Source organism: Hydra vulgaris, chromosome 01 (genome assembly GCF_038396675.1).
Source record: "Hydra vulgaris chromosome 01, alternate assembly HydraT2T_AEP".
NCBI lineage: Eukaryota > Metazoa > Cnidaria > Hydrozoa > Anthoathecata > Hydridae > Hydra > Hydra vulgaris.
The window spans coordinates 23,973,270-24,117,448 of record NC_088920.1 but is presented as its reverse complement, the minus strand read 5'-3'; the positions used below and the strand labels follow the sequence as shown (position 1 = coordinate 24,117,448).

At 27.6% G+C, this 144,179-nt stretch overlaps 5 protein-coding genes and 2 long non-coding RNA genes across 13 annotated transcripts; 6 read left to right on the top strand and 1 right to left on the bottom strand.

Annotated features, from left to right (window-relative positions):
- Positions 1 to 31,842: 31,842 nt before the first annotated feature.
- On the top strand, positions 31,843 to 34,312 carry LOC136075221 (uncharacterized). 2 transcript variants are annotated; one of them, XM_065787713.1, is made up of 7 exons: positions 31,843 to 32,315; positions 32,497 to 32,592; positions 32,667 to 32,795; positions 33,135 to 33,245; positions 33,321 to 33,473; positions 33,578 to 33,798; positions 34,175 to 34,312. In XM_065787713.1, exons 3-7 carry the CDS (start codon positions 32,769 to 32,771, stop codon positions 34,284 to 34,286), a joined length of 624 nt encoding a protein of 207 aa, XP_065643785.1. In that variant the 5' UTR covers positions 31,843 to 32,315; positions 32,497 to 32,592; positions 32,667 to 32,768; the 3' UTR covers positions 34,287 to 34,312. The 2 variants fall into 2 exon arrangements, with proteins under 2 accessions (XP_065643785.1, XP_065643786.1); XM_065787714.1 differs by having other exon boundaries at positions 32,667 to 32,928.
- Positions 34,313 to 34,473: 161 nt separating this feature from the next.
- On the top strand, positions 34,474 to 88,302 carry LOC136075220 (autophagy-related protein 16-1-like). Of its 5 annotated transcripts, none has more exons than XM_065787709.1 (14): positions 34,474 to 34,608; positions 34,690 to 34,938; positions 35,483 to 35,658; positions 37,951 to 37,992; positions 41,815 to 41,859; positions 50,133 to 50,199; positions 58,273 to 58,346; positions 58,458 to 58,560; positions 70,468 to 70,557; positions 72,489 to 72,559; positions 72,635 to 72,700; positions 74,200 to 74,296; positions 83,089 to 83,212; positions 87,066 to 88,302. In XM_065787709.1, the coding sequence occupies exons 2-14, from the start codon at positions 34,696 to 34,698 to the stop codon at positions 87,128 to 87,130; spliced, it is 1,263 nt and encodes a 420-aa protein (XP_065643781.1). In that variant the 5' UTR covers positions 34,474 to 34,608; positions 34,690 to 34,695; the 3' UTR covers positions 87,131 to 88,302. The 5 variants fall into 5 exon arrangements, with proteins under 5 accessions (XP_065643781.1, XP_065643782.1, XP_065643780.1 ...); XM_065787710.1 differs by having other exon boundaries at positions 58,458 to 58,548; positions 72,632 to 72,700; positions 87,066 to 88,301; XM_065787708.1 differs by having other exon boundaries at positions 72,632 to 72,700; positions 87,066 to 88,300.
- On the top strand, positions 41,867 to 45,226 carry LOC136075222 (uncharacterized). Its single transcript, XR_010635750.1, has 2 exons — positions 41,867 to 42,472; positions 43,665 to 45,226. It is a non-coding gene; the product is annotated as an uncharacterized LOC136075222 (long non-coding RNA).
- A 2,964-nt stretch (positions 88,303 to 91,266) lies between the features above and the next one.
- On the top strand, positions 91,267 to 93,863 carry LOC136075219 (autophagy-related protein 16-like). The gene is made up of 4 exons (XM_065787707.1): positions 91,267 to 91,479; positions 91,743 to 91,790; positions 92,955 to 92,999; positions 93,174 to 93,863. The coding sequence occupies exons 1-4, from the start codon at positions 91,352 to 91,354 to the stop codon at positions 93,265 to 93,267; spliced, it is 315 nt and encodes a 104-aa protein (XP_065643779.1). The 5' UTR covers positions 91,267 to 91,351; the 3' UTR covers positions 93,268 to 93,863.
- Positions 93,864 to 95,085: 1,222 nt separating this feature from the next.
- On the bottom strand, positions 95,086 to 99,158 carry LOC136075218 (uncharacterized). 2 transcript variants are annotated; one of them, XM_065787705.1, is made up of 6 exons: positions 98,776 to 99,158; positions 98,526 to 98,642; positions 98,285 to 98,400; positions 97,143 to 98,170; positions 96,806 to 97,034; positions 95,086 to 96,729 (listed from the first exon to the last, which is right to left on the bottom strand). In XM_065787705.1, the coding sequence occupies exons 4-6, from the start codon at positions 97,496 to 97,498 to the stop codon at positions 95,164 to 95,166; spliced, it is 2,151 nt and encodes a 716-aa protein (XP_065643777.1). In that variant the 5' UTR covers positions 97,499 to 98,170; positions 98,285 to 98,400; positions 98,526 to 98,642; positions 98,776 to 99,158; the 3' UTR covers positions 95,086 to 95,163. The 2 variants fall into 2 exon arrangements, with proteins under 2 accessions (XP_065643777.1, XP_065643778.1); XM_065787706.1 differs by lacking the exons at positions 98,526 to 98,642; positions 98,776 to 99,158 and having other exon boundaries at positions 98,285 to 98,419.
- A 10,995-nt stretch (positions 99,159 to 110,153) lies between these two features.
- Positions 110,154 to 116,516, top strand: LOC136075217 (uncharacterized). The gene is made up of 3 exons (XM_065787704.1): positions 110,154 to 110,287; positions 110,384 to 110,451; positions 112,069 to 116,516. The coding sequence occupies exons 2-3, from the start codon at positions 110,448 to 110,450 to the stop codon at positions 116,280 to 116,282; spliced, it is 4,218 nt and encodes a 1,405-aa protein (XP_065643776.1). The 5' UTR covers positions 110,154 to 110,287; positions 110,384 to 110,447; the 3' UTR covers positions 116,283 to 116,516.
- Positions 116,517 to 136,574: 20,058 nt separating this feature from the next.
- Positions 136,575 to 139,771, top strand: LOC136074841 (uncharacterized). The gene is made up of 2 exons (XR_010635492.1): positions 136,575 to 136,893; positions 139,533 to 139,771. It is a non-coding gene; the product is annotated as an uncharacterized LOC136074841 (long non-coding RNA).
- Positions 139,772 to 144,179: the final 4,408 nt, after the last annotated feature.

The following is a 144,179-nucleotide window of genomic DNA, read 5'->3' as shown; positions in this document are numbered from 1 at the left end:
AAGGAGGCTAAGGGGCTCTGGATGTACTAATATATAATTTATGTCATCACCTAGATTCTTATATATATATATATATATATATATATATATATATATATATATATATATATATATATATATATATATATATATATATATATATATATATATATGTATATATATATATATATATATATATATATATATATATATATATATATATATATATATATATATATATATTAAAAACATGTTAACAATCTTCAATTTCATTGAACATTAATTGTTTATTTTCACAATATCAAAGAAATTATTTATATAAAATAAATAAAAATTACGAAAATGTCTTGACAACCCATAACCACAGTTACCTATGCAATCATAACCACTCCTGGAGACCAAATAAAACCAGATTTGATTTTCCTGATATCAATTACCCAGTTAAAACATTTAGTCGTTGTTTATCTAGCTCAGTAGTTAATAAAGTAAAGACTGATTTTAGTTTTGTATGTTGAGACATAAAACATGTAAAATCTAATTGAAAAACCATCGAGATATTCTAGGACCATCTTTTACTACCCCTAAAATGATCACCGAAGTGTTTATGACGACTCCTAAAGACCGAGTATGCCCAGTTTTTACTTCCCTAATTACAAATACCCATATTTAGACGTAAAACATGTCCCATCTACTTGAAGAAAATCAGGACATCTAAGGACCACCCTTGACCACCACTAAAATAACCTTTTGAGCGTTCATGATCACTTTTAAAAATCGAATATCCCCAGATTTAATTTTATTTATTCCCTGACCACATTTACCTATATTTAGAAAATTAAATGCCCCATCTAATTTAAAAACCATCGAGACACTCCATGACCACCCTTGGCAAAACCTAAAATAACCACTTGTGTTGTCATTATCACTCCAAAATTAAAATAAAACCCAAAAACGAACTTCTTGACCCTAAAAACCTCCATAAACATGTATCACATGTCCATATTTAACCCATAAATAATTTTGCCATTTGTAGACAATTTTTGCCCAATGTGCAATATGAGGAGCAAGTCAATGTCCAATAACTATTATCGATATTGAAAACCGTATTTAACCCATTATTTTTGTCCACAATGGTTTCAACTTTAAACCAAAGTATAGTAGCACATTTTATACTTATAATTTTAAACAACCTCATGTTTCTCAAGATTATACTCCAGGTGAGGATGCCATTTATATATGTCTTTTAAATTTTTCTGTTTGTTGTGGTACCATTTGCTATGGTGTAAATAGACTAATGTTATATTGTACAGACCATTTATGGAGAGCTTTGCTAAAACTTCATTTGTATGATACTGTACGCTGCGTTTTATGGAAGCTTAGCGTTACACTCCCAAACGAAGCACGTTTTAATGCATGGAAATTCAAGACAGAAAGACAGGTGATTATTATATTATTAATTTAGCGTTAGGTCAATCAACCGTTCAATCGGATAGTCTTACAAAAAGTGGCCTTCAATTTGTTAGCAAATCACTTCTAGAATATGCTATATGTCTTTTGTTAGCGTAGCTAGCTGTTAAAGTCCAATAACTGGCCAAAATTTAAAAGTTCTTTTTATACTTATTTCAAGCTCATTTAGTAATTCAGCTTGTTTCTCTTTCCGCTTTGCAGCAGATATCTGCCAAGCTCTAACTCATTTCATTTTTACTTCTGACTGCTTGTCTTCTTCCATTTTTTCTATTAATTATATGTTCAGCAATTTTCAAATGGTAGCTCAGGATTGCTAAGCATTTGCTCAGATTGCAGTATAATATTCAAAGATTATGTTTTATATGATGACCGCTAATTGCTTACTTTGCCAAAGGTGATAGGCGGCTATTAAGGTCAGACTCAGTTATAAAATATCAATAAGTAAAATACATTTATTTCCTTTCATCACCTTACTTATGAGCTTAACGATACATTGCACACCATACCGTTCAATCCAAAACGCGGGCACGACATGAAACCGCTCATCACGAATATTTTTACTGTATAAGTATGTTTGATTGTTTTTTTATTGTTGGGCAAACAATAAACACAAAGACTCACGGCCTCCTTTCAGAAAGGTGCAGCAAAAACTCTGTTTTACACAACTTGGTTGCTCCCACAACTAATAGATGACCTTGTATGTTAAAGAATATGCATATATGTATAAAAATATATTTCTTTTAAATGAAAAACTGAATCCCATTTTCACCTCCTTTCCCTTAAATTTTCCAAGCATTGATGTTTGCTGAAATGGTAAAAAAAAAAGCAAAAAATTCAAAAGATTTGCTTAAATTATACAGTAACTGTAAAATGGCTTGTTGACATTGATTTCTTTAAACTGAGCTGTGGTGTTAAGCTTAGTCAATACCAAGCTCTTAAAAAAGTTCTTGGAGTAACGTTAACACTTATTTAATTGAATTAATAGTATAGTAAAACCATAGGTGATCCTATAGATCTTAAATTAACGCATATTGATATATTGTATCAGTTAAACCTTTTGAGATTTATAACATGAGGAATAGTTTATATTTCTAAAAGGATACATATAACAAATAAAATTGAGCATAAAGTTGATTATTTTTAAAACAACTTTGTTTTTAGTTATTGGGGTTAACTTTCAAGGAATTGTTGTTATTAAAAAATAGAAACCACATAAAATTAATTGGATAAACTTCCATTTAAAGCAGTGAGTTTTTTTATAAAGCATAGATAGATTCTGAACATAGGCCGGGTCAATAAAAATGAGCAAATGCTTTTACTTAGTAATTGGTCAGCTTTACGTGAATAAAAACTTGAGGAGTTTATCTCAAATTTTTATTCACGTAAAGCTAAACAATTTACTCAGTAACTGTTCAGCTTTACGTGAACAAAAACTTAAGCAAAATTACTGAAGGTTTTATTCACGTTAAACTGACCAATTACTGATTAAAAGCAATTGCTCATTTTTATTTACCCAGCCTCATGAATATCTATAACAAGGACGTTCCTTTTAAAAAGGTATTCGCTTGCGTTGCCTATCACAGCATCCTTGTCGGCTTTAATACAGAAGGGTTAGCTGTTTTTTGAAAAAGTTAAAATAACAAAACAAACTGAACTTAATTTCAAAATGCATGATATTGGTAAGTTTGGTCTATTCTTAATTGGGGGTGAACTCATTCGTCAAAAAGCAGTTGATATGGAGTGGATACCAGTCACTGTTATGAAAAATGATCTTCCTACAAAACAATAAATCAAATGAATATAAAAATTATTCAAAAAGAATATGGCAGGAATCAGAGCAACTTTGTTTAGAGCTAACGCTGTTAGCTTTGTCGGAGCTCAAGCTAACAGTACAAGGATTGGATGAAGCCGTATAATAGCTCCGAAAAGCGCAAGCTGAGTGGGAACAAAAGCGAATAGAAACAATCGATAAAATAAATGAGAAAATTGCTGCCAAAAACGCCTTAAAACAAAAAAATAAACAGTTATGTGCAGGCTAGTTGCTTGTATCGAGAAGTTTACAAAGTTAAAAACCTTCAAATTGATACTGGTTTCTTAGATTTACCTAAAGAACCAGAATTTAGAGATTTTTATCAACCTAGTTAAGAACAAACAACAAATGAATATTTATTTGTTGCAATGGCTGCTATTATTGGTGGTGTTGTAGGGTGATACCTTTCTTCTGGAAAGTCGAAAAAAAATAGACAAAAAAAGTCAGGCTTACGCCACCTGGCCGAATGTCACGTAAAGCTAACGGTTTTTTTAAATTTTTTTGTATTTTTGCAATTTTATTAATTTTTTGTATTTTTTTATTTTTTTGATGAACAAAGTTTAGCTTGCCGGTTAACAATATAGTTGCATTTATCTAATTGAGCATAGATGCAGCTAGACCACAAACTCCTAAGCTTGAATCAAAAAGAGCTACATCTCCTGCTAAGGCGATAAGCTCAGGAACAACATAGTTAAACTGGGGTTAAGGGAAGGGGATACCAAAACCGGATCAGCGTTCACACCAAAAGCGATTCAATATGCATTTAAAGCAGCGTTTATTTCAGTTTGGCTACCTGAATGTTTTACAGCAATAAGAGTAGCGTTTATTAGTCCAAGGCGAGGGTTTACTCATGATTGTCATGCTTTATGAGTTTGATCAAATTTTTGCTTAAGACCATCTTTTCTGTCGAACACAGCTTCGACTAAATTAAGAAAACGCCTTTGCAAGTTTATTACTGCTTGAGCCATTTTGGTAGTCATATTATTTTGAGATCTTTGGTTGAAAGTTTGTTGCATTAACAATAAAATGGGTATAACTCTTTCAAGAGAAAACAATATTATAAGCGTTGCTCCTCGAAAAGATATTTGTCGGTTCGCTTGTAGAGAAAGAGAATTCAGCTTCAAATGATGCTCGAAGATTATTTCCTCGTATGGAATGCTATTTTTCTTATAGAAGTAATGAGATTTAACCAGCTTGATGTTGTAAAGTATCTTTACCATAGCTGTCATACAAGCAAAAAATTTGAAAATATTTGGCACATTGAAGCTTTTCAAAAAGCTGTGCATGTTGGGTCATTAGAAAATGTAAAACTTTTAACTCATGGAGAATTTAAGTGGATTATTGTTTTCTAGCCTTAACTGAAAGTAAAAATCAAAACGATATAATTACTTTATTACATATCGGTAATCACCCATGCGGTAGATATTCATGTTTCACTGTTAATGATAGTTAATATGCTGATATTACCAATTGAACGACTAAATATAGATGTCTCTCTGAAATAGTAGAAAACTATTCTAAAACCGTAAAATCACTTATTGAAAAAAGGTGTCCTTGTTGATAAAGTGGATTGTAAAGAAGCTCAAGAGGCTGTTGAAAAAAAATATGTTGCTGTTTTAGAGCAACGCCTAATAAAAAGAAATGTAAGTTATAATTTTTTAGGAGCTGATACTGCTATTCGACAAATACTAGCTCCTAACAATATAACAAGCAAATATATCAGTAGATATATTGAACTTGATAAAACATATTTTTCACTACGAATGTTAAAAACCATTCTAAATATATATTATAACTTCATACATTTTTGCTCAATCCTCAATAGGTAATAATTCAGTCATAAAATAATTTTATTGGAAATGTTTATTATTTCTAAATCATGGTTAGGCACATATAAGTATATATAACAAGTAACTCTTGCAAATCTAGCACGAATTTGTGACCTTTTCTTACCACGCAACTTGCTAACATACTTATCAAATTCTTCTTTGTTATCTTTAGCTACCTTATTGAGTTGTTTGCTTTTTGTGTTTTTTAGTAACTCTCCAATTTTTATATTGTAGACAAATCTTTCTAATTAAAAGGTTATAATGGAGCTTTCTCAGATTTATTATAGCCCAAAAGCGTATTGGCGTGGCTTTGCTGTTTTCTCTTAAAAAGCTTGCCGGTGCAGCAAAAGATTCCGACAAAGAAGCTGGTGAATGGCTAAAAAAGCAAGCAATATGGCTAATTTATTTGCCTCCTCCTTCCTATATACCAAGAGCAAAGGTTAACTAAACTAATCCTTATAAAGTTCACCAACGTGATCTGATTTTTCTTCCTATTAGCAAAGTTGGACCAGATACCTATAAATATCTCACATATAAATAACCTCTCACCTGGCCTAATCTTACCTGAGTTGATGCTGGAAGTGAATTTAAGGCAGCTCTACAAAACTTCTTGAAAAAAATAAAATTAAGATCAGGTGAGCTGCAGCTGAAAATCAGCGAGAACTATGCATTGTTGAACAATAATCACACACTCGCTGAAAAACATTTTGGTCGCCAGTGTGCTCAAGAGCTGCTAATGGCTGAAAAATCAGTTGCATGGGTAAAAGATTTACCTGCTGTCAAAAAATCAATTAATAGCCAAACTACACTCTTATTAGTGAAAAAAACTTTGCTGTTTGCTATTAAAAAGCTTGCAGGTGCAGCAAAAGTTTCCTATATTGAAGCTGGTGAATGGCTTAGAAAGAAATCAATATGGCAAAATTATTTGCCAGGTAAGCTAGAAGGAAGTCAAAAAAGGGCCACTGATTCTATTTGGTTTTGAAAGACTTATTCTATTGATTCAGTTGTGGGATAAATAGGTCAACCAGCACATTATTGTCTTGTTGGTGGACCAAATAGACAATTCGTTTGTGAAAAGTTAAAACTTGTTCCGACTGGAACTCTGTTACCTCCTAATAGAATACTTAAATAAGTTTGTGACCATATACAAGAGTGTTGAATCCATCTGAATCAATCCAGAATATAGTGTCAAAAGGAGATAAAGAGGTTTTTACTTGCTCATATACGCCAATTTGGTGTCCTTTGCTGTAAATTTTAATCTGAGAGTGTTTAAGTTCAATTTGATCGTTTATGCATTGGTTGTACAATTCATGTTTGAGATGTTTTTTAGCTAATTTCCTGTAAACTACTTTTCCTATCTTCTTTTTATATCCTCAAGCTTCGAGAACGAGTATATCTTGGGTCGTAAAGCAATAAATTCTTAAATGAAGCGGCTAATGGATTTGTTCTTGAATTTTACAACAACCTTTTTATTAGTCTAGTTAAAGCATGGATGATTTTTTGGATATTTACTAAAATCGTTCCTTTCAGAATTTTTTAACATGTTTTTGTAAATATCTTCAGGTTCCATTTAAACCAATAAACTGTCAGTAGCGGTATATAGTAGTTGTGTATTTTGGTTACATTTTAATTTAATCTGATTGTACCCGAACTCATACATTAGGTGTAATATTTTAGGTAATAAGTAAGCTGGGTCAGCAACAAGCATCCGTAATCGTTCCTCTTCACTTCCGCAAACAAGGTTTACGCCTATACTTTTGCAAAGTCACTCCATAGTTTCTCCAAACACGCTTTTGTTCATCAGCTTAAAAAAGTCTTTTTCAAAACCTGTAGTAGCTTTAGCTCCTAAATCGGTATTTATCTGGATATACAAAGCTATCCAGCATTTTTGTCTAAACTTTAGAGCTCTATGGATTTTGATAACTTGCATCCCGATTGAATAATGAACAATGTATTTTTCTTTGTTTCGTTAGTTAGGAACAAGCTTTTCACATTTGGTAAATTTTACGTCAAGTTTTCTAGACTTTTTTTGTTGGTATTGACTCAAACATTCTTTATCAATCACCATTTTCTCTAGAGTGAGGGGGTAGTTATTGTGGCTATCATGTAAATGCTCAGGATATTCAATATCAGCTTCGACAAAAAAACCTTCTGAAGCATTATCCGAAATTTTAAGGACTATCTTAATTTAGGGCTCACACTACTGAAAGCCCTGACATGAAAGATGCTGCATTATAGCCCAGCCGTAAAAATTATTTGCATCTAAATACATTAAATATGAACTTGGTTTACATCAGTTATAGTCTGGGCATCCGTGATTGCTAGATTTTATATTGTCATCGAAATACCACCACGCAGCCCTTTTCCCATAAAAGGTGCATGTCAATATCAGTAAGTTGCACTCCAGTATTTTTTAAAAACGCGTCCTTACTTATGTCTGGAGCAGTAATGTAGTGCTCCAGACTTAAGTTAATTGTTATCATACATATGTTTAATGCAGGTGTAAATAAAAATAAAGGCGCTAGTCAAAAATTTACATTTTTTTGGTATCGCAATAAATTACATAAAAATACTTTTTTAAATTATGATAATAATCAAAATAAATTATGACAATAATCAGAATAATTTACTGTGAGTTCAATATTGAATATTGTCTAATGATTACAAACAACACACCGCGACCTTAGAGTAAAAGGGTTCTTCTTCCGTTTTGTAATGTTAAGAGAACTTAACTTTTGGTTTTTGATAACTTAAATATTTTATAATTTGCATTTAAAAAATATACTTCTTTCTGTTATTTATGTTTTATAATTAGTCTTAAGTTACTATTTATATAGTTTGTTAATAAATAGTTGTTAAAAAAAGTTAAAATTTACAAAAACAAACAATTTTAAAAGTTATATAAAAAATAAAAAAGTATATATCAAAATGATATGACTATGAACATAAGAATAATAAAATATATAAAAACCGAAAATTAATTTTTCTTAACATGAAAAAATGGGAGATAAAATCAGCAACTCTAACTTCACGATATGCTATGTTGTCGTCTGCCAATCTATGTAACTTAATAATAAATGTGTGTTCTATATCTAAGCAAATCATAAACAACGTGTGATTTTTTAATTTTTTAAGTTAACAAATTTTCTTTATTAATTTTAATAATTTTAGGAGAATTTAATTTTAGGAGAATATAACAAGTTTTGTTAAATTCTCTAAACATTACAACAGTGAGAAAAACTGTCAACATTAGAATAGGAGATAAAAACTCTTAACATTAGAAAAGGGAGAAGTAAACTCTCAACAAAAAGGAGTTGTAACAAAATTTTACATTTTAATTGAGAAAAAGAAGCCTCATTAGGCTACTTTTTCTCAATCATTTTATTTGCTCTATCATGGCCAACATAAAGTATAGGGCCTAATATTCCGCATTTTTGCCGAAAAAATAAAAGGCCATTAAAAAATAAAAACGCTCTAAAATCAAAACAAAAAATTAAGAAACATTTTTATTCTTGCAACTACTTTTTGTTCAGCAAGAAATAAATTATTTTCTAACAGAAACAACTTTTTTTTCAATAGAAACAAATTTTTATTTAATAAAAATTGCCTTTGCCCAAAGAATGTAGTATTGTTTATATATTTAGTTATTCCACATTAATCAAAACATCTTAGGTTAACTTTAATATTATAAACTAATATATTTTTTAATAATAAAAAATATATTAGTTGTATATTACTATATTATATTAGTTGTATATTACTGGTTTGTTAGAGATTTATTAAGTTTTTATAAAGCAAAATAAATTTAAAACCAACTGAGCAGTTCAGAATAACAAATCAACATTAATAGTAACATTAAAAGTAAAATATGAAATAGAAAATGATTCACAAACATAAATTGTCAATATATTGTTTATCTGTTGATATTTACAAAACCATTTTTAAACTTTTTGCCAGATAACCTTCGATATGGATATGAAAGATGCCTTCTCTACTACTTCTGACAGAGATATCTTCAAAGAGGATGACTGGAGTAAAAATTTGTTGAAAAAAAATTTTTAATTGTTAATTTAATTAATATTCTTTAAATAAGCTTTTAATTTTAGTTGCTCATTCAGAGGACAAAATTTTAAGTAACCAAAAGTTAATTCATCTACTGATGCTGCCGAACTTACTGATCACAATAATAATTGTAACTTAAAAGATCTTTAATTAAAAAGAACTATTTAACTACTGCAACTGAGCAGAAAGATTTGTATTAAACTTTTATCCACAATGCCATAGCTAATCAAAGTTTAGGTTTTTATCATTTTGTTTAAACTTTCTTGGATTTAACACTTTATTTGTAAATTTTGAGGTTTTATATATATCTGCTGTTAAAATAATTTCCTGTTTAACTGTAACATCATCTTTGAACTTGGTATACTTAAATGGGGGAAATCTGGATAGTTTATCACAATTCAAGTAAATCCACAACTCCATAAAATAAACTTTTTTAGAACCATTTTTATCTTCTGATAATAATATACTAAATCTTTAAAAATTGCTTCCATGATTGTTGCACACTAAGCTCGCACACCAAAAGTGCTGTTAAAAAAATAGTCAAAGTTTCCATGATTGCATTTCTCAATCAATTACTATAAATTTTTATAACTGAGGCATTTTTTATTATGTACAGAATGTTCTTAAAAATTATATAATGAATGTTCTTAAATATTTTGTATCGTATACCATTTTTGAAAAGTTCAGACCTGTTTCACCAGAATATTCTGTTTATTTCTGTATGCACATTTCTTTAAATATTATTCAGACATTTCTTGCAACATTTGGGCCACTTTTGCGTAATAATTTTGCATATTGTATCGCCAATATTACCAAAATAAATTTTTAATAAAGACAGCAATCAAAAATTTTTCAAACATATTTTTGATGATGATATAATGTATGTTTTATTTCTTTATTTTTTTATTTTTAACTTCAAAAACCAAAACAAGTTAAAAAAAGAAAAGATTCTGCATGATTTTGTACGTAAGTAGTAAAGTGTTTAAACATACTTATGCAGGGCATTTTTATGACTATAAAAAAACACTGTGTTAAGATTATAGACAACTCTTGTAAAATTATTTCATAAAAGCCCTCAGTAACTTGTATAATAATCTCATTAACTTATGGTATGTTAGCAATAACTTGTGATATTAATTAACTCAAAATGTGGTTATAAGAATCTCAATTCTTCTGGTATTAAGCAATACCGTGTAAAATACAACATTATAATTAAGTTTAAACATTTGGTAGCTACATACCGTAGCACCAATGTATTTAGAATTGTGTGCTCGATATTTTTCTAGCATTTACAAATTTAAACATTCTGGAACAGAAATGATCAGATGACTAATTACTGGAATCTCATTAATACTAATTTTTGCAATTGTTATTTGTCCACGAAATTTGGATGTAGAGTGGGTATTGTTTATAAACTTTATTTAAACAGGATCTTTTAGCATGATATCCTCGACGAGGACATCATGCTAAAATAATCCTGCCTAATAAAACAAGGTGCTAAAATATCCTGCCTAATAAAACGAACTCCAAAAATATTCTGCCTAATAAAACGAGGACCTCGTTTTATTAGGCAGGATCTTTTAACCAGTTTTTATTGTTTTATTAAGGAGAATCTATTGTTTTATTAAAGAGAATTTAGGTTTCTCTCCTTGTTTTAAATTATCTTTTGCTTGAAAATATTTTGCACATATAACAGATGAGCTAGTTGGCATACAGTTTAGCATATTTACAAATAACTTTATCATTTAAACTTTTTATGATTCGTAAGTATTCATTGGTATTGACATAACTTTTTATAACTCTTTATGGTTTGTAATTCTTCATTGAAATTAAATCAAAAAACTGTCACTACATTTTGTTTTAAATCAATTAATAAATAGCCAACAAGACAAGTATTCTTTGTTCTACTAACAGAACTTTTAGTTTATGTTGAATAACACCTTCATTTAAAATTGCAAAAAAACTGCCCTTCTTTTTTTTCGGCAAAAATGCAGAATATTAGGCCGTATACTTTAAGTAGGCCATGATATATCTTTATATACCTTTTAACTCAATATTGGGGCCATCCATAAAGGACGTCATCCAAATCAGAGGGGGGAGGGGTCCAGATTAAATGGACAAAAAAGGATAAGGGGGAGGGGGTCATTAGGGTCACTTTATATAATTTTTTTATGTAAACATGTGTTTTTATGAAGTTAACGTAAGGGAATGGTATGCTTTTATTTATCGTAATAAAGGAAAGAAATTCGTGTTGATATTTATTTAAATTTTATTTTTTTATATATAAATATATTGAATATATTACAATTAACTATATAAAAATGGGCTCAACCCTTGGTAGTTTCTCGTATCATATATATCATTAGTTGATCGCTACGTGTTTTCGCGCTAATTCTTTTTGCGAAATTTGTCCCCAAGTACCTAGTGTTGATATCATTAATGATTATTAAATAGAATTTTACAAATATTTGTCCATAGGGAATTGCTTGTGCGAAAATTAATAATGATTGTCTTAAGCAAATATTATAAATGATTGTCCAAAGGGAATTGGTTGTGCAGCAATTATTACATAAAGCATATTTCCTTATTATTTTTTTAATGTATGGCAAAAGTGGCAAAGATCATTGTTGTCAGTATATTAAAAGATGGACAAAATAGTCTTCTAAATTCGCTTATAAAATCTTACAATAATGCTCATCCGTTCGAGAAAAAAGTCCATAAAGTATGGAATGAGATCAAGGAAAAGCAAGAGACTTTGATCCAAAAATATATCTCAATGGTCTTGAACAAAAGGGTTCTTTAATGTCATTTTGGGCCCATCAAACAACCAAGCAATCTGTTCCTTCCCATGCCAGTACATCCTTTCGTCCTCTAGAGTTCCAGCTTTTTTCAGATCAATTTACTGAGCCAATAGATGTCGTTGATACTACTTCAGATGCCTCTCGACACGACATCCTGAGCACAGTTCAAACTGAGACGAAGAAAGCCAAGACTCATGCTCAAGACACAATCAAAGCAGAGATCTTTGTTTTGAATCAAGAAATAGTTGCTATGAAGAGCAGAATAAGAAGTGGCTTATGGACCGATGCTGAAGAAGAAACCATTAAAAAGAAGAAGGCCAATGTTAATGAGCTTACGAGTAATCTAAACAAGTTGATTGGCAATATGAAGTCAAAACAAAAATCAAGAGCTGAAAGAAAACTGTCATGAATCAGGTAATATTTATCACATCATATAATAATAAGTTACAATAATAACATTGTGGAAAATAAACATTAACTTATTTGTATAGTTCATTCGTTACTTTAGGTGTTCGCTAACCACCCAGAAGTGTAAAAAGCTCTTAAAGTACGTGACAAATCGGTCGTCCTACTATTGAGGTAGAACAATATGAAATATTGCGTGTCATCATTCAACTTGCTGAACATGGATCTGCGACCCATGAGAAAAGACAATCTGAAGTGTATAGAGTGAGAGTACAACTTTAGATAATAAATAATTTTAATGGACTATATTAGGTCTCAATATAACTTTTCAGCCTCTAAACTTATTCACTGATTATTTTTTAATTACTTTTAAAAAGCCTAAAATTGTTGGATGAGCTTGGTGTTGAGCTCGAAAAGAGAGGTTACAATTTTAGCAGAAGTGCTTTATATACTCGTTTGCTGCCAAAACGGAGCGATTTGCTTAAAGGAAAGAGACACGTCCACACGGTCCCAGTTAAGTTGATGCGGGCTCAAAATAACCTCCATTCAAGTCACGTGGATGGTCCATTTTGTATAGCAACTGTAAAAAATGTGGAAAAAGTTTGCTCATTTTTGGGCCCCAAGGATATGTGCTTTATAAGTCAAGACAATAAAGCTCAATCCCTATTGGAATCACCGCTGCCATCAAACATGCTTCTATATTGATGCATATGGAATATTGAGTTTCTCTTCCTGATCATGATTGGGTTATCGGTGCAAAGCACAAACTCATCCCATCCGTCTACGCAGGTATTGCGATCAAACCAGATAGGCTTGAAAAATCTGACGCAGTTTTCTATTTCGGTCCCACTTATGTTGCCATTCGATCTGGAAAGCATTCATCATCGATAGCTTATGCTCACGGATTGGACTTTGAACAACTTTTGACTCTGCCAGAGTTTGATTCTATCACAAAAGATCCTTTCACCAAGTTGTTCAAGCCAGTGGTTGTCTTCAGTGTTGATGGTGAACCAGATGAAAATCCACGATACGCCAAAGTCATCGAATCTGGTATAGCCTACTTTTTCAAATTTTTTATTCTATCAATACAGTTATGTTTCTTTTAATTTAAACATCTATTTTGTTTACAGAAATTCATCATTTCCTTACAAATGATTTGGATGCCTTATTCATTATGACGAATGCGCCAGGACGGAGTGCTTTCAATCGAGCCGAGAGAAGGATGGCTACACTAAGTAAAGAGTTAGCGAGATTGATCCTATCTCATGATCATTATAGACCTCATTTAGACTCTCAAGGTATTCAAATTCATTTTTATTATCAACTGTTTATCAAAATACAATATATATATAAGACTTAAGGAGTTAATTATCTGCATTGCGACTTATACTTAAGGCAAGACAGTGGATCTTTTGTTGGAGAAACAGAACTTTGAATTTGCTGGAAAGAGCTGTGCCTCGGTCATTTTAGGTCTGATGATTGACCAGTTTCCAACGGTGGCCGAGTATATCGATCCAGACAAAAAGACGGAGCTCGATGTGCATCATCTCTTATCAAAGGATCAGGACTGGTTTGCCTCTCATATGCGCACCAGTCAATATTTCACGCAAATTGTGAAATGTGTAGATCCCGAATGTTGCGCTTTGGAAAGGAGCTCTTATTTCCATGTTAGTCCTGGTCGATTTTTGCCTCCAATCAGCCAGTCAGAATGTGGCTTGAAAGCTGTATCCATTTCAGACGTCGCCAGCAAGAATTGTTTTCCTTCTGTATTTTTTCTTATTGCTTCCAATATTTAGAGCACCATTCCTCGATCATTGAAATCATTCAAACCTCCTCCTTACATCTGTTTTTTCTCTCTGTGCAACCAAGTTTGTATTAGAAAATCTGCAAGCGCTGTAACTTGTACTTTGCCTCCCAAGTCATGCTCAAAAAGCACGTCAACTTTACTCATTCCAACGTTATTAACCAAATGGCTATTACTCTTTCGCAAGTCAGGCCTGTTCGCATTGTCGCCAAGCGCAAAAGAGAGTTAATGGCCGTAGTTGTAGTAGAAGAGAAAACGATCTTTGCTAAATGGTTCAATGCGGATGAAATCGAAAAGGAGGGCCTTCATATTCCGAATTATTCAACTATTTCAGACAAACCGGACTGCTCTTTTCCAATCATATCAATTGACGATCACTTAAGAAATCCTTGGATAGATGATGAGTGAGGCAAGTTCCCATGATACACTTTGATTAAATTTAATATGACGGATAAGACTAAAATAAAATTAAATAAATTTTTTTCAGAAAGGCAAAAGAACAAATACAAACGTGGAAATACCTAATCAGATTCTGAATGATATTTATATGGGGAAGGGAGGCTCAATTTTATGACGTCCTTTTTAAGGGGGATATAGAAAAAAGGGACAATCGGTGACAAAGGGGGAAGGGGATGGGGTCACAAAATGCCTAATAAAGGGCGACTTCCTTTATGAACGGCCCCATTATGAGTAATATCCATTTTTTTAAGTTACAGTCTTTTCAGCTTCTATAACAATGACTTGTGGCAACGATGATTTCTTGTCTTTTTAGCCAACTATATTCAATTTTCAGTACTGAATTGCTTTTGCAAACTAAAAACTTGATAGTGTATTGTACATACTACATAACTTATTTTAATAACAACATGAACAACATAAAAAATGCATGAAAAGGCATAAAAGGTATTATAAATGTTAAAGCATCATTACATAAAATCTGAATAATAACAAAATCTGAATGAAAATATTATCACAGACCATGCCACTGTTTCAAATATATTTAATAATTACTGTGTCTCTATTCGTGAAAAACTAGTCAATAAAGTGATGCCATCAAAACGTACTTATAGTGACTTTCTTATTTTGCCTAATGCCATTCTTTTTTTTTGACCCTGTGAGTGAAGATGAGGTATCTAGTCTTATTAATAATGCTTTTACAAGTGATAAAAGTTATAGACCTAACAGTGTACATTTTTTCTTAAACTTACTTCTCACATCATCTCCAGGTCTCTTAGCATTACGATAAATAATTCTTTTAAAAGTGGCAAATTCCCTGAAGTTTTCAATGTAGCTAAAGTCATTCTAATTTATAAAAAAGGTTTTTTACTAGACTTTTCTGACTATCGACCCATTTCCCTTCTTACCAACCTAAGCAAACTTTTTGAGAAGGCTATGCATAACAGGCTATACAAGTTTCTCGAAAAATTTAAATGCTTGTACCAACATCAATATGGATTTCGAAGCAAACGTTCCACAACCCTTGAATTTATTGAAATTACTGAGAAAATTAGAAGAGCTCTAGATAATAAGCACTTTGCATGTGTGGTGTTTATAGATTTGCAAAAAGCTTTTGAAACTGTAAATCGCTCCACCCTTCTCACAAAATTGGAATATTATGGAATCAGAGGCATCCCACTAAAATGGTTTACTTCATATCTCCAAAACAGAACACAGATTGTTTCCATTAATGGCACTAAATCTGATTTACAGAATTGCTCAAATGGTGTCCCACAAGGTTCAGTGTTAGGACCACTTCGTTTTCTTCTTTTTATTAATGACTTAAATACATCTTTTAAATTTGCAACTGCTTACCATTTTGCTGATGATACTAACATGCTACTGGTTGACTAATCACTTAAAAAAAATCAACAAATATATTAATCATGATCTTGAAAATCTTGTTCAGTGGCTTCACTCTAATAAACTTTCTCTCAATCCTAACAAAACAGAGCTAATCATCTATAAATCCAATCTGGCACCAATTAATAAGCACTTAAATTTTAGATTAAGCGGACAAAAAATTTATCCTTTAAACTCTATTAAATATCTTGGGATTAAAATTGATTCTAATCTTTTTTTTCAAGGCCATCTGAATGACTTAGCAATGAAACTCAGCAGATCTAGTCCACCATTATGTAAATCTAAAAACTTTGTTAATATGTGTCATGCTATTTTTGGGTCCCATCTAAGATATGCATGTCAAGTATGGGGACAATCCCATAGGCAAATCATTTTATGGTTGTCCCATCTCCAAAATAAAGCTTTGAAAACATTTTTTTCAGTACAATAACTTTAAATCTAATGTGCTATACCTAATTTCCAATATATTAAAATTGGGCGATCTTGTGATACCCTTTAACTGCCAATTTGTCTGGAATTATCATCACAAAAACCTTTCCCATTCATTCAACAATTTCTTTATAAGTACAAATAGTCAATATCCTCTTCGCCCTATCAGTAGCTGAAACTTATTTATTCCAAAACACCACTCTGTTAAATATGGAAATAAATCCATTAAATATCAATCGATTACCTCATAGAACAAGCTACCTTCTGATCTAAAATCTCTTAATTCAATCTCTGGTTTCAAAATCAAGCTTTTTAATTATTTGCTAAAAAAATACAATTAAATATTTCTACAAATTAATATTGGAATTCTTTAGTATGTATATCAATTTGTGATCCTTCAGTTTTTTATTTGATACTTTTAACATTTTGAAATTTTTTTCTATCTGCCATTTTTAAACTTTTTTCATTCTAATATTATTAATATTAGTACCAATATTTTTGCATTCTCTATTTATCTACTATTTATTTATCTCTTTTCATTCAACCATTCTCTACTTCGTACTAAATGTTTGTTGTCGCTGTCATTATTCACTGAATTTTTGCTGCTGCTGTTATTTTCCTTATTTATGAAATTCTTCTTTTATTATAATTGTTATGATTTTGTTACGATTATTATTATTATTTTTGTTGTTATAATCATTACTATTATAATTAGTATTATTGCTATCAGTTATTATAACTCTTTTCATCAATGACTATAAGGTTATGTTGTATATTCAGATATTTACTTTATATTAATACTTGTACTATTGTAACTTTCCGTGAAATGTTATAACTATTTCGAAATATATTTGATTTGATACGATTTGATTTGTTAATACTAGACACTAAATAATCGGTATCGTATAAGTCGATACCGAGAAGAATGGTCTCGTATCGCGTGGTATCGCTTATATACTAATGTCGATACAATCAGTATCGGTTCAATACCACTTGATACCGAGAAGGAAGGTCTCGTATTGTGTGATATTGCTTATGTTCCAATGTCGATACTATCAGTATCGCTTCGATACCAAACGATACCGATAATAAAAAGAATCGTAAAGTATCGCAGGTCTCGAATCGAGACTCTCAATAAAACAAAAAATTAAAATGTAACTTATTGAATTTTTTATTAACAAAATACAAGTACAATTGCTTTTTAGAGATTTAGTTATTGTTTTGTAATAATCTACAATATTTTGGCTATTGTCCATTCGTTGTTTTTTTCTTTGCCGTACTTTCGTTGGTATTTTAGGATTTTCTTCTATTAATATTGGCAAAGATAAGTCTGATTCATGTCCTATATCACTTTCATTTCTTGTTCATTTGGCCATTTTTTTAATGTAATTTTTAAGAGCGGAATAGTTCTGCATTATAAATAGTTCTGCATTATAAATACAAGCTTATCTGCCATGTCACTATCGAGATTCTATCTACGATCAGTGATGACAAGGCCAGAAGCAGAAAATGCTCTTTCAGATGATGCAGAGGTTGGTGGAGTTGCCAACCAAGATCTCGCAACACCCGAAAGGATAGGAAGTTCTGCTGCATGCTGCAACCACCATGCTAAGGTGTCAGTTTTTCCTGCATTATTGGATCTTATTGATTTTTGGTATTTTTCCATTTCAAGTTAAATAGGAGGGTTTTCGTGTATATGATGTGAATTAGTATCTTCCTTATACTTTGCTAAAATAATATTGTACTCATTTTCCTCCCAACCTTGTGCATTATCAGGAACGAAATCGTTACTACCGTTGTTATTACTGGAGCTTGAAACAGACAATGAAGAATTCTCAAAGTGTTCTTTGGTTGTGGGATGGTTTTCAACCAGTTTTTGAATATTTTTATCGTCAACATCAAGAAGATGTCCACGAAAAAATGGATGAAGGTAATGTCCTAGTGCAAATGCGGGTAATTTACGGCCTTTGTCTGGGAATCTCTTATTTAGTTCTGATAATAAATCCTCCAAAAATTTTTCTACTAATTTGTTGTTTCCATGAGTAACATAATTATTTTTTTCTTTCTTGATGAAGTTGATGAGTGCTGTTACTTTTCACAGTGACATGTCAATTCGGATCTCTGTGTCAGAAGATAAAAAAACTGATAGTTCTTTGACAGATTTAAGTACTGGAACAATAGCTTCAAAGAGTAAGAACTATTTATCTGTAGGTACGATTTTCTTCCAATCATCACCTTCTGTATCGCGTAAGTATATGAGTGGAACTTTCAGTCAAAGCATAACGTGCAGTATATCATAATGGCTGTTCCATCTCGTGGTTACTGTGGAGGGTATTTTGAGATAACTCAAATCTAACCTAGAAAAAGCATCTTTCAACGAAGCACAGAAGGCTGTAGATTTATAAAGCCTGGTAGTAAGTGAGCTGGCTTTAAGAAAAGCATCTTTCAGTTCCGGGGTACCCTCAACTGTTCTTTGAAGTGCAGTGTTGAGTTTGTGATCACTGCATGTAACAGAACCTTCTTCTTTAGTTATTAAAGACACACTGTTGTTTAGAGCACATGCCATATTTGATGCCTGATCAATAACACACAGTTTATTGGGTACTTTTTTTAATGATTCAGTGTATGAGATTGTGTTATCAAGTGTTTTTGTAATGTTGATACCAGTGTGTCGCTCTTTGAATAGGCACACTTCTAATGTAAATTTCTTTAGAGCAAAGTCTGGCGAGATATAATGTAATGTCACGGACATGTATGAATCATTTGCCCTTGATGTCCAGTGGTCGGTGGTTATGGCAACCTGATTAAGATCTATGAGCTCTTTTTCCATAACTTCATGCATTACTATCTTCAGTGTATGGTAAAGCTAAGGGAGTTTATTTTTTGAGAAGGTCGTTGAATGTTTTATTGTGGCATTTGGTAATATTTTGTTCATAAACCTCTTAAAATTTTCAGAATCAGCAAAACTGAACGGCAAGCACTCAGTAGCAATCAAAGTAATGATGTCATGATCAACTACTAATTGACACCGATCTTGAAGTGGCCACTTTTTTGTAATCGCTTTCTTCGGGAGAGTGAGAGTTTTGACGGCTACATCTTTTGCGGATCCAGAAGCACCTGCCTCAATTACGTTTAGTTCTTCATCAACTTGTGATCTTCGCTCGTCTTCTTATTTTTAAAGTTCGATGAATAACTTCCCATGTTGTGTTTGAATATGCTTTCGCAAGCCAGTAGTATTAGCTTGCTTTGTTGCAAGCTTATTTCCACAAGTTTTACACAGAGCAGATTCTCCTGAAAATGTAAAATACAGTTTAATAACAAATAAAATGGTTTTACTTTTTTATTATAATTTTATTTTATTTTTATTAAAAACAACAGAACCAGAACGCTTCGAACTCACTTGGGGCCTGAGGCAAAATTAAGTTTTGTGGGCATTTACTGTAAACTTTACCTCTAAAAAATGTCAAAAGAGTTGAATAATTTCAAAAATATTATTACCAAAAAAAGACCCTTTGATAGGTGTGAACTTAATTTTTTTAGAGTGGGCCGGCATACAACCTGGCCATCAATTTAGCACACTGTGCTTTGCGATTTATGAATTATTGCTCCACCAATTAAATTAATTTTTTTTCAAATAATGATAGTTAATAAACAATAATAGTTAAAACGTCAAAATGTAAAAAAAACCTGCATTTTTAATTAAAAAAAAATTAAAAAATCTTAAATACTCATGAAAGACTTGAATCAGAACTCCGCGCGTACATGCCATAACTTTATCCGCTTGGCCACGCAAACTTACGAGAATGCAAGTTAACATATTATATGTAACAATAATATGTAACAAGAATTATTTCCCGAAATTGCCGGCAATTACCTTTTGAGATAAAGTATAAAAAATACTTAGTAAGTAGTGCTTACCTATATTTTTCTTGAAATAATCCCAGATTAAAGATGTTGTAAAAGGCATAACGAGTAATGATTAATTTTCTTTAATAACTAAAGTATACTTATGTTTAATTGTTTAAAACTAAAGTTTAGTTGTTGAATATTGAACACAGAACAAAGCGAGAATTACGATACCACGAGAGATTTAATTGAAGTAACTATACCAAGAGAAATTAAAATATGAATGCGATATTACACAATTAATTAAATTAAAATAACTGTAGTGACTGTTACGAAACCATTTCCCTTTAAACAATCATTTCTTATAAGCGTTTAGAATAATTATTAACGATTGCATCACAAGCAATTTCCTTTGGAGAATTATATGAAAAACTCTAATTAATGATAGCTACAAAACTAATTCCCTTTGAACAACCATTTCTAATACTCGTTTAGAATAATCATTAACCATTGAATCACAAGCAATTTTCTTTGGAGAATTATATGAAAAACATTCTTTAATGATTGCAAAACTATTCCCTTGGAGATTATATCCGCACAGAAAATTTTCGCTTGAATGGAATAAAAATTCGATAGAGTTGGAATAACGACATGGAAAATTACACATTGCAGGGGCTGATCCAGGTCATTGTTCTAAGGGGGTAGTCGGACCAAAAAATATATAAAAAATAAGGTTTGCGTTTTTTCAAAATAAAACAACTGTTTCATTTGATATTTAGAATGATTTTAGAAAGGTTATAAGATAGTAATAGTAAATATATTGAATGGTTATATAAATTTTTTTTATTTTCTCTTATTTTTTTAATTTTATCAATAATATTTTGAAGTTTGACGTTTCTTAGGTAAGGGAAGGGGGTAGTTACCCCGAACACCACCCCCCCTCCCTTACCTTTTTGTCCGCTTTTACACACTGTTTAACATAGTTTAATAATTTGTAAAAATTTCATATAGAAATAAATGTTGAAAAAATCTTTTCTTTCCTTTTAATCACGGTAGAAAAAGTTGTAATAAGGATAACAGATAAGAAATTAAAATACAGAAGTGGTACCACACAATTAGTTAAATTAAAACAAAGATAGCAGATGAGAAATTAAATGATAAACATGATGTCATACAACCAGCTTAGAGAACTTTTTTTTATAATAAATGAGCCATATATATATTTCATTAATTATACAAATTTACTATTTCAAATTACAAATCGTTTATAAAAATAACATGGAAGTTCTCTTGATGACCCGAGTTCAATACCAAATGATACAATCGGTACCAAACACTACCAACATAACCGATAACTTTTGATATTAGTATCGATATCGATACCGTAAGGTATCGCACCGAGACCAAACGATACCAGCATAACCGATACTTTCGATACCAGTATTGCGTGATCTCGATCTCGATACTGTATGGTATCGCAGCGATACCAAACGATACCAACATAACCGATACTTTCGATACCTGTATGCGTGATCTCGAAGTCGAGACTGTAAAGTATCGCATCGAGACCAAACGATACCAAACAGTACCAACATTAACGATACTTTCGATACCAGTATCGCGTGATTTCGATACCGATACTGTATGGTATTGCACCGATACCAGACGAGAAATCCAGACTCAAGACCGATTATTTAGTATCTAGTGTCTAGTTAATACAGGATTTGCGAAATTGGATAGTTGACATGCGCAAGTATTTACAAATGTCATGCGCAAAAACTTGGGAGATAAACAAAACAATTTTGCAAGTTTTATAGAGAAAATTTACGAAAAATGTCTACTCATTGTGCGGTAAGAGGATGTTCTAATGGTCAATATAAGTTATTAAAATGAAACGAAGCTATTTGTGAAGAACAAGGGGTGTATAGGGATGATCTTAAATGTTCTTGTGAAACGCCGTTTAGGTAAAAGTATGTGTTTTTTTTTTGTTGTTTACTCTTTAGAAAATATATAATCGGTATGTTACATCCCGTGTTTTACGGAACCGATTTTTGTGCTAAAAAAACTGTTCCACGTTTTTAGAACTTGACGTTTAGGCAGTATGGTAGGATGATGTTTTGTAGCATATTTTTTTAGAATTTTATATCAACTTATAAGTTTTTTTAAAAGTAGAATAGTTGAACTTTTTTAAAGAGTATTTTTTTATACTATTGACGAAAGTTAAAGTGTTATTTATTGATATCAAAAAGTGTGTTGTACTTCGTGTGCTTAGTAAATGTTGAAGATACTATCTTTTTTTTTTCTATCCTATTCTTTTTTTTAAGTTTATACGATTTCTATGCACATGCCAAATTTCAAGAATTTATTTTAACTAGCAGATACCCTATTTTTACCTTCACTTTTGGTACCTAAATTTTGTTTTTCCGACTTCTGTTTGGGGGAGAAGGGAGGGGGGGTACTGAAGGATATTAAATATTCGTTTTTATAAGCCAATACTAATAATCATTAGAAAATTTATGTGATTTTTCTATAAAATGATTTTTAAAAAGCTTTATATCATATAAAAATATAATATATTGCTTTTTTACGTATTTAGAATATATCATATATTAGTAATATACTAATATTTGTCTAAAAATATATAGACATATATAATATATTTATAGTATATTAAATTTAATATACTATTTATAGTATATTATATTTATACTATATTATATACTTAATATATACTATATTAAAGTTATATATTAAATGTATACTATAATATAATATATATATTTAATACATACTATATCAATAATAATTATGAATGATATGATTCCGATAGAGCAATGACAGTCTTGCACAATAGCAGAATACTAAAACTTAAAAAAAAACAGAAAGGATATTACTATTTTTTACTGGACTAGAAAAGAAAATGTTTCTGAAACTGTTGATTATTATATGAAAAAGTTCCAGCTGGTTGCTGACATTGTAGTTGATGTTTTCATTGAGTTGATGTTTTCCTAATGTGAATATGTTGCCATTATTTTTTGATAATTGGACATGCATTTTATTATCTTACTACATGATTTTACTATTTTTCGACTATATATATATATATATATATATATATATATATATATATATATATATATATATATATATATATATATATATATATATATATATATATATATATATATATATATATATATATATATATATATATATATATATATATATATATATATGTATATGTATATATATATATATATATATATATATATATATATATATATATATATATGTATATATATGTGTGTATATATATATGTGTATATATATATATATATGTGTGTATATATATATATATATGTATATATCTATATATATATATATATATATATATATATATATATATATATATATATATATATATATATATATATATGTATATATATATATGTATATATATGTATATATATATATATATATATATATATATATATATATATATGTGTATATATATATATATATGTAAATTAAGTTAGTGTATTATACAAACAGAGTGCTTAATGTTATTAAAGAACAGAGCAATAATAAATTAGAAAAAAATACTTGTCTGACTTTTTCTTCAACTAGAAGATTCACCATTGCTGGATCATAAGTAAGAGTTCTCAGGCACTACTCCTGTTGATCCAGCAATTGTGAAACTTCAAGTTGAAGAAAAAGTTAGATGAGTGTTTTTTACTAATTTATATATATATATATATATATATATATATATATATATATATATATATATATATATATATATATATATATATATATATATATATATATATATATGTAGTATGCAGCAAGTAGTGGAACTTGCAAAATAAATGTACAGCGAGTAGTCAAACTTGCAAAACAAATTTACAGCGAGTAGTGGAACTTGCAAATAAAGTTACAGCGAGTAGTGGAACTTGCAAAAAAATTATAGCGAATAGTCGAACTTGCAAAATAAATGTACAGTGAGTAGTGGAACTTGCAAAGATATGTACACGGAGTAGTGGAACTTGCAAAAAAAATTTACAGCGACTCGTGGAACTAGCACAAAAAAAATTACTGCGAGTAGTGGAACTTGTAAAAATATAAAGTGAGTAGTGGAGCTTTTTTTTGATAGATGGATCTAGCTTACGTTCACGTCGTGTTTATTGTTAACAATGATTATTATATAGTTTCATTAATGGAATTTAATATCTTAATCATTAACTAAAAGCCAAGATGTAAACTAATTAAAATAATATTATAAAACATTTTTTGTTTTTAAAAATTTTTTCAGGTCAGAGGGGGAACCATCTATAACTATCACTAAGCATTATGTGATGTATTTTGATTTTTGGTAAAAGATGTTTTTATATTAAAGTTTATTATTTTAATTACATTTAAATATTTTTTCTCATTAAAAATATAATTTTTTTTTAGGTTGTAAAAGAGGGGGGGGGGGGCGATGATACACCCCTTCCCCATCTACTAGTGATGTACCGATAACACTTTTTTGGCTGATGCCGATACCGATGCCGATGGATAGGAAAAGGCCGATACCGATGCCGATACCGATGAATTAACTAATTATTAAAGTTTTGAAGATATAAAGTCATAGAGCTTTAAATTGGGTAAATTTTTTCATGAAATCCGTACTGGTAAACAAATACTTAGACCCAAATAAGTAAACTTGCCTGTAAACAAAGTCAAAATAAACAATTTTTCTAAAAATTCTAAGCGATGCATAAAGTTTAGATTATTCATTATTTAATAATTATCAAAATGCAGGATAAAAGTATTAAAATGCCATCGGTAATGCATATCGGTAAATTAATAAAAAAAGGCCGATGCCGATACCGATACCGATTGTACAAAAAGTGGCCGATTAAGCCGATGCCGATGCCGATGCCGATTAATCGGTACATCACTACCATCTACACCCCTTGAAATAGAGGGTGCGCTGCTAGTGATGTTGTGAAGTAGTAAAATATAATTTTTGATTTGATACTAGATTTCTTTTAAATTATAAAGATAAATATTTATTAAAAAAAAGAGTCATTTTTGACAATAGGGTGTTTGAAACCATCACCCTTACATCCACCCAAAGACAATGATAAAACTACTATATTTGACTGTGGTCGAATAGCTAATTACAAAACATCTTGTATATAAAAATTTATATTTTCATTTAAAAAAAACACTTTTTTACAAATATTGTTAGTCTTTATTGCCGGTATTGATGGTGGTTTTGTGCCCCCTCTTGCTCCCGGATGCGCCCGTAATCTAGAAACCTTTATAAATTTGTAGAAAACTCTTGTATCCATCTTTTGATACCAAGATGTAAACTTTTGGATAAGAATTGATTAAGTTATAATAGTTTTAGTTAATAAAAACTTTATTTTGACCACAGTTTCTTCAACAAATCCTAATATCAAAAAATCAGTGCTTAAAACGTCATAACTTTTTGTAGGGTGGTTCGATTTTGAAAATTTTTTCACTTTTGGAATAATGAAATAAAGCTCTTTTTAATGATATATAACAACCTAGAACTTGATGAACTTAAAAATTTCATGTAACATACCTATATATAAGATTGCAAAAGCTTTTAAAACATAAGGACTTTCCTTATTAAAGTATTTATATTATTACATATCTAATTCAAAATAAAACGAAGCATTAAATATATTGTTGCTAGCCAACAATAACTGTTTACAGCTAAAATAATATTATGTTTTTTTTAGGTTACATACCTTTCCAAAAAAAGAGCTGGATAGAAGAAATATATGGAAACTACTCATCAATAGAGAAAATAATAAAAAGGTTTGGAGTCCTTGTGCTAAATTCAGAGTTTGTTCTCAACATTTTACAAATAAATCAAGTATAGACTACCCAACATTGAATCTTGGATATGATGCTTCTCAAAGAATCCAAAGATTAGTGCTAATAGATTCGCTTTAGTATAGCTGTAAAAGAAAAATGGCTTTTAAATCAATAGACTTTAATAAAATTGAAAATATATATGAAATTCCTGAGAGTGTTACTTTGTTACCGGAAAGTAATCAAAATGAGCCAGCACAAAAGAAAGTAAGTTACGATTCAGAAATATTGCACAAGCTTAACATAAACACTATTACTATTAGTAAAAAATAATGGGAATATTGATTCATTTTTGATAGAAAACAATAAAAAACTTATCAATAAAAACAAAACTACTATATGAGCTTAGTAACAAAAATAAACTTCTAGATGAGCTTGTAAATAAAAATAAACTGCTTCAAGAAAATAATAAAATTTTGCGCAGAAAACTAGCCAAATATGAATCCCAAGAATTTTACCGAAAAATATTGAATACAGATGAAAAGGTTTTATTTTACACTGGTATTCAAAATAAAGAAATTTTCAACGCCAAATTTCAATATTGTGTTTCCAGTCATAAGACGAAAATGGAATGGCTCTTATACAAAATTTAAAAGTTTCCTAATATACTTGGAGCAAAAACAAAGTTATGCAATATAGATGAAATGTTACTAACTTAAATGAAAATAAAATTAGCGTTAACAGAAAAAGATTTATCTCATAGATTTAATATATCGGTTTCTCTAGCAAGTCGCATATTTGTAACATGGTTTAAAGGATTAGCTTCTGTTTAATGCCATTTAATTTTTATTTCTGATAAAGGAGCATTAAATTTTACAAGACCAAAACGATTTGATCATATCAAAGATATACATTCAATTATTGATGCAACAGAATTATTTATTGAAACACCCAAAAATCCTGACTTGCAAAAGATGACTTGGTGTGAATACAAACATCATAACACAATAAAAGTTTAGTCAGTATCACACCTATATCATCTATTAACTTTGTACCAAGTCCAAACCCAGGATCAATTTCCAATAAAAAGTTGACAATAGAGTCACAGTTTTTTGATTTGGTACCACAATTTTCTTATGTTATGGCTGACAAAGGTTTTAACATTCAAAGTGAATATTTGACGCGTAACATTACATTGTATGTACCACCTGGAAAAAGAGGTTTATATCAAATGCTACCATCGGAAATAAAAAAAACTAAGAAAATAGCTAATCGTAGAATCCTCATAGAACAAGTAATAAGACAATTAAAAGCATTCAAGATTCTTGCAAATGAACTTCTGATCAAATTAATTTTTTCTATAGATGATATTGTTCTAATATGTTCTGCACTGTACAACTTATTACCACCAATACTTGCTGATTAATAAATATCTTGGTGTTTTTGACTAGTCGCATATGCGGCAAAGCCATTGTCTATTTTTTTTTGGGAATATCAGATTCAAAAATATACTTACGCGAAAAAAATGATACCATCTTGACCACAACGAACATGCGATAGAATTTTTATCGAAAGATTTAGCATCGTCTTCACAGTTTTCATGGCATACATCACACATATAACAATACTTTAGTTTTAGATTTTTTAACTGTTTTTTTCTTTTTTTTTTTTTTTAATTGGAATAATTCTTAAACCAGTAATATTGGTATTAATTGATTTCGCAGCAATGTTTTCAACACAATCTGATTTGATGACAGAATTTTGATTGGTGCCTTTCAAAATTCAAATTGCCAAATGGTTTTCCCAAAAGTAAATTAAGTTCTTAATAACTTTATTTCGGTAAATGAAGTTAAAGTTAATTTTTTCTAAATAATGTCCATGGTGAATGTAAACGAAAAACCAACTTATTTGAAAGTTTTTTGCAGCCATTTGGCCTTTAATTTGTGTATAATATGTATGATATGGCTTTAAATTCACAATGTCATTTTTTTCAACTAAGTAATCAAGGTTTTCAACTGAAGTTTTTGTTTCACAAATGGAATGAGGGCATTTGATTTCTATTATTCCCTTTCCACAGCAATCACAAAAGGTTTCTAAATCTGGAGATACTGATATATAAGGATATTTAAGGTCAATTGTCATTCAAGGATTGAAAGTTTTAAAGTTTTTATGATTTTTTTTCAAAATTTTAGTAACTTCAGTTTTTGCATGTGGCTCCATTGCAATACCATGTTTGGTAGAAATAGTCTCAAATGTTTTTTGTCCCAAAATTTCATCAAAAATATTTCTTAAGTCATATACTTCTTTTGTTTAAGTTGTGTTTACTTTTGTGTAAATTTTATGAAAGTTAGATGCTTAAGTCTACCTTGGCGCTGGTCAAACCCTGTAGTTGAACTCGATTGTTGTTTTGTTTGCACATATCTTGAAGATATTTGATCACTAGTCAATTTTATTTTTTGTGTAAGTATATCAATACTAGATTTAACTTCTAGCTCGTTGTTCCAAATAAATTCTTTTGCAACGTTTAATATGTTAGGTGGAAGTTCTGTGAATGATTGCAAACTTAACGTTTCTGGGTACATTCTTTCAACTCGACAAAACGACTGTTAGGCGAATGTTCTTTAATTGTAGCATATAGTATTTTTTTTTTAATTTTTCATAATTTTTTAATTCTAAATCTTGTTCTTTGTAAGATGGTGAGAAAGCATTAAATTTCTTCTTGTTTGTCATAGCATCTTCTTTATGACACCTTTTTCTGTAATGGTCTTTTACAAATACCAGTTCAAGTGAAGGTTTTCGTTCTAACATTTTTAAATTTGTTTTTGGCATGTTCCATGAGCAAAGTTTATCGGTACATATTGGTTTTGTTACTCCGGTTGAAACTGCTGCTTCTAATCTAAAAAGCAAAGCTGCAACATGATTACAACTTCCAAGAAGGCCTGTTGTACATGAGCAATATGCACTGGCAATATAACCACCTGGGTTGTTTTTTTTAATATATCTTATACATTATATTGTTGATCAGAAGTTCTTTGTGAAAAAGTAACTCTAGTTTTATGCTTGAAAAATTTTGAGTTTTTGTCTATACCTGATCAAAATATTTATTTCACAAAGTGACATTTAAAATAACGAAAACCTTTGCCTTCTTTATATTCACAGTCTAATCTGTGTAAAAGATTGCTTGAAGTGTTTATTTTCTGGAGCTAGTTTGAAATATTGTTGTAATAAACAAGAGGCCATTTTAACATATTATTTTAAGATTCGCTTATCCATTCAATTTTTTTTTATGATAAAGGATCTGGTATGATGTTTCCATCAACAATAAATTTCTTCTTGCATTCATTTAATGACATTCTATTATGCTCTTCTGCTTCAATATTTACAGAAACCTATTCTTCCCACAATGCCATAGCACAGTGGGCCAGTGATTGGACAAAAGTATAAAAACCAAAGTCAGAACTTTGACGACTAAATGGTTTCAAACCATTATATAGATAATAAAAACATATTAAAACTATTTATATACACTTAAAGTTTTAATGAATTTACTAATGATGTGGTTGAAGTTGGCGCGAATGTTAATTAAGAAAAAAAAATTGTAAAGAGAAAAATGTTGTTTAAAAAAGCAATGGAAATAAATAACAATTACATAAAATATTGCGCTTTTCAAAATATTATATGATAACTCTATAAATCATCTGGATTTTAAAAATTGTTAGACTAAAATTGGTTAGTAATTAACATAGTTATAGCAATTTTAAATATGCCTAATATGTTATATTTTATTGCCTAACTTTTGATTTTAAATGAAAAAATATTTTTTTTATTGCTACATCTTGCTTCTATACTTAGATAATTTTTAAGCTTATATATGTTTGCTTTAATAATTTCATAAATCTGGCTTCCACTAGGCGCTTTGATTTTCTTTTCCGTTTGAACTGTTTTTAGCAAACAAAAAATCTGTGATCGCGCTCAAAAATTTTTATTTGCACAAAATTTTAAAAAACGCGGAAAACAAATAATACGGTCGTACTCATTCTCAACGTATTACTGAACAATAATATATATATATATATATATATATATATATATATATATATATATATATATATATATATATATATATATATATATATATATATATAAATATATATATATATATATATATATATATATATATATATATATATATATATATATATATATATATATATATATATATATATATATATATATATATATATATGTGAATTAAATTTTGTTCTTATTAATCTAGCGCTTGTCAAATTAAATGGATTTAATAATCTATTTTGGTTGGATTGGTTGTGGTTACTTATTTTAGATGTTGAACTGGTGTTTTTATTAAGGCCTAATAAGTGTCAAAGAAACAAGATTCACTAATTTATTCGACTCAACAGTCTGTCAATACATAAAAAAGAAGACAGTATACTTGTATACAACATTATTAAAGAACAAGATTGGGAGTTTCAAGGCGAAAATTTTGAGAGTAAAGAGTTTATTTATTTTGATCATGTTAAAAGATGGATTCAAAGTAAACTAAAAGGTGCAAAGTTTATTAGGAAGAACTCAGCTTGGCTTGAAAATGATTTTAATACCACATTAATGAAGGATAGCAAAATATAAACAACTCGGCATACCTACATTATCATGTAAAGAATCATCATTAAAAAAAAAAAAAAAGAAAAGTTGCAACTTTGTCAGCTTCAAATTCTTATGAGTTATTGTTTACTAAGCTTTTACTACATGTAGCATGCATTGTTAAAGATTTTTGGTGATTGTGAAAGCATGGGATCAATATACATAAACAAATTTATAAAATTCTCTAGACGCTCGTAAATATAGAAATGCTAATTAGATAAACTAATTAATTAAGCTAAAATATAATTTTTTTTACAGGAAAACAAGTTTATCTAGCAACGTGTAACAGCACGTGTAATAAACTAGTTAATCATATTAAACTTAAATAAGCTTTCCACAAATAAAACATATGCAACTAATTAAAATTAGTTGTTGCTAAGCAATTTTAGGTATCCATAGCAGCTAAATAAAAAATAAATTACTTTTTTTAAAAGCGTGACCTCATATTGTTACTTATGTAAAATTTGGTGAACAAAGCACTTGTAAAATATCTGCAAATACCAAAACTAGATTTTTGCTATCCGAAATTTATTATCCATAGCAAACGAATTAAAAAAATACCATCTTCATAAGAAGCGCAGACATTATATTATTACTCATCTTAATTTTAGTCAATATAGCCCTAATATTAAATTAATAGTAAATTATGTCCAGTAAAAGTGAATTCTGACCCACTGTGCATAGCTCTAAAAAATATATAAACTAATATTACAAATCATATTATCAATATTTATTGATCATATAGTAAACTTTCTTTAAAATATATTTCATAACATATATTTTTTATATTAATATATTTTCAATAACTATAATTATTGAAAATATGGTATGAATATAAAATATGTTAATCATATATATATATATATATATATATATATATATATATATATATATATATATATATATATATATATATATATATATATATATATATATATATATATATATATATATATATATGATAATCAATTTGTCAATTTGTCATTTATTTGAATACCAATTGTATAGATGAAAAAATAATTACCTATATACTAAAGTTTTGTGCTTACCTTTAGATGATTTTTTTCTTAACGAAAGAAATACTTGAAGTGCTTCAAGAGACATAATTTTAAAATCTTCCAATGACATTTTGATTAAAAGTGTATCATCCTCAGGATCATTAAATATTGTTTCCAACATTCTTAAATATTTTCTACTTTACTAATTAATACGAAAAATTAGAAAAACATTATTGCTTAATTACTTCGGTTGAATGTTTGTTTACCTCACAAAGTTTTGCGCATGTCAACTATCCAATTTCGCAAATCGTGTATTCCTTTGGTTGGCAGACGATCCCATGGCTCAGAATTAGGTCAAGATTTTCGTTTGCCGTCGAATTGTTACGGAAAAAAGAAAATAAATAAAACTAAACACGAGGTAGATTAAAGTAAATAGCATGGATCTATTTTTAAATAATTGCGATAATAATTTCAATTTGAGCAGTTCTGAGCAAAGCTCTGACGAAAGCTCCGAGGAAAATCTAACTTCAAAAGGTTATTTATTTTAGATGGATTAATTTATTAAAGATCTAGATTATAGTTTTTGATCGTAATACCTCAATTTTTTATGTCACATCAAATTTAATCAATAAAGGTTTTAAGCCAAAAAATTAGACACATTTTACTTTGCATTTCTTTTAGATTTTTTATTTTTAAAACTATTTTATTATTTTAGAAATTGTTGAATACAATGCAAATGTCCCAGAAATTGTGGAATACAATGCAAATGTCCCAGAAGTTGATTTTTTGCCAGTAGATCGCATTGATAATGGTTTGTTTTTATTTTAACAAAAGCATAGACAAAAAATAATTTCATTTAATTTTGGAATTTATAATTTGTTTTAGGAGAAAAAAATAAACTCATTTATCATTTTAAATCACACGAAGAGGCATTGGAATGTATTAAAAAATACGAACTAGCCACAACAACGCGATTTGTAGTGTATTATGCAAATAAGAATTTTGGTCATACAGGTAAGATAGTACTCAGGCGTTCTTACTTTCAAGTTATTTTGTTGTTTCTTCTAAAGTGTTAGAGTGTCACCATGGGTTTGACAGAAATATTTCAAAAAAGAGTAATTACAAAAAAAATAAAAAAATATGTGATGTAAGTTGATCTTTTTTTTAATTTGTTTTTTATAAATTTATTACTCATTTTTGCTATAAATATGATCTTATAATATTACAAGAACATAATATTTTTTTATTTATATAAATTATTTATTCATAAGATATGTAAAAGATAATTTTATAGGATTTTTAAACATTTTTAGATAATTTCATTTGTTAACTTGTTAACTAAACTAATTTTAGAAGAGTGATCATTGTTTTCAAAAAAACTATATAGTTCTACAAGATAGTAAAAAGTTTATGTGCCGCACCAAAATAACTATGAGAGAAATAATTCACTTTCCTGAATTTAAGGTATATGAATAAGTTAACTATTTAAACCCTAAAAAGAAAAGTAATAAGTTTCAAGTCTTTTATTGTTACATTTAGATATCACAAAAAACTGTATGGCGAAAAAATAATGCCTCAAAACTTTTAAGACAAAAATTAAAAACTTCAACCTTAAATGAATTACAATATAGTCGAACCATTGTTGTTGTCATTGATGATTTGTCCTCTCATGATAAACATCCAGTTGGGCAGGTATATATTGATTCTAAATTGAAAAATATTAACAGAAAAAAAATAATCAAAATAATAGTTGCATATGTTGCATATCCTTTTTATTTATTGCTAAACATTTTTAGGCTGAATTAATTTCTCAAGCAATTGATCCGCAAATTTCCCAAAAAATAGAAGAGTATGTCAAGGAAGGAATATATAACATAAGAGAAATGAAACGCCTTCTTCGACTTGCTGTCAAAGAAATTTTTGAAAATGAAAACCTTCCTCCTCCAAATAATAGGAGATTTTATCCATGTGCTAGTACTATAAGATCGCATATTGTTAAAATGAGACAAAAGTTAAGGTAAATTTTTTTTCAGATGTCTCTAAGCACCCATTAACACTCATTATATCTCATGAAGGTATAATGAGTATAACTCATTATACCTTTACTCTTGACTTGTTTTTGTATTTTAGCAACAATTTATAATCTTCCAAACCAATCAATCTTCTTTTCTCTTATCTCATGTTTATTTTATTTCATTTCATGCCTGAATTCCACTTGCATACTGATATAACTGTCATAACCTATGCTTCATTGTCATAATTCATCACAAATTTTACCATTGTCTTGATACTGCATATTTTGTTAACTAATAGATACTAAAACCTCCAAGTTTTAACTCAATTTCTTTTTTTTTTATATTATAGTGCTAATTTTGTGTATGGTAATTTTATAGGTATTCCATGATTGATCAAGAATGTCTCTTGAAAAAGTGTGATGAATGGAAAAAAAATGATCCATTCATTAAAGTCTTACTTCGACCAAAATGCGAAGTCACAGCAAATTAAAATTTTGAAAAAAATTCCACATTTCTATTTGTATATCAGTCACAGTGGCAAAAAGACCTTCTTTTGAGGTATGGAAATGAAATAATACTTCTTGATGCTACTTACAGAACTACAAGATATTCCCTACCCTTATTTTTTTTAACTGTAAAGACTAACATAGATTACCAAGTAGTAGCCACTTTTGTCACTGAAAATGAAACGAAAAATGCTATCACTGAAGCATTAACTATCATAAAAGATTGGAATTCATCCTTTCAGCCTTCTTTTTGTATGACAGACTATTGCAATGAAGAAATTGAGTCATTAGAAACTGTTTTTCCAGGTAAATATGCTTAGTGTTTGTAACTTTGATTACTGTCTATTGAATTAATTTGGAGTTGCACAATTTATCTTTTTTTTTAAGGTTGTCATGTTATCATATGTGATTTCCACAGAGAGCAGGCATGGGATAGATGGCTTTCCAAAAAAAAAAAACGATTGTTCAGATTTCAAAGGAAGCATAATTTCAATACTGCGACGTATTGCAAGAGCGCAAAATAATAATGAGATAGAGGCAGCAATTGAAAAGCTTAATACTTCAAATTTTTGGTTGGATGGTAAATTTCATAAATTTAAGAAGTATATAACTAATTATTGGTTATGCAACAAAGAAGTAAGTTTATTTCAATTTCTATTTGATATTTAAAGCTTAATTCATAACATGGTTTATTAAAACCCCGTCATAATTATTATAATCATCTGTTGTGTCATATTAATTGTTATCATGCTTGCTTATTTTATCATACTTCTGAATATTTAAAACTGCTCAAATAATTTTGCTGCCTAATATTTATAAACTGCAAAATGTTTAATACATTTTTTTTTGACATTCAATAGTAAACAATATTAATAACATTAAGTTAGTTTCAAATTTTGTAAACTTAAATGATTAAGTGTTTTTTTAAACTATATAGATGCTTATATATAGCTATATATAGCTTTTAAACTATATAGATGCTTATATATAACTATATAGACTATAAAGATGCTTAAATCTTTACATGCTTGATCATAAATTCCTGACACAATGACTTTCCTTATTATTGTCACAGATTATAACATGTAGTTTAGAATATAGCATAACTTAAGGCTGAATTTAGTATTAAAATTTGTTAATTATTTTATTAATGTGAAACATTTTTTTGCATTTAATTAAGAGATGGATATGGGCCTATCGCCAGGATCGTTTATTAGTCAATCTAAATACCAACAATGGTCTTGAAAGACAAAATGAAACTTTTAAGTACACCTATCTTCAGCGCCACAAAAACTCATCTATTACTGGAATGTTAACCTTATTAATTGAAGAATTTTTTGCTGATAAATTTGAACAGTTAGTATATACTTTCATATTATATATTTATTATTATCTTTAGTAAATGTTTTTAAATTTTTTAATGAATTTCTCTGTTAATGATTCTATAGCTCAATAGGAAAAAATATGTAAAAATTGTAAGAAGAAAGATTCTAATAAAAAAATTATAACAAAAAAATTATAATAAGAAGGATAAAAATTTTTGAAAGTTTCTTAAAATCATTCAATTATTAAAATACATGTTTAGACCATAGCATTAGGGTGTGTCCATTTTTCCTGTGTACATTTTTTGAAATTGTGAAAAGAGTATTTTCTTTTTTGTGGGAAATAGTATTTTTAACATAGGAAAAATAATAACTTTTTATTTTTATTTTGATTCATTACTAACAAGGCTGCAAGCAACTACTATTAAGTTAGGAGTTACTAGAAAAAAGAATAAAGTTATAGAGCAAGGAAAATGGTTGACAGAAGACTTGAAAAGTTGAAGGTTGTATGAGTCAGAAAAACATGAAAATGGGAGAGAGTTCCAAAGAGTTAAAGTGTTGCCTATTATTTAGACACGACTGTATGGCAGTTAAAATTGTTTTGGCAATGAACAAAAAGAGATTTAAAGATGGCAAAGGTGATCCGGAAGGATTTGTAAATTTTTTAGACTAACAAATTGCCACAAGGTATAATTCCAAGATATTGTGGCAATCGTCTTCATATACTTTTCCGTACTTGTTTCATCTTTATGAAACACTACAATGCTTTTAAGCAATATCTGACCGTCGGAACAGTAAAGTATAGCACTTTACAAACAGTTCTTCGATCAGCATTTTGTATACAACTGCCATAAAACAATTGTGTGTGCTACCAATATTTGGAAAACTTCTTACTGGACCCTGGATGAAAAAATTTTATGTACCAGCTGAAAAAGCAAGTTTTGATCATATTGCAGGTATCCAAGTAGTTAAAAATGTTTTGCAAACAATTAAAAATTGCAAATCTAATCCAGGTGTACTGATAAACAGTACGAAGGATTTTTTCGGAAATCCCCCTTAAATCAAATGTCTTAGAACCTGTCAAAAATTTATGCTTCATCGATGAGCAGGTTATCAACATGATTTTGGCTTGTCTTATTGTGGTGGAAGATGTTTTGAATCGTCAATATGAGTGATATTTCTTACTTTCTATTACAGAGACATTTAAGGAGGAGACTAGATAGTCTTGACCAAACATCTAGGGAAAATATAGTTAAATGGTCAATGCAAGCAGCTTGTAAAAAAAGATTAAACAATCGACTGAAACACACTGCATTACGAGCAGAGATTTCAAAAAGACAGACATGCAAAAGCCAAAAAATGGATGAAAAAGAAAAAAGAAAGCTGGAGTGAGAGCTGTATATTCTATCTTTTAATGATATGAAAAATTTATAAGCACTTATCTATTAAACAACTTGATGAATTATATGATGTAATTTATGAAAGAATTGTTGGGAGAGAACTCTGTCATGAATGGTTTGATACAGATCTGTCATGTATGATAGGTGAGTAGAAAAAGTAAATAAGAGAAAAGAAGACAGAATTTATATCATTTCTTACTGGAAAAAGGATGAATCTTATTCAGAAGCTGTTGACCATCTCATTAAAAAAATCCAGCTTGCTGCTGATGTTATTGTAGGAGAGTTAATTTTTTCATAATTTGGCTATTTTATTATGTGGTTTAATGTTATTTATGTGATAGTAGAAACCAAAATTGTTGTTTGGAGTAAGCTGTGTCACAACATTTTCTTTAAGTGAATATGTAACAATTTGTAATAATATTACTTATGTGATTTATGTATTATAAATATATGTATAAAAGTTATCAATATATGTATAAATTAATTACTTCAAGTGGTGTGACTTGCAAAAAGAGTACAGCAAGTAGTGTGACTTGAAAAAACCTACAGTAAGTGATGTGACTTGCAAAAAAAGTACCACAAGTGGTGTGACTTTTTTTGCAATTCTTTTGATAGACGGCTCTAGCTTACATTCTTGTCGTGTCTGTCGTTAAAAATGATTATTATTTTGTTTCATTGATGGAATTTAAAATTTTAATCATTTACTAAAAGCCAAGACAAAAATTAATAATTGGTTTAGTTCAAAATAATTTAATTTAAAAATATTATTTTTAGGTTGGGAGGGGGGATTTAAACGCTCTTTTTACAGAAAGAATGGATCCTCTGATGCATAATGTAATTTTGTGAATGTTATTTTGTTTTATTTTATATAATAGCAATTTAAATCTTTTTTTAAATTGCATATAAAAATTTGATTCTACTTTTAGGTTGGAGGGATGTGGTGGCACACCCTATTTCACTGAATCAATGTGTGTATCGCTAGTAGTAGTAAAATAAAGTTTTTGTATTTGATACTAAATTTTTTTTTTTTAATAAAGAAAAAAATTTCATAGAAAAGATTTTTTCAATTTAGGGTGTGTTAACACCCTTTCACCCACCCTAAGTCTCATATTTGGCAGTCGCCTGGAAGCAAATAATAACTACATGTAAAAAATAATTTGAAAATCTATTTTACCATAAAAAAAACTTTTTTGTAAATAAAATTTGCATTTATTTGCGGTGTAGGTGTTGGTACCCCCTATAGCCTCCCGGATATGTCTGGTGGCTAGAAACCAACATGAATTTGTAGCCCACTCTAATACCTATCTTTTGATACCAAGTTATAGGTGTTTAAAAAAGAATTAACAAATTTATAATAATTTTAGTTGAGAAAAGTATTTTTTTGACCTCAGTTTCTTCAACAAATCCTTTTTTTATCTCATGACTTTTTAGTGCTTAGATACCCAACTTTGAAAGATCAATTACTTTATGGAAAAGTATGCATTTAGCCTGGCTGTTATAATTAGCCAAAAATCAAACTTAGGATAACTGTCCTTGTTTAACTGTTCTTCTTTGAAATAAGTTTTTTTTTCTCAATTTTACTCATTATTACAATTCTAAAAACGCAGCTACAAAATTCTATAAAAGAAATTATATACATTATATGGGGTATTTTTTGATTGTCTCAGTAAACTGTAAAAAATAAAACTCAGTATTACTTCATCCAACATTAAGTTTATATTTACTGGTGATAGGTATCTATCTCGATTTCCTAATTTATGTAAACAACGAAAAGTCTAATTTACACTATTGTGAAATGTTTACACAAATAATATAGTTATATAATTGTAAAAATAATCTAAATATTTGTATAAATTTTTGAAAAACATAACATTTTGCTGATACTAGTCAGCAAAATAATATCTTTTTATTGTAATAAAATTTATTAAAAAATCCAATAAAAACTTAATTATGAACTTACACGGGTGCTTGAACGGGTACGTTCAAACAAAATTAGTCTAATTACTCTGAAAAAAAGTCAAAGCAAGCGGAATTGTATCAAAATGAGACACTTTGTAAACTATTTAATCTATAACACTTTGTTAACTATGAAAAATTGATTAAATCTTTATAAATGTATTTATTTAAATCTATAAAATTTTTATTTATTATTGTAAGATTGATTAAGGTAAATAAAAAAATTATTACTTGTTCTTCTTTACAACTTTGGTTACTGTAAGTGTAATAAGCATAAACGGACAGCCATTTTTACTCAATTGCATTAAATTTTGTATTGATACACAAAATACGGCAAACGAAAATCTTGACCTAATTCTGAGCCATGGGATCGTCTGCCAACCTATTCCTTTATACTTTCAACTTGAAAGTCATATTTTGAAAGAGCAAACAAGTATAATTTAATCATTTCCAAAGTTTGATAACTTCTTAGTGGTTGTTAATAAAATAAGTTTCAGACATATATTTATACTTGAATATTATTACTTATACATATATACTTGAAAATTATTAAAAGTATTTTACTTGGATGTTTTTTTTAGATGGGTAATAAAAAACGTATAAATAAAAAAAAGTATAAATAAAAAAAAAAAGTATATATATCAAAAAGAAAAGAGAATTCCGTGGAAATCATTATGTTAATGTATCAACATTATCAAGCAAAAATGCTTCACCAGTATCAACTGAATTTTAAACTTCTACTAAGTCTAATAAAACTTTAAATGAATTTAAAACTGGTTATAATATAAATGATTTCTATATAAGTAATAATATTCAAGTATAAATATATGTCTGAAACTTATTTTATTAACAACCACTAAGAAGTTATCAAACTTTGGAAATGATTAAATTATACTTGTTTGCTCTTTCAAAATATGACTTTCTATATAATGATATATAAAGGTTCTCCAGGAATCACTTGTTTCATTTTTGGCTTGTAATCAATGCTTTAGTAAAGATATTGAGATTAAACTCTTCTCCGACACTCGATTAGGATATGCTCTACAACTGCTAATAAGCTGTAAACTTTGTAAATGATTTCTATTTTTTATAAATATAAAGGTTCTCCAGGAATCACTTGTTTCATTTTTGGCTTGTAATCAATGCTTTAGTAAAGATATGTGATTATACTCTTCTCTGACGTTCGATTAGGATATGAATTTACAAAATTTACTTCTAATAAGCTGTAAATTTTGTAAATTCTTTTTATAGTTCTAAACAATTTGAGTCTCCAAATATTGAAAAAAGAGGACATAAACCTTTTGAAGTTAACTACAGAGCAGTTATAGCTTAATTTTTTTTTTTTATAACAATGCATTATTTATTTGTTAATGCCTCAGCTTAGTAATCTTCTAAATGACAAGATTTACATCAACTTTATTATTGTTTTCTTCAATTCAAACAAGAAAATAAAAAACTGTTGCTAAAACTTGACATTAAAACTTGGTGGAGCTTTTTGGTTCCCATGATTGAAAGGTTGGTAAAGTTAAAACCATGCATTCAAAAAGCAGTTTTGGACATTTGAACAAAAAGTTTTTATGTGGAAGTTGATTTTAAAGTTTTAAAAGACCCTGAAATCATTAGTTTAAAATCAAGAACACGAGGTCTTCCTTTATTCCGAGATGGGCATTATTTCAAAATAACCAAAATTGTTGATGAAAAAAAGTGCTGGCTAGGTTAAAGCTGGTAAAAGTTGTCCAAACAAATTCTTATCAACACAAATTGACCCAACTTCAGACCTATTAAAGCTATTAAAGGTAGTTACTTGTTTATCTACTATTATTGTAGTTATTATCACAACTATTAATATTGCTGTACTAGATTTAATACTTAAATATTTAAATTAACATAACAAACATACTTTACATAATTATTTTGCCACAATGCATTATTTATTTGTTAATGCATCAGCTTAGTAAAGAAAGTAAGGAAAATATTGAATATTTAAAAAAAGTTTAAATGTTAAATTTTGTATTTAAAAACTTCTTTTGATTTTGAAAAATGAATTTTAAACTTTAAAAAGATTTGTGAGAATATACTTGTATTTTAGGTTTCCATACCACATATGCATTTTACTGACTGACCTTTACTATTTTACTGACTGACTTTTACTATTTTACTGACTGGCTTTTATTGACTGAACTTTACTATTTACTATTTTACTGATTTACTTTTACTATTTAGTATATTACTGACTGATTTTTATTGACTGCCTTTTACTATTTACTATTTTACTGACTAACTTTGAATATTTTACTGACTGATTTTTACTATTTTACTGACTGAAATTTACTATTTACTATTTTACTGACTGACTTTTACTGTTTACTATTTTACTGACTGAGTTTTACTATTGACTATTTTACTGACTCTTATATTTAATGCATATATGTAGTATGCTATACTCTTATATTTAATGCATATATGTAGTATGCTATATTCTTATATTTAATGCATATATGTAGTATGCTTTTTGTTTAGTCCCTAAATATTTGTTTTAAAATTGCCTCCTAAAAAGGTAATTTTAGGTCAAACATTTTGACTTTAAGAATCTTGGCCTTCTTTTTTTTTTTAAAAAAGTCAACTTTTGATTAATAATTTTTTTAACTTCTTTTGGTTTTCTTAGAAGTTTTGAAATTTAGAATTTCTGTTTCTTATGAGTTATTTTTTTTTTAATAAAAAAAAGTTTATCTTTAAAAAAATTATTTGTATATAAGTTGAAAGACTCAATAAGCACATATGTATACATTGTATATGATAGACCTGTATTTTCTATCATATTATTTTATTTTTAGGAAATTCTTGAGTTGCAAAGAAGAATTGAAAAAAAATGTTGGAGGGTATGTTCTTTTAGATGATGTTGTTCACATTTGTTATTAATAAGAAACAAATTAAAGACTTGAATATTTTTAAAATTAATTTTTTACATCTTTGCTATGTCCAAGGTAATAGAATTAATAAACAAATTACTTTGCCAAGCTATTTGTATTATAATTTGTTTGTACAAGCTATTTTAAATTTTAGTTACTAGTATTTTAAAAGCCTATTTTAAATACTTTTGTAGTATTTGTATTTTGTATTTCAAATACTTTTTCAATTAAGTATTTGTTTTTAAAATACAACTTTGGATGTATTTTGTATTTTCAGTGTTTTTCAAAATACAAAATACTTTTTAAGTTTTTTATTTTAAATTTTTCAATTAAAAACAAGCAGTTGCTTTCACTCAGAAGACATTAATACAAATTCAGATTCTAGTGAGATTCAGCCGACTGACCCTGGAATCATGAGTTTAAAACAAGAATACCAGATCTTCCTTCAATCCTAGATGGGCTTTATTTCAAAATAACCAAAATTGTTGATGAAAAAAAAGTTTTGGCTAGATGTAAAAGCTGTCCAAACGAGTTCTTATCAACACAAATTGACCCATCTTAAGACCTATTAAAGCATCTAAAGGTAGGTACTTGTTTATCTATTATTACTGTAATTATTATAAAAAACCACTAATAATATTGCTGTACTGGATTAAATGCCTAAATATTTAAGTTAACATAACAGACGTACTTTTCATATTTATTTTACTACTACAATTAAATATTTTTTATGAATAGATTAATAAGAATATGTTATATGACAGAAATCATTGAAAAAATAAAGCAAAATATCTAGTTCTAAAATATCTAATTCTAAAATATCTAATTTTGTAAATTGTCATCGATTTTGTAAATAATAAGTTAATTTTATTAACTATTTAAATTTATTTCAAATGCAAGTAAGTAAAAAGAAGACATGGATAAAATATTTTATTTCCTTTTTTGTTAATTTAGTAGGCATTTTTTTAATTTTAAATTTTATTCATGCAATAAGCAATTTTTTATCTTTTAAAAACATTGTTTAAAAAAAAAAAAAATTGATTACTTAGTTATATCTTGTGACATTAGAATATTAGGGTTCTTTCTCACTTTTGTAATTTTGAGAGTATTGAACAAGATTTTTTTATTTGTTTATTTATTTGTTTTAATTTGTTAAATTAGCAGATTAAAATTTAATTTTTTAAATTGATTGCTTAAAGCATGCATTTATAATTTATTAAGTAATATAGATTAGTACACATACATATAGCATTTATCATTTTAAGTAATATATCTATTTATCTAGTATATATTTATTTATTATTTATTAAGTAATATAGATTAATACACAAACATATAGCATATCGTGACATAAGAATTATAGAGATGTATCTCCAATTTATAATTTTGATTGAATTTAGATTTCAATTAATTATTATAATATTCTAGTATTACTAATTGTATAACTTTAATAAATTAATCTTTATGTTTTTATTTATATACTTTTTAAAATGGTTTGTTTTTGTTAATTTCAACTTTGTTTAATGAAATTGGAATTAACAATTAATGCTAAAAACAAACAATTTTAAAAATTATGAGAATAATCTTAAAATACAAAAAACATATTTTATCAATATAAACAATAACTGCTGTAAAAAAGTGAAATCATTAAAAATCAAAAGTTAACTTCTCACAACATTACAAAATGGAGATTGACTAAGGATAAAATCTGTAACTGCAATAACACAAGTAAAAATAATTTATTTCATTTAATTTTTTAATCTTTTTTTTTTCAGGCTGTTCGTCCTAGCTCAGTTAGTGGCTACAATTCATACCAAAAAGAAATGTCCGGAAATGTAAGAAAAAGAAGTCCAAATGAGACTGGTTTGTCCAAGAAAGGTGTCCCTGCAAAGACATTTTGTAGTAAAATTGGTGTTCAACTAACATTGAGCTTAACCACAAGCAAAAACAATTAACACTAAGGTCTGAAGTTATTCCACAAGCAAAAGTAAACAAATTAATTATCAACTACATTATAACTAAATTACAACCGCTAATAACAGTTGAAAAACAATTGTTTAAAAGTTTAGTCAATGGTTTTTCTCCCTCATCCAACTCTCTTCCAACTCTTAGAAATAAACTAGAAAGTAATTTTGAAGTTATATTAAAAACAATAACAGATCACATTTAGAAGTCAGTTTCTATATGTACTACAGCAGACATATGGAGCTGTTTAAAAAAGAGCTATATGGGAGTTACAGCTCTCTGGATCAGAGAAGATTTATCTCGAATGACTGTTGCGCTTGCCTGCAAACATTTCAAAGTAAGTCATACATTTGATGCATTTACAGAGCATTTTTTTAATATACATTCCAACTTTGGGCTTGATCATCACAACATAGCTTTCACTGTGACTGACAATTTTTCAAATTTTGTTAAAGCATTTAATGGATGCCAAGATGATAGCGATTTTGATAATAATGAAAATGTGATATCATTAGAATCAGCAGAACCACAAAGTTCATCAGATGAAGAAGGTGAATATGAGGTATAGATGGTTGATGATGACACTATTCTTACAAATGAGCAAGAACGAACAAGTAACAACAAATATTTACCAAAGCACATTAGATGTGTGAGTCATACTCTGAACCCGCTTGCCATAAGTGACATTCCAAAATTGTTTAAATATGGACAAGGTTTATATAAACAACAATACAGAAGAGCAATGGCTAACTGCTCAAAACTGTGTCAGCCAAAGCACAGAAGCATCCAATGCCGTGGAAAATTTTACTAAAGTTTCATTGAGGACACCAGGGGAGACTTGATGGAATTTAACTTATGATGCCATATGTTGACTTTTGGGGCCAAGGGTAAAAAAAAAGCTCCCCCAAATCATTGATGTGTTGAAATTGCGTTGTTTCAAACTAGTGGAGTTAGAGGTATTGGAAGAATACAAGCAGTTTATGAAACCTATTGCTATTCTTCATTAGCATCTTTGGAACAATATCCAGTTGTTAATGCAACTGTTCCATCGTCTGCTTCAGTTGAACATCTATTTTCTAAAGGAGCCTTAGTTGCAGTGCCATACCGCAATTGGTTAACAGATGATATTTGGAACAATTGTTGTTGCTGAAAGCCAATAAACATTAATATAAGATTTTATTATCATTTTAAACTTTAGTTGCTTTAAACTTTCAATTGCCCTTTTTTTATTTTTTGCTTTCCAAAAGTATTTTGTATTTTAAATACTTTTTTATTGAGTAATTTGTATTTTATATTTTAAATACCTTTGCTTGAGTTTATTTTGTATTCATATTTTAATAATTTTTTTGATCCAGTATTTTTATTTCAAATACTTTTTTGAAGGTTTTATTAGTACCCTACCTATCAATGCTCTAAATATCAATTTTTTTATAAAATTTACTATTTGATATATAAATGTTTGTTGCTTGCATTTAGGAAGATTCACACTTATGCAAGTTTACAGTTATCCATGTATTTGCAAAATCTTTTTAAGTAATTATGCCAGTGATTTCCACTTGCACAAATCTATTGCACTTATGCCACAGGTTTGCATATTAATTGGACTTATGAAATTTGCACTTAATAAAATTTGCCTCCTAATTTTATTATTGAAAATAAAATGAAAAAAATTTTTATAAATATAATCTAAATAGAATTTAACATAACTTTTAATTTTTTTAATAATTGATTTTTTTCAATAGAGCAGTTTAATTTAACTTTAGCCTATACTAAATGTTGATTTATCAACAGTTTGATGCTAAATTTGTTTTATTTATTAAACTAAATTTATCTTAAGAATAGGTATTTAAAAAAAGTTTTTACAACAGTTTTAAGGATTGGAATTTTTTTTTTTTGTATATTATTACTTAATTACAATCAGTAATTTACATTTGCATATATAATATTTGTTTATTATTATATAATATTATTTACATCTGCTATCCATTGAAGTTGCGCTTATTTAGAGGTACTCGCTGGAAAAGTATCAAATAATTGTAATTAGTATAAAAGATTTATATGGTTTGTTTTTTGTATAACCGTACATCTTCAATAGTTCAGTGGTCAAGTGCCTTATCCTCAGTGTCGATTCTGAGGGTTTAAGCCGCTATTTTAAATATATTTAAGCAAAAGATTTTAATTATAATATTCTATATTAAAAATATAGAATTTTTATAAAGAGTTTAATATAAATGAATTTTTTTATTTGAATTTAAATTATGAAAAATCATTAATTTCTTTTAAAGTTAATTTTTTCAGAAAGTTAAAAAAAAAAATTATCAACTTGATTTGTCTTTGCCTTGGTATAACAATAATTTTAATTTGTTATTGTTTGTATAAAAGTTATAATTACATAAATATTAACAAATTTAACCCTTTGTCAAGACAAAATCTATGCATCATTATCCTGTTGCACCACTTGTAGGTTTAGTTGGTTCCCTTTATTTAAATGATTTTAAAAATTTGCATTTTTTGAACAACATTATTTGTTTCTGTCATTGTGACAGATGGAATATCTAAGAAGAATGGATTATCTATCAGTTAAACATTACATTCCATCAAAACCCATTGAGTAAGGTATTAATTTCCTATGATTCTGTTGTTTCATCGCTACAAAAATTTCCAGCAATTTATTTCACATCATCAATTTGGTTTTTTAAATGCATTCAGTTAAATTTCGCATGCACATCATCAATTTGGTTTTTTAAATCCAATCAGTTAATTAAGTCCAATCAGTTGCAATTTTATAATTTAATTTATTAATTTAAGTCCAATCAGTTGAAGGCATTTGAGTATCTGCTCAAATGCCTGCAACTTTAACTGAATGGACCTCTGCCATAAACAAATTAGTATAAGCATCATCTATATTGACTTTAAAAACCATTTGGCTTTGTAACTCATCCTAAGCTGTTCAAATTGCAACATGTTATTAAATATGAACTGTTTAATTGAATAAAAATTTTTAATATTATTACCTAAATCACACCTAAATCAACATTTGTATATATGCACACACTTGGACATTTTATCTAGGTATCTAATCTATGTCATATTGTTTCAGTTTACATTACATTTCTGATTTTTCTTGCGCATTATTATAATTTGTATAGCACAAATATAAAACTTCTGTTTGATAATTTTATGAAGGCGAGGTTCAAATCCAGCGCAAATCTATTTTCACTACATCTTTTTTTTAGATTGTTTTCAGTTTACAATCATAACCATATCTGGTGCTTTGATAATTGGATTTTGATTCTCCAGTGTTCACTAGGGTTTGGTAACTGCTGGAAAGTGCAACTGGTTATCTGGATTTTTTTAGTTTTCTTGAAACCAAAAACGGTTTTATCATTGTAAACTGAAAAAAAAATGATAATAAATAAATAACAAAAACAAATTTTTCTTCAACAAATTTGTTTTTGAAATTTTGACTTCGTATTACTTTAAGTATTATAATTTGTTTAAGTTTTTACATTACACTTATAATTTTTACATTACACTTTTGTAAACAGATCTCATGCATAATATTTAGTTAAAAGTTTTATTTATGAATAGTGAAAAAAAAAAGAGTTTATTGAGTTGCCACAAAATAAGAATAGAAAAGAAAAAAGAGACTTAAAAGAAAATGATCCAAGTTTATTAGATTCAAACTAAATTAATAATGAATAAAAAAAGATGTAAATGTCACTACACATTGATAAAAATTCATGTTTAATAATTAATGAAAAAAATTAAATTTTTTTTTTTAAGTTTTTTATTATAAGAAAAGTTTTCTTTTAGTTTACAGAACTAATTCCATTAGTTCAAATTCCATGACTGTTTATACGGCAATAATAGAAGTTCACTTTTATAATAAAAAACTGGTCTAAAACCAAAAACCGGTTTTAAAACTCGGAAACAGGTTTTACAATTTAAAATAAACGAAAACCTATTTTTTGAAATTTTCCGGTTTTTGCCAAGCCCTAGTGTTCACCTTTTTCTTCAGAAGTTTCATTATTATAAATAAAAAAAGAACTCATAAGCTTGATCAAAGCAGCATGTATATGTTGATTACTCAATTCATCAAAAGCATAAACACTGACGAAAAAAATAATTTTTTATGGAATAGGAATTTAAAATGATTCATTTTGAATTTAAAATATGTTCAAGAAACAAAGTAGAATGTTTATCTGTATGATGTTCTTCATCGACAGTGAGAAAAGCAGGAGAAGAATTTCCAGATTTGGTTTCTTGACTTTAGTATTTTTTAGACACTTAGTCTAATGCGCACACTGTGCAATCGTTGTTAATCTTTCTCAAAATACTGTTAACTCGATTCATTCTTTTTTTTAAAAAAAGAGAATAGTTATTAGTTTCATGTATACTTTTATAAAACTTTTATTTTTAAGTTTTATTTTTTATGTTTTTTTTGTTTTGTTGTTTTGTTTTGACTTTTGTTTACATTTTTTTGTCTTCATACAATTTTATTGTGACAATAAAAAATGGTAATAGCATTAATAATAAGATTGAGATTATTTCTTCTATAAAATTATAAAAAAAATTTTTCTGCCACATATACACATATGGCTCAATATGATTTGCAATATGTAAGCAATTATATATATACAATTTTTTTTTTTTTTTTAAGGATCATCAAGCAACCATATTTTCCTACCAAAACTTGACTATTAACTTTGAAAATATAATGCATATGTTTAGACAAATTATGCTTATGTTTAGACATTGAGTTTATTTCTTCTATAAAATTATAAAAAAATAATAATACAAAATATAAATAAAAAGTATTTTTATTACCATTTTTAGGCAATACTTGTTTTAAATAGGAAAAACTGAGTTACCTTTGTTATCTTTAAACTTAAGAGTGAAAAAAAATTAAAAGCAAAAACACCGTAATAGATGTAAATTAATGTCTTGTTAAATTCGACTTCTGTTATAAATAAAACTGAAAAATGAAACAAATAAAAAAAAAGATATTCTATATGATTGATGTAATTTTAATCATGGTAATACTGAAATTTAAAATTGATACTGAAATTAAATTAAAAAAAATCTCTAATATATAAAAATGTCTAATATATATCTCACAATAGTAACTGATTACTTTAAATTAAAAAAATCTAATCTTATTCCAAACTGTACTCCAGGTAGAATTTTTTTTTTAATTTGCAGTTACAACTTTCTCTTAACTCTATAACTATGAAACTATGAATAAGGCCAATGTTTAGAGAAACATTTTGAGCTAGGTACTACCAGGGATGTGGTGGTGATCAAATTAGAAAATTGTTGCTTACTAGGTGAGAGCTGTTCATACCATTGTAATATTATAAAATTGGCTTGTATGAAAGTTCAAAATAAATTAGATATGTTTATTAAATAAATTTGTTTTAAATGTGAATCTAAATGCAAACCCATGCAATGCTTTAGTATTAGGCTAGTTTGTGTTGTTGGTACAGTTGTGTTGTTGTTACAGTTGCGTTGTTGTTACATAGTTACTTAAATAGTGTGTGATGTTGTTACAGTCAGTTCTTATGATGTTTCTTTCTACCCTTGTTTGCGCTTATATTGCTTTTTTTATATACATTAGGTTTATTGCTATTTTGTTTACATTGAGTTACACTTATGCTATTTGTATTATGTATAATTGTATTTGTAATTATATTTATAGTGTATAATAAAAAAACTAAATTAAATATTAAAAAGTTGTTAGGGTTTTACCAATTTACTAATTTTCTTTTCAATTTTTCAATTTTTTTCTTTTTTCATTTTTGTCCTCTTTCATTTTTTTCTATTTAAAAATTATATATATATATATATATATATATATATATATATATATATATATATATATATATATATATATATATATATATATATATATATATATATATATTGTGTATAATAAAAAAAAAATTTAATAATAAAATATTAAAAATCTGCTAGGTTTCATTGTTTTAGCAATTTACTAATGTATTTTTATTTTTTTTAATTTTTCAATTTTTCATATGCTAAAAAAAACTTTTCAAAAATTCATATATTAAAAAAAACATCAAATTTGAAATCAGCAACTGTACTTTAGTTAAAATTTACATAAAAGTTAAGTCAATAGAAATAGTTTTTCAAATTATTCCTCCAATGTAAATTAAAAATCAACAGTTAATAAATGTAATTTATAATAAAACACTTTTTAATTGTTTTATGATTTTATTTTTCAAAATTTAATTTAATAATGGTTCATTTAACAGTGATAAAGAGTTAAAAATATATAAACTTCAAGTGGAGTTAACAGAATTGCACCGAACAAAAGGAGAGGTTAGGAGAATTTAAGATTTCTTTTTAATTGAGTTTATAAAAGGTTTGAAAATTATTGTACTTTTAAATTTTATTTGAATGCTATGTGTTTTATGAGCTACATTGTTAAAATAAGATATTTCAGAGTAAATTTTAATCTATGCCCAGGTTATAATGAACTCATCATTATTAATAGATTATTACAGTTAAAAAAGGAGTTGTTTTATTTAGACTATATATGGTAAAGGTTACTATCTGCAAATGTAATGTGAAATGAAAAAACTTAATATTAAGATTATTATTAAGAAAATAACTTAATATGTAGCTTAATAAATGTTAATATGTTTTTGAATAATAAGAATAAAAAAAATAATTCCTAAAACATATGGAAAAATCTTAACTAGAGAATAACTGATGTCAATTAAAAAAGTTTTTTGTTGATTTTAAAATTTGTTTACTAATCACAACGCTTTTTTTTTCACATTAAAAAAAAAAAGTCTACCATAACATCTTAAATTGGCTAATGAAAAATCACGACCAATTAAGTTGTAGAAAATGAAGTATACATAGATAAGTTTTTTTTTTTTTTAAATTCACTCATAAAAAAGTAAAATTATCTAAATGGTTTTGTTATTTTTCTGGCTTTTAAAAAAAGTATTGTGGTATTTTTCTATCGTAAGGTATTATTTAAATTTTGTCCCAGAAAGTCTGACCAAGTTGATACCTTATGACAATTTAACTAAATATATAACAGATATTAAAATTATCTTTTTTAGACGAGATGTTATTATCTTTTTTTACTATCATTATTATTTTTTTAATGTTATTTTTCTCTCTTTTAAAACTTTTAACAGCATTTTTTTGTTCAGTGACATTGATTAGCTTTTTTTTATTATTGAAAAAGACATTAAAATTTTAAAAAACAAAACTCACTCTTTGTGTACATTGTAAGTAAAAAAAAAACAGTTAAAAGTGTTTTCATAAAACTATACTTATAAGTGTTTTCTTAAAACGAAGCTTGATGCAATTTTGATATTAGTACCTTGTTGAGTTATTAAATTTGAAAGATTATTTTAGATTGTATAACATCCACATGTTTAACCCTTAAGTGAATCTCTCAAAATTGTTTGTCAAAATAGACAAATAATATTCTGTTTGTACCTTTGTATTTTATGCTTGTACTTGGTTTGCAATCATTACAAGCATTTGTTTTTTTACTTATATCAATTTCTTTCCTATATAACCAGCAATTGTTGTTGCAACTATTTCAGGGTTGATTCAGATAATTCAATTGAGTTCAAATGTAATTTCACTAATTCAATTGGTTTCTTATAATTGTTCTTTAAATCTTCTACCCAAAAAATTCTATTCTCCTTAATTAAAGACCAACATGCTAAAATAATTCCTGAATGTTGAATTTCTAGTAAATTTGCTAATAGTTTCCCACCATTCATCATTCAATATTGAAAAAATCAACACTCTTTAGGATTACTTTTAAGACATGAAGTGAGCACATACCAATATCCTTCATCGATAAGCTCATCTTATAAACATTAGACGCTAGATAATTTATATTGTGTAAGTTGATACCAAAAAGGATGGTTTTTTGTTGTGTGGTATATACATACTAATGACGATCAGTATATGTTCGAATGATAAATATCCTTTCGAATATTGCATAGTTACGATAAGAAAAAAAAATGAAATTGTGACTTTTTGAATTTATTATCAAACAAAATAAGTAAAGTAAAATTGCTTTTTAGAAGATTATTTAATGATGTTATAAGAAGCATAATGAAAGATGATTAGTTTACTTAAGTTATTATATGTTGAATACAGAATGAAGGACTATATCATGGAAGAAGTATAATATCCGCAAAATTTGATTAAAGTAGCGATACCAGATAAGAACTTAATATACGGAAGCAATACCAGACAATAAATTAATTTAAAATAACAATACCAGATAAGAAATTAAATCATTTTAATTAACATTTAATTAAAATAAAATAGCAATACTATTGACATTAAATGATAAAAATGATATCATACAATACCTGAGAATATATTATGCTATATAAGTGAATTATCTACGTTAGAATGGGGAGAAGTGGAATGCAGGAGTCATGCGACATCTTGTTTGGTGCAGTGCATACATTATATAAAAAAGCTATTAAATTTATTTTCAAAATATTTTTTAGTATCCCACTTTTCCCCACTCTCCCCAAAATCTCAGTTGTTATATGAGTTTATCATTTCAAACTAATTATTTATATAAATAAAACACAAGTTCTTGTGATACCAAATGATATTATCCTTATCTTTTGGTATCATGAGAAAGTATCAGTTATGTTGGTATTAAACAATACCAACCTACCTAATTGGCTACCTAATAGTGGTTATGACTCTCTCTTAACTCTATAACTTCAAAACAAGAATTTTGACGAACAAGGGCGCTGCGCAAAGAAACAAGTTAAGCGTGGTACTACCAGATATATTTCTTTTATTGATTGTAAATTAAAACTGAAGTGCCCTTGTCATCTTCACCCACACATGCACCACTACAGTATTGTGCCTGTTTCTGAAGATAAGCTTTATCTAAATTAGTATTATTAATATATTATATCTTTATGCATTAAACCTTTTTCACAAAGTGTTTTAACAGCCTTTATTACATTAGCTTTTATTGCATTAACTCCCTTATGTTTTATTTTATTCAATAAAGAAATTAAAGGTAATGGAAATCATTCAAGTGAAAGCTCATTTTTTTAATTTAAATGTATATCTTAGTAATAAGTCTGATCATATTAGCAGAATATTGTGGTTGACTCTTTGCTTTATAGTTTATTTGACTATTTATTTTATCAGTAAGTTATTTCTAATAAAAGAAGCTATGACTTTTATGATGCAAGATTTTGTAGCATACTCAAGCAAGCTATCTAACAATTAGAACCTTTAGTTAAACGTGAAGGATACATTATTCCTTTTATATTGCTCATCAATTTATATTACATAAACAATGATCGATTTTTATTTAATCAAGGTTTACTTTCCTATCTTCACACTCAATTAAAATGTTTTATATCAGAGTTTTTATTTTTCTAGGTAAAATCCCTACAGCTAAAATTTGCCCCAAATACTTAATAGTTAATACTTAATATAATATTTAAATACTCTACAGCCTCTGCCCCAAATATGCCCCAAACTTTCTATCTTTGATAAAATTATTTTGAATTATAAAATGAATATAAAAAGCCAACACTTTAAAAACTTAAAACATCTTTACTTCCAACAACACTGCAAGCAACCACTATTAGAGTTGGAAGTTACTACAGGAGACAAGGTGAAGTATATAAAGAAAGATAACGGTAAACACATTACTTAAAAGAATGAAAATTATATGAATCAGGAAAACAAGATGAAGGAAACAAATCCCAAAGAACTGATGTTTGAAGAAAAAAAACAAGACAAATAGGAATTTTTGGAGCACTTAGGATCAGTCACAGTAATAGGATGAAACTTAATTGAATAATGGGTAAAACAAGAATGAGTTTTAGTAGATGGAACAAAAGACCCAGGTTCTTTAGAGCAGCACCCATTATAGTATTTATGGAAAAGAGAAAGAGAAATAATATTACCACCATTGTTGAAGGTTGGCTGCAAGAGCAGGTCTAACTATGTTTACAATGTATTTTTACACAAAAAGAGGAAAGACATTATTTGAAGATGCACTCCAGATATGGCAACAGTATTCCTTACAAGGACAGGTTTGAGATTTATGGAGATAAAAAATTGAATCCGGAGTAGGAAAGTGGTGAGTATGTTAAAGAGATACAACTTTAGCAGATGCTGATTTTGCATCTCTTTATCGTGCTAATAGGTTAAGGCAATAATCTTAATCTCCCAGCACAATAAAGAGGTCTTTCTAATGCACAATAAAATCTATCAGTTATTACCATTTACTAATCAGCAGTAGTCTTAAAGATGTGATACACCGTAAGAAGAAATCATATGGAGAAGACCAGCATACTAATTTTTATTAAAGGTTTTAAAAGTGTTGAGAGCAATAGACTTAAACTCTCCACATCCATCTAATGCATAATAAAACCTATGGATTATTGCTGTTAACAAATCAGCAATAAAAGGAGAAGATTGAAATCCATATTGATGATCAGAAAGTTTTGAAAGTAGGTATAACATATGCTGTTTTCCAGTAGCTGGAAAACAAGACTCTGATAAGCACTTGTTAAATAGTTATAATAGTATTGATGGCAGCTGCTGAGAACATTTTTGCAAGTCTATAATAGCTAAGTTGTTTTGACCAGAAGTTGCAGAAGAGTCTAAGCAGGAAATTACTTAAGATGCAGAAGCTAAAACGATGCGAATTGTCAAGCAATTAATCAACCTGTTGGTCAGCTATATCAGGTAGGATGTGATGTGGAAGTTAATGGAATCAAAAGACGAGATAGATCAAAAGGCTCTTAGCAAACAATTCAGCTTTTTCTTTAGGAAAGATAAAAAAATGTGAAACATGCAAGGGAGGTGAATAATAGATTTAACCTTGTTATAGATACTGTTAAAGATTTTCCAGTCACAAGAGTCTAATTTTTGAGATATAAAACGAGATTTCGTGACCTGAGAATAACTATTTGTAGAAAGATTATTCTCAGATATTTTGCAGTTGTTGATAGAATCAGCCTTCCTGAAAGCTACCATAGAGTTCGAGAAACCTGATTACCAGCTGGCCTCAGAACCATAAAACTAAGTTTTAAAGCTGTACTCTCATGAGGAAATAATAGAATTAGTTGCCTAGTCAAAAAACAGAGACACAGGCAAAACCCGTCAAGAAAATCTAGCATTCAACATCCTAAACCATGTATTATAAATACATCTATGCTAGCCTATTAAATAAAGAAGAGATGCGAAGCTGGTCAACTGATAGAATTTGTTTACCCTTTAAGTCTTTGCCTAGAAGGCCTTCTAAAAGACAGTAGCCAGATGCATTTGCCCAAAATGACAGAATAGAAAAGATTTACATTTGCCTAAGATGAGTATTTTTATCGAGACACTATCTGTAGCCTTTACTCAAACAAGAGCCCCAAGACAGGGAGTGTGTTAAGTCAGAGTTTACATCTCCTAGCCTTTGCCATTTTTCCATTATTACTTTCATAACAGTTACTACAAGTTTCATTATTGCTTTTATGAAAAAAGTAATAATGAAACTTTGCCATGGTGATAACAATTTGATGATGAGTTATGTAATTTAATTTTAGTAGTTAACTACTTACAAATAACTTAAGACACTTGTTAATTTTTCATAATATTATATATACATATATATATATATATATATATATATATATATATATATATATATATATATATATATATATATATATATATATATATAATATATATATATAAACATATATATATATAAACATATATATATATATAAACATATATATATATATATATATATATATATATATATATATATATATATATATATATATATATATATATATAAACATATATATATATATATATAAACATATATATATATATATATATATATATATATATATATATATATATATATATATATATAATATATATATATATATATATATATATATGTTTATATATATATATATATATATATATATATATATATATATATATAAACATATATATATATAAACATATATATATATATATATATATATATATATATATATATATATATATATATATATATATATATATATATATATAATATTGAAACTTGTAGTAACTGTTATGAAAGTAATAATGAAACATGGCAAAGGCTAGGAGATGTAAACTCTGACTTAACACACTCCCTGTCTTGGGGCTCTTGTTTGAGTAAAGGCTACAGATAGTGTCTCGATAAAAATACTCATCTTAGGCAAATGTAAATCTTTTCTATTCTGTCATTTTGGGCAAATGCATCTGGCTACTGTCTTTTAGAAGGCCTTCTAGGCAAAGACTTAAAGGGTAAACAAATTCTATCAGTTGACCAGCTTAGGATCTCTTCTTTATTTAATAGGCTAGCATAGATATATTTATATATATGTTTATATATATATATATATTAGGGTGTCCCAAAAAACAACATTTTTGAAAAATATATGCAGAGACCCCCTTAATGTGTTCAATCTAATACAAAAACACTAGATTTAAAATTTTTTTGAATAAAAAATATTATAAGGGGTCCCTCAAGACCCTCGAATATTTAATGAGTCCCTAATATTTTCAAAAAAAAAAATTTTCAGAAATATGTCAACCTGGTACACAAATGAAGCAAAATTATATAAAAATTTCAAAAATAATATACATTTCAAATATAGAATTGTTATTTTTTGTTTTATTACATGAAAAATCACGTTTATTAACAAAAACAAAAAAATGCATTTTTATGACAATTTTGATAAATAAGTTAAAATTTTTCCAAATTAAATATTATTTTTGAAATTTTTATATAATTTTGCTTCATTTGAGTACCAGGTTGACATACTTTTAAAAAACTTTTTTTTTTTTAAATATTCTGCTAGTGTTTTTGTATTAGATAGAACACATTAAGGGGGTCTCTGCATATATTTTTCAAAAATGTTGTTTTTTGGGACACCCTAATATATATATATATATATATATATATATATATATATATATATATATATATATATATATATATATATATATATATATATATATATATATGTATATGTATATTATATTTAAATAAATATACATACATTATATATATATACATATATATATATATATATATATATATATATATATATATATATATATATATGTATATGTATATTATATTTAAATAAATATACATACATTATATATATATATATACATATATATATATAGATATATATATATATATATATAGATCTATAGTTTGTTGGCTTTGGGAAGAGCGGAAGGAAAAAAGTGATTCTTACGCCAACATATACGTCACTTTTAATTACTTTTAACTTTCGTCCAACATTTCCGTGTTGGACGAAAGTAAAAACCATTAATTTAATTACAAATTAATTGTTATATAAAAAAACCACAAAAACGCAAATTTAATTGACCGGAATGTTTTTAAAAACATTCTGAATGTTTTTAAAACATTGTGAATGTTTTTAACAATATAAACAATGTTTTTATTTTTATTTTTTTTAATAAAATGTTTTTATTTTTTTTATTAAAATGTTTTTATTTTTTATTTTTTTTACTGTAAATCATGCGCGGAGTGTTGCTACATCGACTATCTTATAGCCTGACTCGCAAGGGAGTGCTGCTACATCGACTGACAAATAGCCTGACTCGCAAGGGAGTGCTGCTACATCGACTGACAAATAGCCTGACTCGCAAGGGAGTGCTGCTACATCGACTGACAAATAGCCTGACCCGCAAGGGAGTGCTGCTACATCGACTGAGGGTTTGGTTGGGGCAGGCAGTCTATCATTATTAAAAAAAAAAAATTCCGGTCTTGAATTTTAATTTTTACTTTTTGTCAACAAAATATGGAAAAAACTTTCGGACAACATCTAAGGGTTCTATATATATACATATATATATATATATATATATATATATATATATATATATATATATATATATATATATATATATATATATATATATATATATATATATGTATATATATATATATATGTATATATATATATATATGTATATATATATATATATATATATATATATATATATATATATATATATATATATATATATATATATATATATATATATATATATATATATGAAACCGAGATTTTTTCATAATTGTAAAAACAATGAAAATAAATTTTTGAAAAACTTTTTTTTTTTTTTGAAAAAATTTTTGTGTTTTATAATTTTACTGTTTACTGGATTTTCTGTTTCACTGTTCTGACCTTTTTTGATATTATATATATATAATATATATATATATATATATATATATATATATATATATATATATATATATATATATATATATATATATATATATATATTTATACATATATTTATATGTATATTATCTTATGTTAAACATATATTCAGCATGCTCAAAAAATGATTCAACTTACAATCGATTTAAAAGCAAAGGATGAGTCAATTCTACAAAAAGATTCAATGTATGTAACTTTTTGTTTTTGATTTTACTATCTGTTGTTTTACAACTTAATAAAGTTTCTGTATTTTTACATAAATATATTCATAATTAACATAATTATATGCAAAATTAGTATTCGAGAAAATCAAATTCAATTGGATAACATTCTTTCTGAATATGGGAGGCTTAACTCTATTATTGCTGACTTTAAAGGTGCTAACCAGGTTGTTTTTTCAGTAAGCAGTTGTTTTTTTTAGTATAGCAGTTGTTTTTTTTAATATCTTTTTTTATTTATTTTTCTCAATTTAATATCTATTTCTGCGCTTCTGTAGTTTAGATGGATGAAATTTAGTTGTATGTTATTTAAATTTTAGTTGTATGTTATTTAATGTTAATGTATACTGTGAAATTAGTAACATTAATGTTCTACTAAACTAAAAAAAGAAACAATTAGCGCAAAATATCCAATATAAAATAATCTTCATTACAAATTTGTATCTTTCTCGATTTTTACCGATTCATTATAGTTTGTCAACAAGATAAATGGTTTATCTCATACATTTAAGTACTAAATTTGTTTATTATCTCACAAAAAATTGTATTTAATAAGAATAAATAAATTTGTATCATTTAAATAATTTATAAGATTTTCAATGTTTCTAGCATTTGCTTTTTACTGCTTTTTACTGTGGCATTTCGAAATGCTTATTTTTTGTATCAATTTTTAGCATTTTATTTTTTTAAAAACAATTTTTACATTAATAAAACCTTCTCTTAAAGATGATCCACAGACAGCTAGGGATAACTCCTGGGAAACTTGCAATTAATGGATTCTCTACATATTTGAAACTAATGTTAAATTAATGAATTGTTAAGGGATATAATTGTAAATACAGTTTGTCATCAGCGGCTTTCATTACAGTTTGTCATTATGGGCTTTCATTACAGTTTGTCATTAGGGGTTTTCATTAGGGGTTTTGCAGTTGCTTACCTGGTTTCCCTTTAAACTGATTGGGACCACTAGTTTTTCCATCTAAAGAACAAAAATAGTGGTGTGTTTGTTACATGGCGACAGTTTGTATTACATCTTTTTTTTTGTGGGATAACATATTAAGGCAACAGGCATCTGTTTAATGCACATTTTTTTAGTATAAAAAGTATTTTTATGATTATCTTATTTGTAATTTGTATATTATTTGTAATCCTGTGCAAAATTTATCTCTTCTTGTTAAAATCTCTCATGCTTTTATCCCTATCACTCTGTGTAGTTAAGGCGATTTTAAAATATTATAGGGTCTGTATAATATTTTGCTGACTACAACATATTTTCGTTAAATGATCAGGTCTGTGAATTATAAAATGACGAAAAAAATCAAAAGATGAATTTTGCTGTAACATTAAATAAAAAAGTTTGTAGCAAAAAAACCCAGACCAACGATTCTTCTTTTTTTTAAAAAATAAATCTTAAAATCATAATTGCTTGTCCAAATTTGAATAAGATATTATAAGTACTTTAATTTGACTAAGACAAAATAAATATGTTGTTTAAAAATGAAAATGGTAAATTTTGCCATAACATAAAATAAAAACGTTCAAAGTTCAAAAATCCAGACCGAAGATTCTTTTTTTTTTTAAATAAAATCTTTTTAAAATCACCATTGTTTGTCCAAATTTAAATAAGTTTTTAAATAAATACATTGTTTAGGTGAAATTATCTAAATGAACATCATAGTTTAATATGATCTGTTCTAATTGTTTATCTGCAATTTTTCTTAATTATAAGTCAGAATTTTTATATTTTTTGTGAAAGTTAATAGAAATGTTATGTTTTGACAATTATAGTCAATTAATATCAAGCCTTCCAGGGAAGCGTGTTCGGTCGCACGCCTTGTTTTTCCACACTTAAAGTACTTTTCTTTGACAACTTGACGGCAAATAAAGCTATAAAAATCAAGACAGAATAAAACAGCAATACTTGAAGGAAGGAAACAAAGACTATGAAATAGAAAATCTAAATATAATAAGCTAAAAAAAATGGAATATTAAAAAAAAATGATAATTTTGTCAAAAAAATAATATAACTAAATATTTTACTGTTTTTGTTTACTTATTTAAGAGCGTTTATTATTTTCTACTACCAAAATTGATACAATTGAGGAAAAAAGCAGAAAATAAATAACCAAAATGAAAACTTTTTTTGATATGCAATTTTTTTGCGACTTTTTTCATTCAGAATATTAAGGAAATACTTTATTATTTACGCTAGAAACATTGACAAGTTTTAAATTTGTTTTTCAAATGTTTTTGCTATACTGTTTTTATCGATGCACAGGAAAGCGAGAAAACTAAGTCATTATTACTTATATTTAAATATAAAATATTTGGTTGCTTTCAATACCCCCATTGAAATAGTCTGTATTTTTGTTAGATTACCTAAGTTTATTTCCTGATGAACTATTGTTACTAACGATGCTCAAAAAGCTTATAGGCTATTGCATTGTTAATTTACTGAACTTTTTTAACAAAAGTTTTAGGAGCCTATTCAAAACATTTTTTTTAATTTTTAGATTTTTCAAACAGAGCAATCGTTATGTTTGTTACCTCTAGCAATTCGTATTAACATTAAAAATTGGACAATATAAAAGAAATGATTTCAGACATTCATCAAATGCGGTATACATATATATACATACATATATAAAAGGAACCATGTTATTCTTTTATTTAATTTATTCTGCCATTACAAAATTTTTTAATCAAGTAATATACTTTACAAATATATAATATATAAATAAATATATAAATAAACATATAAAAATTTATTTTCTTATATAAGTATTGAGAAAAAACGTCAAATATAGCAAAAACATTTTTAAAAGCAAAAAGATGTCAAAATTAACAAAATTTCTCATAGTTTTAGCGTACATAGCAAATTAGTTTTTAAAATATAATGGACTGGTGAAAATTGTGATTAAATTAAATATCAAAACTTTCAATTGTTGTTAAATTTTTATAAAAGATGTTTTTTTCATCAACTTGTATTAAATCTGGTAGCTAAAAACAACAATCACTCTAAAAAAAAGAATATAAAAGTTGTATAAAAATTTTATAAAAAATTTTTTTTTCATAAATTTTTGTTTTTAATTATTAAGTTTTCTAGTTTATTTAATTAAAATTTACAATTTTGTTTCCTTTTTTTAAAGATTGTTTTTTTTTCTTAGTGGATAAATTTTTCTCTTTGCTGCAAATTATTGAAACACTTTATAAGTTAAAAGATGCGAACTGTCGTGGTTAGTATGTCTTAAAAATTACTTTAAATGTGGACAAACAGGGTGTGCAACCGCAAATGCTTTCCAATGATTAGAGTTAGGAACTATAATAGATAAGACACTTTTTGAAAAAATTTTAATTAAAATTAAGTTAACGCTGTTGAGCAGATTTGATCTAAAGACTCAAAATTGGTGATTTTTAGACTCACAATTAGGGATAGTAAAAAAGTTTTTAAAATTAGATCCAAAAAAGAAAAGTTTCTTTAAACATTATGAATACTTAAACCTTTGAGCACAGTGGGCCAAACAGCTGTTTTCACCGACATTGGTTCATATCTTTTGAACAGGAAGTGCTATGGGGTTGATTAAAGACTTTTTGGAAAGGTTTTTATGTGTAAATTTTGGAAATACTAAAAAATAATTTTGCTGCAGGATATTTAGGTCATAATTTAAAAGAACAAAATATTGAAAATTTTATAAAATTTGCTTTTTTATAGGTTATAGCAAAAATACGCATAGATGTTTATAAATATGTGTGTATATTTTGTAATACAAAGATAACATAGGTACTTCAATGACCAAAATAATAGAAGTTATCAAAAGAAGTCCTAAAATACGTAATTTATTCATTTTAAACATTAATTTTAACAATAATTGTTAACATTTTAAAATGTGTCATCTTCAGATAGAATATGTTTAGAGACATTTTGTTTATGAGAATATTTATCAGAATGTCCTCATTCATACCAAAATTTGCAAAATGATTTTGACTTGTATCTCTTGTCAAAAAAATTTTGATTAGACAATATCCACATTCAGTTAATGGTGTAGGCTAAATTGTCAATTTAGCAGTTTTTTGAAAGTGAAAAATTTTCTTGAACGTCTAGTATGTTAGTCCAGTATCAATCTTAATATTTTGTTATAACTTTTTAACCCTGAATTATAAAGATTTCCCAGAGAACTTTCTTCATTATTCAAAATTAGCGCCTGAGAATGACCAATCAGTTTGAGACGATGGTGTTATTCTGATCCAGGTAAATTTATTTTTGTAACAGGTGAAAACTCGTTAAATAGGAATAAATAAAAGAATAGAATGCACAATAGAAATATACAAATATAGTTATATTGATCCACATAAATTTTTCTTTTTGAGGAAAATACTCAAAGAATTACTGAGAGCACCGATTAGAACTTTTGAAATGTTTCATGATAGGTAATTGTGGAAGCAGGTAATTGTGCAATAATTAAATCCCTGTTTGATTTTTTGTTCAATAGTTCTCTAGCTATCTAACCTGTTGTTGTTGTTCCTCTTTTTCCAATTTCATTAAGGTAAACCCATTTTATACCTGTTTTTTTTTTAATATCTCTGTTTGTAATAAAGACTCTGTTTGCTTCAGAAAGCTATTTAAAGCACTAAAAGGGGACTCAGACCAATCAAAAACAACAGCTTTCACATGTGCAACAGTTTTCATGAAACGGTCAAATATACCCAGTAAAGCATGAAGAACCTACAAAAATATCAGTAATTTCTAAATGTAATAACTTTTAATATCAAGTATGTTCACATATTAAAAATATAGAATAATATGAACACTATTACAAGATACCAATTTACTTGCATTGGCTTTACATCACAGATTGAAATTGGTTTGATGGTTTGTCTGGCCCTTGTGATATAATTGGTTTTTTTTTAAGTAAAGAAACGTCTTCCTGTTCGAGTTGGTTAAATATTTCGTTCATAGTTACATTGTCATGATTGATTACAAAACCATTTTCAGTTCTTTCAATATTCAAACATTGATTTTTTGAGCATGTGCACATGATCACAATATGCACCTCCAACAACACAAGCACAAACTGTTTAAATTGACATTGATTCTATTGGAAACTTATTGAAAGAGTTTTTCTTTAACATACTCTTCAAGAAAGGTTTCCTTTACCAGCCTTGAATTATAAGCCAGCATAGCCCATTATTTTAAGTTGGTTTTTCTTCAGATGCAGATCTTTGCCAGCTATTCTGAACTATTGTTATTTGTGCAAATGTCAATTTATCAGAGCCAATTACCTTAGTAATTACTAGTATACAACCTATTATGTTTGCAGAAATAGTTTTTGATTGTTTATTTTCCTCAGCAATGAAAATTTCAAGTAAATCAAATTCAGTGAGCTTCATTGTTATTAAACTAAAAATATAAATATTTTTGTTGATTCATTGTCTAATAACTATTTAAACAAAATGATTTAAACTTAAAATAATATAATTCAAAATATAAACAAGTAAACATGAAAAGTAAAAATATTATATTATTACTATATACACCACATCATCATACACCACAAAAACATTACTTTACAACATTAATATATATATTATTATATAACAAAACATTAATATATATATATATATATATATATATATATATATATATATATATATATATATATATATATATATATATATATAAATTAATAATATACACCACAAAGCTCTCAGTTTTGATTTTAACTCTTGCAATTTGTTCATTTTAAAACAGATTTCTTTGCTGCAGTATTTTTTTTAATTAATAGTGGTACTAACTAGATTAAATTTAGTCAAAAAAAAAAGTTCAATAAAAAAGAGGGCTAGGGAAGTTGGGGGTGGAGGTATTGGTCAAAAACTGGACTTAATCCTTTTTTTTAATTTCTAGACATTAAATCCCCTTATGAAAATATATACAAAATAATGTAAAACTATTTACATTAAAAATTTTTGTGCTGTAATCTATGATGTTATTATTCACATTTCCATAAACTGCAGTCTAAGATTGTTTCTACATACAATTACCACATTAGCACTGCTTATATAGTGACAGTTTTTCTTATATAATGCCAAAAATGACTTTTATGTATCATTTATATTTATTACATATTTTTTGCAACAAATTTACATTATTCAAATTTGTATACTTCCTGAACAAATTATGCTTATAAATTAATTTTTTTTTTTATGAACTGGAAATTTATTTGGCTTTCAATAACAACTAACTTAAATTTATTTTGGTAACATTGATTTTTAAGCAATGTCCACTGTTTGGCCCACTGTGTTAAAGTCTTTGAAAAATTTTTTTTTTTGCCTATCAGGTCCAAATTTTTTTAATTTATTGACCTAAAATATAGCAGAAAAAATACGTTTGACCCATTGCTTCTATTTATTTTTTTATAAAAAATAGGTTTTAAGTGAAGCTCTAAATTGTTTAATTTTTGTTCTGCCAATAATAAAAACACTATGACCTAAGTGCAAGTACTAAACAAGAAAGAAAAAACAAAAATATGTAAACACTTGTTTTTATTCTAGTTTATTTAATTAAAATTTACAATTTTGTTTAAATAAACTAGAATAAAAATATTGTCTTTGGATACCCTATTTTACATGAAAGTCAGTCTTATAGTGGTTTTATAGTGCAGGTTTTACAATAGTATACAGTTTTTCTTCTACCACCCTGTGTTTTTTTATTACTGTCGACTAGTCAGTCTTTGGTATTATTACTTGGAACTTGTGCAATAAAATGTTTAGTTGAGGTGTTCAATGTGATCGCCCTCCTCTTTCTTCTTGAATGTTACGACATGCTCCAATTAATTGCTCAATGAGGTTTAGTCTGTAGGTTAGGTGTCGAAGTTTGTTTTTACCATTGCGTTCACAAAATTTATTGAACAATATATAACTGTTTACAACTGCAACTTCCAACAACCAGAAAAACATTTTCAACAGGTCCCATATGTTTCGAATAATTTACAATAACAATTGGTTTATCAATGTCTACAATACCTTATTTTGTTCTTTGTTTTGCAACTCCAGTTGTTGAATTATGGAAAGTACTCAGAATCAGAGCCTGTCGCCTGTCCTGCCATGTCAAAACCATAACATTGAAAGAGTGTACATATGAAGAAACTTTGTGCTTCTTTAATTTTAGTTTTTTTATATCTTCAGGTAAGTGTTTTCTATTTTTCATCATTGTCCCTGTAGTTTGTATGTTCATTTTGAAGAGCTCTTGTGCAAGAGGAAAACTAGTATATAATCTGTCAGTAAATAAGTGATAACCACTACCTAAGGCAGCCTCTAAAAGCTCATCACATAAATGCAACACGATTCCACTTGTAAACTGGATCATAGGTCTTGCCAAACTTTCAGTAGTGCAATTACCATAATACAGTTCAAAGAAACTATTATAACCTGTTTTACTATAGGCTTTGTAGGTTTTTGTGGATTTTACATGCAAAATGCAACCCTATCTTATAATCCAGTAGTACTTTCATCAATTGCAATGTTCCGAGAATGAACAAAATTTCTGGAACAGGAACTTTTTGTTTCTGATACAACAGGATGCACGATTCAATTCATTAGATGGATTTGATGGTGGGGGTATGTGCAGCATCCAATGTATCTGAAGAAACCGACTTTTAGAGAAAACTGCTGAAAAATGGCATGTAGTTCAGCCAATCACATTGGACATTGGACCGCAAAGGGTTAAAACAAAAAAAATGATAGTATCTTAGGCTCTTGTTTGGATGTAATACGCTGACAAAATCATGCTAATTCCAAAAAAAGAATTTGAATAGTTTATAAATGGTCTTAACTAATGCGGTGCAATGGGCTTTTCTTTCATTTTTCAATTGTTTTAAATTGCTTTTGTCAATATCAATAAGGGTCCTATTTTGTGAACCTTATTGAATAATTATTGAATAAAGTTTTCTCTGACTTTCTTTTGGTTATAAAACAAATTGTTCTGTATTTAAAAAAGCGGAAGTGATATTCTATAACATTTGTGCATAATAGTATCTCTATATCATTTTGATTTGATATTGTTTTGATGGTTAGAACTATGGTGATATCTGATCGCCTGTAATCCTCTAACGTTTTTGATTAATGAAAACACTCTTGGCAACTGCTTTTGCTGTTAGGTCAGTATCACTCAATGTTAGCCTAATTGTAAACCTGATAGTGTCAGAGGTTGATAATTTTTTGTCAACCTTGTTTAAATTTTTTTCAACATTTAATTTAATTATTTAGTTAAAATTGGGGTAAATTACTCATCATATATAAACACTGTTGACAAAAAATCTTTTGAAAAAAAGTGTAGTGTCATGAAGTTGTCAAGTTGAATGCATTTTTTTATGTTATATTAGTAACGATTTTAAAGTTTATTTAATTAAAAGAATTACCAAAAAAACTTATTTCATCTAAAACAATATATTTTTTTTGAATTGAATAACTTTGCCTCTGTAGTGTGAAAAAAATTGCAAAAAATACTTAAAATTTAATCATCCTTCAAAAATAATGCAAAAAATTGTAAATGATTTGTCAATTAATTAGTCACATCTGCTTTAATGTTATTAATTAGTTATTTAAATGTGTGAAGTTAAAAGGGTAAACAAAGTTGGTTATCAAACTAAGAAGTAGCCCTCAAGTTGTCTTGGGTTTCTCCAAGTAGCAGTTATGGCTTCTCCAACATTAGTTGTATTTACAATTGTTTTTGATAAATATAGGCCATGTATTTAGAATTATTTCAAGTTCTATTTAAGACTCTATCCTATTTAGTTTAAGAATGTTCTCAAGTGTTGATCTCTTAACTTTGCCATTGTGCTTTTATCAAACAATCAACTTGGTTCAAAGGTCAATAAGTTACTACTGTATATTTTTATACACAATTTTTGTTAATTGCAATTTTTAATTGGTTAGTAATTAGGGATTGGACCCAGGAAATTCCTGGGAAAAACAAAAAAAATTCCGAAATACCTGGAAATTTTTTTCCCAACTGTTATCCGAAATCCCATGGATTTCAATAACAAATCATTTAACTTACCCGCCAAAAAGAGAATTTTTTTGTTATGTGCTACAATTACTTTTTCTTTAAATGTATCCTGAACCTTTATTCTTTCCATTAGGTTAGCAGTTAATAAAAATATATCCAGCAACTCTTAAGTTATTCCAATATATTCTCTATTACTATAAATTCTTCAATTAACATAACTGGTACTATTTTACATTTAATATTCCTTATAATTATTACTCCACACATCTCCTCATGCAACTACCAACTCTACTTAATATTCTTCAATTCTACATAATACAACTCTGCTTAATATATTATATCCTTCTAAATATATTTTATAAGATTGTTAGATGTGTCTCGGTCTAATTGTTTGTAATTAAGTTTGCCTGTTTATACATTTCATGCTTCATCTAATCCAATGCTTCGTTTAACTAAAAACAGTTTGTTTGAATCGATTCTATCGTTTGTTATTTTATGCTTGACTGGTTATGGTTGTTACCTTTATAACATTTTGTTTTCCGGACCATCAAAAGATCACCTGATGTTATTGTATAATTGTTGAAATTTATCACTGTGCGATTAAATTTTAAATAACATTATAAAAATGTTCTCAAATCGTAAAATTTCAAAGGTTTGGAATTATTTTGATCTCAAAAATAACAAGGCACAATGCAAACATTTTTAAAAATTAATATTACTTAAAGGTGGGTGGGTTGAAAAGACATTCAGAGAAAATCTACAGTATTATTTTAAATAAAGAATGTGAAGGTGAACTGCCGAATAAAAAATGTTGTGTTCAATCTACAATGAATTCAATAATAAAAAAGATTTCATTAGGAGAACGATTGGCTAAGTTTGCTGCTATTGATGGATTTTCCATAAGTGCAATTGGTGATACGGATCAAATTCACGATTTGCTTCATGATAAAAGCTGCAGTCTACTAAAATCTAAAACAGATGTCATAAATCTTATCTATAAATGTTATATCAAAATTGTTGAAGAAAAATACTTGAAATAAAAAATAAAAAAATTCAAGTTCAAAATATGGCAGAAGGTTTATGAATATAAGTCTTCACTTTTATAGTGGTTTCATAAATCTTGGATTAGAGAGAATAATTAAATTGTTAAATGCAAATGATTGCCTTAATCTACTTATCAAAAAATTAGATATGTTTAATGTTAGCCTTTCTAGTGATGTAGTTTGCATAACAACAGATGGTGCTTCCATCTGTTCTTATGGAAATATTAGGAAGTATTTCTCATGCCGAATATCAACTTTGTTTTGCCTATACAATACATTTAGTTTTAGTTGATGTAATTTATAAAAAAAAAATTGAAAATAATCAGATTTCTAATAAAGAAGATATTGAAAATGATTTTTTTGATGATGAAAATAACAATGAGGATGAAAATGAAATTAGTTACCAAGCTCCAGTCTTGTTTCTGAACTTCATAAGGTTCTGGTTAAAGTTTGTAAAATTGTTGTAATTTTTAAAAGATCTCCCTTAAAAACAAATACTTTGAACTGTTATTTTAAAAGTGAACAAGTTTGTACAAGAGCTAGTTCTTATTTTAGATTCAAAAGGTCGGAATTCAATGCTGGCCATCATTCAAAGATTTATTAAAGTTAAAAAACCAGTTGGTAAATCTATGGTGGATCTCAGGTTAGAAAAACTCATGTTGTCTGATGATGAGCTGAAAGAAGTTTAAAGTTTAGCAAAGCCAATTGTTTTAGGTTCTGAAATGATTTGTTGAAGTTTAGCAGCATTATTAACAGCTGATGAAACATTAAAATTTATTAATAAAGAACTTGATGCTCAAGATTGCTATTTAACAAAATATCTTTAGAATGCTCTAGTTAAAAGGATATGTCAAAGTAGGAAAAGTGATATTGTTGGTTTAATAAGGTTTTTAGATAATCCAGTCTTTAAAAAGTTATGTGCTGTAACTTGTTTTGCATACCATATAAAACAGAAATGATAAATATAGCTATTGAATTAACTGAGAGACTTTTCCTTATATTTGAAAATATACCAAAAGTAGGAGATAAAATTAATGATAATGATAGCCTTATCAACATTATGAATAATAACTGATTAATAACATTATGATTAATATGCTTAATAACAGTAATGTCAGTTCAATAAGTCAATTGCAATAAGTCAACTATGCGTTGAGAATTCAATTTGTTTGAAGCAACTACCTAAAACACATTTAACTTAATTGACCACCCAGTGTTGAAGCTGAAAGAGTGTTTAGTTCAACAGTTTATTTTTTATAAAGTTTAGAACTAGATTATCAGACAGTCATCTGGATGCACTGGTTTTTCTATAAGGTCACTTTAAATCACAAAAATAGTTTCAAAAATAAAGGAAAAAGGAAAATTTTATTTATTTATTTTTTTAAATGTATTTTATTTAAATGTATATTTTCCCGGTATCCAGAGAACACTACGAATCATTCCATAAAGTCTGTGAATTCGTAGAAACTAAGGATTACGTTACATTTTCGAAAAAGTATTAAAATATGTTATTGTTGTTATTTTCATTGTAAAATCTTTTGAAAATGTAAAAGAAGTTTATGAAACATAATAAGAATAAAAATCATCTATATATATTAATAATTATATATATAAATGATATATATATATAATATATTTATATATAATATATATATATATATATATATATATATATATATATATATATATACATACATACATACATACATATATATATATATATATATATATATATATATATATATATATATATATATATATATATAAATCTATATATATATATATATATATATATATATATATATATATATATATATATATATATATATATATATATATATATATATATATATATATTTATATATATATATATATATATATATATATATAAATATATATATATATATAATGTATAAATCATAATGATAAACAATCATAATAAAAATCTTTTATTATTAAAAATCATTTGTTGTAAAATAAATCTTTTGAATATGTAGAAGAAAGTTATTAAATATGTGAAAATCAATTATTTATTTGAATAGGCAATTAAGGATGAACACCAGGCTCTTCAAATGCTATGCAATTCAACAGAAGAAAAGCGTAAAAATCTTCAGTTTGAATTCCAAGAGTTGGTAAGTTGAATTATAACTTAAAGTTATATGCAATAATATATACATGTAAATTAAAATTGAATATTTTTCCATATTGTGTATATTATCGTTTCAAGTTAGGACCTTGCAGTACACACAATTGTTAAAGTAATACATGCAAGTGCGCAAACGCACACACACATTTTTGCTATATTTTTGTAGTTAAAATATTTTAAATGTAATTTTTCGAATCCAACCAGATTCTTTTTTTATCTTGATCTAAATTTTTGAAAATGTCAAAACATTACTAAAATTGTTCATATTTTTAAAGTGTGAAAAAATAGTAAATAAAAAATAGCATTTTGTCAACAAAGCTGTAGTTATCAATTCAAATGAAGAATATTTCAAACTAACCTGTTATTTGTTTTTTTCTGAATTTAGGTAAAACAAAAGGAAATCAAGTTTTAATAAGAAATGATAATAAATCAAAAGGGTCAAAAATAAAATGTAAATAAAAAAATCACTCAAATACATAAATAAAAAATAAATGAAACAGTCTAATAGGACAATTAAAACTTCTGCATTGCAACTTTTGTATATCATAAAAAATAAACAGTGTACAGCACTGCCTGCTTTATGAGTTGCAGTTAGGCCACTCTGCAACCAAAGTCTCACAAAATATATGCAATTAAATAGGTCAGGGTTTAGTGTCTAAGGCAACTGCAAAGTGTTGGTTGCAAGGCTTTTGTAATAACAAAAGCCTCCAATCTCAAATTAAAAAATATTTAATGTATTTATCTTTTCCTATATAACATTTATGTGAATACAAATTATAGACTGACTAATAATATTTTAGAGAATCAGCGAAGCTTTCAAACTTTTAAAGTATTGTGTTGCAACTTGCCCCACTGTGGGGTAAGTTGCAACATTTTATTTCTCTTTCTTTTTCACACCTATGGGTTAACTAAATATTATATTATATTAAAAAGTATTCCATTAATACGTTGCCAAAATCTATTTTTGTTCTGCAAAAAGTTGTTCTTATGTTTAATAGATTTTTAAGTAAATTTTTAATAAATAAAAATTTCTTAAAAATTTAAAAGGTTTAAAATTTAAAAAAATATATAAAAACCAAGTTATACAAAATAGATATATTTTTTTAAATTGTGTTGCAACTAACTCTGGCCTACCCTTCACACAACCTGAATACTTATCAGCTATGTCAGCAGGTAGACACCTGCATGATCTTCTTGTCTTTGCACGGCATGTTTAACTGGCTTGTCATCAATAGAGATTGTCACACCAAAAGTACCCGTGGCTAGGTCCAGAACAATTGGCAATTGTAACTCCTAAATTCAAAGCGCTAAAAATAGTTGCTTTTAAATTGGGGATTTTTAATCACAATCAAGCCAACAACCTACTTAAGTTGTGTGCGGTATTGTGTACTGGAAACTGCTTCTTCTGAACACTGCAATCAAGGCAACAACCTACTACCTACAACAACAACCATCTATTCTAAATTCAAAAAGCTTCAAACAGAACTGTTTTTAAAATTTCTAAAACATGTCAAAGTTTTGTCTCATTAACAGTTTTAAATATTCATTTGAGATTATTATTATTATTCAGACTATTATTTGTTTTAATCACTAATCAACAGCTTGCGCAATGAAAGGTTTGATGACAATGAGTCACTCTAACAGATCCTCAATCATTACTTGGCTCAAAATCTAAAGAGTTCATGTCAACAGCATTTGTTCTTTGTCTAAGCGTTAACAAAAGGTCATTGACAATAATGGTTCATATATAAGATTAGCTTTGAAAATAAAAATTTTTATGATAAATAAATTTAAAAAAATAATGCTCTTTACTTTTTAGTCAACCCAAAATATGTTTGTGTGTGTGTGTGTGTGGGTGTGGGTGTATTTGTGTATGTGCACAAAAATAATTGTTTTGAAACTTCCACTTTGTTTTAGGTACAAAGGTGTATGCATCAAAAAGTATTAGAAGCAGATCTTCTTAACATGCAAAATGAAGTTTTGGCTAGGTATTATTATTCAGCAAATCATATTCTTCGCTTTTTTTCACATTTCAGTAATTTTTAAATTTGTTTTTTTAGTAGGAGGCAACAAAAGCTTCAACAAGAGTTGATTGATGCAGCAAGCGAACCTATTTTTCTACCACCTGTGTAATAAATAAAACAAATCATTAAATACTTACATTAAATAGCTATAATTTATATGCATTATTTTTATAGTATGATAATATTTGAACCTATAACAGATGGTGGTGGGTGGTAGTAGTAATTAAAACCTTTTATTTACTGAAAATAAATGTACAAAAATCAATTAATAAAAGATTTCTAAAGTAATATAATTTTGACAAATTGTTTTTGTTATAAAAACAGTATGCACAAGTAATGTGGGTAAATAATTATATACTACAAATCCAGTTAATTAATTATAGTTTACCAATAACAATGTTTATATTTAAGTGTGCGACATTAACTTAATTATCCTCATTATAAGTGATTAAATCAGATGTAGTTGATTTCAAGCTAAATCTTTTTTTATTAATTTAATTAATTTTTTGTTTTTTGTTTTTTTGTTATTCACCTCCTCAAAGCCGAGAAGGCCACTACAGATGAGGAGGCTGCTTAATAGTGGTTATAACCATCTCTCAACTCTATAACTCTGAAAGACAAACCTTGAAGAACAAGGCCGCTGCATGGAGAAATAAGTTGAGCGTGGTACTACCAGGTACGTGGTGGGGACCGAACTCTATACTTTATTTCACATTAATCTATACTTTATTTCACATTAACATCCACTCTATTCTGGTTTTTACATTATTTCATAGTAATCTGTAGAAACTAGTGAGTTTAAAACATAGTAGGCAAATGATAATACTGACTACTAGTTTTTTAGGAGTACTTATCTAAGTACTTATCTTTAAGAAACAAAGAAAAAGACTTAAAAACGTTAATACTTATATAATGCAACAGAGCTAACAGACTTTTAAATCAAATTTTTGCAAGCTCATTAATGAATCTAGACTCAACCATCTTATTGGAGGGAGAGACCATTTTATTTCTTTGTTTTCTCAACCCTAAATATGATGCATTTAATTGTATTCTGTGTTGAAAAGATATAAACTGTGTTTATTATAAACTATGTTTATTTGGATAGTTAATAAAAGCAACTTTTTTGAAAGTATCTGATTCAACCCCCTAAATGTGTTCAATATAGTAAAATAGTACTGTGATAAGAAATTTTTAAAATAAAAAAAGTTTTAAGCGGTTCCTCAAGACCTTTAAATACTTATTGGATCCCTAATACTATTTTAAAAAAGTTCAACCTGGATCTCGAAAGAAGAAAAATTATATCAAAATTTCAAAAACATTAGTTATTTCGTACAAAATGATTATTTTAGAATTTTTGCATAAAAACAAAGGTTTTTTAAATTTAAAAAAAGAATCATTTTACATATTTTTTATAGTAAATAATTTTTATATTAAAAACCCATTAAGTATTCAATAAGGTTTTGTAGGAACTTCAAAAAATATTTTTTATTCAAAGTTTTTTTAAATCTAGTGTTATTTTATTATATTGAACACTTTTAGGAGGTTGAAAAAATATATATACGTAATGAAAATGAAATAATTTTTTTCACACTAATATTTTTTAGATCATTAAGTCCTGAAAATGGTAAGAGATTTTCAAGCTATTCTAGCTTAGGAATGATCTGCTTAACTTCTGTCCCAGATCGACCTGCACAATCAACAGTAAGTTCTGTTAATACAAGAATAATGAGGAACTTTTTTTATTAAATTTTTTACATAACATTTATCTTCACTACACAAAGCATTTTTTAAAGGTTTAACGACTTTTCCCCTAAACTTCTGTATTAGTCCTTAAACAATTCTTTATGCCAAGTATTATTCTAATAATGGGATTAAAAATTTTTTTTTTTTTTTTTTTTTAAACATCTTCGCTTCCAACAAGGCTGCAAGCAGCCACTAATTAAAGTTGGAAGTTACTGAAAGAGAAAAGATGAAGATTGTAGAGCAAGATAACAATTTCGGACGACTTAAAAGATTGCAAATTATATGAATCAGGAAAGCAAGATGAAGGAAGCGAATTCCAAAGAGCTGATGTTCGAGGAAAAAAACTAGACGAATAAGCGTTTTTGGAGCACTTAGGAACAGTCACAGAAAAAGGATGACACTTAATTGAATGACGAGCAACACGAGTATGAATTTTAGTAGATGGCACAAGAGACGCTAGCTCTTTAGAGCAGTGCCCATTATAGTATTTGTAGAAAAGAGAATGAGAAGCAACATTACGACGATGTGATAATGGTTGGAGGTTGGCTGCAAGAGCAGGTCCAACTATGTTTACAATGCGTTTTTGCACCTTGTCTAAAAGAGAAAGAGCATCATTGGAAGATCTGCCCCAGATATGGCAACAATATTCCATACAAGGCCGGATTTGAGATTTATAGATATAGAGAATAGAATCCGAAGTAAGAAAGTGACGAGCTCGATAAAGAGATACAACCTTAGCAGATGCTAATTTTGCAACTGATTTGTTATATGGTTTCCAAGAAAGATTGGAAGTAAGAGTTAATCCTAGAAGATGAAGAGTAGGTGACTCATCGAGTACATCACCGTTCATAAATATAGGAAGATCTAAATTATTGCGATAATGATTGGCTGAAAAAAATTGAGTTTTATCTGAATTAAAGTTCACCAGCCACTGTGAGCCCCACGCTGTAGCAGAAGTGAGATCCTTTTCAAGCTCAAATGCCCCCTCCAAGCAATCAGAGGGTGTTGGTTTATTATCACAACGAGAATAAATGGTAGTATCATCAGCAAACAATGCCACTTTAGATGTGAGAATATCTGGAAGATCGTTAATGTAAATTAAAAAGAGTATAGGGCCAAGGATAGAACCTTGAGGAACCCCTGAAGTTACAGAATAAGAAGAAGAGTGTTGTCCATCGAGGACAACTTTTATGCTACGATTGGAAAGGAAGGATTCAATGATCTTAAAGATGTTGCCGGATACACCATAAGAAGAAAGCTTATGGAGAAGACCAGAATGCCAAACTTTATCAAAAGCTTTTGAAATGTCAAGAGCGATGGCCTTAACCTCTCCACCTTTATCTAATGCACGATAAAACCTGTCAGTTATTACTGATAGCAAATCAGCTGTAGAACGAGAAGATCCAAATTGATATTGATGGTCAGAAAGTAAGTTATTAGATTCAAGATGAGAAATTAAGTGTTTGTTAATTAAAGATTCAAAAACCTTGCTTATGATAGGAAGAAGACTTATGGGACGGTAGTTAGACAAATCAGATCGCTCTCCAGAATTTTTGAAGATAGGGATAACAGATGCCGCTTTCCAGCAGGCTGGAAAACAAGGCTCTGATAAGCACTTGTTGAATAGTTTTGAGAGTATAGACGGCAGCTCCGGAGAACACTTCTGCAAGACAATAACAGGTATGTTGTCTGGGCCACTAGCTGTAGAAGAATCTAGGCAGGAAATCACTTTAGATACAGATGGAGTGATATGAATGTCAAGCAATGGATCAACCTGTTTGTTGGCAATATCAGGTAGAATGCAACTAGTGGAATACCTTCAAAACTATTTAACAAGTGCTTATCAGAGTCTTGTTTTTCAGCTTTTTTCAGTTTATTTTCAAATATTTTTCTCTATTTTCAAAAATTCTGGAGAGCGATCTGACTCATCTAACTACTGTCCAATCAGTCTTTTTCCTATCATAAGCAAAGTTTTTAAGTTTTTAATTAACAAACACTTAATCTCTCATTTTAAATCTAATACCTTTCTGATCATTAATATGGATTTTGATCTTCTCCTTCTACAGCTGATTTGCTAACAGCAGTAACCTATTGGTTATATCATATCTATCATCTATAGGTTATATCATATCTATCATCTATAGGTTATATCATATCTAGCAGCAATAACTTATAGGTTTTATCATGCATTAGATAGATGTGTAGAGGTTAAGACTATCACTCTCGACATTTCTAAAGGTTTTGATAAAGTTTGGCATGCAGGTCTTCTCCATAAGCTTTCTTCTTACAGTGTATCAGGTAACATCTTTAAGATTATCAAATCTTTCTTTATCAATTGTAGTTTAAAAGTTGTTTTCAATGGGCAGCACTCTTCTTCAAGTTCTAGCCTTAGCCCTATACTTTTTTAAATTTACATTAACGATCTCCCTGAAATTCCACATTTAAGGTAGCATTGTTTGCTGATGATACTACCATTTATTCTTTTCTTGATAAGAAGCTATCACTCTGATTGCTGATTGCATATGAACTTTAACTCATTTAAAACTTAATTTTTTCAGCTAATTGTTATCACAACAATCTAGATCTTCCTATATTTAAAAATGGTAATGTACTTGATGAGTCATATACCTTTCGTCTTCTAGAATTAACTCTTACTTCTGATCTTTCTTGGAGACCATAGATCAAATCGATTGCAAAATTAGCATTCGCTAAGGTTGCATCTCTTTATATCCGAATTCTATTCTTTATCTCTATAAATCTCAAATTCGTCCTTGTATGGAATACTGTTGCCATATCTGGAGGGACCGTTTAATTGATGCTCTTTTCTCATTTAGACGAGGTGCAAAAACGCATTGTAAACATAGTTGGACCTGGACTCTCGCAGCCAACCTTCAACCATTCTCACATTATCATAATGTTGCTTCCCTTTCTCTTTTCTATAAATAATATAATGGGTGCTGCTCTGAAGAGGTAGCATCTCTTGTGCCATCTACTAAAGTTCATTCTTGTGTTACTTGTCATTCAATCAAGTCATCATTTTACTGTGACTGTTCCTAAGTGCTACAAAAATTCTTATTTGTCTAGTTTTTTTCCTCAAACATCAGTTCTTTGGAATTAGCTCCTTTCATCTTGATTTCCTGATTCATGTAATTTGCAACCTTTCAAGTTGTCTGTTAATTGTGTTCTTGCTTTATAAACTTCATCTTTTCTCTTCTAATAATTTCCAACTCTAATAGTGGTTGCTTGCAGCCTTGTTAGAAATAAAAATGTTAATATATATATATATATATATATATATATATATATATATATATATATATATATATATATATATATATATATATATAAATTATATGAGTGTATTCTACAAATAAAGTGCTTAATGTTCTTAAAGAACAGAGCAATTGTAATTTAGTAAAAACACTTATCTAATTTCTAGATTTCTTCAACAGCTTGTTTCTCCATTAGTAGGTTCATCGGGAAGTTTTCATCATCTTCCTGATGAACCTACTGATGGAGAAACAAGTTGTTGAAGAAAACTTAAAATTAGAAAAGTATTTTTACTAATTTATATATATATACATATATATATATATATATATATATATATATATATATATATATATATATATATATATATATATATATATATATGTGCATATATATATATATGTGTATATATATATATATATATATATATATATATATATATATATAAATATATATATGTATGTATGTATATATATATATATATATATATATATATATATATATATATATATATATATATAATATATATATATATATATTAGGGCTGCGGAAATTAACGATTAATTAATCGATTAATCTCTAATTTATTTAATCGATTAAAATTTCTTTAATTAGTAATATTTCGATTAATTTTTGCCGGTTTTCCGTTACTTGTTTTTTTTTTTTAATTTGCCGTACATATATATATATTTACAAGTTTCGTAATTTATAATAGTAATATTTACAATTTTCCTTAGTCAAAATATATAAACGAGATTATAATTATAATTAAAATAGTACAGACAGGACTTCAAGAAGATCGTACTGATCTTATCACGAAGCCCTTACAAGTGAATAATATATATTATGTTCAATATAGGTAATATATTATATATTAAGTACAACTAGTTGTATTAAAACTACTCGAATATTAAAGTTAACTTTAATATTCTTTAATTTGAATAAACTCAAGATTACCTGTTTCTCTTATATTATATTTATTAACGTTATCTATAAAGAAATTATTTGTAAAGTGCTATGGTACTTGGCCTAATTTAAATTTTAGCATGAACAATATATTTTGATATCTGTTAATTTGATAAATGTTAAGCATAAAAATTTATAAAAAAAATATATCTTTTTCATATAAATCATTCGCAAAGAAGTTATTTTCAGTTTTACAAGTTTTATATGTACGGCAAATATATGTACGGCAAAAAAAAAAAAAAAAAAAAAAAGTAACGGAAAACCAGCAAAAATTAATCGAAATATTACTGATTAAAGAAATTTTAATCAATTAAGTTTTAAAAACGTCTAAACGCAACTTTTCAAAATCAATTGTTTCAAAGTCATTAGCCATGACGAAAAAGAGTATTAAATTTAGAATTTTTCAATAGAATTCGATAAATATAAAATTAATTTTGAAAGCGCGTATCTTGAAAATCTCGAATAAAAATTTTGTCATATTTTAAAATACTTACTGACCTGGGAACATTATCTTACATTTCTATATCTGTTTCTAAAGTAAACAAAGTTTGTTTTGCAAATATGGCTGCGGCAACTAATGAAAGCAACGTTTCTGTCAAACATTTAACTGGAAAGTTAAGCAAACATTTTGTTTTCAAGTTGAATGCTGATGGTAAAGTAGACGAAGGTGACAAAACATACTGCGTTCACTGCAATAAACAGTTTGCTTTCCATGGCTCAAACACATCGCTGACTTATCACCTTCAGCACAAGCATCCTCTGAAATATCAACAGGTTGTCAACAGTGAACGTAAGATGACCCCTCAGATAAAATCAATCACCAATTTATTTACGTGTCAGTCAAACAAGTCTGTCAGTGAAAAGGTCTCAGCCGACCTGAAGGTGGCAATAGCTCATTGGATTGCCAGTTCTGGACATCCAACAGCAATTGTAGAAGATGCTGGACTAGAGGCGGTGCTTCGTATTGCCCTTCAAAACCAGACTTATACTTTGCCCAGTCGCCGTACAATCGACACTGTCATTGGAGAGATGTACAATGAGAAGTTGAATGAGCACAAGAAAGCTCTAGAATGCATTCATAGTATTGCTCTAACTACTAACTTTTGGACCTCCACCAACAATGAATCGTACTGTGGGATAACAGGTCATTGGATTGATTCTGAGTGGAAACTGACGTCTGTCAATTTAGCTTGCATAAATGTTGAAGACAGGGCACACTGCTGATAATGTTGCCAGTTTCTATGAAGAGTTTGCCGCAACGTGGAACATTGCTGAAAAAATTAGCTGTATCGTAACGGACAGTGCACGAAATATGGTTGCTGCTATAGGATGGACGGATTACAGCCATGTACCGTGTATTGCACACTGTCTTCAACTGAGCATACTAGCAGGTTTGAAAGCAGCTGATTCATCTCCTATTCTGGCTAAATGTCGACACCTAGTTGGACATTTTAAGTACAGTTCAAGGAATACATCAGAGCTAAAGGCCAGCCAAGCCAGTACCTCTAACAGGTCTGACGATGTGAAGTTTCACAAATTGCAGCAGGATGTAGCTACGCGATGGAACAGTACCTACCTAATGTTAGCCAGATTGCTGGAAGTGAAAGATGCCATTAAGCAGTATCATATTGACCATCCCGAGAATTACACTGGAGATAAACTAAGGGAGTTGGACTGGGAGAAAATGTCAAAATTTGTCTCGGTATTGGGTCCACTTGCAGATGCTACTGAGTATATTGGTAGTGATTAGTATGCTACATGTTCGGCTGTACTTCCGTTAGAAGCATTTTTGCGCAGACTTCTGCGGGTTAATGATGACGATCCAGGGTATATAGCACGTTTCAAATCTGCAACACTAAATGACTTCTCAGGTTGCATTGAAAACATTGATGCATTGCCAACGTTGCAAATGGCTGTGGCATTAGACCCACGTTACAAGAAACTCGGCTGTCTCTCAAGAGAGAAACGTGAAGCAGTTTGGACAATACTTTCTAATGCATTTCGGGTGTACTGTAACCAAAGACAGAGAGCTGAACGTGAAACTACTACCAGCACTAGCGAGGCATCAGAACCTGTGCGTAAGAAACTGAAACTTACTCTTTTGGTCAGCGACTTGGAATCGCAATCCTCATCAGATGAATCACAAACAGTACATGGCTCACTGGCTGAGCTTACACGATATCAAGAAGAAGGTGTAATTCCAGAAACTGAGAATCCCCTCATGTGGTGGCAACTGAACAGGCATCGTTACCCTAACCTGAGCAGTTTTGTGCAGACAATTCTGTGTGTACCTGCCACTTCTGTTCCTTGTGAAAGACTATTTAGTTCGTCAGGGTACATTGTCAACAAACTGCGATCTTGTCTACTTCCAGAAAACGTTAACGTCCTTGTTTGTTTACGTGACTGGCTAAAGTGATGCCTACTTGTACTTGTCAATTAAACTGAATACAGTATAGCAGGCATTAAGTGTCTTGTTTGTTAACGTTTGTGAATACTGTAGTTAGTTAACGTTTACCGATAACAACTTCACCTCACCAGTGGTGAAAAGCAGGTTATTCTGTCGACTTCAGAATTAATCGAAATTAATCAATTAATCGATTAAAATTTTAGACAGATTTAAAAATTAATCAGTACCAGCCCTAATATATATATATATATATATATATATATATATATATATATAATATATATATATATATATATATACACACACGAGGAGCAAACATGCAAATAGTGTTTTGTCACAAAAATAAAAATAATAATCTGTGGTTATAAATAGTTTCACTTTTATAAATTTCATAATAAAGCGCAGAGATTTTCATTCATTACATGTTTTTTTTAATATATCTAAATAAAATAAAATCAAGGTAAAATGCAAACTCTGTTCTGTCCCAAACTAATTTCATTCAAAAAATATTTGTTCATCTAACTAATCAAACAATTTCATAGTGGCCATTTTTTTGTGACAAATCACTTTTTGAATGAAATGTTTTAAAATTTTGAGGTTATGCTGTTGTCTTTGTTGTCAGTTGCTTGCAACCACAATTCATCAAACAATCGTTTTTCATGTCATAAAATAACACCATCATTTGTTAAGAACATAAGGGATAATTTTTATAAAAAGGCAAATAAACAGAGGCAAAATAACTTGAGTGCCAATATGTTAAAAGTTTCAAGTGCTATTAAAGGAAGGCGGCCAAGAACCACAACCCAAAAACAAAAGATAGGAGGTTCACACAATTTCAAAGTAAAATATTTTCTAAAATGTGACCAGTTACCATGCTTGCATGTTTGTAATAACCTATTTCTCATTAGCCAAGTTATTTTTTACAAAAAAATGAATTATTTGGTTCAGCAATTTCACTTCTCTCCACTCCTCTCCACTCCTCATATAAAAATATTAAAAAAAGACTTTTGGTTATGGTTCCTCTGTTGAAAACCTCTGTTGGGTTTTCAATGCTCAAATACAGTTGTAGATATATATTTTTAGTTCTTAAACACTTTGAGTGTAAAAGTGTGCTAGCTTCATGAACAGATACTTCTTCCAAACAGCTGCGTTTACCAGCATTATTAAACAAGAGATGCTAATCTTTACTTAAAATAATGTGGTTGATTTGTGGAATCTCACAAACAACACAGAAAGGTTTTACTTCTTATTTTTTATCACTTTCATTATGTTGTGTGTTACATTAGGTCCACTAATTTATATGATTTTTCCTAGTTGCTTCTCCATCTAATGCTCAAAACAAATGATGAAATAATAATTTATTAAAGAGTAAAACACAAAATCCCTACTGTTGTGGGCTATAATTTTTTAGATAGTGTAAAAAACACCAACTATCTAACCTGTGTTAGTAGCACGTCATTACATCCAGTTATGCCCAGTTTATTAAATGAAATCCAGCTTAATTTATTTGTAAAATAAAACTACTGGTAATGTTTTCAGCAGAAAAAAGTAAAACATGACCAACTTACACAGAGTCTGGTTGTTTTGAAATTAAAAAATGCAACTCATTTATAGTTCTTTGAAACCCTGTTGAATTAAGTTTTACAACTGAAAAAATAGTTTTATCCTTCTACCAATAAAATATAGTCATCAAAGTTGGTTGTGCTTGTTCCTGCACTGCATTTGAAGGTGTGAATGGTTATTTACATTTTTTCTTTTTGCTTGCTCTAGTTCTCCATTTGAAAGTGTGAAGTGTCATTTTTCATATTTTTTAACTTATTTTTTTATCTTTTTAACTATATTATATATAAATATGTTTATATACTTATATTATAATTATATAAATATTTGAAATATTTATATAAGCACTTAGAACAATGGCTCTTTTTGCTCTATCTGATAATCAACAGCACTAGTTAGAGCTGTCATTCAGTTTCAGTTGAAGATTTGGTTCTAATATTTTTTAGTTAATGATAAGGTCGGGGGGGGAGAGGTATTTTAGATAAGAATGTTTTATTTTATCCTTTTAATTATTTATTTTAGATTTTTTTAATAAAATTCACTTTAGTATACTTTGACTGGATACAGCAATAAAGTAATGACAGCAAAATTTCTAGGAACAGATTCCAGCAAAATAGCGTCTGGAAGTTATGATAGAACAATAAAAGTATGGGATTTAAGAAGCAAAGTTTGTAAGTAGTTGCAACCTTTTGCGAATGGTTGCAATTGGTTGTAAAAACCCTTTATATATTGCATAGGATTGCTCATATTTAGTACATGAAAAGGCATTTACGGGGTGACAATTGAAAAATGGAACTGGGTTCAAAGAGTGACAACTTCCTTAAAATATGAAATGAAATGAAAAGGATTTTAGAATATATTTTATTAAGAATGTATTTTATTTTTTATATGTACATATTTTAAAAATATGCACATATTTTTTATATGTACATATTTTTATGTACATATTTTAGAATGTGTTTTATTTTTTATTTTAAATTATAAAGCATGTATTTGAGTATTTAAATTACAGTAAGTAAATAATAAAATAAGAAGTATTTTAAATATTCCACTTTAAAGCAGAGAGCATTTCCTTAAAAGTATCATCTGTGAAAAATAGACTGTTATGGATACAGAGTTTAGCTCAGCTTATAACAGGTCTAATAAATAAAATAGGAAGTATACATTAGTATATACAAAGTATAAATAAGAAGTATTCCACTTTAAAGCAGAGAGTATTTCTTTAAAAGTATCATAAGTGAAAAATAGACTGCTATGGATGGCTTTTTAAAAAAATAGCAAGAAATAAAAAATGCTATGAAACTTGCTATAAATCATAAAATCTATTTTAGACAAACACATTAGAAATATTCTAGGTTGTTATCACATCGGAAATTTTGCGAATATTTCTAAAGGTATTGTTACAAGATCAATTAGTAGCATCTTACATGCTAAGATTATAGCTTATATTTATACTATATATGCATGTATATATATATATATATATATATATATATATATATATATATATATATATATATATATATATATATATATATATATATATATATATATATATACATATATATATATGAAATCAGTTAATTTTAACTAAGCCATTATTATTGTGACATTATCTAATAGGCCCTGCTTTAAGCTGAGCTAAACTCTGTATGAGTTCAATTTAAGCTATAATCTTAGCATGTAAGATGCTACTAATTGATCTTGTAACAATACCTTTAAAAATATTCTGAAAATTTCTGATGTGATAACAACCTAGAATATTTCTAAAGTGTTTGTCTAAAATAGATTTTATGATTTATAGCAAGTTTCAAAGCATTTTTTATTTCTTGCTATTTTTTTAAAAAGCCATCCATAGCAGTCTTTTTTTCACTTATGATACTTTTAAAGAAATACTCTCTGCTTTAAAGTGGAATACTTCTTATTTATACTTTGTATATACTAATGTATACTTCCTATTTTATTTATTAGACCTGTTATAAGCTGAGCTAAACTCTGTATCCATAACAGTCTATTTTTCACAGATGATACTTTTAAAGAAATGATCTCTGCTTTAAAGTGGAATACTTCTTATTTACACTTTGTATATACTAATGTATACTTCTTATTTTATATAAATATATACAGTAGCGTCCAAAAGTAATTGGACAAACACCTTTTTGGTTATATTTTCTCATTAAGTAAACATTTTTAAATGAAATTTCGCGTAAACGTGTCAAATTATACTACAATTATGAAAAACAAAACAAAAATTTCCTTTTGGAAGTAATTACTCAAAATTTTGCTAAAAGAATGAAAATGATTGGCTCAAAAGTAATTGGACAAACTAAATTCTAACAATGTTGATATAACTAAAACTATTTTAACTTCTTTTTCTGAAGCCAGATTTTCATAAAAACATTCAATAATCAATAATTTGCAATGGTACATAATAAATATTTAAGCAAGGCAGTTAAAAAGTTGATCGTACAAGCATTTAATAACGGTAAGACTGTGCGACAAATTTCATTAGATATGAATATTCCACGCTCAACAGTTGGTTATACATTGAAAGTTTTTCAACAACGGAGTCACTTCCAAGTTTCAACAAAGTCAGGACGCCCGAAATCAACAACTTTTCGCCAAGATAATGTTGTAGTAAGATCGTCAAAGGCAGATCCACGCAAGAGTGCTAAAGAAATTCATAGAGAATTTACACAGTCACATCAAATTTCTTGCTCTTATGCAACAGTAAAGCGTCGCTTAAGACAAAACAACCTTTTTGGCCGTCGTCCTGTTAAAGAACCTTTTGTTTCTGCAAAAAATCGTAGAGCACGGTTAAAATTCGCTAAAGAACATCTAAATTGGACAGCAAATCAATGGTCAAAAATACTATGGAGTGATGAGTCAAAGTTTAATATGTTTGGTTCTGATGGTATTAAATATGTTCGACGTCCAATAGGTCTTCGAAATAATGTTAAGTACCAAGTTCCTTCAGTAAAGCATGGTGGTGGTTCAGTAATGGTTTGGTCATGTTTTAGCCGTGATGGAGTAGGTCCAATCTATCGAGTTCAAGGCATTATGGACCAAAACATGTATAAAGGAATAATCAAAGATATAATGCTGCCACATGCAAAAGACAAAATGTTGCGTGGTTGGACTTTCCAACACGACAACGATCCGAAACACACCTCCAAGCTAGTCACGGAATTTTTAGCTCAAAAGAAAGTTCGTATCTTGGAATGGCCATCACAATCTCCGGACCTGAACCCAATTGAACATCTTTGGGAACATATTGAAAGAAAAATTAGTGTTCGGAAACCATCAAATCAGAACGATTTGTTTGAGTTGATTAAGCGCACTTGGGAGGAAATACCAATTGATGTTTTAATTAATTTGGTTGATTCAATGCCACGTAGATGTAATGCTGTCGTTGCAGCAAATGGTTTTCCAACAAAGTACTAGGATTATGCACAGATTATATACATTATATAACAGAATATAACACTATGTAACATTATATGTATTATTTAACGGAAATCTTCATAAAAAATGCTGAAAATTTATCCTTTGTTGAGAAAGTTTTATTTTTAAACGACATATTTAGTTTGTCCAATTACTTTTGAGCCAATCATTTTCATTCTTTTAGCAAAATTTTGAGTAATTACTCCCAAATTAGGATTTGTGTTTTCTTTTTTGTAATTGTGGTATAATTTGACATTCTTATGCAAAATTTCTTTTAAAAATGTTAACTCGATGAGAAAATATAACCAAAAAGGTGTTTGTCCAATTACTATTATATATATATATATATATATATATATATATATATATATATATATATATATATATATATATATATATATATATATATATATATATATATATATATATATATATGCAATATTTTTTTGTGATTTAAATTATATATATATATATATATATATATATATATATATATATATATATATATATATATATATATATATATATATATGCAATATTTTTTTGTGATTTAAATTATATATATATATATATATATATATATATATATATATATATATATATATATATATATATATATATATATATATTATATATATATATATATTATATATATATATATATATATATATATATATATATATATATATATAAATATATATATATATATATATGTATATAAATATATATATATATATATATATATATATATATATATATATATATATATAGATGCAAGTTTCTTTTTTGATTTACATTACATTTTAAGGGGGTTATGAATCTTTAAATCCTAGTCCTATTTTTAAAATACCATCTACTATGTGCATTCGTTTTCATTTTTTAAAGTTTTTTTTTATAACTTCAAGTTTTTAAATGTTTTTATAGATGCATGACTGTTATTTTTTTAATATTTTTTATATATCTTTGCATATTTATATATTATATTTGTGTTTCTATACTTCTTTGTTAGTGTTAGTATAATTACTTCTAATTCTGTTATATTTTATTTTTGTCTTTTTTGACACTCTTGTATTTAAACAGGCACTAAAACAATCTTTGCAGGATCCAGTTGTAATGATCTTGTTATGTCAGACATTGCAGGGTAGCACATTTTTGCTTTGATTTTTCTTTCATAGATATATTTGCAAAATATTCACATTTTTTAGTCTGTGTGTTATCTTTACTTTTCTGCAATTTGTTTAAAGCTAATATTTATTCTGTATAATAACAGTAATAAAAAATATTATTTGAATATTTGTTTTTAATAAATTGAAGTATTTTTTATACTTGATAATTAAATATGGTTTTAAACGTATTGATTCATTATTATACATTGTTATTCAATACAAAAAAAAATTTATATATATGTATATATGTATATATATACAGTAAACTCTTGGTTGTATGAACTGTCACTTATTTGAATTTCTCGCTTATTTGAAGCAATTTTCATTCCCCGTGAATTTTTCTTAACAAACTCATGCCAACTCCATCTGTTATTCGAACCAGTAGTTATTTGATAATTTGTTTATTCAAATTAATTTTTTGCTCTCCTTGTCAAACACCCTGTCAGTTATTTGAAGTTTTCTTTCGGCTCCAGATACTATTACATTGCATTTCGAATTCACTTAATCAAATGTAATCAAAATATTTGCATATATATGCGTTAAAAAAAAATGTTATCAAAATATATAAAAAAATTGAACGCATTAAACAAAGTGCAATAAGAATTTTAACATGTCACATAAGCGAAAGTAGGCAGTACCATGCCCGTACCATAGGTGTTGTTGGGTGCAATCAACCACTTTTTTAAAATAAACTTTCTTTGTTTCACACAAATTTTATAGTAAAAATTGAGCAAAAATGTCAATTTATCAATCAAAGATAAATATCTTGCTTTTAAAGATTGGAAAAAGGTCAAACTAAAAAGAATGTATCTGCAAAATTTAGTGTTCCTCAAAACACTTTAGCTTACTGGATTAAGCATTAAAAAGACATAATCATTAAGGGTCAGTCAATTTGAAGCTAAGAAACAAAAGTTATGTTTTGGAAAGCATGATTCCGTCTATAAATTTTTTTGATAAATTGTAAAAAATTTATTTTTTTATTTTAAATTTTTTTTTAGAAGGTAAAGACTTAAACAGCATCTGTTAAAATTTGATATTATCTTGAAATAGGTCATTTTAAAAATAATTTTCAGTTTGGAGGTTCCCCTAGGAGATTTGAATGTCACTGGGAGTTTACTGTGTGTGTGTTTATATATATATATAGATATATATATATATATATATATTTATATATATATATATAAATATATATATATATATATATATATATATATATATATATATATATATATATATATATACAGCTGTATATATATTTAAACAATTTTAAAAATGCATTCTTCAAATAGAGTGCTCAATGTTCTTAAAAGAACAGAGTAATTATAAATTAGTAGAAAATCACTAAACAAAAATTTAACTAATTTAACACTTAGAAAAGTATTTTTTTTAAAAAGGGGAACTTAATGTAACTATTATTTGAGCTCATTTAGAAATTAATTTCAATTTTTTGTTTAATAAACATTCTTCGTTTGCAGGCTAAACCAAAACTCCTCTAACGAAAATGTATTCAATTCTCCTAAACAAATATTTGAAGATGTCCTTAAAAAAAGCGGTTTTGAAAATTTTGAACTAATATTTGACCCTGAAAAAAAGAGTTCAAATAATAGTTACATTAAGTTCCCCTTTTTTTAAAAAATATTTTTCTAAAAAAGCATACGTAATCATTTCCAAAGAATTCTTTTTATAATAGTGTCAGCAAATTCAACAAATTTTTGAAAGTTTACAGTAGTTAAGATATTTGGGACTTCCTGTAATTTAATTTTTGGTATAAATTGAAGTTTTACTAATTTATCCTTGATTTCTGATGAGTTTTTATTGATGAAACTCAGTGTTAAATGAGATAAATTTTTATTTAGTGATTTTCTATTAATTTATACATAACTATATTTATATATATATAAATATATATATATATATATATATATATATATATATATATATATATATATATATATATATATATATATATATATATATATATGTATAATGCAAGTTTTATTTTGCACATTTTTACTCAAATATAATCGAAAATTATGACAGTGTGTTAGACATTGTTCGTTGATGGGGTACCATATCTGATGCTTGAAAATATTCCAGCTTGGGTGCTTGAAGACCTAGCATGCGATAATAAGCTTCACGACTGACATCCAACTTGTTATTTTTTTTCTTAATCTGTTTCTTTGACAAAATAAATTTTGGCTAAGCCTTCCTTCCAAGACATTTTCTTTAAGAACAGGTTCCTCTTCAACATCTTATTTTATTATATCCTCATAGATCTTTTCAAAGATCTTCCTCTCTGGCAAGTTGTCCTTGCAGTAGACCATCATGTGAACTTTTACTACATGATGGTCTTAACTTTTAACAAGAACTTTGCTTTTTTTATTTATTACTTTGTAGTAATAAATAAAAAAATTGTACTTTCATCATTGAAAATTACTTGATTCCACTTTCCCAACTTAATTTGTGTGAACCAATCTCTAACCATCAGCATGGGTTTTCTAACAGCTGCATAAATACCAATATTTTTTCCTTAGTAAACTGTTTTTAACTGAGTTTAAAGAAAGACTTAGTTATGTTATAGTTCTATGTTTGCGATAACTTAACTTTGGATTGGCTCTTACTTGATGAAATATGAGATTTTTTTAAACTCCATAGTTTTTTTTAAACATTTGATGCTATCTGTTGTTTTAAATGTTTTCAGAGTATTTCTAATGCAGTTCTCTGAAATTCTAATTTTCATGCTATTTCTCTGTCATTGATCATGGAGCCATTTTTTAAATTCTCTAAAAGCTCTTGTATCACTTTGTTGATTCTGCTTTTTGATTCATTTCTGTATGTCTTAAGTTCTATATCTAATGAAAACGTTTAAATTTTAATTTTCCGAAATTCTAAAATTATTTTTGATTTTTTTAATTTGGTTACATCATATTCAGAATCATCTCTTTCTTCACATTAAATAAAACTTTCAAATGGGTCAAAATCATTTGATTTGTCTATCCCGAGTTTTGTGTTTTTCTTGTCTGTTGACTTCTGTGTTTGTTTTTTTAAATATATTTGTTTACAAAGCTTAAAATATTAAAACCATTTTAAAATAGATGTTTATTAAACAGATCAATGTTTAATAAATAATAAAAAGCAGAGAGAAGTAAAATACCAATAATCACGAATAAAAGTGTGTAATATGAATTAATATATAAAGTATATAAAATAAAGTGTATATAAATAAATGAATATATATAATATAATATTATATATAATTATATATAATTGAATTTAGTTGTGTACTGTTCAGTGAACTTTTTGTTTCTGAAACTGTTTTTCTTACTACTTTTTAATCTAAACCAGTTATTTAAAAAAAAATTTCAGTAGAAAATACCTATCTTAGTTATCTTAGTTATCTCAGTTATCTTAGTTATCTCAGTTATCTTAGTCTAACATACCAGAGAAAAACAATTAACTGCTTGACATGCAAAAACTTATTAAAGATGTTTTCTCGTCTTGACAGGATAATGATCCAAGATAATAATACATCTAAGTGAATAAAAACTCTTTTTTAGAGAATTTACAAAGTCCAGTTATGATATGACCATCACAAGATTTAAATTAATACCCAATAAAAATAACTTATTTAAATAATAAATCCAACAGAATAAAGATTTTTAGATTTAATACTACTATTTGTATCGGCTCTTTAAAGAAGTTTCTGTTGGTTTTTAAAGAGATTCTGAAGAATGATAATTAGAAGTTTTTCTTATAACAATAGAATTATACTAGCTTTACCCCAAACCATGCTTAAATTTTTAGTTTGACATCATTATATATAATATAATTTAAACTTTATGAAACACATATACAAACACATACACACATATGTGTGTGTATGTTTCATAAAGTTTGATATGTGTATATATATGGGTGTGTGTTGTTTGTGTGTATATGTTAAACTAATTATATATTTGCACAAAAAAACAAAATATCCATATATTACATTTATATTTATTGCTATCATTGCATACATATATATATATATATATATATATATATATATATATATATATATATATATATATATATATATATAAACTATATATAAAATATATTAAATGTATATTAACACAAATAAACAATATAAACTATAAATACATATATTACATTCACTTGTGTCTGATTTACGTAACTGAATTTTTTTTTATCATTAAAATGTTTTGGTCACGATACAAGCTACAGTTTTATAAAAATACAGATATGAATTATCTTCTGGCTTGCACGCAAGATGACTCACTAAAACTGATTGATTTAAGAAGAAATCAAATCGTATCGACATACAGGTACCTGAAAAAAATTTAATTTAAAGTTGCCTATAAAATAACAGAATGTCATGTTTGTATGTAGTTTTGATTAGTGAAATACTCAAATTTGGATAAATAAAAACTATTATAAATGTATTTTATTATATATGTATATTATTATTATAACTGTATATTATTGTTACAAATGCATATTATTATTATATCTGTTATAATTATTATTATAAACAAAGGTATAAATAGTGAAAGTGTAGTTTATGATTTCTGAAACTCTTTAATTTTAGAACTGACGGTTTTAAAGTTGCATTTGGTTACACTCGTGCTTGTTTCAGGTAACTATGTATACATGCACTTTATTATATATCGTATTTTATGTAATGCTATCTTATATTATATTATATATCTTATATTATGTTATAGTTACTTTTGGAAAGTACAAAGACATTCGAAATTTTAACTAGATTATAAAAAAATTTAATTTTGAGGCAAGTTTGCATGATTTCAATGCTTTTTAAAAACACAAAAACAGTATGGTTTGTTCGCTGACATGTTTTATCTTTATTAGTTTTAATAGCTGTGGTAAAGAATGTGTGTTTTAAACAGCATGACACTTTGTACATTTTATTTTATTTTTTACATATGAGACATACCCTGTGAAAGATAGTGCAAGTATAACTTTATGAGCAATGTCACTAATAAGGTTTTTTATAAAGTTTTATCTTACCCAATCAGATTTTACTTTTTTTTTTTACCAAACAAGCAACCACTGTTGAATAATCAAAAAGTTAAATATCTCTAGTAAGCCGAGGACTACCAACAATGTCTTGGCTTAACACAAACTCCTGTTTGGAGCAAGTTAAGTTGAATCACATGTTTGCTACAATTTTGATCTAGAACATATCACATATATATCTCACATATCTCATATATATTGATCATTTATTGTCTTGATAAAAATTTCTAATCTTCCTTGGCCTAAAAGTTTAACAGATATGAACCCATTTTAAACAATTTTTTTTTTTTTTTTAAACCTCCAAAATATTCAATATTCAGAGAGCTTCACAGCTTAACAAACTTGCAAAATCTCATTGATTTTGTTTTAATGTATGAAAAAATAAGGTATATGACCCTGAAACCATGGAAATGTGCCCAAAATTTAAAAATGGTACTATAAAACATAGTGAAAAGTTTGTTGAACTAAAAGGTGCATCGATAAAATGTTTGTTTTAAGCAATTTTACAAATTACTGCACATATATAAACACATTAAAAAATATGTTTCAAACTAAATATAACTATTTTTAATAATTTTTTTTTTCATATTTAATAAATTTTAATTTTTTGATATATTATAAATAATTTTTAATTAATTATTAAAATAAGTAGATTAAATAGAATTTTAAATTTTTAATAAAACAAAGGTTTATGTATATTTTGTTTTTGTAATATTTACATAAATATAAAGATCTATACACAAATCTTTTTCATACTTGTTAGGATGCTCAATATGCTTTATGTGGGTCGCATGACAACAATATTTATGTATGGAATACACGCACAAACCAACTCGATAAAGTTCTTAAAGAGCATAAATAAGGATATTTTGTTTATCATGTTGATACCAATGTTTTTTTAAATCAATTAAATTTAGAAAATGTTGTTTGTTTTTTTCCTTTCTTTTATGTCACAATTTCTTACTTTCTTTTTTTTATAAAGGAGCGCAGTTATTGCAACAGCATGGCATCCGAATGGATATTTTATTTTATCAAGCGACAAAAATAAGCACCTTATTTTGTGGAATGACTTTTGACAGTAATTTTCAAATACGGTTTGGAGTGCTTGAGGAATCCAAGAGCAATGTTGTCAGTTAAACAGTTCCCGCTTTAGATCTAATATGGCGCACCTACACTCTTAAAAAAGTTCCGGTGAATTATACGAATTTTCAGGTGTTTCGCCTGAACTAGTTTGCTTCAAAAAGTGCCATACGAATATTCAGGCAAATCACCTGAACCTGAACTGTTCATTAAAAAAACCTGAACAACTACGATAGGTAACCTGAACTGTAGTTCAGGAAAAAGTTCCGGTAAATTATACGAACTTCAGGCGTTTTACCTGAACTAGTTTTCTTCGTAAAGTGCCAGACGAACATTCCGGCAATTCACCTGAACCTGAACTGAAACCTGAACAACCGCGATAGGTAACCTGAAATAGTTCTTTACAAAAACCTGAACTGGCGCAATAGCAAATATGAATCCGAACTAGTATTTAAAAAAAATTAAATATGTAAGAAAGTTGCTTATAATGAGAAAATTTTTGGAGATTTAATATTTATATAGATATAATATTTATATATTTCTTTGTTTGAAAAAAAATATTTCTAATATATGATCTAAAAGTGGAAGAATATTCAAATAAATTTTGAGAAATAATTTTTTTTTACCCAAATTCTTCGCAGTAACGAAAATATCTTTTTTTTTTAAATGCTTAAGTATATTCAAATAAACATTTTTATAATAATTTCAATAGAATTAAAAATATCATTACAATTAGAATTTACATGTCAGATATATTTATGGAAATCAAATGAAAAGTTACGCTATTAAAACTTTTATAAAAACTCCATTTTTTTAAGTTAAGTTTTGATTTTTTAAACATGATGATTTTTAAACATAGACTTAAAAAATAAGCTGTAACAAGAGTTTGTTTATATAAAAATGCTACAAATAAATATTTTGAGATATTTTTAAAAAGTCTACAAATAAATATTTTGAGTAAGATAAAATAAATATTTCCAAACAATTACTAGATAACTGTTAAACAAGGTAACTTTTATTATATTGTGTATACCAATATGACTAAACTAGCCATATTGGTACATTTAGCCACATATATGTACACATCACAAACTCAATATAAATTACAAAATAAAAAATTTATTGGTATCCATTAAAATAAAAACATTTAAAAGTTTATCCACTTCTTAATTTTTCATTAACAAACAATGACAGATCACTGCCACCTCTTGACAACGGCAAATCGTCATTAATACCCATAACTACACGTTGTAAAAATGTAAAACATGTCTGCACTCTGGCGCATATTCAATATTGATAACGAAGTATAGTTTCAGTAAACGGTCTACTGCACTCAACATGCCATTTCTAATAGGAATAACATTGTCTTCTATAAAAATAAAGGATTGAATCAAGTTGCACAGTGTGCCCAGAATGTGGTTTTTTGGAAAAAAATTCATAAATCCGTTATTTGTTAATGAAATCTTGTGAAAACTTTAGTATATTACTTTTTTGGGCTGAAGAATCTGATTCTGAGGTTAGTTTTTACGTGTGGGCACTCTGACCCAGTAAATGGGGCAACAGTGGGGGAGGGGCGCCAAGAGTCATGCTCTTACTTTTTTTAAAATTTTCAAATAAACTATAAAATATAAATTAAAAAATTAAATTTTTTTTAAAAAAATTTGTCTTCCACCGCCCCCCGCCCTATATAACAAATAGCCTCTCGATCCCCGTGACCAGTAAGCTCATAGCTAGCTAGGTTGCTTGGAAAAGGATATCATATCCAATTCATAATGAAATATGTTTGACTATTAATAATTTCAAGAAACTCATAATGAAATGAATTTGAGTTTATAATAATTTAATATTAAACACAAATATACACAGATATTAATCTTATTGATTTTATATGGTCACAGAAAACATTCTTGAATTATCATTTTTTCTTCAGTAAATATGTTGTTCACGTCTACTTTACACCCTCTTGTGGTATGTCCGAATTTTCCACATAATCCACATTGCAAAAGTCTTTTTTTACTGGCAATAATTGGATGTGTTCTTATCATCAGTCTGCAGTAAATGTCATGTGTATTAATTTGCAAAGACATCTGTCTGGCTTTACAACTTGTTCCTGATTTATAAGCCTTAATGTATTTGTTCCAACTTTCGCTTGACTGCTCGGAGTACTTAGCAATGGGTGATCCACCTGTAAGCATAAACAGTTCCCAGGCATGTGCACACATTTGATGTACGCTGGGGCTGAGCATAGCCCATGGAAATGTCTGTTTATGGAATATCATCAATCCATAACCAACTTCTTTAACTTTATCAGGATCAACTTTTTTGCTAACATCAACATGCTGATTAATGCTAAGTAGTATATTGAACTTAGATAACAAAGTCGAGAAGCTATCTTGGTCTTCTGTTTTAAGAATTATGGAACAGATTGACTTTCTTTCTTTTGGACTAAAAAAACGATCTGCTAATGGTCCATTGTTAGTGTTACCACCACTAGAAGTAGAAGAATCAAGAAGCATTCCTGTTTTTTCACGTACGTTTTGAATAACTTTTTTTTTTGCTGTTTTCAGAGCAGTTTTTACCTTTATGTCCTGCTCAGACCATGTATGGGTTTGTTTACCCACAATGTGATACAAAATTTTCAGACAGTGGTCGAGTGCACGAAGCTTTTGATGCAGAATGGCAAAAAATTTTACATCTGATTCAACTATAGGTTCATGGCATTGTCCATGTCTTTCTGTATCTTTGTACAAGATTTTGCCATTTTCTAGTCTTCTCCAGGTACTGAGCACATCATTGTAATTTTTATCTATGGTGAACCCATGTAGTATACATACCAGGTCATTGGCATCACTTCTGGAACATTTGCAGTAGTGACAAAAAGCTCCAGAATCACCCACCAATAAGTCTACCATTTTGCCATCAACCATACTAATCTCTGTTTTTACAAATATTTGTAACCCATTTTTTGAAAGAATAGGCTGAGTTTCATTTTTAGGCAGTTGACTCAGAGTTGCTTTAAAATACTCCTTAACACTCTCCCTAGTTTCTTTTGCTTTCACTAGAATAACAGGCCTGGCAAAAGTAATAGAGTTAGGGGTTGGATTAGTCCAGATTACTTGGTTTTTTGAATCTTTAATTTCAAGAGGACACCAAAAGGAACAAATATAATTTGTTCCCTTTAAGTCTGCATCTTGAGGATCGGAAAACTGATGACGATAATTGTGATTTCCAGACCCATCAAGTCCAAATTTACCCTCTACATGTATAGAATGATTTTCAGCACAAAACTCGGATATATCTAGTAGAGACTCAACAGTGTCTTTGATAACATTGTTCACAGGGGATGAAGTTTGCTTGTCGTCACTGCTTAATTCTTTTGGTAGCAAAGTACGTTTAAAGGTATCTACATCATTCCTTGTTGGCAACATTAGTTTTGGGAGAAGCTCAAGTCTCAGTTCCTAGGGAAATATACAAAATTTAAACGTACAATTATAAAAACAATTAACTACAACAGTATTTGATTGCATACTTTACCTGATATTTATTTATGGATAGATCCAAGTTGTAAATTAAAGCAATTGCTTCCTGTACCGATATTGTTGAAAGTTTTACTCCTTCCATCTTCCCCCGTCTTTTTTCACATCTTCGGACAACTTCTTTTAAGTATTCTGATTTATCTACACCTTGTTCACTCGCATGTTTTTCCACAATGTCCACAAAATCATCCAGAATTTTGTTGTATGTACGTTTTTCAGGTTGATCACTGGATTAAATGATAACGTTTTATGAAAAGTAAAAAAATAGCTACTGGGTGTCCCAAATAACATGATGCTTAAGAAATTCAAATAAATGTCAACAGTTAAACTTTTACCTTAGTCTTTTTGATTTCCGTCCTCTTTTAGCTTGTGGAGCTCCATCTTCTTCTACATCACCCCTGGATGATGATGAGGCTGCAACAGGTAGATTTCCAGGCAGTTTTATCCCAACTTCGTTTCTCCAAATTTCCAATTCGGCCACAAGTTTATTTTGTTTCAACTTTGAATATTTTTTTACATGTCTTTCAAATTGCTTTAGAATTTTTTTGATGTTATCTTTTTCATCTTCTAAAGTTAGATTATGTCTCACTTTGATTGTTTTTAAAATTAGCTTTGATTTTTCCAATGAACTTAATTTGATGTTCAAGTTTAGTAAAATTTCTTCTAATTCTCCTTTTTTTATTAATAACATTTTATCGCATGTAATCAACAGGTATTCCTGAATCGTCCGTGAAAGTTTATTTTCATAAATTACGCAACCTCAAATATCAAACTTGTACGAACAAATAAAATTCAAACTTAAACTACTCAATTTCCGGGGATAACCGGACTGTGTAATTTTTACACATAAAAATAGAAAGTCTACATTGAATGAAACATTTGAGTTTGTTTGCGGCCTCCTGCGGCCTTTTTTTTCCTGTGACTTTGTTTTTAAAAAAAATTAATATGTTTTCATATATTTTAGAATTTTTTTAGGTATAAACAAAACTGCACAAAACAAATTTTTAAACTTCAATTTCAATTTTTATTGAAGTAATTCACAAATTAAATATTATTTACAGACCAGGATAGAATTTTTTTTTAAATTTATGGAGTCAATTTTGATATATAGCGTTTCAAAGTTATTGTTAAAAAACAGTATTGGTACAGTTTTAATACAAATATTTTTTTTGCCATGACCTACATATGTCTTACACAACATAAATTTACAATTTAAAGTGAAAAAATAAAAGGTAAGAAAAATGAATTTTTTCATGTCCTGGGCACACTGTGAGTTGCCTCGAGCCCCTAGTGTAATAACAAATGGATGCATGAAAGAGGTATGTCTATGTGCATCAATTATAGTCTCCATAGCTGTAGTGTCCTTTGTAAAAACAAAAATAATTAAGATACAATATAGAAGCGAAATTATTATTGATCTAGTTTATAGCACATACCATTTAGCTAGAAATATTAAACTTAAAAACAAAAAACTTACAGGAAAGATTTGAATAAAGTGAGCTGCAACTTCAGCTGTAGGCGGTCAATCCTTATTTCTAGGAGGCACTTTAAGAATGTACGGAAGCAAGTGAAATGCAAATTCCATATTTCGATCTTTGATTTTTAAAAACATTTAAAAATTCAAACAGTACATATTTCAGAATAAAAAAATAGTTTTAAATAGTTAGTGAAAGTTATAAAATATAAAAACAGTAATTAAAGAAGACGATGTGACATACCACTTGAAGATATTAGTTTAGATATTAAGATATTAGTTTGAAGATATTAGCCATATTTTCCCTTTGCATAAGCAAATCTTGAGTATTTTCTAATGTTGCTGTAAACTCTCTCTAAAACTAATATAATGATAATTAAGAGTCCTTAAATGTTTCTCAAACAAAAAACCAATTTTACTCTAGTAATACTCCAATACCAGTAATCCAAGACATTAGGATATGCATTACAAATGTAAAAAACAAAACTACTTACATCAAATCCTAAATGGGGGAAATTTCCGAATAAACTCATGAAAAGGCGGTTTTGATGACATAATCCAGTTTCTTCGTGATATTCTAGTTTTTTCAAGAATAAATTGTTTTCGATCATACTGAATGTCATCAAATGACAACTAACTCATAATGTTTCGCTCTTCATTTAAAAAAGGAACTTAAAAAAAATAGTTAAGCATCATTTGTTGTATATATAAGTATGACTTACAGTTTTATTAGGCTTACCTGCAACATCAAAAGTTGTTGGGGAAATAGATTTTAGTTTTCGAGTAGCTTGGGCATGGACACCATCAAACTTCCTAATTGTTTTCAGCCACTCCTTGATATGTCCATGAGGTATTTTTTTTTTTTTTTTGTCATTCACTTTAACTTCCTAAGCACAATAGTAATTTTCCTAAATATTTAAATAAGGATAATGCAGTTTAAACAGCAAAGAAACTAATTACATTTAGCTAACAAAGTTAAATAACATACATTTCCTCGAGGTCCACCAGAGTGCAGTTTAGGAAAAGCGTTAATGATTGACAAGATTTGTTTTTATTGTTCTTGATGGATACTTAAAGTAAATACATAATAAAATAATGATAATAATAACCAAAAATAATAATCTAAAAAATGTTATAGATTTAAGTTAAACAGATAGATTTCCTACCTGGTTACTTAGCATGATTCACCAACTTAACATTTATTTATTCTGTTCATTTTTTTATATAATCTTATTATAAAAAAGTGTTTGAAAAAATTTACTATGCATAAAATATTCAGAAATAAAAGGATATTTAGAGCAAACTGTTAAATCACATGTAATGACTTACAAGTTTCCAACTTTATTGACCATAATGTTAAAAAGAATATGAACCATTTCAAATCTGTACTTAAGTAACATTCCAGTTGTGTCATATTCAACAATGACAAGTTTACCTGTCTGATGCTCATCAAGCAATTTACGAACATCCTAAAAAAGAAGAAATTTTTTGAAAATATTTTCAGAAACTAAAATTAGTCCTTATAGTTTTAAAAAACAGTTAAAAATTAAGTCAAAAAATTACAAATTTGATATTGTCTATTCGAAGTACTGGAGTATGAAGAACATCACTACCACGTGAATATGTTGAATCTAAAAAGGGATTGGAATTTGATATATAACTAGTCTGATTAAGTGAAACATGTTTATTTTCAATAGTGAAATCAGTTTGTGAATAATCTGTCTGCGCATAATCTGTGGATTGTTCCTAAAACATAACAAATAATTCAATTTACTTAATTTTACATATTGCTTTCAAAATTACTTAAAATAGCTCTCTTTATTTATTTATATATATATGTATATATATATCATATATATATATATATATATATATATATATATATATATATATATATATATATATATATATATATATATATATATATATATATATATATATATATATCATATATATATATATATATGATATATATATATATATATAAATATATATATATATATATATATATATATATATATATATATATATATATATATATATATATATATATATATATATATATATATATATATATATATATATAGGGCTGTATATATATAATATATATATATATATATATATATATATATATATATATATATGATATATATATATATATATATGATATATATATATATCATATATATATATATATATATATATGATATATATATATATATATATCATATATATATATATATATATATATATATATATATATATATATATATATATATATATATATATATATATATATATATATATATATATATATGTATATATATATATACAGCCCTCAGAATTAAGGTTGGCATGCTGACCTAAACTAATAGCCTCCCAGGTCAGCCATTATTTATCGACCTTGTTTCTATCTTTTATGGTGAAACCTTTGTAAAAATATGTTTTTGCCTATTTAAAAAAGTTTAAGGTCTGCATTTTATTTCCAACTAATTTTATTTTTCTAATTCTGAGGGTTGTATGTATGTATGTATGTATGTATGTATGTAACTATATCAATAATAAACAGATTGTTTTTGCCATAGAACTCATCAGAAAATATTAAACTACGTATAAAAAATATTTACAATATGGCCAGATATTTCATGGGGTAGGTATAGAAAGTTATCTTGACATAGTTGATGATTCAAAATAATGTGCATGAACTGGCAATTTATTTTCAAACAACGCACTGCATTAAGAGGTTTGTAATCTGTTATGTCACATGTTCTTATACATAGTTTTTGGTTATCTAGTAAACAACAGTAAGATAAAGATAGATTGCAATATTTGTGGACAACCCACTTTGTTGTGAAAAAATACACAACTTTACTATGAACAAAAATCTGGTCAATGTGAGCAAAACTTGGTTCACCATCACTATTAAAATCATAAAGAAATGTTCCACATGATCTGTATTTCTGGCCCAATATGGTAACACAATCAACAGCTAAAACTTCACTTTCTTCACCAATAAAGGGAATAATAAGATTTTTGTTCTTTAATTCTGAAACTAAAAACACCTCACCATTTTTTACATCAGCAATGGTTTTTAGGGGACCATGAGTCATCCAAGCTAAGGCATGAGCAATTTGATGTCTCTTTGCAATTGAAAAAGAAATGTTCTGAAAATTGCAAACAATATGAGCTAATCTTTTTGAAAAATTATGTTTGGTTTCATATCTTATAACAATCATGTGAAGAAGAGGTCCACTTCGTTTTATAATAGTTCCATAATGAATCATTCTGTGATGCTTATAAAAAAGTTTTTTCTCAGGATAACATTCTTTCATCAATGAATGATGTTCCATTACTAGTTCCTCAATGTATGTGATTTGTAAACAATTTAAATTTGGAGATAAAATTACATCACACAATTGTTTTAAAATTTGGTAAAGTTTCCACTTTTGTGTATCTACTTTATCAATAACATCAGACAAAATAAGTGGCAAATACATAAACCAGTGTAAGCATCTGAGTAGAGCATTGACCTAGTAAAGAGTCAGTACTTTCCATGCATGACTCATTAATAGTACTAGGTTTTGAGCTGCAGACAATACCATAATCCATAAACTTGATGCGCCTATTCAGTTCTGTAATGGAAAAAAAATTTGACATCATATAACACAAGATAAAGAAACAATTTAATTTCACACGGAATAACTCCTTCAAAAATATCATGCATTATGTCTGCAGAATCATTTGAAGCAGGATGATAATAAGGCAATTCAGTTAAACAACTAAACCGTTTAATTCCACAATTCTTATTAGAAATTTTCCCACTTTGCATCTGGTGAACTTGAGAGTTGTATAAAATTAGATACTTGCTCCACTTCTAACATACTCATAGCTTTTTGCTGTAGCAACACAAGCTTTATTGTGCTTTCAATAGGTATGTAATAAAACAAATCTTTTACTTTGACTTGTATTTGCATTTTAGTCTTTCTGTCACGTTTTGTATCCCATCGTTCACCCATTGAATGTGGTACTGGTTCAACATAAAGGCCTTTATTTTTTAAATATGATAATATTCTATGTTGTGAATCAATTCCACTAAAAGGTGTTTTCCATCTGTTAAACTCTTCTGTTAAGTTGTCTATTACATGCTTCTCACACCTACATGTTTCCAGTACTGAAACTGTTTTACCTAGTAAATAACTAAGTATGTCTTCAATTAGGTTTTGTGAACAGCTCTTAACAAACTCTGAAGTACTTAAAGGAATAGAACTGGAAGACATTAAAGCCATAATAGATTTTAATGCTGCTTGTGATATGCCATACTCATCAACAATAGGTTTTAATATTTTTTTTATCTTTAATATTTTTCTCGCATCCTTTGTCTATTTTAATTTTACTTTTACCTTCAGAATTAGGTGTTACTGGATTTCCACAACTTATGTTAAATGTTCGATCAATATTAACTACAAAACCGGTATGATCTTTATTTATATGTTTTCTTAGCATATTATATGTAGTAAACAATCGTACACAACCACCGCTATTACACCGAAGTTGACAAGGCTCAAATAAAAGATGAACATTTCTCAAGTGATTTATGTAACAAGCAACAGTTTAAAAATCTTTGGGACAAAGGTAACATATCAACAGTAACTGTTGATCTAAATTAATCCTGAACTGTTCAAGCAAAAGGTATCATGAGAACGCAACGATCGAACTTTCAGTTGTTTCGCCCGATGTTTTAGGCTTATAAAATAACCTGAACAGTTCATGCAAATTTTACCGGAACTTTTTTAAGAGTGTAGGTTGAATAACAATGTAGATTCTTATTGTTTTTTTGTGTGCACCTGCTGGTGTTAATCGTTTTTGTTTAAACAGTTTCATATCTTAAATACTATTCCTGTTAGCTATATACCTTCAAGTTGTTTCTATTGACATCAATGTGTATTGTTTGAATGGATATAAAGTAGATAAGTAGAGTAAAGATGGTATTAAAAGTAACCGAGTTGAGCAAAAAAACTAGAAATTGAATTACGATCAGTGATCATAATTTAACTCTTTGTGTATAATCAATATGTATAAAAAACTTTAAAAACTTTTGAAAATGATCATTTTTGCTAATAGCTAATGTTTTAACTTTTTATATTTAGCAAAATAATTTTTATATTATGTTCACTAAGCTCGTACATAAAAGCAAATGAATTGGTTGTTAGAAACATTTACGGTATGCTATCTTCATTATGTACGAGTGATTTCACGTTGCTGGCAGAATATACGTACGAATGGGATTACTGTATTTCTTGAAGCCTCTTATTTTTAATCTTTTTTTTTTTTTTTTTTTTTAAAATTATTTTTAATCTTTTTGACAAATTTTATGAATAATTGCTGTTTAACATTTTGTATATTAGCATACCGTACTTTTCGTTTTGATATTTATATAGAGTATAATTGTTTGATATGAAATCTCTAAGAATTATATCCAGTTTTGTATTGAAATATGCTTATATATATATATATATATATATATATATATATATATATATATATATATATATATATATATATATATATATATATATATATATATATATATATATATATATATATATATTTACCTAAACCCAATTGTGTGTAGGACATCAGGCAACAGATTATTATATTACTGCATCATACGATGGGTGAAATTTTTTTTTTCCTAATTAAATAAATCACTTGTAGTGATTTATTTAGATTACTGCATATTTTATATAATTTTCTAATGTAATATGTGTTCATAGCAGTTCGTGTTTATAGTGATATTTTTTTAGATATATTTTTACAACATCAGTATAATGTTTGATTTAAAAAGAAAAGCCGAATTTATAGTAAATTTACTTAAAACGAATAAATATGTTGTATTAAATTTTTTTTGTCACCCTTTTTAAATATTTTATTTGAAATACAACCTAAATCGTTTGATCATTTAAAAGGAACTTACCTGAAAAAAAATTTTATGATTGCGACTACTTGAAATTATTTTTACTATTTTTTATTCTAATAATTGTTTTTAATGCTATTATTGTTTCTGAGTTTAAATTTTTATCATAAAATAAAGAACGCAATAATTTAATTTAAGTTTCTTTAGTGCTATAAAGTACCATTCTTAACCATGTCAATGTTTGAAATATCAAAAAATACTGCACCCGCTCATGACTGTTTAAAACAAAAAATGAAGCAATATAAGATTTATCTAGTTGTAGGTGTTTAACTAGAAGACACCTTATTAGGCATTGTTTTGTTATTGAGTATATTAACCGTGAAGAATATATGTTTTCAATGAGATTTTTGTTTTCAATTTTTTGTGAATTTGTTAAATATAGAATTATTCAACTTTTAAGTTAAATATATTTATATTTAACAAATTCACAAAAAAGAAGGTTCTGGTTTATTATATAGATGCCGCAAAATTCGTTAGCCATTAAACAAAATAACTAATTTTATACCAGTGCGATATTAATCTTACTTTGATATGAGTTAATTATTTTAATTTCGACACTAGTACTGATATGAGATTATAACTAAATAATTCATATTTTTGGTTTGTCGCTTTTTTTCAGTTTTTTCATAACCATTGTGTAATCAATTTTTCGATTAAAAAACTATTAAACATTCGATGACAATATTAGTACTGTAGAATTTATGTTTAACCAAGAAAAAAATTTTGTATAGACATTATATTACTGGAAAGATATTTTTTATCAGCTTTTTAATGATGTATCTTGTCACGTTTTTGAGCAAAAAAAAAAATGCCAGATCAAAATGTTAATGGTGAATTTTTCCTTGCCTGTGCAATTTTTTTAAAACAGAAATTGCAGTGCTGGTATTTATCTGGGGTAGGCAGGAAATATATCTTTGTAAATATTTTATAATTTATATTATATTTTGCACTTAATCCTAAAAATTCCCAGTCGTCGCAATTCATGTTCAAATAAGAAACAAAATACAATATAACTAAACACAATCCTTTTTTTTTTAATTTAAGCATAATTTTAAATATATGTATATATATATATATATATATATATATATATATATATATATATATATATACAGTATTGGACAAAACATTTGCAACCAACATCGAACAATGCTAAAAAGTGTTCCTAATTTTACATGTCTTAAAAACGAAACGAACTATACTACGACAGCAAACAGTTCAGGAGTCTGGAGTCATAGCATGCCATGACATGAGCAATCAGCTGACAGGTGACAGCACACAGGCAGAATTTCGTTCACAAGTGCCATTTTGCAGCGGACAAAACAAGTGCAACTTTTTTGGTTTGTTTCATTTTCTTAAGTCTGGTCCGTGTCAACGTCACCGAAGTTTTTTAATAATTAAAGGAAGTATCCAGAAGTTTCCAGAAGTTTCCAGAAGTTTCCAGAAGCATGCAGAAGCTTCCAGAAGTTTCCAGAAGAAGCATCTGGAAGCATCCAGTAGCATCCAGAAATATCCAGAAACATTCAGAAGCATCCAGACGCATCCAGAAGCTTCCAGAAGCATCAAAAATTTACTCGATTTACGTTACTGCCATTAGACCGTGAAGCATGTTGGAGGCAATGTAATGGTCTGGGGGTGTTTTTCTGCTAACGGTCTAGGTCTAATACATCGAAACGATGGAATAATGGACCGTTTCATGTATAAAAATATCCTGAAAGATGTTATGTTACCTCATGCTGAATGGAATATGCCAATAAAATGGGTTTTTCAGCAAGACAACGATCCGAAACTGCAAAAGTAGTCAAGCAGTGGTTTCAAGACAACCACTTATCGGTGATGGATTGGCCGCCTCAATTTCCGGATCTCAACGCTATCGAGAACCTGTGGGAGATCGTCAACCGCAGAATTAATTGTGAAGGTGTTCGTAATAAGGATCAACTGTTTGAACAAATCCAAAAGGCCTGGGCAGCGATTCCACAAAGTTTCATTGATCACCTGATTGAATCTATGCCTCGAAGATGCAAGGCTGTGATCGACAACAAAGGAATCGCCACGAAATATTGACAGCGAAATACAGCTTGGTCAACATTTTGTCGAGTTGCACTTGTTTTGTCCAGAAGGAAATCAAATTTTTTTAATACTTTTGATCAATTTATTAATTTTCGTGTACAAATAATGAACTTTGTGATGAATAAAACTTGAAGAACTTTGTCTCTAAACAGTTACATAGTTATTTCTCTAGATTGAAAAAATGCAGCACTTTTATATAAAGAAACTAAATTAGCATTATTTGGTTGCACTCGTTTTGTCCGATACTGTATATATATATATATATATATATATATATATATATATATATATATATATATATATATATATATATATATATATATATATATATATATATATATATATATATATATATATATATATATATATATATATAGAGAGAGAGAGAGAGAGAGAGAGAGAGAGAGAGAGAGAGAGAATTTATTCAAGTTTTTTCGCAGATTTTATAAACATACTACTTGCTAAAAATTTGAAAAATAACTCCTGAATTATTGCTATTATTCATAGAAATAATAATAAATGCTTATAAAAACTATCAAAAGTAAAAACTGTCACCATTTGGCATTTGTATGCAAACATTTTAGTTTTCACGCAAAGTTTATTTTTTAAACTATTTAAATATATACCTAAAGATAGGTAAAATTTTAGTCTTAATGCGCAAGCAGAATGCCATTATTACATTACTATCTTCTTACGCAATACTTTACACGATAAAGTTGGTAAATATTCCATCATAAACATATATTATATATATATTATATTCAGCAAAATGACAAACCGCTTACCCCAACAAAAAGTGCATCACTTTGTCCGATAGCAATTGCTAATATAGAAACCGCTGTAATATATGTTAACGCAATCTTTTCAGATCGCGCTGTATACAGAAAATATTTTTTCCTTACATATTTATATCCAAAAGTAATGCATCCGCCTCAGGTTTGGGTAGAACCATCCAACAGTATTAATTATATGAATGTTTTAAATTTTGCTGTATTATTAGCTACGGCATATTGTGGAGTACCATCACTTATGCTTTATTGTACAGACTCATATGTGTGATGTATTTACAGATTTCATGTTTACTACACTGTAAGATGGATTTTTTTGAGGTTAGAACTTACCTTACTATCCTCAACAAATTTCGATCCATGGAACGTTAAAATTAATAAAGGTCAACTTGAGGAGATAAAAAAATAATTTTATTTCTGAAATGGGGTTGCAGATTTAAGTATATCATTTTGATGAGAGGCGTTTTGTTCAAGATGTTCAAGAGACGGGAACAATTAGAATAATAAACCTCTCAAAAGGACAAATTTCAGAGATGACAGAACGAAGGATTCACTTATGCAGGTGTCAGAGCTTTATCAGATAGCATACAATCTCCGTTATTAGCGCTCAATTGGCTGTTAGGTCATCTATTGTTTGTACTAACTCAGCAGTCAAGGAAGCTTAAAACGAAGCGTTTGTAACCGCTCTTGAAACTAATATTAGGCGTCCTAAATTTTTAGTGATGATATTAGTCGGCTTAGCCATAACATTAGATATTCTCTCTATATATTATACATAAAGGTTGGTTATCTGTTCAGGTGTCATTTCTAGTAACTCTTGATATTTCTTGGATGTGAACCGCTATCCAAGAAACTTTGCGAACAATCCTTTTCACAAAAACACTCCTTCACTTCAGTTTCACTTATTAAATCCAAAACACTTTCCTTTTTTTTTTCTTATATAGCGTAATATTTTTTTCCTCCAAATAAATGATAACACAAAACTAATAATAACGATTGCAAGCAAAAGTAAATTTATATAAGTTAAAATTACATCATCTCGACTATTTCTTGAGCGTGATCAATAATATGTATGAGAGAAGCATATCCTTTGATCTGAGGTAAGTAAATGTTGTGAGTTTCATATTAGGTAATTCATTAAAGTCGTTAAATTTATCATTTTCATAATAGGTATCACAGATGTAATGACTTGCAAAGCTGCTCAATTTTATGGCTTTTTATTTAAAAAATTTTACTGGCAAACATCAAAAAGAATGTGCAAGCTACAAATTTTTTCGTTTCATTTTCTTTCTGAAAATCCTTTTGCATTTTGATTATATCTCGATTTCAGAAATTATATTTATTCAAATTAACTAATAAACTTTTTTTAGACTTCGATTTTATTTAAATCATTTCAAGATATTTTTTATATAACCATCATAAAAAATTTTTTAGCATATTTGAAAAATGAAAATAAATTATATCTATTAGTAATGAAAAAAATTACCTGTTATAAAAATATCAATAAGATGACACCTTTCCTAATGTTAATTTTTTTTGTAAATAAATTAAGGTGTAGTTGTACATAGTAGTTCTATTGGTTTAAGGTTAAGTTTATTTATTGGTTTAAGATTAAATTATTATATTGGTTTAAGATTGAGTTCAGGTTAATTATTTAAACCACAACATATCTAAAGCTAGGCTGTTTAAGCTATGCAAATTACAGTATGTGTAGATTTATGAAAGAGAATTTAAAAATTGAATGAAAAGAGAGCATTTATGATAAATTGTTAAGACAGTATAATTTTTAATTTTTTTTTTTTTAGGTATTGGCAGGCTGTACTTGAGTACTTACCATCCTGCAACGGTATTAAAAGAACCCACAACTACAAGCCAATTTAAAGTAATTTTCATAGCAGCATTTTCTAAGAAGAATTTTCCTTTGATTTTATTTACTAATTAGATTTCTTATATTTCATAATTTCTTTAAATTATTATTGGAGATTGTTTAATGTTGGTGTTTTACAAAAAGTTAAGTTTAAAAAATTATTTTACATTTAGATTTTTAGTTTTAATTTTTATTCAAAAGTATTATTATAATTAGAGTGTCCAGTTTTTGTAATATTTTTTTCTGCAAATGTCAGTTTGATATAGTGTTATTGATATTAGAGTATAATCTCAAGATATAATTAAAAAATGGTAGAATGAGGTACATAGACCAATGATCCTTACCTTTTGTTGTTTTATAAATCAAAGTCAAAGTTATCGCCAAAAGTCTGTACCGATAGAAACAACTCGCAAAAACTTTTGATATTAATTGGTCTCTTAATACTTTATTGTAATTTTTATATGGTTTCCGCTTACTATAACTGGAAGTGCACGCAAACTGGCAATAGAGAGATTTTTGAACAAAATTAACGCCTTGTTTGAGCATACACATATTACACAAAAATGTTGTTTTTAAATGAAGTCAAAAAAAATTGAACGGATTTATAGCTAATATATTTTTCTTTGTGAAAAAAAATATCTATATTTCAACATCAAAATTTGAACCACAGATTCTTCTATGTGTAATTAAATGATTTAAAATCACAAAAAATTGAGTAGCGTTTTAATTAGATAAAAGGCGTTAACTATTGCGTATAAATTTACGTAATTACACTGCTTTCTTTTATCACCTCATAAAGTCAGTTCAAAAAGTACAATGTAACTTGAACTTCACTGCTCGCAACTTGAAAATCTTTTGGTATGCTCATATAATCCCGGGGCTTATATTACCCGAATCTATTCAATAGAAGATTTTTACCATATTCTTTTACATAAAGTCAATAACAAACTCTTAACCTTAATATAGTAAAATCATTTACACGTGATTTTTAAAAATGTGATTTACATTAAATTTTAAGTGTCATATTTCGCATTAAAAGTTTTTCACCTTTAGTGGTAAAAATGTTCATCATTGTTTGATGAAAAATGAAACATGAGTTGTATTTTCGACAAATAAAAACATCTAAATAAACAAGGTTTTTCTTTCAGGTATTAATTACTACATTTAATTCCATTTTTTAAAATTCAAAACGTTTATTTCAAATAAACTAATATGTTAAAAAATGTGTGCATAATGCTATAATGTTTTTTGTATACATATCTAATTGTATGTGAAGATTTTTGTATAAGAAGTATCTTTTATTTTGTGTGAGTTAATATTATGTAATATTTACAGTTTTTATTGTTGTTAGTTTTTTCAAACTATTTTTATAACATTTATTAATACTTTATTTCATTTTTTAGCACAACTGCTTTTCAAAACTCAATAGAATCAAACCAGGAAGATTGTCATAAATTTAGTTGTTTTATGGGTAATTTTTATATAAATGCCCTTTTTTTTTAATTCTATGTTTAAATGATGCTTTCATTTATCGGTAGTAGTAGTAGTAGTAGTAGTAGTAGTAGTAGTAGTAGTAGTAGTAGTAGTAGTAGTAGTAGTAGTAGTAGTAGTAGTAGTAGTAGTAGTAGTAGTAGTAGTAGTAGTAGTAGTAGTAGTAGTAGTAGTAGTAGTAGTAGTAGTAGTAGTAGTAGTAGTAGTAGTAGTAGTAGTAGTAGTAGTAGTAGTAGTAGTAGTAGTAGTAGTAGTAGTTGTAGTGGTTGTAGTAGTTGTAGCCGGCATCTTTAATGCTCGTGAAAGAAATCATTTTTAATTTATACGTTTTATGTTGAGCTGTATACTTTTATTTAGCACAGCTGCTGTTCAAGATTATTAATAAAAAAACTATTAATGACTTATATGAAATTAAAATGACTATAAATGTGGTAAACGGTAATAATAATAAAATATATATAACTGATAAAAACATAAAAGTTGTGAATGTACGATATCACAAAATAAAAAATTAATATTAGTATTTATATAAATACGTTTACATCTCAACAATAAATTAAAAAAAAAAAATTTATGCCATTTTTAATTTTTTTTGTTTTTCCAGTTGTTTAAAAGTGTCTGTCAGAAGTGAACTTAACGTTTAGTTCAAAGACTACGAAATATTTCTGTATCATAAAAGTATTGAATAATGAATTTATGTTTGTTTAGATATGTATATCACACATATACATATCTAAACAAACATAAATTCAAAGATACAAATGCACTTTTTATCTACGCGTAAACAAAAACACAAATTCATAAGTATACACGTACACATTGACATATACTTATATATACGAATAAATGCATACATACACATATATACATAAATACATACATATAAACACACACGTTATTTATTTATTTTTTATTTTATTTTTTATTTATTATATATATATATTGATATATTTCTATTATTTTATTGTTATTCTTATATTTTTTTTACTTATTTTTTGTTTTATAACTTTAAAGAAATTCATAAATAATCGTTTATAATAACAGCATGATGTACGTTTTAAAAAGAGTTTTTAGAATTCGTAATGAAAGAAAATAAATAAATAAAAAATACATATTTATGAAATCCAAACATTTGCATTACAGGTTGATTTAACACTCGCTATAAATAAATGTTTATTTTTATAGGCTGGAATTCAAAACTCAAAAACTGAGTTTAAAATTAAAATTAGTACCTATAAAATTGTATTTTTACTTGAATTCTCTAGAGTTAACAATAATTATTTGATGTTTTTCAAATTGTTAAGTTCACAAAGTACATCGAGTTTTGTTTACGAAACCTTTTTAAAATATATAAAATTGTTATAGTGTAACATAAAACTTTATTCAAAAACAATTTCAAAACTAGCATAATTTTATATATATAAAAACTTTTTTAAATATAATAATAACGCGCTGCATTTGAAAAAAGAGAAATGTTTAGTAAGAAATTGAAATTTTTTACTTAATAATTGATAGTAAATTTATTTCAATTAAAATAAAAACTCTTTATAATACATCAAACCGCACGTCTATTTTGAGGTATTCAAATCTTTTTCAGAAAATTTATTTTCACGCAAGAAACTACTTAGTGAAATTCAAGATTATTTTTTACAAGATGCAAACAACTCAACTTTAGTATTATATGGAATGCCGGGTGTCGGAAAGACACATATTGCCAGAAAATACTGTGAAATATCTTATAACTTCTATAAAAACATTGTTTGGATTGACGCAGCATTCGGAATATTACAAACTTCAATGAGAAACCAATGTCAAATATTAGGTATCGACGTTCATGACTCAAAAGGAGATTATTTTAATATAAAAGTGATTGTTGAAAAAATTCACAACTATTATGAAAATACAAAGACTTTGTTTATTTTTGACAATGTCGACGACGAAAGTGTTAAAAATTTGTCAATGTACATTTCAAGAAAACCGAATTCATTCACGTTGATTACCTCCCAATGGAGAACGTGGTCAATTAATGTAAATAAAATGCTAGTTGATGTTTTTTCTTCTGAAGAAGCATTCGCTTTTGTAAAAAATAATATTAAAGAAAACACCGACGAAAACATAAGAAACTTAATTAAAGAACTTGGTCATCATCCGTTTGCAATTACTCAGGCAATAAAATATATAAATATACATACAATTTCGATAGAAAAATACATAAATCGATATAGATTGAAACCATCAGAAATATTGGACAATATTAACTTTCCAACCGAAGAAGAATCAAAGTCTGCAATAAAAGCAATTAACTTAGTTTTAATAAAATTAGAAAAAACTAAACCTTTTCTATTTAAAATATTAAACTGTTTATCTCATTGCGACGGTCAAAATATCAGTAAACAATTTATAACACAAATCTCAAATCAAATGGAAACAAACGACGAATCTTTAATAGATGAAGCCATTGGATTACTAATAAGTTATTCTTTACTAAACTGTTTTGGTGATAAAAAATATACAATACACGAACTGACACAGTTAACAAGTAGATGTTTTCAAAAGAGAAATTCAAGCACAAATACATACCTTGATTTATTCGAAAATTATTTTAAAGTTGAAATGAATGAAGTAAAAGATCACACGGATTACGGAAATCATTTTGTTTTTCATTTTATCTATATGTTTCGTACCAACGGAAAAAAATTTTCGGAAACCTTCCATCATATGACGGCTTCTATTCAAAAATTATTAGTATGTAAAGGTTTATTTGAAGAAGCAATCGAAATATTAAAAGCTGTTCTAAATTTTAATATAGAATCTAATGGTGAAAATAATGAAATAACGCTTGATACAAAGCATAACATCGCAAGATGTTTGTACAAAATGGGAAAATATAACGAAGCTTTAGAAATTTATTATTCTGTTGATAAAATACAAACCGAACTTTTAGGTATCAACCATCCGTCTACAATGACAACAAAACATAATATCGCACTCTGTTTGAACAAAATGGGAAAATATAACGAAGCTTTAGAAATTTATTATTCTGTTGATAAAATACATACTGAAATTTTAGGTATCAACCATCCAGATACAACAACAATAAAACATAATATCGCACTCTGTTTGAACAAAATGGGAAAATATAACGAAGCTTTAAAAATTTATTATTCTGTTGATAAAATAAAAACTAAAATATTAGGTATCAACGATCCGTCTACAATGGCAACAAAACATAACATTGCAAGCTGTTTGAACAATATGGAAAAATATAACGAAGGTTTAGAAATTTATTATTCTGTTGATAAAATGCAAACTGAAATTTTAGGTATCAACCATCCAGATAAAATGACAACAAAACATAATATTGCAAGCTGTTTGAACGATATGGGAAAATATAATGAAGCTTTAGAAATTTATTATTCTGTTGATAAAATACAAACTGAAATTTTAGGTATCAACCATCCGTCTACAATGACAACAAAACATAATATCGCAAGCTGTTTGGACGATATGGGAAAATATAACGAAGCTTTAGAAATTTATAATTCTGTTGATAAAATACAAACTGAACTTTTAGGTATCAACCATCCGTCTACAATGACAACAAAACATAATATCGCATGCTGTTTGTACAAAATGAGAAAATATAACGAAGCTTTAGAAATTTTTTATTCTGTTGATAACATACAAACTGAAACTTTAGGTATCAACCATCCAGATACAATGGCAACAAAAAATAATATTGCACTCTGTTTGAACAAAATTGGAAAGTATAACAAAGCTTTAGAAATTTATTATTCTGTTGATAAAATACAAACTGAAATTTTAGTTATCAACCATCCGTCTACAATGACAACAAAACATAATATTGCAAGCTGTTTAAACAAAATGGGAAAATATGACGAAGCTTTAGAAATTTATAATTCTGTTAATAAAATACAAACTGAAATTTTAGGTATCAACCATCCAGAAACAATGAGGACAAAACATAATATCGCAAGCTGTTTGGACAATATAGGAAAATATAACGAAGCTTTAGAAATTTTTTATTCTGTTGATAAAATGCAAACTGAAATTTTAGGTATCAACCATCCGTCTACAATGACAACAAAACATAATATCGCAAGTTGTTTGTACAAAATGGGAAAATATAATGAAGCTTTAGAAATTTATTATTCTGTTGATAAAATACAAACTGAAATTTTAGGTATCAACCATCCAGATACAATGAGAACAAAACATAATATCGCAAGCTGCTTGTACAAAATGGGAAAATATAACGAAGCTTTAGAAATTTATTATTCTGTTGATAAAATACATACTGAAATTTTAGGTATCAACCATCCAGATACAATGGCAACAAAAAATAATATCGCAATCTGTTTAAACAAAATGGGAAAATATAACGAAGCTTTCGAAATTTATTATTCTGTTGATAAAATACAAACTGAAATTTTAGATATCAACCATCCGTCTACAATGACAACAAAAAATAATATCGCAAGCTGTTTGAACGATATGGGAAAATATAATGAAGCTTTAGAAATTTATTATTCTGTTGATAAAATACAAACTGAAATTTTAGGTATCAACCATCCAGATACAATGAGAACAAAACATAATATCGCAAGCTGCTTGGACGATATGGGAAAATATAACAAAGCTTTAGAAGTTTATTATTCTGTTCATAAAATACAAATTGATATTTTAGGTATCAACCATTCAGATACAATGACAACAAAACATAATATTGCAAGCTGTTTGAACAATATGGAAAAACATAATGAAGCTTTAGAAATTTATTATTCTGTTGATAAAATACAAACTGAAATTTTAGGTTTCAACCATCCAGATACAATGAGAACAAAGCATAATATCGCAAGCTGTTTGGGCAATATGGGAAAATATAACGAAGCTTTAGAAATTTATTATTCTGTTGATAAAATACAAACTGAAATGTTAGGTATCAACCATCCAGATACAATGAGAACAAAACATAATATCGCAAGCTGTTTGGACAATATGGGAAAATATAACGAAGTTTTAGAAATTTATTATTCTGTTGATAAAATACAAACTAAAATTTTAGGTATCAACCATCCGTCTACAATGACAACAAAACATAATATTGCAAGCTGTTTGGACGATATGGGAAAATATAACGAAGCTTTAGAAATTTATAATTCTGTTGATAAAATACAAACTGAAATTTTAGGTATCAACCATCCGTCTTCAATGACAATAAAACATAATATCGCAAGCTGTTTGTACAATATGAGAAAATATAACGAAGCTTTAGAAGTTTATTATTGTGTTGATAAAATACAAACTGAAATTTTAGGTATCAATCATCCTGATAAAATGGTAACAAAACATAATATCGCAAGCTGTTTGTACAATATGAGAAAATATAACGAAGCTTTCGAAATTTATTATTTTGTTGATAAAATAAAAACTGAAATTTTAGGTATCAACCATCCAGATACAATAACAACAAAAAATAATATCGCACTCTGTTTGTACAAAATGGGAAAATATAACGAAGCTTTAGAAATTTATTATTCTGTTGATAAAATACAAACTGAAATTTTAGGTATCAACCATCCATCTTCAATGACAACAAAACATAGTATCGCAAGCTGTTTGTACAAAATGGGAAAATATAACGAAGCTTTAGAAATTTATTATTCTGTTGATAAAATAAAAACTGAAATTTTAGGTATTAACCATCCGTCTACAATGACAACAAAACATAATATTGCAAGCTGTTTGAATAATTTAGAAAAAAAGCAAGCGAGTTGTTTAATTATTTGATTATTATATTAGCTTTAATATATATTAAGTTTATCTGTTAATAAAGTATAATTAACGAATGCTTTTCTTTAAATTTAAAGAATTTCGTATTTAATTTTTATTATGTAAATCCTGATTTTTAATAAATATTAAGAAAAAAATGTTTGTTTATTTTATTGTTTATAGCTATAATTTTTCTATATTTTAAAGTTTGAATGTATTATTAATAATAAAAATTAAAAAAGGTGAAACTAAGCAAAGATGTTGTTATTGCGATATATATATATATATATATATATATATATATATATATATATATATATATATATATATATATATATATATATATATATATATATATATATACATATATATATGTATATATATATATATATATATATATATATATATATATATATATATATATATATATGTATATGTATATATATGTATATATATATAGATATAGATATATATATATATATTTAATATATATATATATATATATATATTATGTATATATATATATATACATTCAATATATATATATATATATATATATATATATATATATATATATATATATATGTATATATATATATATATATATATACATTCAATATATATATATATATATATATATATATATATATATATATATATATATATATATATATATATATAAATAACCAATTAATTCGATTCCCTCGGGAAATACAGTAAGGAATATTAAGAAAACGTTTTTTGATATAATTTTTAACTCTTACGATAATAATTTACTATATGCTAGTGTAGATGATTTTATTCTTTTGTTCTTATTAATTTAAATTTAAAAAAATAATTGTCAAAATGCATGCTTATTTATTTAAAAAAATAAAAATATTTAATATTGAGCGATCTAAATTGATTGATTACTCAGATAAAAATATTCGCGACAATACGTAAAGAGTCAATTTTGAACGGCTGTTTTTATTTTATTTATAATAATATTTTAATGACATTTTTTATCTTTTTTTATTAATTCTAAATAAGTGTTGCAATAAAAAAATTACGTATAAACGAGAATTTCGTGAATTTTTTAAAAGAACGCAGAGATTCAAATAAGATTGTACGCGGTTGACACGGATATTGCCAACCTAGCTGACCTAAGTTCACCACTTATATGGGATAAAGGAGTACACATCAACTAATTTGAAATCTAACTTTATGTTCAAGTTAAGTTTTCAAGTAAATTTTGAGTTTATAATGTGACAATAAAAACACCTGTAGTATGTGAGCCACAGTGGCGTAACTAGGGGAGCACAACCCCGCAAGGCGGAAGGGCCCCGGAGCTTAGAGGGTCCCGCGGAGATTTTTCACGTATTCTTAAATGAAAAACAGGTTTTTTTTACTATAATAGGAACTCTATTATTGATTTTAATTTCAATAGAAATTCTATTTTAGATTTAGTTTGAATAGAAATTCTATTGGACAATTTAATTTCAACATAAATTCTATTTCAGAATTTAATTTCAATAGCAAATCCATTATAGAATTTCTATTGAATATTAGTGAACTTTAGTGAATATTAACGTTGTCTATTATAGAAATACCGCTGATACAATTTAGTACTTTAGTATTTGTCTATAAAGTAGGGTGATTTTGAAGTGGAAAATTAATTATAAATTAATAAATAATGTTATATTTATAAGGTAGGGGCTTTTCTTTTTAATTGCATTCATGCAAAGCAGTTAAAGTCATATAATTATAATTTTTATTACAATAAATTGAGTTATCAAAATGCTTAGCTAATAGGTAATAAACTAGTTTTATTATAAATATTTATAATATTGGTAACATTTTTTAACTGCTTGTTAAAAAAATTTTGCTATTTTATTCTAGCGATTTAAAATTTCCTACATAAATTAATTACTAAGATCTTGAATTTTTAAATTAAAAAATGTATACAGGTAAAACCATGTTTTTGTGTTGGGTACCCACTAGGTTTTCTTATAGTACGAGGATAGTACAAATTAACTAAGAAACAAAAATTATGTGTACATATTTAATATAAAATTAAAAGGGCGGACTCAAAATACGAACGAAAGAATAAATACAAAGTCAATTATTTATTCAAAAATATTTAGCTATATATATTTATATCTATAGGGTTAACACATAGATATAATTGTTCTAACAAAATATTTTTCTTACAATAGCATGGACTCAAAAAGAACTTATATGAGTGGAGCCAGAAAAAAGAAATTAAAAAAGTGATAGATTACGTAAAAACAATAAAAAGATATCCTTATTTTTTTCATCAGTAGAACAGAAACCTAGTGAAGTAGTTGCAGATAAGAATATCAATGTCGTTACTTGTACTTCTCAAGCAACCCAACAAGAAGAAATGTTATCTTTTTCAATTAACTTAGAACACAATGAAATTCCAAAAGATCATAATGAATCTCGTTATAAAACTAATGCAGATATTTTCGCAAATCCTAACAATCTTACCGATGCAATGCAAGTTGAAGAAACAAATCCAGAACCAAATATATTTCAGGAATTAAATACATTAACAACAGATATGGGATATTTTAAATGAAAATTTCTTGATGAAAGCACAAAAAGATTTATTATTTCCTCTGAAAGATGTAAACCACAAGGTCCATTTAAAAACAATCCTTCATAAAATTGTAGACATTTTTCCACAAATTATTATTATTGTGCATATAAATTTGGTCAAACTCAGCGATTTTGGCTCTGTTATTCCAAAATTCTGGACTCAGCATTTTGTGAACCATATTGGTAATTTTCAAATGATAAATATAACTAATGGCGTTCGGGAGTTCGAGACTGGAAAGGGCTAAGTAAAAGAATAAAAAGTCATGCTAATAACCTAAAACATATTGAAGCATGTCAAGTATACGATCATTGGAAACAAAACAGGACACTTAATGAGAATACAGAGACACTAATTCGTCATAAAACTTTATTTAGGAAGATGTTATTAGAAAGGCTATTTAACATCACTTTAATGTTAACAAAAAATTCACTTGCCTTTAGAGGTCATATTGTTGGCAGATGAATTTTACAGTGGCAATTTTTTGTCTCAAATGTTTATTTGCTGTCAAAGTTCGACAATATAATGAAACAAGTACTATAAGCCAAAAGGCACTATAAAATATCTTAGTCCAGCTATCCAAAATGAAGTGATTCAATGTTTAAGCAAAAATTTAGAAAAAACATTATTATTGGAAATAAATGAATCTTTTTTTCTATGATAGTTGACACAACTCAAGACTTATCTAGAAAAGTACAGTTAAGTTTAATTTTTCGATACGTTCACATAATTCGCAAACAGGACACTCAACCTCTTCAAATAGAGATTAAAAAAACATTTATGGGTTTTTATGAAACAAAGGATCGTTCGGCAGTAGGTTTACACAATTAACTTTTATTATTGCTTAAAAATAAAGGAATAGATTTAAAAAAGTGCTGTGATCAACGATATGACTGAGCTAATGTGATGAGCGGCATTTATAACGGAGTTCAGAAAAAAATAAATAATATTCAGCCATCTACACAATATGTTCATTGTGCGAGTCGCAATTTAAACCTGGTTTTAAATGACGCTGTTTCTGCTTGTAGAGAAGTAAACAACTTTTTATAATTTTACAAGAAATTTACTCCTTTTTTGACAACAGTTTTAAAAGATGGGATTTGCTATCAAATTTTAGCGGAGAGTTGGAAGTAACTTTAAAAAAATTAAACCCAACAAGATGGTCTTCAAGTATTAATTCTTTATTAGCTATAAAGTTACGCTTTTTAGATATGGTTAAAACTTTAACTGAAATTTCTTTAAAATATTCGAAAAGAGTAGAACAAACTAAATCTTTAAAATTAAGGGACAAAATATCAAACTTTGAATTTGTTTTTATTTGCGTCATTATGTATCACATTTTAACGAATGTAAATTATGCTTCAAAAAACTTAAAAAAAAAGTACATAGACCTATACAAAGCGGCCACGTTATTTGGTACTCTCAAACTCAAGTGAAAAGATTTTAGATCAAATTATGATTTATTTAAATTTAGAGGCTGTTACTATATGCAGTAAGTGAAAAATAAAACAAACATTTAAGGTTAAGAGGCAATCCATATATGCGAGACATTTCGGTGATTTAAGTGGAAGTGATTTAAACGATTGCGCTGAAAAAAGTTTTCAAATTGATATTTTTTATAGGATCATAGATATTGTTAACGTGCAAATAAGTGATAGGTTTACTGGAATGGAAAAACTATCAAATCTTTTTAATTTTTTGCAAGCTCAAAATTTAATAAAATTGTCTGATGATGATCAAATTAAATCAGCTAAATTATTGCAACAAAGTTACCCGGACGATTTGACCAAACATTTTCCAACCCAATTGATGATTTATATAATTATTTATTTTGCCGTTAAAAAATGTAAACACATTGCAAATACATTTATATAAATTATTGGCTGGAGCAAGAAGAACTCAACGCCGTTAATGCATGTATTATGAAATACACGAATTTTGCGTTTTTATAAAAAGGTTATGTTTCACTGCATATTTTTAGCCCGAATAACTTATTTATTTTAATTTTTTTTTTCTCCTAGCGCTTTAGTTTGTCTAAAATCAAACAAAGTTAAAATTTTTTTGAAATTACTTAAGTTTAGATACAAAATTTTGCTTTATAGTTGATGAACCATATTTTGGTATAAAATGGTGCTGCTCTCAATGAAGATATAACATGAAATTGAGAAAACAACTTTTTCGACAAATTTTTAAGTTATATGTTTAATTTCTAACCAGTAATGTGTCTGCAAACATATTAAAGGTCGAAAAAAATTAGTTATTTCAAGTTTAAAATCTGTTTTTTCCATTTTATATAAAAGTTTTTATTAATATGAGTGTGAAGAACACACAAATTGACATACGACTAGTTAAACGTTTTAAGGTTTGTTTAAAAGTCTAAGCTCAAAATTTAAACATTACTGTGATGTGAACCACCCCTATTTTATAATGCCATAAAACTATTTAACTAAAATTCTGGTCTTTAAATTACCTTTGATTAATATATATATTTTGTTTGAATATATATATATTTTTTTATTTTTTTCTGTAGAAAATATGTACACATATTTCTTACTCCATCGCAAAAGATATGTTGAGTTTTAAACAATATATATAGATATTGTTTAAACTTTACTTTAAACTATCTTTTAAAACTTAACTTATATTGTTAATAGACAAATGTTGCAGACCGGAAAAAAAAAATGTTATCAGCGAGAACAAATAAGACAAAAAAGTTTGAGAACTTGCATTAACGGCGTTGAGAAGGCGTATTCAGCCTTATCTCCGAGCCCCATTTAGAAAAAAAATAATAATAATAGCAATAAATTCTACATTACCGTAACGTAAAAAAATATATAAAATAACAAATAGAAATAAAAATCGAAAATAACTAATATAATTAGAAATAAAAAATAAGTTTTTTTTTTTTAAGAAGTGTTGAAAACAATTGCTAAAATGTTTAACAAATATGTTAATAAAAAATAAATTAATGCAATCATTTTTATTAAAAATGACATCACAGAAGCAACTAGATTAAAAAATTTAGCTGACATACTGCTCATCAAATACAGTTTTATATGGTGCGATTTTTCAAATGTAAACACAGCAATATTGCTATCGATGACAATACCTGTGACAATTACAAGTGCTGAAAGATCTGTCAGCAAATTAAAGACTATCAAATCATAAGAAATGGCATGTTTTTCAAATTAAGGATTATCAAAACAATTAAGAAATAGCATGTCTCAGGAGCGTCTCTAACAATTTTTAGAATAGAGAACGGAAAAGCACAAACATTAGAATTACATAAATTATTTGAGGAATTTGCGAATAAGAAGAAAAGTTTATACTCAAAGTAGTTCAACAAATACAAAGTTTCTTAAAATATTCTTCAATTTTTTTTTCTATTCTTGATAGCATTCTAAGAATTACTGTCTTAAAATAGTACAGCTATTATGAAAATAAAAATTCTGCCATAGGCATAAGTGAGGTAAAGTTAGTTTTTGCTATTAAGTATGCATCTCTTAAACATAATTCCAATGTTCGTTCTTTTTTATAATTATTTTGAGGAAAGATTCTAGATTATTTCTCAAATTTATAAAATTATTTTTTTATATACTTAATCGTGTTGTATTAACTCAGTATAAAAAGCAAATATAGGATATTTCATTTGTAAATATATTTTGAAAAAAATTAAAGTGGGAGGACCTCTTTACTTTTTTTGGGGGAGCCCCAAACTACAAATTACCCCAAATAGTTACGCCACCAGTGAGCCACTACATAAAATTTGATAAAAATTGGTGCAAATGTAGCATATAGCCATACCAAACTCTAGATAAATTCTGTTTTTGGAATTTTTTACTAGTTAAGAATTTAAAGCAGTTTGAGTTTATCTTGTGTTAGTTTTTTGCTAGACCTCAAAACTAGGGAGGGTCACTTTTGAAAGTTTTTTGAATTTTGGTTCGGCTGGGCATTTTTCTTATTTCTTTGAAAATATGATGCTGAGAACCAATTCTCTTTTTATTTGCATTTAATCTTTAGTCAGGTAATTTTCAGCCTAAAAGATTAAGTTTTATCATAAATATATCGTTAATGCAAAGTTATCAAAAATGCTTTGCTACTACTCAACAAATTAAAGTCTAAAAAGATTCCTTAGCCTTAGTTAACCTAGTTATATCAATAATATATTAAAGTTGCATCAAAAGTTACAACTTTATGGTATATTTAGTCTATACGCGTAAAAGACATTAAAATATTGATAACAGCATTTTCTGCATATCTTTCTAAAATAAGTTGCTTACTCAAAATAAAAAGTTAAAAAACTGATTATAAAATTTACAGCAGATCCTTCTTTAATTGGTTCACAGGCATCAGCTCTCATTGAGCCGTTGTAGCCCTTATGAACCCGTTTCCTCACTCAGTACCACATACCAACATTAAAGCTCTGGTGATCTTTTTCACAATGCGTCCAATAGATTGATCGTGAATAGGGAAATTTGGTACAATCATTGGATTATAAATAAACTGGTTAATATCATCTTTCAAAAACAACAAGTAAGAACCTGTTCACTGATCTTCTCTGTTTCCCAATTGATTAAATCTATTAGATTATTTGGTTCAGTGTTTATCACTGGTATTCTTTTATTTCTGTATTTTTTGTCAACGTCCGTTTCAGATAAAGTCTTTCTATCTAAATAAATGCCAAAGTGACAATTTGTTGGTATGTAGCGCACAAATAATTCAGATAAGCTTGAATCCTAGTTTTTTCTCTAAAAATTGAATAACTCTATCCTTTCAACCCATAATAATTTTTTATTTCTAGTAAAAAAATTAGTACATAAAATTTTAAACTTCAGTTAAGAAATAAAAATAAAACCTATGTTAAGATTCGTTGAATCTCCTCTAATTGCAACTAATTGGTTTTCAACACTATGTGCCATTATCCAATCATACAGTTGTTCAGCAGGTGTTCGAGCTTCGCTCTCCTCTGAATTATTTACAAAGTGGAATAAAATTTTCCACCAAGATCAGAACAGACGCTATAATAATCTTCTTAGATCTCCCTAGGGTAAGATTTACCATCATTGCCACATACAACTGTTTTTGTAAGGTCTTTTCTACCATCAAACATCATACATTGTATGTCCTCTTCCTTTACTTCATTGTTACGTTTCTCTTTACAGACCTTCATTACTCTTTGCTCTGATCTCTCAAATTTTTTATATCCTTAAGCTTGGCTTTTATCAGGCAAATGATATTTAAAAATACCTGCATTTTTGGCTGTTTTTAATGTTACAGTGCCTATTGATGCAGTTGCTCTGTTACTTGTACCAAATCTTAATGTCAACAAAGCAATATGGTTTACATTTAAGGTATTTAGCAGAGAAACTTTTGTATTTCTTGTAAATAAACATTGTCATTATAATCATTCTCAGCATGGTCTGACTCCATATCATTTGAGATAATACATTAGAAAACTGTACTCTCTTTGATTTTCTAACTCTCTTTGATTTGTCCTGCTTTCTTTGATAATATTTTTTTTGTCTGAATACTTTTTTCTATCAAATGAACCTATTTGCATTCCACTTTTAGAACCAACTTTATCCCTCTGCAACTTTAAAAATTTAAGTTCAATTATAGGAATTTTATTTTCCTAAGAACACCGGCAAACGAAATGAAAAACTTGGTTGCAGCCATAACAATCGGATTCTTCACATGATTTCATTGAACATTTACACTTAGCTATGTCAAACAGTTTATCCAGGAATAATTTATGATTAGATAGTTGCTTAGATGTTCCTCTACCTAACGCCAAATTATATGATTTTTTGCAGTCATATATGACTCTTTTATCTTTTACTTTTTAATCAGAGATAATGGGTATAAAGGAATTAGCTTTTTACTATAAATATTTACTGAATAAAATATTTTATTCACATAATCCGGTCCACAATTTTTCAGAAGTTAGCCTTAAACTTTGGTCATTTTCTTCAATCCTTCTTAGAAAGAGAACCTTAAAACATCTTATAAATTTGGTAGTTCTGACTCTAATAGCGTTTTTCCTGTACTAATTAGCTTTGTTAATTTACATCTGACTTTATCACAAGTTTTTTGAGCCATTATTTATAACACAGTGGACTACCGAAATTCGGAAGCGGAAAAATAAAAGTTATCCTACCAAAAGTCTTTTTTTAATGGTTTAAAAATATCACGTGTCACAATAAAAACAAATAAATAAAAACATTTTTAATTAAATTTACTTACGACTAAGTAGTGTAGTGTGTAGAGTCGTTGCACCTTGCGCCGACGCTCGGGGTAGGAATCCCACTCGTAATAAATCTTTTTTAATTTTTAATGCTTTTTCTATGTTCTATGTTTTTTAAGTTTTATGCTTTTATGCTTTATTATTGACTAAATTATTTAGGGGTATGCGTAGTGAATAGCACAATGAGTGTTCATGCATCAATAGACGCAATTGAGTGTTCATACACCGACTGATTTAGGGATAGGCACCGAGGAATGTACATGCATTTACAAATTTAGTGATAGGTGTAGTGAAGTGTACATAATTTTACTAATTTAGAGAAAGACGCAGTGAAGTGTACATACAATTGCTATTTTAGGGGTAGTTGCAGTAAAGTGTACATACATTTAATAATTTAGGGATAGGCGAAGCGGATTGAATGAGGATTGTGGTATGGGGTTGGCAGTCTATTTGTTTTAAAATTCTAGTTAATTTTTTACATTTTTTTCGTTTTTGTTTTTTAAAAATATTAAGTTAAGTTTTCTTCATTTTGCGGTATAATAAAATAAAGTTTATTTTGACACTTAATATTCTCAACCAATAAAAAAACCTTTGTTAGGATAACTTTTATTTTTCCGCTACCGACTTTCGGTCGGTAGATCAAATAAGTAGTAACGTTGTAATCAAATCTATACCTTATATAACAATACCATTATTACATATTTTTAATCTTTCGTTAAAGCAAGGAGTATTTCCAGAAAATTTTAAATTTGCAAGAGTTATTCCAGTTTTTAAATCGTGAGATACTTCTAATGTTTCTAATTATAGACCTATCTCCATTCTTCCTTGCTTCTCTAAAATACTAGAACAAATAATGTACAATAGGTTATTCACTTTTTTAGAAACAAATAATATTCTTTACAATAAACAATTTGGGTTCAAAAAAGCTCATTCTACTGATCATGCTATTCTTAAACTCGCTCATGATATTTTTCAGGCGTTTGATAGAAATATTTTTATAGATCTTAGCAAAGCCTTAGACACTGTCGATCATACTATTCTATTAAAAAAGTTAGAAAATTATGGATCTACTAATATAGCTTGGTTTCAAAACGGACTAATAGAAAACAGTACGTTTCGTATGATGGTGGGAAAACCGACATTGACATAATCACTTGTGGAGTTCCACAAGGATCCATATTAGGACCGCTTTTGTTTTTAATTTACATCAACGACCTGAATAAAGCTTCTGATGTTTTAGACTCAATTTTATTTGATGAAAATGTCACGTGGAAAAATCATATAAACTTAATCGAAAATAAGATTTCTAAAAATATTGGTATACTTTATAGGGTAAAACCTTACCTGAACCAAATATGCTTTAAATACATCTATTTCTCTTTTATTCATTGTTTTCTCAATTATGCAAATATTGCTTGGTGCAGCACCAATAAAACAAAAATTAAAAAACTTCTCAACTAACATAAATATGCAATTAGAATAATATCCAATGCACATCGTCTCTCGCCTTCACAACCATTGTTTAAAAATCTCAAAATACTGAATGTTTACCTAATGAATATCTATCACATTTTAATTTTTATGTACTAAGTCAATAATGAAACAATCCCAAATATATTCGAAACCTTATTTAAAAAAATACAGCACAAATACCCTACTAAGTATTCAATCAATAATTATATTCATGATAAAAGTTATTATGAAGTCACCAAGTTTTCTATTACCACTAGGGGGCCTCAAGAATGGAATATACTAATTAATAACGAGATTAAAACGCTTGAAAAACTCTAAACAATTTCAAATTAAAACTACAAGAGATTATTTTAATTAATGTAAACATAGAAGACTTTTTCTAGAGCTATATTTATAAATGGGTCATCAAAATAGATTATGTTGAATATTTTCATGTTATATAGAAAGATTTGAGTTTATGAATTTTTATTTATTCTACTTTTCATTTTTATTGCAATACAAAAATGTACATATGTTTTTTTAAATTTTTTAAATTTTTTAAATATGTTTTATGAAATTCTTTTAAATTCTTAATAATATGTTTCTTAAAACAATATTCTATTTTTATTTGTTTTTCAAATTTATTTGAAATATTTTTTATTTTACTTTCTACTTTTTTGTGATCTTTTATATCGATATTTATATCGGAATTGCTTATTTATTGTTTTTTTATTTTTTATTTATTTATTCATTTTTTTAATTTTTATAATATTTAATGACATATATTTGCATAACCGTATGTGTGTATATGATGTGAATATATTATTTACGGAATTTTAGGAGATTGGTGACAAGACAATTGTGTCTTCTTCTTGCTCCAGCCATTGTTAAATTTTAAATACGAATTTATAAATATGTATTGACGGCAAACTTACAGAGGAAAAAAAAAAAAAAAAAAAAAAAGTCCATGGCGTATTTATAACTGTAAGCTTATTTCTATACAATAAATAGATGCGTTATTATTTCTTCCTTTTATTAATTAATAAAACTGTTACTAGTGGTCCGACTTTAACGTACATAAACAAAATTTACGGAAATACGTCATCAATACATTTTACAAAATTAATTATTACCCAATTCTATGGTAAAATACCATAGGATCATACTTTAACTTTTTTCATAAAATAGTTGTCGTCTAAAATATTTATTTGATTTAAAGTGGTTTGAAGATAATAATAGTAAAAAAATTGACTAAACACTAGGAAAATTATATATTTATGATAAAACTTGAACTTTCAAGCTGAAAGTTACCTAAAGTTGACTAAAAATTGAATGCAAATAAAAAGAGAATTGTTTCTCAGTATAGTATGGTCAAAGACATAAGAAAAAAGGCAATACAAAAATGTACATATGTTGTACATATGAAAATAATATTTTCTAAAGTGACCCACCTTACTTAAAACGTTACCTATTACTGTGAATTTCGATCCCAGTTATCAAGTTCCATCCCAATTATTGATCCCAATTATCAATTATCTAAAATAAAGTTTATATAAGTGTTTTACTATGTAATATCAACAATTTTTATGTAGTTGAGAACTTGAAAGATGTAATTAAGAAACGTTAGATGTAATTTAGAAGATGAAAGTTGTAATTGAAAAACGTAAGATGTAATTTAGAGCATGAAAGTTGTGAATTAGAAATCGTAAGATGTAATTGAGAAGATAAAAGTTGTAATTGAGGAAAGTATAAAGAATACAAAGTTCTATGTATTTTAAATTTTGTAGTCCTAATATACTTTGTAATTTAAGGCTGGAAATAATAATATAATATCAATAAAATATAAAAAGTCATGAAAAGGAATTTGCGGTTTAGGCGGTAACTGGAAAAATCCTATTGGGTGTCAATTAAAATTTTTTTTTTATTTTTATTTGTAAAAAATTTAATTGAGATTTTAGATGAATAGTAAATAAAACACAACTAATTTATTTACATAAAAATTTAAAATTTGAATTTAAACAACGTCATTAAAAATGATTGCAATACTCAATTAAGCACCAACTTGGACGTCTTCCATATTTAAAATTGTTTCGTAATGCGTGGTCGTATGATGTACAGCGCGTTTACAATCACCTCCCAATATTGTATTTTTTGCCGCAGTAACAATTCTTTCTAAATACTGCATTCGCTGTTCCATAATCCCAGCACAGAATACAGGTGGAATGCGAATAACATTTTTAACGTTTATTTTTATTTAGAACCAGATAGCTTCCACTGGATTTAACATTAAGCTGTAGGGTCCTAATCGTAACAGCTGAGCCGGTGAATTTTCAAATACCCTTTCCAAACAAGCGTGACATGAAACATTGTCTGTTACGACGACCAAATCCTCTACACGATTTCCGGATGTAACCCACTGGTTAAACAAAGTCAACATCTCGTTACGAGAATCTGCTTTAAATGATCCCCTGCGAGTTTCCATCATGGCACATTTGTTGATGATATAGCTGCAATCAAATGTATGTTTGCACCTTTTGAAAAAGGTATTTTCATTATTGCTCTTTTTCCCTGTTTGGCACGTCCTTGCGTTTTTCTACAAAAAAGATTAAAATTTGTTTCATCCAACCAAACTATCTGATGACCATTTGCGACTGATGAAATCTTTCATATTGTAAAAGACGGAGTGAGTTTTGGGTATTACGTTTGCACCAGTTATCATTAAGTGACACATTTTAAAATTTTCATTGATTTCGGAAAACTCCGGCTGAAAGATAAATACAAAGCAAACTATTATGATGCAACTTTTAAATGCTTCAATTAAAGACCATGAACAATATTTACAACTTTCTTATTGCAAGTCAAAGTTAAGTTAACTTCATATGCATTAATCAGTGACCAGATTTCTTTAATGTTGGAGCGAATTTCAGGCAAATCTTCTGATACCGCAACAAATATTTGTCTCTTAACTCCGGTGTCTTTGCCATTCCTTTGAGTGAGAGGTTGTTTTTTAGGTGGTGAGCTGGTATCGATTTTTAACGCAGTATTAACAAAGCTTAAAAAAATACTTGTGAAAAATTCAACTACCAATTACGAGCTTAACAAAATATTGACCAGAAATTTTGCGAGATTGAATAGCATGGTTCGCATCTAATGCTAGGCTTTTTATTTTAAATGATGTCCAATCGCAGGCTTTGCTTTAAAAACTGAAGAAGACGCATAAAGAACAGTTTTAATCATTTAAATTGTGCTAAAAAAAATTTTAAATAGCTCTTTTAATGTTATTGTAAAAAGTTATAAAACATTTTATGAAGGAGGATGGGAACAAATAAGCATTTATAAGCTGGGAACAAATATGCCGATGAAACTTAAAATTTATTGATGAATGTAAGTCTAGTTATAAATAGTACAAAAAATATTTTACCAAATTGTTGCCTGGGGTGAGAGGCTGGAGTAGGAAGGAGATAAAATTTTGGGCCTTATTTATTCCCTTCCTCCAATCATCGCAATTTTTTGTAAAGCATCGTTATTTGACATACCTATATAAACATAAAAAATATTTAGAGTTTGCTCCATGTCTGGAAGTTAGTTACTTCAAACACCAAATAATGCTGGTTCCGTCAGTGTAGAGACTTTTTATTATTTATATTTATGTATGCAAAAAGGTTTAATTTATGTAAAGAGAAGAGTTTAGTTTAGTAAAGTGAAATTAGTTTGTTAACGAGAAAAAAAGATTTTTAATTTCTCGTTTGTGCAGGGAAAAGTCAAAGACTCCAATCAACCTGTGGAGGTTTAGGAGCTCTTGATGTACAAATGTATGATATATGTCATAACCTAGATTCTTATATATATTTAAAAAATATGTCAACAAATTTCAATTTTATTGAAAGCTAATTGCTTACTTTAACAATATCAAAGAAATTAATTATATAAAATAAAAATTACAAAAATATGCTAACAATCAATGACCACACCTATCCGTGCAATAATAACAACTCCTGGAGACCAAATAAGGCCAGATTTGATTTTCCTGATATCATTTACCCAACTTAAAACTTTTAGTGGTTGTTCATCTAGCTCAGTAATTAATAAAGGAAAAACTGGTTTTAACTTTGTATGTTTAGACATAAAACATGTACAATCTAATTGAAAAACCATCGAGATATTCCAAGACCATCTTTTACAACCTCTAAAATGATCACCGAAGTGGTCATGACACTCCTAAAGACCGAATATGCCCAGTTTCTAATTCCCTGATAGCAAATACCTATATTTAGACGTACAACATGACGTACAAGATGTCGTTTTGGAATCTATTTTTACCCTGATTCCTAGTTGTTAGCCCATGATAAATATTTTTTAAATATTTTAATGCAGTTTTGAAAAGCATAAATCCAAAAAAGATTGCAAAATATAATTTTTTATACTTTAAAATGAAATACAACAGCCCGCAAATTAAATTTAATAAAACAATTTTTTTTATTTAATCAAAAGTTCATAAAAAGAGTTTTAAAAAATTGATGCAGAACCAAGTTGTCAATAGAGCTGAAAATTGCCGCATACAAAAAATTGATAATAGTTAACATTAAACACTAGGTGAATGGTTGTAAGACCGATGACATTTATTCTTTGTCTTGAAGTGGCATGAATTTTAACATTGATTTTAGATCTTTTTCTTTTTCTATTAGATTTCCTTTTTTTTTTTAAGCACTTTTGGTTGCACAAACTTTATATCATTTGCCATTTTTTTATTATTTGAATTTTGGTGTCTGGTGTTATAGTTGAAAATATTTTCCAACTTCCATTTTAAAACTAAACTCAGTTTTGTATTCAACACTCCATGGCCTATCAGCTGAGTATTTAAGTATCTTTACTTTAGCATATGGAACATTTTTAAGCTATGAATAATTCTTAGCAACGGTTTGAAAGTCCATCATCTGCTCTTCTTTAATTTGAATCAACTTGATTGGATTCTTTCGAGGTATGTATTTTAGAATTCTGACAAGGCCATTTGAACTGTAAATTTCAGCTACGTCCATATTTCTTTCAATAATACAATGTAAACTGTCAATCTCCTAGATAACACTAAGTCCTGGCTCACAAAATTTTTGAATGATTGTTTTAATTTGTGGATGATTTTGCATGAAATTTTTTAAAGCAATCGTCATAAAACTATTTCTATCCTGCGGTACACAAGAGTTGTTCCATAAACAAATTTCAGTTACCTGAGATTTATCTGCAACTATTTGATTGAGTATAACAAGAAGAGCATTTGCTATATTTCCTGTTTAGCCACAAGTAAGTTCTGACCAGACTGCACTATAATATTTTTTTTGATATTGAGCATTGTACAGTCAAATGAAAAACAGTCAACTTTCATTTGTAAAAAAAGTTGGAAACGTTTGCTGTTGGTAGGCAAAAAAAATTTTCTAGATTGAAGCAAAAAACAGACTTGCTTTTATCAAGCCAAGTCACGATTACGTTCTTCATTAGTTTCAGCTTTGTTTTTTGTGTGACTTTCATATTCTAATTTTTCATTTGAATTAGGTGAAGTATTCATTTTCATTCTTTCACATTTGTCACATCTATCTTTTTTTAGTTAATGAACTTCAATGTTAAACTCTGTGTTAAATATTGGTCTACACATATTTTTTTTGCAGGAATAACATTGTCAGAAACCCATTTTCCACAATATTTCTTATACAAAATGGTCATACTTAGATTTTCTTAAATACACCCTTTGTTTGTACTTTTGCAAAAAAAGAGACTGTCGATTCTGGGAATGCTTTGAATATGCTTTCGTACAAAATCTTTAATGTAATTTGGGAAAGGTCGACTAGGTACTTTACCTCTTTTATACTGTTGAGGTGTTCCTGTTGTTTTGTTTTTTGTTAAATGGTAATTACTAATTCTTTTTTCATCAATATCTAGAGTACATAGATAAAAATTCTTTGCAAACACATATAAGTTCATTAGAAACAATAAAGTAATATGAATAACTATGTTTTTTCAATTCTGAATTTTCAGCAAAACGAAACTTTATTTCGTTCTCTATAATTGCAGTTTGGGGGTAAATAAGACACTTTTCTTGATCATTTAAAATCCAGTGTTGTCTGAGCAAAGTTTTTTGATCAGCAATGCCAATTTTTAATTTACATTTAAAACGACATTGAGTGTGGTCTCTCTTACAGTCTTTTATAAATTTCCCCAGTTGTATTTTACCATTTGAGGCTATGGATTGCTGACCACTCTGTCTAAGTTTTTTTCTCATTTCTTTTATCCAGGAGGTAAAATCTCTTTTTCGTTTGCGTGTAAAGTTTTTTCCAGTTCTCCTGTGTTTTCTGCTACATTTCCTGGCATCTCTGTTCGAATCAGTTTGATTAAGGAAATCATCATTTTTATCAATATGTTGTGATTGGATTGAATAACAGAGATAGATTCAGAGTAGTTGAATTGAAGATTATGTTGTAATTGAATGTAATCTTGTTCCTTTAAGTTTCTAAATTATTAAATATTATATATACAATAATAATAACAATATTAAAAATCATAATATATTAAATATATAGAACTATATAGTAAGCATTGACTAGTCTAAACAATTCGTGATTTTATACTTTAGAGAACTCTATTTTTATTCGTACCTTCAAGAGACTATATCAGTAGTTTCACGGTGCGCCATTTTATTGATAACAAATAGAGTTTTAGCGGTTGTTTAACAGCGTAAACAAAGTCTTGGCTAATCTGATTGGTCAAAAGAAGACATACGGCCAGTTGATAATAACAGCCTAGTCATAATATACCATGGCCTACTATAAATACACGGCCGGGTTTGTTGGTTTTTACGGAAAAAATTAGGAGGCCAGTTTTATTTGCTGTAATAAACGATATCTTTAAACAGAAGGCTTTGTTTTTCTTGTTATATATAATATTTTTTTGATTATATATGAATTTTATTATGAGTTTAGTTATGAGGAACTTATTAATTTTGATGTTTTAAATAAGATTTTAATTAAGTAACAATATAAATACAATATTTAAATTAGACACATTTATAACAGCTTGTCGCTTTTGAGATATGATTATTTTTATTGTGCTTCAAAAATATAAGAATTACTTTTATTTTCAAACCTAGAATTCTTAATACAATGCCAAACAAGTGTGCAGTGATATACTGTTGCAGTGGATACAAAAGTAAATCATCAAATACAAATGTGAATACTCTAAAATTGACTTCAGAAACAACAGTTTATAACAAAGAAAATAGTGTTTTTGCGTTTCCTGATGCTCTTAAAAGACCTGAGTTAAGAAAAAAATTGATTAAGTTTGTTAATAGAAAAAATTGGTTTCCTACAGAACATTCAGGTGTTTGTAGTGCACACTTTGATCCAAAATTTCTAAAGCACTGTGTTAGAATGACTCTTATTTATGATCTTCATCCGATACCAACTAATTATTCAAATGATGCAATAAAAAAAATTCCACCTTCTCTGTTATTATCTATTCCAGGTCCATCAAGAAAATCTCCAACTAGATGTGTCACAAGCATTCAAGATGAATCAGATATTTTTATGGAAAAAGATTCTATCAAAGACCTAGAAATGTTAAATTCATCTTCAAGTCCTGTTGGCTTTATTTTTCAAAAATATGACTCCCATGTTTTATATTATCGTATTTTTAATGTGGCATCTATTGATAATGCTCCCTGTATTGAATCAATACAAGTCGATTCTACTTTGCATGTAAAGTTGCATCGCAATGGGTGTCAAATTCCTTTTCCAAAGTGGTTTAAGCAAAACCAATATTTACTTAAAAATATTAGCATATTAGAAAACCTTGCATCATATATGCGTATTTTTGTTGCAGAAAAAAAAAATACTATTTTAGATGAAATTCATAGTATCCAATATTATAAACCGAAAGGCAGGAAACCATATTCATCTGAAGTTCTTCGTTTTTCATTATTACAACGCTATACTTCAAAGCAAGCATACATTCAATTACAAGAAAAAATACCTTTACCGTCATTGTCAGTTTTAAAAACATTAGCAGCTGGAGGAATTGAACCCTTAAAAGCTATTAAGTTACTTTTGGAGGAAGGAAACGTAGACCCAGACTGTATTTTAATGTTGGATGAAATGTATTTACAGAAATGTAGTGAGTATAATATGTTATTATACTTAGCGGTAATTATGTTGGTTTGGATAAAAATGGTAACTTTTTCAAAAGTATCCTTGTTTTTATGGTTGTGAGTTTAAAAAAATCTATCCCTTATGTCATAAAGTCTTGTCCACAAACAAAAATAAATGGAGATACAGTTTTCCTTGAAATTAAAGAAAGTTTGTCTGTTTTGAAATTAGCAGGATTTAATGTACGTTCAATAGTTGCAGACAATCATTCGACAAATGTATCAGGATATGGACAGTTGATTAAATTCTTCGGAACTAGTAAATCTGAAGAAGATCATTTTATTGTGTACGAAGAAAAAAAAATTTACCTCATGTATGATAGTGTTCATCTCTTAAAAAATATTCGAAATAATCTACTTAATTCTAAGCGATTTATATTCCCTGTTTTCCATTTCGATGGACTTTATGATCCTATTTCAGTTACTGCTGGTGAAATATCTTGGCATCTTCTCCATAAAACTTACGAAAAAGATGAAAAACTTAGTGCTAATTTACGTAAGGCACAGAAACTCACATTTCAAACTTTACATCCAGGAAATGATAAGCAAAGTGTTCCTCTTGCTTTAAATGTTTTTCATGAAACAACGTCAGCTGCCATTAAAAGTTATTTTCCACAAGATTTATCTGCAGCTGAATTTTTACGCCTTATTAATAGTTGGTGGTTAATATCGAATTCAAAGTCAAAATATTCAAATAACTATATTAGTTATGCAGTTGTGAGGGAAAATAAAAAACCTGAATTCTTACGTTGTTTTTCGAAGTGGATTAATGAATGGCAAATAAAACAGTTAAAAGAGTGTGGAAAGTTTACTCTTAGCAAGCAAACAGCAAATGCTATAATAAAAACATTAAAAAGTTCTGCTGATTTGTGTGATGATTTACTCAATGAAGGTTATACTTACATTTTAACAAGTCGTTTCCAAAGTGACCCTCTAGAACGTCGATTTTCAAAATATAGACAAATGAGTGGAGGTCGTTTTCTTGTTGGTTTACGTGAAGTTGAATCTTCCGAGAAAATACTTCAAATTAAATCTCTAATGAAAGAAGATATAAATTACTGGGGTTTAAATCTTAAACCAGAGACAAGTCCAGATCTTTCATGTAAAATCGATTTTGAAAATGATTTTGAAGAGATTGATTTAGACGATGACAGCAAGGAGGTGGCAACCTACATTTCAGGATTTATTATGAAAAAAATCTCTAAAAAATTTGTTTGTTCTGAATGTGAAGCGTTATTAAATCATGAGAAGGTCACCATTTGTGTTGAGTATACAAATTTGCTCTCTAGAGGGGGGCTTCAATTACCTGGGAAACATCTTGCATCATATATATCCCATTGCTTTGCTAAACTAGATTTAGCTCAAGAAAATTTATTTTTAAATGCTGATAATATCAGATATGCTGCAAGAAAGCTCCTGAATCTTGGAAGAGGAGGGATCTTCGTGTGTCCTCAGCATTTTAATAATGCTATAATATTTATTAATAATATAATTATAAACATATACTTTAACAACAAGCAAATAGTTATCAATGGTGGAAAAAGAAAAGACGAGATTATTGCTTTTAAATCAAAGAGAACAAAAAGAAAGCATAATGATTAATCTATTTCTTGTTGTTAATTTCACAGTATTTTAAAATTTATTGTGATTTTATGAATGTTTATATTACTTTAAATAAAAAAGAATTTTAAACAGTTGTTTATTTGTTTTAATAATTTATATTTTTATTATTCTAGCATTTTCTATGAAAACTCAATAATTACAACAAAAAAAAAAACTGGCCTCCTAATTTTTTCCGTAAAAACCATCAAACCCGGCCGTGTATTTATAGTAGGCCATGTAATATACATAGTCTGGCCAGTTGAAGAGCGCTTTTGTTTATCTTATTGTTAGCGTTTTTTTAGAACCCAGTCTACTAACTAGTGCACACTGTTTGTAAACGGTTGTGTCTAGATCATATCCCACTCGCAACGATTATTTTTAAATGCAGTATTTTGCCGAACAATATCTAAATTTTTTGCCGCAACAACACACGTGCATAATTTGATTTGTTATTTCAAGTGCATATTTAGGTTGTCTTTATTTCATTTAGTTTATTACATTCACATTAGTTTACTTTAGTCATTCATGGATGTAATATTTCTAAAAGGTAAGTTTAAGCTCATCATTTTTATTATCTATAAATTAAGCTCATAATTATATATAATAAGTATATATATTTATATACATATATATATATATATATATAAATATAAATATATATATATATATATATATATATATATATATATATATGTATATATATATATATATATATATATATATATATATATATCTTATAGCTATATTGTTTATATATTATATAAAAACAATGTTTATATATTATAAAGATATCTTATAGCTCATAATTATATGTATATATATATATATATATATATATATATATATATATATATATATATATATATATATATATGTATGTATATATATATATACATATATATACATATATATATATATATATATATATATATATATATATATATATATATATGTATGTATATATATATATACATATATATACATATATATATATATATATATATATATATATATATATATATATATATATATATATGTATATATATATATATATATATATATATATATATATATATACGTATATATATATATATGTATGTATATATATATATATATATATATATATATATATATATATATATATATATATATATATAAATTTAATTATATATAAATTAAGCTCATAATTACATATGCATAATTTTTATATAAGAATTATTTATATGAAAGCTTAATATATATGTTTATATATTATTATATATATAATAATATAAGTTTATATTATATGTGTTTCATATTGTATGCATTATATGTATAAATATGTGTGTGTGTGTGTGTGTGTGTGTGTGTGTGTGTGTGTGTGTGTGTGTGTGTGTGTGTTTATGAGATTACTATGTGATTTTTCTGAGAAAGCATAAAAACTGGAGTAGGGAAGAGTTGTACTGAAATTATCATTTTATGAATTTTTAGATATAAGATTTTATTAAATTTTAAGAAAAAGAAAATGTAGGAAACTTGCCATTACTAAAAATTTAGATTCAAGTTATATATATTTTAACAATTGGCAGACGTAAATAAAATCTCTTGTAAAAACCTACCACATTACAATAAAGATAACAATAGTAATAACAGTAATAATTGTAACAATAGTAATTATAATAATAACATTCAGAATAATATATAAAAACAGTTATTATTGCATATATATAATAGTATTTTTTTAACAAATAGTTAAAAAGTTAGTTTTTAAAGTTAGCAATTGAGTTAATTGATTTTAACTGAGAAGGAAGATTGTTTGATCATTTTATGCATTGGTATTTTATGGATTTTTTGTAGCAAAATGATTTGAAATAAAAAGATTATATTTACTAACAGATTGAAGATGAAGGCTTTCTCTAATAGTTAACAAATTTGTAAATGTGCTGGATAGCGATATTAACTAACTGAACTAATACAAACAAACAATTTATTAGCTGAACAAGGTCATTAGTTTGAGTATTTATTATAAAAAAAATTTATCAGGGATAGAATGATTATGTGTTAAAAGGAGTGCTTGCAATTTATTTGCAGCACTTTTAGTTTCTTTGTTGCCTTTAAAGAGATATTTGTTTTCAGGAGAGTTGTTTGAGATGGAAGATGGAAGTATGATTACAATTTGAAATAGCAACAGCTCAATGAGAAGAAAATCACTGAGAAAAGTGAAGATTGACACAGAATTGGCGAGAAGGAATAAGAAACTCCATGCCAACTTGTATATTAAAATTACAAAAGGAGCACATTTATTGTTGCAATGAAGAAGTTTCATCTTCTTCTGTGATTTTTTAAATGTAAGGTTGTTGTAAGATGTACTGTGATAGGAAGAATGGAGATATTGAAGAAAAATGAGAAAGTTTTACATAGATCAAACTGCATTCAGAGCTTTCTAAGATTGAATGAGTAGAAATTGAGCACTGAATAGGATCAAAGACATGATACCAGTCACGAATTGCAAAAATTTTGAGCTTTAATACTTGCAGATTTAGAAACAATTGAGTTCTATTGAGCAGCCCAAGGATGTGACTATTAAGGTGACATGATTGCCAACATCAACATTGAGATTCAAAGATGAATTTAAATTAGTCTCACAACGAGCAAGTAGGTAGGTAAACATTGTAAAAAGTCAGATTCAAGAAGAAAACTTAGTTTGAAGACCAGGAATATAAGCAAATGCCATATTTATTAAATTTGATGATAAAATGAAAATTATGATTTATGCATCAAGTTGATTAAAGTAATTTATTTGTTTCTTTTTTTGACTGCAGGCCTAAATTTTGATATTTATAATAATTAAGCAAGTTGAATTATTAAAAATATTCAGCGCTGATTTCTGTAAATAACTGTTTGCGGCCATGCAGCACGGTTTGCTTTAAATAAAATTTCTAGGATAGTTTGGCAAATTGTGTTAAATGCTTTTATGTACATCCCTAAAATTAGGCTTGGCTTTAAGCATTAAAAAGCATACTTAAGCAGTTTTCTTACCAAAAAATTAAAGACTTTTTTTTTAAAAATAAAATTTTAATGTGCTGATTTACCATTTTCAAAATTAGGCAAGCTGTTTGTTTATGTTTTAAAGTATCACGGCTAAACCAGGCTGTGTTAGTAAACCAACCAATGTTGGTTTTTAATATGCTTCTGTTTGATAATTAGGTGCTGTTAAGTTAAATTGGATCATGAAAATTGAACTTAAAAAGAAATACAAACGGAGCTTTTGTTGTTGCTCGAACTTGTTGCATCGTGGGAGTAACAGCCGATTTTAATCTACAAAATACGCTACCAACGATAATCTACCTGAGTTGTACGCTGTTTTTGTTATCCATTAAAAAACGTTTTAAATTTGTATAAATTTATATTGATTTTTTTATTATAATAAAAACTATATAAATTTATTGTGATTTTTTTTTTTAATAAAAACTATATTTATTATCCGTATGTAGGCATCTTATGGTTGAATTATGTGAATAACATCCGGTTTTCTTATAAGTTTCCATTTAAATCTTATTTGATTCTCCGGCTAGGGTAGCAACGGGTTACCCATATGGGTCCCGTAACTATGCACACGGTTCCTCAGTATATTGGTTGGCTTTGTGACTTTTTTCCTTAGAGTTTTAAAGTTCACTTGTGCATTATAGAATACATACTTAGTTCCAAAGTCTCTGACATTGCGTTTTTTCCAACGTAGTGGCATCGTAGAATATATCAACGTAGGCAAAATTACTGATACTAAAAATAATAAATAGTAGGCAAAATGTTACTAAAAAATAATAAAAGGAATACTAATATATTCAAATGTTTACGTATGATCATTGCCCGCAAACATTACATTATTTTTACATGCCATGACAATGATTTGAATTATAGAATAAACATCATAGGAATGCGGAATGCCACCACTGATTGTCTTTGATATCAAAAAAAAAAAAACACGTTGTTTGGTCTTATTTGCAATTGTGAGATTTTTTAGTTACTCATTCCATAATTTAGGTCAGATTTAATTTTTTACTTTATTTAGATGTTTTCCAGTTTATGAGCTACAATTCATTGTCAGATGCTATACTAACATACGAAGAAGACACGATTACAAAGTATCGCATCACTAAGGAATCAAAAGATTTTTCCAAAGATGGTAAGCTTTAATAAATAACTTTTTTTTGTAAGTGTAATGTGCATAAGATTGAAATAAAGTTACTACATATTGACGCGTAGGTATGACAGTGAGTATAGGAGTGGGAATCAGCATAGATCGCATCCAACAATCTTGTTTATTGTTTTGATTTATTTTGTTTAGTTTCACTTAGTGACATTTTGAATTCCTCGAAGAATTTACCAAAACCATGCTGGGAATTTTGTGGTGCAAACGATCGACTACCAATCCCGTACAGTGGACACCCTTATATATTGCTTGGGAAGCGAATATATTATTGTCATCAAGGAAAAGATATCGATACTAAGAAAAAGGAACGATACCGAATGGAAAACAATGCTCTGCGTATGAAGGATCACGTGTACAAAAAATCACGTAAGTACACGCAACCGACAAAAAAAATGGATTGTCCTGTGTCTTTTTCGGTTAAAAAAATCATGATCTTTAATGAAATTAAACTGGCAAAAAATAATACATATAATCGAACTAACGCGGGACGGCAGTTAAAAAAGCAGTTTGAAGTAGTAAGATCTAAAGATTCTCCTCAAATCGCTCATAAAAGATAAATGGTGCAAATGGGGTGACATAAAGTTTGAGGGTTTGAAAAAGCGCATCGAAGATCAAACAGTAGAAAATGTCACAGATTTGCAAAGTGACGAAGAAATCGAAAAAGTAATAAAAAATTTAGCAACTCATAATACAGATGGTAAAATGATTTTTGTTTATCAATCGGACAAAATGAAACGCTTGTATCGAAGATATGCAGAACATTTTATATGTTTAGATGCAACGTATAAGACCACAAAGTATGCTTTGCCTTTGTTTTTTTTGGTTGTAAGAACTAATGTCAATTTTCAAGTCGTTGCAATTTTTGTGTTACAGGAAGAGACGCAAGCCATGATCACACAAGCTTTGATGTTCATAAAATCATGGAATCCTAATATAGATCCTAAATATGCCATGGTTGATTTCGATGAAGAAGAGATTTCTTCCCTAGAGTCAGTTTTCCCTAACATCAAAGTGTACTTGTGTGACTTTCATCGTGAGCAATCTTGGCACCGTTGGATTTCCAAGTCTGATAATGGAGTGCAAAATATTGCCCAACATGTAAAAATATATTTGCGTCGTATAGCACATTCCGAAAATATCGAAGACTGTCGAAAAGCTACGTCTGATTTCTTATCCTGGGAATTCTGTAAAGGAAAACTTCTAAAATGGTAAGTTTGCGTATATAATTAAACTATCAAATTATATCATGGTGTTTTTTTTACAAGGATATGTTTTTACAAAGATATGTCTTTACAAGAATATGTCTACTTTTTTGATACTAAACATTATATTTTTTATATTTTTGTTTTTTTTTGTTCTTAATGTTAAGTTATTATATATGTAGTTTATTGTGGTAAATTGAAAAAACTGTTATAACACAACTAGAGTAGCCATTGATGAGCTGCTAAAATTCTAAGAACCAGCTCGCACGAATGTATCAACCCTCTCTCTTTTCCTGTGAATTTTTTTTAACCGGTTATTCAGGCTTAATTCAGTTTTTTATAAAAATGTTTGTATTATATTATGTAAAAAAAAAAAGATCCGGTGCGATCCCATAGCAGCAAATCACTAAGATTAGCTATTTTTATCTAGGTTTCATGGAACGTGGTTACCAGAAATACAAAGATGGTGTCTGGCTTATAGGCCTGACGACATGATGTTTAATAATACCAACAATGGCACAGAGCGATTAAACGAAGACTTAAAATACGATGACCTTGCAAACTATAAATCTTGTTCACTCAGTGAAATGCTTACCGTCGTTATCGAACACTTCATACCAAAGCATTATCGTAAATACGTGGAGTTGAATGTACGGTACAGCGAAGGTTATAAAAAATATAATGACGGAGTGCCGTTATATTTCCGAAATCGCCCAAAGCAACTCGTTAACATTTTATTGACCAACGACAGCAAAGTAACATCTGCAATGGTGAATTCAGTTACAAGAATAGATCAGATAACATTCGCTGTCAATAGTTCCGAACTTAAAACTAACGACTATAAAAAATATATTGTGTGCATAGGTAATGAAGATAAATTTTGTTCTTGTTCATGCTCAGATTATCGTCGACATAGAGTTCTTTGTAAACACTTTTTTGCCGTTTTTAAATCTGGAATGTCTACATTTGAAAATCTTACTGCCAAGTTTCTTAATCATAGTTGGTCTGTTCTGGATCCTGGAATTTTTGCTCACGCAATTCAGAAAGACACTCAATGGAATGAAAATCTAGCAGAAAACAAAAACGAACAACTCATAGGCGAATCAATAAATAGTATTACTGAATACAACAATAGTTTTGAATTACCAATCAACAGTTTTGATACTATTGATAAGGGTAAGAAACTAATTGAAAAGCAATGCGTGAACGACTTTAAAACACGCAAGTCGATTTCAAAATGTCATCAAATTGACTCCCGCTCTAAATTAAAAAGACTAATGGATTTAACGTATCTTGTGAAAGATGAAAAAGTTTTGAATCATATGAACACAGACCTAGATACCATTACAGCTTTAGTAATACAAAATGTCAGTCAACCAACAGGGCTAATAAAAAGAAACTCTCCTATAAAAAAATTGAAATCGAAAACCACTTTAACACCGAAAATTATTTTGAAATCAAAAAGTAATTTGTATTCTGAAACTTTATTAACCAGAAAAAGGAAACATCCATTTAGTGGAAGGTTCGGAAAGACAGCGGACATGATGAAGCAATGTTACAGAGCAAATCTAGAGCTTAATACTGACACCTCTGATCAAGAGGATATTACATTTGAACTTTGCGAAGAAGAAACACAACAGGCCGAAATTCAGATAGAAACTGAAGAGAAAGATGTGACAATTACTCAAATAAAACAAGGGAGTTCAGAACCTAAGTTTTATCGATTTAATTCAAATTTCGACTCCAACATGGAAAAAATAATACAAACTGGTGATTGGTTGACCTGTAGTGAAATAAACCATGCTCAACTTTTGCTTCACAAACAATTTCCTTATGCGGAAGGCTTGGAAGATACTGGATTAGGTCCTTTGTTAAAAATGTCAAAACTAAAGTCGACCAGGGTACAAATTATCTATAGCAACAACCATTGGATAACATTCTCGGCTGAAACATCCAGTTATATTAAAGTTTTTGATTCCTTATCATGTAATCTTCTACACCATACTGCAATTAAACAAATTTGTCATGTTGTGAACTGCAGTGAATCCACGCTACGTATTTTAGTACAGCCTACACAACAGCAAGAAAATGATTCAGATTGTGGTTTATTTGCGATAGCATATGCAACTGATATTCTTTTTGGAAAAAATCCAGTGGATTCAAATTATGACCTAAATAAAATGCGGGCACATCTAATTGATTGCTTTCGTCTAAATTTAATGAGTCAGTTTCCACAAGTTTCATTCAGTAAACGAACTAAACGAGGAAGACAAAAGATGATACTTCAAGACATTTTCTGTTCATGCAGGATGTGTTTCTTTGATTCTGACGTCGAGACAGACAAAGGCCTATTCATGGCACAATGCTCAAATTGTAATGAATGGTACCATAAAAAATGCCAAAAGATACCAACAAATATATTCAAGAATAATAATTATGTTA

What these genes read in the sequence shown, in the direction of transcription:
- LOC136075221 (XM_065787713.1), top strand. Translation starts at nt 32,769, where the DNA reads ATGCAAATAAGAATTTTGGTCATACAG. An exon ending in TAAGAATTTTGGTCATACAG is followed by an intron (nt 32,796 to 33,134) that starts GTAAGATAGTAC and finishes AACTAATTTTAG; the next exon opens with AAGAGTGATCATTGTTTTCA. An exon ending in ATAAACATCCAGTTGGGCAG is followed by an intron (nt 33,474 to 33,577) that starts GTATATATTGAT and finishes AAACATTTTTAG; the next exon opens with GCTGAATTAATTTCTCAAGC.
- LOC136075220 (XM_065787708.1), top strand. Translation starts at nt 34,696, where the DNA reads ATGTTATCATATGTGATTTCCACAGAGAGCAGGCATGGGATAGATGGC. An exon ending in TTGAAAAAAAATGTTGGAGG is followed by an intron (nt 41,860 to 50,132) that starts GTATGTTCTTTT and finishes TTCATTTAACAG; the next exon opens with TGATAAAGAGTTAAAAATAT. An exon ending in CAAAATGAAGTTTTGGCTAG is followed by an intron (nt 72,560 to 72,631) that starts GTATTATTATTC and finishes TTGTTTTTTTAG; the next exon opens with TAGGAGGCAACAAAAGCTTC.
- LOC136075219 (XM_065787707.1), top strand. Translation starts at nt 91,352, where the DNA reads ATGTTTTGGTCACGATACAAGCTACAGTTTTATAAAAATACAGATATG. An exon ending in CAAATCGTATCGACATACAG is followed by an intron (nt 91,480 to 91,742) that starts GTACCTGAAAAA and finishes CTTTAATTTTAG; the next exon opens with AACTGACGGTTTTAAAGTTG. An exon ending in TACACTCGTGCTTGTTTCAG is followed by an intron (nt 91,791 to 92,954) that starts GTAACTATGTAT and finishes CATACTTGTTAG; the next exon opens with GATGCTCAATATGCTTTATG.
- LOC136075218 (XM_065787705.1), bottom strand. Translation starts at nt 97,498, where the DNA reads ATGTTATTAATAAAAAAAGGAGAATTAGAAGAAATTTTACTAAACTTG. An exon ending in CGGAAATCAAAAAGACTAAG is followed by an intron (nt 97,035 to 97,142) that starts GTAAAAGTTTAA and finishes CATTTAATCCAG; the next exon opens with TGATCAACCTGAAAAACGTA. An exon ending in TATCCATAAATAAATATCAG is followed by an intron (nt 96,730 to 96,805) that starts GTAAAGTATGCA and finishes ATATTTCCCTAG; the next exon opens with GAACTGAGACTTGAGCTTCT.